This window comes from Haliotis rufescens, unplaced genomic scaffold, assembly GCF_023055435.1.
Source record: "Haliotis rufescens isolate VD_foot unplaced genomic scaffold, xgHalRufe1.0.p SCAF_76, whole genome shotgun sequence".
Lineage (NCBI taxonomy): Eukaryota > Metazoa > Mollusca > Gastropoda > Lepetellida > Haliotidae > Haliotis > Haliotis rufescens.
The window spans coordinates 697,063-838,794 of record NW_025964368.1 but is presented as its reverse complement, the minus strand read 5'-3'; the positions used below and the strand labels follow the sequence as shown (position 1 = coordinate 838,794).

Below are 141,732 nucleotides of genomic sequence, written 5' to 3'. Positions count from 1 at the left end.
TATACGCAATTGGGAACGATGACATGCATCAACCAAGTCAGCGAGCCTGAAAGAATATATAAAAACAAATGTAAAAAAATAAAAAATAAGAAAATATATATATATAATATGCCAATAGTGGAGTAATGAGGCCTAAAGTCGGCTTGTTCAGTAATAATTTTTATGACTTTCACACAAAGTTTGTAGACGTCTGTTTAAAATGATAGTTGACGGCATGAGTCTTTGATAGAAGTACCGCTATAGTTGTATAGTTGTTAGGGTCAATTTAAAGAGACGCTTGTTAAAGATTTGAGTAAGAAATTGTACAGTTAGATGCCGAGAAGCTTTCAAAAGTTCAACAGCGACACCCTCTGGTCTTGGTGATGTGTTATTAACCCCTTTTACCATATTAATTAAAAGTTCGTCAGTGTAGTGTTTATGTACATTGCAACCTGACATGAAACCCCAGAGCAGAGTTAAATGCTCATTACACGAGTGGTAAACAATGAAGTAGGCATCCCCATGGTTTGATTTTGGCTTGTTGTTTAACGCCGCACTCAGCAATATTCCAGCTATATGACGGCGGTCTGTAAATGATCGAGTCTGGACCAGACAATCCAGTGATTGATATCATGAACATCGATCTACACAATTGGGATCGATGACATGCATCAACCAAGTCAGCGAGCCTGACCACCCTATCCCGTTAGGCTCCTTTTACGACAAGCATAGTCGCCTTTTACGGCAAGCATGGGTTGCTGAAGACGTATTCTACCCCGGAATCTTCACGGGTCGTATCCCCATGGCCACCAACTGTGCTCCCTCCCTTGCCGATCTCTTTTTTATGTATATGAATAGGAAGGAATTGCTACTGGAATTGTCAAAATCAAAACCCGGTAATTTGGTCAAGAAGTTTAACTAATGCTTGAGGAATATGATGATCTGATCTCGTTCAATAATGCTCAAAAGCCAATTTGCTTCCAGTGAATGTGCAGAACATTTGAGGCATCAATGAAACAATTGATGTCCAATGCAATTTTCTATTCTGACTTGTACATGTGCCATATGTTCCCGTGTTTTACGTTCAGGTGGACGCTTGACTTGACTTTGCGTGTATTTGTGACGGTGGCATCAGTGGGACAGGATACGCTCATCTTTTCGCAAATACCTGGTAGCATCACTACTTGATACTTAACACGGGTTTTAGTTGGAATCGTGCAAGGGACTTCCCTGATATTCTTTGACACAGTCGAATGTCTTGACTGAGGCATATACTCCGAAACGTTGTATTCCTCATAATAAAGAGGGGCGGTCGGGTAGCCCAGGGGTTAAAGCGTCCGCTCTTCACGCCGAAGACCCGGGTTCGATTCCCGACTTGGGTACAATGTGTGAAGCCCATTTCTGGTGTCCCCCGCCGTGATATTGCTGGAATATTTCATAAAGCGACGTAAAACCATACTCACTCACTCATAATAAAGAAGTTGACATCCATAAATACTCTCTCTCATTTCTCTTATGCAAGTTGAACTATCGTTTGCAATATTGAAAAGGGCACTGATCCAAAAACACATTCATTATAATGACATTCATCTTCATGTTTATTATGAATATATATATATATATATATATATATATATATATATATATATATATATATATATATATATATATATATATAAACGTTTTGATAACTTTAACGATAAGTTACCAACCACTTTTCAGCTGTGTGATTGTAGACGTGTGCGGGAGTTTGGGGTCCTGTGCTCACTAACTGTTAGGGATATAATTAAGATTATTTGCATATTCATGAAACCACCTCACTTATAATAACCAGCTGATATAAAGTAAGTGTACATGTACTAAGTACAAAAAATAAAGGAACTTATGATGTGAATGTAGCGATCGTTGAGGTATACATTTACAGATCCGTGGCGTTGCATCTAAACGCAATATCTAATCACAATGAAATTTCAAAGCATGCCATGTCAACACGTGATGCACGTGCACACGGAATACGAAATCTCGCGTTCTCGCGATCTCGCATGCTCGTGTTTGGGGCGTATTTCGTTTCCATAGGTCGAGATCGCGAGAATACTTGCCACATACTTGCCGCGAGAATGTCCCTTACAGTATTCCATAGAGCAAGAGATTTAACAAGCCTATCTTTCCACATTACGAATTTGATCTGGTCGACAGGGCACATCTTCCAAAATGTACAATATAATTGGGATGCTATGTTTCATAAATTATTCCTCAAATCTGAGAAAAGGCTACTGCCAGTTAGAAAATGTACTTCATCTTCGACAGCGTTATTATTATAAAGTATACAGGACTGGGAGTGGATGTTTCGGGCGAGTAAATATTCCTAGTAGTCGTCCAAGTTATAATGGCAGAGCACCGTGCAGCGCAGTTTACTCATGCGTTGAAATCTATGACAGAGTTGACACGTAGTTTTACAGTTCCTAAATTATGTATTGATTTGACAGTTATCATTCCTTAGACCAGTTAGCTATTCATAAGTATCTGACCAATGGAGATCCGGGGTAGAATAGGTCTTCAGCAACCCATACTTGCCATGAAAGGCGACTATGCTTGTCGTAAGAGGCGACTAACGGGATCGGGTGGTCAGGCTCGCTGATAAGGTTGATACATGTCATCGTATCCCAATTGCGTGGATCGATGCTCATGATGTCAACACTGGATTGTCTGGTCCAGACTCGATTATTTGCAGACGCCATACTGGTGGAATATTGCTGAGTGCGGCGTTAAACAACAACAAACAAAAATATTCCATAGCTGTGAATATGGCTGGAGCATAGGCAATTAAGACATCAATCAAGAACCCAAACTTGTTTTCTAGCTGTAACCAGTTGGGTATACCCCATGCCATGTAGTCGGCCAACGTGTCTTATTTCACTGTCATAAAAATAAACACTAGTGTGAAAATAAAAACCAGTAATTTCAAGGCCCTGGGATGACAGAACTTGTTTCATCCAGAGTTACCGCCCTTGAAAGTTGTCTACCTGGGTTCATGGTTCTACAAAACCAAATCAGCCTTCACTGCAGATTGAATCATCTCGCAGCTGTGATTGGATGATTTTGTGAAAGATTTTTATGTTTTTAACTGTACAATTCATCCAGCAATTAAAACTGACCATGTTTTTCTATATTTAGTACTGTCCTTTTCAACATGATGACTTATGCTGAATGTGACCACAGATATTTTCAAGCAAGTGACATTTGGTGCGGAACTGGGAGTGGTGTGTTTAGCTTCCTGTACTCGGAAAAGGAGCTTGCTAAGCTAGTCTTTTATTTGGTTTTTATTGGTGCTCTAAGGCCAAACTGTACACACACGTACAGGTAATAGGTGTTGAATCTTAGTTATTTTAATATATATATTTAACATTAATATTGAAGTCTATGGGAAAACATTTGGTTGTGTGCAATCCATCTGCTTGCGTCAGTGTGCCATACATGCGCACCTACCATATCCGGCTGACGCAGTTGTTGGTTTTGTTTGTTGTTTAACGCCGCACTCAGTAATATTCCAGCTATATGACGGCGGTCTCTAAAATAATCGAGTATGGACCAGACAATCCAGTGATTGACATCATGAGCATGAGCATCGATCCACGCAATCGGGATCAATGACATGTATCAACCAAGTCAGCGAGCCTGACCATCCGATCTCGTTAGTCGCCTTTTACGACAAGCATAGTCGCCTTTTACGGCAAGTATGGGTTGCTGAAGACCTATTCTACCCCGGAATCTTCACGGGTCACAGTTGTTGGTGATCGAACTCGCTCAGCGTAAAACCCAAACAAAACAAGATGAGTGACAACCTCGAACCTTGTGATTTTGACTGTTTAATGTCATACAACCTTCATGTTACACAAAACTGATACCACGTGTTGTGTTTTACAAATTTCCAACGAAGCGGGTCACTGACCGTTACCATAATTGTCACTGTGTTGTATGCATGTTTTCCAATTGGTGGGCCACAAACAGCTTTAATATGATTCTTTAAGGTCTCATATTCTTCCAGATATGGAGAATCAACAATGTATATTAAAAAACTATAAGACATAGATGTGCGTGTTTTATTATCTTTTTAAAGTGTGCACGCTGTCGAATGCGACTTGACCAGGGGCCATTTTAGCATCAATATGTGTATAATGAATATACTATTTCATAGTCTCTATATGTATGTTGTGTTTTAACTAATACCTATATGCACACTGTTTGTGTTCAGTCGGAAACTTAAAGTGCATTAATGTTCAATATTGATATAATCATAAAAGTTCATTTTTACATTATTAAGTAGCATAATAATTAAAATGATACTGAAGAATACACACAAAACATTCCGAGGCAGATATTCAAAAGTACTGTCGGAAATGCTAGAAAAATGTCTGTTAAGAAAGGATAGACATTTTCACAGACTGTTGCTTTTGAAATATTGAATAACTACCGATCGACCTACCTACAACAAGGAGTCATATCAACAGTATTACAGGAGAAAAATTCGAACGAAAACAGTAAGTTCAGATTTAGTCCAATGATGGCGGTCTAAAACGGAGTAGAGAACTATGCCCACGTGACTCCGTGATAATAATAATGATATAATGATAATAATGTAGTCTTCCGAAAACATCTAATCAACACAAAAAAAATCACATGGAGAAAATTCTAGATGTGCATCTTATAAAATAGCAAAATGACGCAGCGTTTGTTTTATCAACGCTGGTCCCATGATGCATGTGACATTACACTTGCATAGACATAGCCACGGTACACGACGTGGAGCCCGTACTAGGAAATGCATACAAGTTCTTTACACTTTAGAGAGATAGAGGGAACCGTGTATTAGTTTAGATAGGTTGAATTACCGAACTTCCCAGGCAATGGGATTTTCAATTCATACCACCAAGTCTACGGTATGAAAAATAAAATTAAACAGGTATAGGCGGGGCATCTCAAAAACAAAACCGGGACGTCAAAGGATATTAGACAGCTTTGATACAGGGTGAGTTGGTGTAGGAGTTTTTTTGTACTAGCTTTATGAGCAGAAGGTACCCCCGATGCCCTAGCAGTTTTCAGGGGGAAATATTCCATCCTGTCGATGAGGTCACAGTTTCTCCGCACCATTCATAACTATCACAGTCAGGGCTTCCAGATCATTTACCCTGATAAATCATTTCACTGACTACATGTGGCTATCGGAAGGTTGACAAAAAGCACTTATGGTACCATCAGGTAGAGGTAATCGTGTTTTGCTCGCCGCAACCCGTGATCTGGGGCGTATTGATGGATGTGTGCTAGTTTTCAAGGTGAAAAAGAAAACTGGTGATTTCCATAAAGAAATTACAGGAGATGTGTTCATAGACTAATTGGAACATCATCTACTGCCCATTTTAAACAACCGCTGTATCATAGTCATGGATAACGCCAGGTAATACAACGTCCGCGAACCAGATACAGTCCCGCCAACCATGCATAGTCTGAAGGCGACCATACAGGAATATATGACATTGTCGACTTCAGACCATCTGAAACGAAATTTCTTGGAGAAAATTCAACTGAATAAGAAATCAGTAAAGTACAAGACATATGTGCTTGCGGCACAACACGGTCACGTTGTCTTACGTACGCCAGTCAGACATTTTGAGCTCAACCCTGTTGAGCCTATCTTGGGTGACAGTACAAGGTTCGTGGCAAGACATAACACAACATTCAAACTCACACATGTCAATGGGAGGATCAAAGCAGTCTTTGCTAGCTGTCAGCGTTGTTGAACCAGTTATCATACCTTTGGGTGATGGTACAGATTCAAATACGTCATCAGCGAAGATAGATGCTACCTCAAGAAATCATCTATAGAAAAACAAATACTTCTTGATTCCAAAACCACAACCTTCCAGTACACATCCCGTTTCATAGCTTTTAACTATTCTATCATTTATCCAAGCAAATATAATGCAGTACATATCCTAAATTGCTACCCCAACGCACCTGTCAATTGAGTACAGTAATAGCAATATTTTCAGACCGTCCCCAACTCGGGTGAGGATGCACGGGCCGGTGTGAGGTCATCACCTTGGGACAGGTGTTAGGTAATTACCTCATGTTTCATACATGCATGACAACACACGAATATTTCCAAAGTTTATCACCATTTTACCTGTAAAAGTACATTTTAAGGATAATCACAGTGTCAGTTAGGATAGGCTAGATTTGGTCAATTTGGGTTACTTTGATATATGCTATTTTCAAAGCCCAAGGACTCGTATTTATTAAATGAAGCCAGAAAAGCATTTGTCTAGCATTTCCGTCAGTACTTTACCTACAAACCCTAATAAACCATGGGTTAGGCGGAGTCATATTGGAAATATATTCTATACCTTGTCTTACTGTTTTGTTTACTTGTGTGTGTTGTGTGTTGTGTGTTGTTAATCAAAAGATGAAGCCCTCGGGATGAAGGGGCAGTTTTTCTAAGCTACGATTGTAGTCGTTGTTAGTCTGCGTTTGCTCTGTGGGACCATTGCAGCTTCATATGTAGACTCTTAGAATAAGGAATAGCGTACCGTTCTTTAATGCTCTTGTTTCGTTTGTCTGCTCTGCTGAATACAGATGTAAGATGTTAGTACGTTTCTGTTTCCATATACTCAGTCTGTATCGATTAATCCATCACATTAACATGACTGTAACTAGTCTGTTATTATGAAAAACAGTTACTAGTATCATTCGAAAATAATTCTTTACATAGGTAACCATGGATCCTTGATAATAGACTAACTCTGAATTTAGACTGCGGCCAGAAATCAATACTCGAACGCATAAGACAACATATCGATCTTTATATTTCTTAAGTACATCAAAAGCAAAGAGTTATACTTTCACGGCTATCATGTAGACAGAGGTACTAAACAAATTAGTAGCAGAAATTACCATTACACAAGCCGCATATTGTATACATGTAGGACATAAACAGTGTTTTCAATGTAGAGCTAAGTTATCTGTAGATTTACCTAAATTGGATTTGGAGGTATCAAATGTTATATTTAACGCGGCTAAAGCTACAGGTCACATAGCTATATATTGGAAACACTGTATGTTTATTTCCATTCTACCATGACTAAATCAAACGCGAACTATTTGGTGTTAGCGAATACATTGAGTGAAGCGGCATGGATTGGGTCCAGTGTTTTGAGTGGGTTGTCGATGAGAATTTATTGAAATAACGACAATATCCTTTAATCAAAATATGGCGATCTATATGCTCAAGCAGTTTGTTTTCACCGTAATACTTCACTTATGACAGGCACTGAAAGCATGTAGAACAGCGACTTCATAAGCTAATATGAGGTGGGCACATCAACAGAAAACTAAGCAAGCTCTCTGTCCTGTAAACTTGGATTACATTCTCCCTGCATAGATTCACTAGCATGGGTCGCAGCGAGGATATTCGTGAACGATCATGCTAAAACGTTGAGTTCAAGATTAAAGGGTTTAAATGATCAGAAACAATGCTTCAGTATGTCATTCGTACTAGGGAATTCCCAAGGGTTCCCCCAGGAATGTAGAAGTAGTCCGTCAGTGTTTACGTCAAGAACACGATCTCGTGTAAAACGTATGAACGTCAAATTGTGTCGGTCATACACACACTCCGGCGCAGTGGTGACTCAGCATAACACCACTGCCACAGGCTAATTTGCATATCACGTGACCGGACTTTTCACTTGTTTGTAAACAAACGCGCTTTTTCAGAAATCAGTATAGAACGGACTAATGTAAGTATTTTGGGGCGCTTAACATATTGTTTTGCACAATTATATATAGATATGCTACTACCACTGCGACAGTGAATTTCATGACAATATATATTTATACATCAAAGTGACCGTATCGCTAGCTCTCCGTTGGGCTTCGAAGACAGCACGTGGAGCCGTACAACCAATGTAAACAAAGGATAACTACGCAAAAACAAATATATTTTCACGTATTAGGATACTTTCTTAATGAACCGTAACCATTCTTTGACATTTGTTTATGAAAATGTGTAGACTGGTCAAACTTGAAACGGATGAAAAGCATATTCAATATCTTGAATGAACTGTGAAAGATGTGACGAATCGTCACATGGCGCTGGCCTGTGGCAGAGGTACTATGCTGGCTGGCTGCCGGTCGCATCGGACTCTGGGTGGGAGAGTGGTTCATACACGTATGAACGGCAATTTCGCGGTCATGTGACCGACCTCTCGTCCAATGGAAAGTCGTATATCGTGTAAACTTCCCATTAAGAAATTATTTAGGAAAATCCTTCAATGTTTAAGTTTACATGCCTGCTCACAACTAATAATGACGATGTTCTGTACAGATTAGCTCTTTTTCTGAAAAAAATTCAATTTTAGACAAATAAAGACAAAACAAAGGCGCTCTGACTATAACCTGTTCTCAAACTGACTGGTCATCTGTCATATTGGCCTCGTGGCCGACATACGCGAAATAAATTCTATTCTGTTCTGTTCCGTATTACTTTGAACAAATCATGATCAATTTACATTTTTGTGCAAAAGATAAAAAAAGACTTAATTGTGCTTGGTGTTTTCAATTAACAACACGCAAAAGTAACATATAAGTGTAGGTTCACAAAAAATGTGCATGTAAATAAAATAATCAGGTCGGCAAAGTTTCAGGCGAATTGCAAAAGAGCATGTCGATATGTTATGCTATTTTTTAAAGTAACCCTCCTTACATTAAAGATAACAATTTAAAGAATATAGTACTTAAAGACATTGCAACAAACCGAAAAATCAGGGGGGAGACTTTATACTGAGGGGGGCGCGAAACATATCCGCCCGGGGGAGATTATATTTCAGAACATATTCTCCGGGGGAGAATCTGTACCGGTATAAAAACTCCGGGGGGAGAATTTGTACGGTGGAGAGTTTATACCGGCATTCACTTTTAATTTTAAAATCGTTTCCAGCATTAACTTGACTTTCAGGCTATTTTAAGATTGCATTTCGCTCGTGTCTTTTGGCAGAGACCGAGTGAATTTGATCTTACGCCGCTTTTAGCATTATTTCAAGCAATATCACGGCGGTTTTGGCAGAGAAATCTTATGAATAAGGAAAGGGTCGTATCGCTATCATTTATCTATACCCTACATGTACATGTCATTAGTGATTAGAGAGCTGGTCACGGTCGGGTAGCCAAGTGGTTAAAGCGTTCGCTCGTCACGTCGAAGACCCGGGTTCGAATCCCGATATGGGTACAATGTGTGAAGCCCATTTATGGTGTCCCCCGCAATGAAATTGCAGGAATATTGCTAAAAGCGGCGTAAAACCAAACCAACTCACTCACTCACTCGCTACAGATGCAGGTTATGTTCCTGGCATGATTGGTTTTGTTTGTTTGTTTGTTTTTAAATGCCACACTCAGCAGTATTCAAGCTATATGATGACGGTTTGTAAATAATCGAGTCTGGACCAGACAATCCAGTGATTGAAAACATGTGCATCGATCCACGCAATTGAGATACGATGCCATGCATCTTCCCGGGTTACCTGGCATGAGTACGTTTTGAGAGGCGTTATAATGTCCTCTGCTGCAGTACCCGACAAGAGATGTGTATTCAGCAAGTCACACATCCCTTCCACAGATGTAACATTTGTCCCCGCTCGCTGCCGAATCATGCCATAGAAATTTATCGTTCCTGTCAGCGACCATGAAGTTTCTCCCGTTGCTTGTACGGGGATAGCCCGTAGCCCAGAGAAAGAACGTGATATTGCGGCCATCATGGAATACCCAGTGCCCTTCATTTGCTGCGTCCGACCCATCGATGTAGTAACTGGGGCAAGTGACTGCAAATAGGAATATGCCATTACAATTTTTACAGCTTGGCTGAAACCGAAATAATACAGCATCATGTCAACTGTTTGTGTAATGTTGAAATGAATATATGTTTGGTTTTCTCTGTATGTCAATCCACCATACTGCTACAGTGAGTGAGTGAGTTGGTGGTGGTGAGTGAGTGGTGAAAGGTGTTTGGGATGGAAGATATCATATTTTGGCTTCTATGAAATATTGAAAATATGAGTGAGTGAGTGAGTTGGGTTTAACGCCGCTTTTAACAGTATTCCAGTCATATCCCGGCGTGTCAGCTTAATGTGGGAGGAAAGCCCGAAGTGATGCAGGTATCCGACGTTTACCACTTCGGTGAAACCCACGAGCACGGGTATGGTGCTGACAAACCTAGAAACATAATTGGGGCGAACCGGGATTCGAACCCACAATCATAGGTTTCTGGCGTGCCCAAGAGACGCAACTCTGCACAGCGAATCGCGGCGCCTTAGACGACTGGGCCACCCGTGCCCCCCTGCAATATGGTGGAGGTAGTTCGCAGAACTATATATATGTACAAGAACTATTGGGTGAGTTGAGTTGAAAAGGGCTTTAACGTCGCGTCCAAGATTATTGCACTAAAATAGCGACGTCCATGCACGTGTGTACGTGTGTATGTGGCTGCTTGTGTGCTAGTCCGGACTGATGCCGATTTATAGTGCTAGCCCACTGAGATACCATGCCGCAGTTTAACATGAATACCCCACTCAGGCACAGTATACTGACTCCGAGCCGACCAGTCCTTGTTTTAACCCCTTAATCCCGAGCGCTAGACAGGGTAACAACAAGTACTTTCTTTTCACGTCTTTTGGTATGACGCGGCCGGGGATCAAACCTCGGACCTTCCGCTCTCCGGGCGGACGCTCAACCACTAGACCACGGAGGCGGTTGGACGATGTTCGACTGAAAGAATACTCCAAATAAACTTTGCGTTTTTTTTTATCATACCAATGATTGTTGTGTAACAATTTGTGTTGATGTATTTGTCGTTATCTTTGTTGCGATTATTTGCAATACATGTAAATAGATATTCGTTTTTAGAATAATGAATAATTGTTTTGAAAAGGGGAATATGATCGCAGTACTTGTAAACAGATAAACGTTTATGAATAATTGTTTTGAAAAGGGGAATATGATCGCAATACTTGTAAACAGATGAACGTTTATGAATAATGAATAATTGTTTTGAAAAGGGGAAATATGATTGCATTACATAAATAGAAAAAAATAAAAAAATAATGAATAATTGTTTTAAAAAGGGGAAATATGTTTTAGGCGGTAAATATAGGTAGGGGTTGGGGTTGGGGTTGGGGTGGGGGTGATTATGGGTAACCAGAAAAGGGCTACACATAGGTTGTCGTTGTGGGCAATCGAACCCACATCAGGGTGATAAGTGAATACTTTTACCGCTAGGCTACCCCATCATGTTTGATTCATGTTTTAAAAACAATTCTATTCACATATTTACGCATCCCGTGATAAGTAAACTTTAACCTGTCTGTGTGTTTTGTATGATCTCAGATATGTCTGTGTCATGAGTCAATCGCGAGATGATTATGTCAGCAACATACCACCGAAAGCGCTGAAAGTGGAAGTCATTGAGGTTATCTTTTTTTCCACATCGGAAAGTAACATAGGCATTATGTCTATCATTTTCATGTCCGATTTCTGAGTGTCAAACTGTGCTAATTAAGTAGATCTCATAGCTTCTTAAGAGCATTTTCAGAGACAAAGAAATCGAACTTTCACATTTGCAGAATGAAGAATAAAAGTAAAAAGATTCGTCAGTCGTTTGCACCATCTGTTAAACTTGTGCACGAACTGAATAGATATTTGTCTCATATAATATGCCGCCTATATATGTGACAATATTCCCGCAAAGACCGTCTGGTTCCCTGGGTATGCTACGCTGACGCTACACTGTAATCGGGGTTCAGTAGCAAATCAAGATTTATTTTAAATGGAACTCCCTTGTCAAAAGTTTTTAGGTTTCGATCGTTTGTAAAATACAGCTCGCTGATCGTTCTTGCTGATATGACACTATGTATCTAAATAGTTTCTATTCTGACATTTTCAACGGAATATTCTTTTCAACATTATCTGCAGTCAAAGCACCTATTACACCTGAATAAAACAGTCGTATGCTGTATATGGGCATGTTTTCATTGCAGAGTGAAACGTAACGTCTTTGTCATGACATGAAGTAAACATGCAGACACATCGAGAATTTGTGCCATGTGCTAGTTTGCCACGTGCGTTTCTATATTTAGATTCGCTCGCGCAGTAGATGTCAGGTGACCGAAGGCTAACTCCTCCCACTTCCGTTATGTAACGTTGTTTAAAGGACGACTGTATTTTTTAAAACAAAACATCAGATGGAATTTAATGATTTTTATTATTATTTGTCATTTGTTACTTTGACTTTTTAGGGCAAAACTGTCTGCCAAGGTTTAGATGTAACAGTTGCCTCGTTAATTATTCAAGATTTTCGGTCACCGATAACTCGATGACTGATCAGCGCAACGTCTTTCAAACAGTCAGGTCTCGCAAAATACCGCGCTATTTAGTCCCGTTGGGACTTTCATGCGAGATCCATATGTCGCAGTCTGTTATATAAGTTTTTGTTAAAGCGTATACATGGCACTGAAGTGGCGGTGATTATTTGGTGAAAGTATACAGACCTGATGACGAGTTGATCTGCTTGACCACGTGGTTCTGCTTGTCCGCACTGTCAATAGCAACAAGGTGTTCTCCTCTGGACGTACAGTCAGCAAGACCATCGTCGTACGGGAGCTTGTCAGGATGAAGCTGGTAACAGAAGTTGAGGAGGCGGTTGTGGACGTAGCCAGATGGACAATCACCTGAGACAAACAAGGGCCCTTATATGCATCGATATGTACAGAAAATAAACAGATAGATACCACCCGAAACATTAAGAGTAAGCAGAATATGCAAACCGTATGGGGGAAACACAGTTGTAGCTCACCCTTATTGCTGATAAATATACTCACACGCAAAAGAAACGCAAGTCTAGTATGCAGTATACATGTTATTTATTTTCAACAGTGAAGACAAGAAATACTAATAGGGCGAGATTGACAAAAATTTGATTGAAGACAGTTTAATGGATTAAAAGGCAGATGACAATTGTTTTTTTCAAATGACCACCATTAGCATTGATCACTGCCACACATCTCCTGTACATTGAGTGGATCAGACGATTTGTGAAGGCCCTAGGTATCCTCCTGCACACATCCAGAGCAGCTGTGCGTAGTTCATCGGCAGTCGTAGGGACAATCCCACAAGTGTTCGATGGGGTTCAGATGAGGGCTGAGGGCTGGCCACGGTAGAACACGGATGTTGTGTTGTTTCAGAAAGGCCATGGTAGCTCTGGCAACATGGGGACGAGCGATGTCCTGATGGAAAATATGTTGTTGATGTTGTGCAAAAAAAATGAACAACGTCGGGTCTGATCACTCGGTCGATATACCGCTGATCAGTGACGCCGTGTCCCCGACCTTGACCAACATTCAGAAAGCAAATGGGTTCAAGTATCGCATTAAGTCCATTCCCTGCCCATATCATGACGCTAGGTCCAACCCATGGATCCCTTTCCATAACGTTTCTGTCAGCGAAACGATCACCTCGACGCCGCCAAATTCTGACTCTTCCGTCTGCAAGGGAGACACAAAAGCGACTTTCATCAGAGAAGATGACACGCCTCCACTCACGATGACGCCAATTGCGATGACCCTGTGCCCACTGAAGTCGTGCTTGTCGATGCCGTGGTTGGAGAACAGGACGACGTGCTGGTCGGCGACATCTGAGTTTGTTTAAACGGAGACGTCGGATCACAGTGTCCTGCCTAATGTGTCGATTATGTGTTCCTATGGTCTGTTGAGCATTTTCAATTGCAGTTAGGAACGGATGTCGCTGGTGTTGACAGGTAATCTGCCGATCTTGTCGAGGTGTTGTGACCCTAGGACGACCGCTCCGATGAAGGTCATCTGTGGTCTGTGTAGCATTGTATCGATGCAGGAGACGGTAAATTGTGGTTATGTTAACGTTGAAATGACGGGCAACATCTTGGACAGACTCTCCAGCTTCCAAACGTCCGATAGCCTCGTTTCTCTGAATTTGAGTTAGGCGTGGCATTGTTGACCAAGGAGTGGTAGGTCCAAGAATCGGCCACAGTTTTATACCCACTACAGTCCGTGACATTTCGTGCATTTTCGATTTCGCGAGAAATGGGTGCATGATACCCACATATACATTGAAATGGTGCGTTTTGGCGATTCGTTTATTATGTTGCGTCTTTACTCGGGGCTTCCAAAATGCAACCAAAAATATTGATAACACAATCAGACTCACTACACGCTAAAACTCGTATCAATTTATGGTTCCGTGTTTGTTACCTATTTCCTTAAAACCACTTGCGTTTCTTTTGCGTGTGAGTATATATGCACGATATTTTTATGCATCATTTGTTCTTATATTCTTTATTTTCACAACAATCACAGAGAATACCTGACTGAGAATTTGTGGATTTGGAAATACAATCATTATGAAAAGAGTACATTTAAAACTTCTGAAAACTGCAACTGGGCTTCGTTATTCGGCAAATAAGAAAATTCCCAAATTAGCAAACATTTTATACCAGTTAATTACGCTTAACGGTATTTCTGTTAAACTCTCGTGGATTTGTTTTGTGAAAAGAATACTTAATGATTAACGTTCTGCACAATGGCTGGCTTAAAAGGTAGAAGAAATATTTAAAGATCATTATCTGCAAGACTGTTGAAGCTCTATTGCGGAAAGTTCAAATGTTTTGTACTTCAAAGAAATTAAAAAAACCTTTTGAAATGTATCGCTTCTCACCAAAAAATGGATGCAATGGCGTACAGCACCATTCGCCTACACACCTCAGTGGCATAATGTAGTGAGAGAGTGAGTATGATTTTACGCCGCTTTTAGAGATACTCCAGAGATATTACGTCGGGGGACACCAGAAATGGGCTTCACACAATGTACCCATGTGGGGAATCGAACCAGAGTTTTCGGCTTGACGAGCGAACGCTTTAACCACTAGGCTACCCGAATAATGAATATATCCTCACCTGTTGTGACGCTGTAGTACACAGTACCCGTCTCTTGTTCTCCATCTTGAGGCGTCATGAAAAACACGTCATGGAGCTGACACCGTCGGTGTTGCCGTCTGTAGAATACAGACACACAAGCCTCATTCTGCAGACAGAGATCAACGCATCGGACGCCACTAAAAACGTTTGAAACTTCAGCCAAAATATTGGTGCTTACTAAAAAGTCTGCCATCTTTGTGCTTTTAGTTCCTCGTCCAGTTCCAATATAGGCTGATGTGTAGGAACCCGTTAGAAGGATTATCAGAGCCACCAGCATCTTTCTCGCACTCATCAACGACTGAAGTCACTGTCATCTAAGGACCTATTCAAGGGATATGTACAGACGTGAGTCGCTGATTAACATATTGATTCAATGCAAATGAACATAGAAATGTGTTAAAAGGGTAATGACCTGAGGGGATATTCGGAAATAACTAAAAACTTACAGTATTGGCAGAAATATCAGTTTCTGTTAATAGTTGTCTGGTAATGAACAATTTGGGAACACATTACAAGTAGAGAAGTTTGACAGTAGATGTTGTGACGTGTTTGGCAAAATGTTGCCACGGTGTGTCCAAAATTCACTTGCCGAAGCAATTTGCGCATGAGCCTCCCAATGGCGATTGGAGGGAGTTCGTCCCACTGCGCTTACAGGTTACACACCACCAAATGTTTTCCCATAGACATCTATAGTAACGTTATATTCTGCTTGAAAACAACAACTAAGCATTCAACAGCTATTACCTGTACGTTTGTGCACAGTTTGGCCTTAGAGCAGCAATACAAAAATAAATAATGACTAGCTTAGCCAGCTCCTTTTCCGAGTACAGGAAGCTAAACACACCACCCCCAGTTTCGCACCAAATGTCACCTACTTGAAAATAGCTGTGGTCACATTCAGCATAAGTCATCATGTTGAAAAAAACATTTCTTAATATAGAAAAACATGGTCAGTTTTAATAACTGGATGGATGTACATTTGAAAGACATAAAAATCTTACAGAATATCCTCCAATCACAGCCTGCAGATATCTCTCGATCTGCACTGAAGGCCCCCCTACGAAAACCGCACTGTCCAAACTGGTTCTGATTTGGTGTAATAGAACCTTCAGTGCCTGGTCAAGTTCAGTCAACGTGGTCGGCGGGGTAGGATATTGAAAGAAACATCATGTCTCAGACGTATTGCATGGGAGAAGGTTCTGGGTTCACTGTTAGCCTTGGTATTCTATGGATGTTGTGCTGCTGGAGGTGAGCACTGACGATCCGTGCACGGTGAACACGATGTCGTCCTGGGTGCCGTTGTACAAAGCGATCTTAGCGTTAAAGGGGATCGTAACTCCCGTACCTTAACATAGACTTACGAGTCCGACTTACGACAGTCGTAGCGCTAAGGTAGTTTTGTACAACGGCAAATGATCGACAAATGATCGACCAACATACCTTGCAAACGGGACGAAAAAGACTGCCAGTATGAAGTCTCGATAGTATTGTCCAGTGACTCTTCCTTACACAATATGGAGAGGGGTTCGCTCAGACATGCCACCAACTCCATCACCAATCCACCGCTAAATCTGTGATTAGGTCTCAGGTTGACATTGGCTTGACGTTCATTTCGACGTCACCAGACACCACCATGCCTTAAGGAAGTGCGAGGTAAATCGGGATAATTTGTTTGTTTGTTTGTTGTTTAACGCCGCACTCAGCAATATTCCAGCTATATGACGGCGGTCTGTAAATAACCGAGTCTTGACCAGACAATCCAGTGATTGACATCATGAGCATCGATCCACGCAATTGGGATACGATGACATGCATCAACCAAGTCAGCGAGCCTGACCAGCCGATTCCGTTAGTCGCCTTTTACGACAAGCATAGTCGCCTTTTACAGCAAGCATGGGGTGCTGAAGACCTATTCTACCCGGATTTTCACGGGTGAATCGGGTAAACATGACAAGTGACTAGCAATAATTATTACAGTTTGACTTTTTCGCACACCTTTGACGTCTGTTGGCAAGATGAGAATTTGTAACACGCGGCTCTCGAGCATGGAGAGGAGCTGCAGGTTGACTATTGCTGATCGTTTGAACCGTTTTAACTCGTACTCCAGTATCCTGATGAAAGTTTGCAATTTGATTCGCCGTAGAGTCTGGTTACTGAGCAATCGGCCTTGTGCTCTTGTCGTTGACCTTGGACGCCCTGAATGGGGTCGATTGTCAACATTTAGTGTTTGTTGTTACCTGTACCCATCGCGTTGGAGACACCGAATCGTTAGTTTATACACAAACAATGGATGACATCAAGTAAATCATAACTGTATGATAAGCAGAATCAATAAGATTGAGAGACATAATGGTCAACAGTGAGTGAGTTTGGTTTAACGCCGCTTTAACAGTATTCCAATTATATCACGGCGCGTTAGCTTAATGTGGGAGGAAAGCCCGAAGTCATGCAGGTCTCAGACGTTCACCACTTCGGGGCAACCCACGAGCACGGGCATGGTGCTGACAAACCTAGAATCGGGGCGAACCTGGATTCGAACCAACAATCATAGGTTTCTTGCCTACCCAAGGGACGCAACTCTGCAAAGCGAATCGCGGCGCCTAATACGACTGGGCCAACCGTGCCCCCACATGGTCAACAGAAATCGACCTTCCCGAGAAAGAGTCAAAATCAGGAAAGACACCCTGCTCACGTGTGTGGCGCTATTGCTCGAGGCACGTGAAAACTATAGGATGTGTTTTGGTTGTAAGGTTTGCATATATGAATGTTCTTGCAAAGGATGTTTGTTGTCAACACTTATCTATGTTCTAATACTTGGTATTAGCATTTATATGTCATTGTCCCCTACTTTTTTTAAAGAGCATATACGTTGAGTGTCTTTTCAGTTTAAGAGATCGATTTCTTTATTTCGTATTTACATTCTTGACACAATGTTAACGCAACAAAATATTTGCCTGTATACATCAAGCAGGAGGACAATGAACTGACGCAGCTTGGGCTGAGATAGAGATGGTTGTGGAAATGTGAAAAATCAAACGCTGGGGAATAAACATTCTCGAGTATTAGCATCTGGGGAGAAGATTGTAAACATTTGGTGAAAAGATCAAGCGCCAATGACATTGGGGCTCCTTCACTTGGTGACGTCAGCTCATCATTTATTCGCCTGTCAGAACAAATGGCGTTATGTCGGGTTTAATGCACTTAGAATATACCAACGGTCACGCTTCTGTTGTAGGTAAGCCTGTGGTGACGCAGGATGTTAACATTTACCGCTTTGGTGAAGCTCGTTGTGGTGTCAATAAACCAAGCTACAACCACCGATAAAATATTCATTCGGCATGCGGCGCAATGAACCACTGTGCACTACACACACACAAAGCGATGAAGACAAAGCTTTCGGAGAAGTTAATGTGTGAATGTTGCTGTTTTTCTGTACGCATTTTCTCCCTAATTACGCTCAGAATCCCACCCGATTATCTTTAATCTGGATACACTTCAGTCCCTCCCAGTTCCCCATGCAATCTGATCCCTCACGATACGCCCCCAATCCTTCCTTTGTACAGTCTGATCTCAACCCTTGCATACTAATCCCTCACGATACGCCCCAATCCCTCCTTGGTACAGTCTGATCTCACCCTATGCATACGGATCCCTCCGGGCACGCCCCAGTCCCTCCTTGGTACAGTCTGATCTCACCCTATGCATACTGATCCCTCCCGATACGCCCCAATCACTCCTTGGTACAGTCTGATATCACTCCACTTAATCTGACCCCTCCCGATACGCCCCAATCCCTCCTTGGTACAGTCTGATCTCACCCCATGCTTACTGATCCCTCACGATACGCCCCAATCCCTCCTTGGTACAGTCTGATCTCACCCTATGCATACGGATCCCTCCGGACACGCCCCAGTCCCTCCTTGGTACAGTCTGATCTCACCCAATGCACACGGATCCCTCCGGACACGCCCCCATCACTCCTTGGTACAGTCTGATCTCACACCATGCATACTGTTCCCTCCGGATACGCCCCAATCACTCCTTGGTACAGTCTGATCTCAGCCCATGAATACTGATCCCTCCTGAAACGCCCCAATCCCTCCTTGGTACAGTCTGATCTCACCCCATACATACTGATCCCTCCTGATACGCCCCAATCCCTCCTTGGTACAGTCTGATCTCACCCCATGCATACTGATCCCTCACGATACGCCCCAATCCCTCCTTGGTACAGTCTGATCTCACCCTATGCATACTGATCCCTCCGGGCACGCCCCAGTCCCTCCTTGGTACAGTCTGATCTCACCCTATGCATACTGATCCCTCCTGATACGCCCCAATCCCTCCTTGGTACAGTCTGATCTCACCCCATGCATACTGATCCCTCCCGATACGCCCCAATCCCTCCTTGGTAGTCTGATCTCACCCCATGCAATCTGACCCTCCTTATTTTTTTACGATTAAATATATTTCAGCATAAGTTTTTTCACATTATCAGTAACTGATCAGTATGACGATATCCCGATTGTTGTGGACCAAGTGTGCCTAGTTGAAAGTTGGTGAGGTGAAACGGGGTTTAACGTCGCGTCTATGATTATTGTACTTATAAAGCGACGTGCATGTACGTGTGTGTGTGTGTGTGTGTGTGTGTCTGCTTGTACTAGTCCGGACTGATGCCGATTTATATTTCTTTGCTCACTGAGATACCATGCCGCAGTTTTAACATGAATACCCCACTCAGACACAGTATACTGACTCCGAGCCGACCAGTCCTTGTTTAAGCCCCTTAATGCCGAGCGCAAGACAGGGTAACAATAAGTACCATCTTTTAACGTCTTTTGGTATGAGGCGGCCGGGATCGAACCCCTGACCTTCCGCTCTCCGGCGGACGCTCCACCACTAGACCACGGAGGCGGTCCCATGCATGCAAGAGCGCATGAAAGAGTTCTATTCATGCACCAATGTTTGGAATAATGTTTGGAATTGTTCGATTCCATAGCCAAAGGCGATATCTCCTATGGAAAAAAATATTGTCATTTGCAAATATGTCTTTGTATGCCACATGTACTCAGAAATTGAATTATGTCCTTTTTTCAAATGGTGCTAAAATATAAAGAATTACATGAAATTTTATGTGATCATTTTTATTCATGTTTGAAATTAATGGACATCTTTCGGACTATGTTTCTACTGTTTCCATCGGTTTAAAAGAAATGCAAATAACAGGAATATTAAGACTTATTGATGAAATGGGATTGCTTGTCCGCCATATAACACGAACATCTATAATTCCAGATGTTTGAAAGACATTGGACACATAGACAGTTTTATTCAGTAAAAGGCCTCCAGCCCAAAATACATACAAGTCAGAGAAAGAGCATGCATGCTCATATTATTTACGATTTAAATAATATAACATTTGCCGAGATTTATGCATAAATCATCATGCATAACGAGTGCCAAATCACTTTCCACAATACTGTATGACATTTATTTCGAGAAATATTCCTGCACCCCCAGCCCTTGGTGTCTACATTTCACAGCTTCTGAGGTACAATCGAGCATGCATACCAAGATTTAAAAGAGCGTCGTAAAACGATGTTAGATCCACGTTACAACATTCAAGGCCTCATTAACGCTTTTTAGTGTTACGGTCATCTTCCCGGGGAAAGAGCGTTAACTGACTATAAAAGTCCAGTTTCCAACCTTGCCGAACTAGGCTGGTATTATGGAGTTATATTTTGGCTGGATTAACGAGTCTATGCATAGTCCAATCAAAATCGCGCACCGAAATAGAAATCCGGTTCGTTAACTGTCGTGCAGATTTCGGTCGATTGCAGGATTTGCAAAGCATGTGCACCGCCAACTCGTTGTCAGCAGATATTTTCCAAATCTTTTCATGTTTTTAATCAAGGTGCTCACGTGATTTAATGCATTTCGCGATGTGAGACACGTTTTATCACAATATATATCTTGATTATCGATCAGATCGTCCTGACCGGGCGCCACCATTTTGTGTGAAGAAAACGCAAGTGATACGAGAGGTGGAATCTGATTGGTCCATAGGCGAGGCTTAGACGGGACATAACGGGTAATAGCCACTGGTGGCGCTACGATCGAACCCAGTAATTCCAGCCTTGTTCGGCAAGGGTGGAAACTGGACTTTTAAAGTCAGTTAGCTCTCTTGCCTCGGAAAGATGTGTTACGGTAGACATGTGGAGGACATTTCCAAATTTGACGCATCAGTGACAAGAATAAAGTCCGATGGAATTCCCTATTTTGACCTTTACCATATGTTCCTATGTTTTTTTCAGGTAAACAATTGACTTGCCTTTGCATGTGTTTGTGACGGGTGCAACCGGTGGGTCAGGATACGCTCATCTTTTCGCGAACACTTGGTATCATCACTGTTTGATAGTGATTCATAAACTTATGCTCATGATGTAGTCGGAATCGTACAATCGACTCTGCTTTTGACAGAGATTTTGTGAATATGGAAAGGGTTTTGTCGCTTTTATTTGGTTACATATTGTTTGCTAAATGCACTCGTGTGCACCAATAAAAGACCTCCTTTGTAAAACATACTGCAACTTTATTTATGACACAATAATCTTCGTTTTATTCAGATTTACTTTCATATTAGTATGTTTAGAAGAACTTTCCAGTGCTGGTATCTTTCCTTGAAGTTGTGAACACGTGTCAGACATTGTCGAGTCATCATCAGCAAACATGGCCAGCCTCTCTGTCCATATGCCGACATAACCTCTATATATATACAATAAATATCTGTGGACTTACGAAAGTCGAGAGATAACGATCTTTATTATTGTTTACTTTTGTTTAATCTGAAATTAATCTTAAGATGCGTCAATTCCATCCCAAATCGCTTCCTATTCGTTCAACATCTCCAAACTTCAAGTCAAATGTATCCCCATCTTGACACTCCCTATCCCTATCGAGTGTAGTATTGTCAGAATCGTATAGTTGGTAAAGATTTCTTGATGATGGTGTTGTCGCTATTATGTATAATGATTACTGAAATATGGACCTACAGATACCGTTATGATGACTTCAATGAACCCACGAATGTCCAGAATTTGTCACATTCGAATGTCTAGAATGAGGCACGTGCTCTGTTCTTGAATCTTGTGTTGGACGCAGTTAAGAAATCGGTGTTTTCCGATAAGTATCCCGTCCGCGCGCGCGCGCGTGTGTGTGTGTGCGTGCGTTTTTTGTGTGTGTGTGTGTTTTTGTGTGTGTGCGTGCGGTGCAGTATAATCAACAGTGAGAGCTCCCACGCATGCCACTGAATAGAAACCTAGCCACAACAGCTAATGACATTCTATGAGTATTTGTCTGGCTGCCACTAACAATCATCAGAAATAAAGTTGCAGTATGTAGTACCACATAACAATATTTACAAAGTGGATACTATCGACTCACCTGAAGGAGGACGTGCATAATTATCAAGCTACATTTTATCTCAAATCGGCCATATTTACAGAGACGAAAGAGACAGGACACGTTTCTGAAGTCACTGGTTCATCCACGGGTTCCGAAAACCAACAACCAAGTTCCAGTGTGTTCCTACATACATCAAGGTACTCCAATTAGCAATCATTAAGCTAGTATTTACTTAATTTCTGACTAAATAACAACTTGAAGACAATCAAAACTTAAGCAAATGGGCTCATTATTCTTGCACTCGTTCACTCCCATTGAGAAGGGATTTAGTGCACGAGGTATATTTATTGATATAAACGCAAATATTTCTCTAATGCATATGTTTTTGTTTGTTTGTTGTTTAACGCCGCACTCAGCAATATTCCAGCAATATGACGGCGATTTGTAGATAATCGAATCTGGACCAGACAATCCAGTGATTTACATAATGAGCATCGTTCCACGCAAATGGGATACGATGAAATGCATCAGCCAAGTCAACGAGGTGACCCTAATGCATATGCATATTGAAATATTAAACAGGGCGCTGATGCGAAAACACATTAGTTGTTATGACATTGATCTTCATCAAACGGTTATCATGAATACACTAAAACACCAATACACCAAAACACAAAAATGTGTTGATAATTTTAGAAAAGTAACCAACTACGTTTCAGCTATGCGATTGGGAGTTTAAGGTCCTGTGCTCACTAACTGTGCTAGTCATATAATTATAATTACACCATATTATATAACCATCTCATTATAAATACTGACATGTAATTAGTGGACAAAAATTAGTTGTTTAATATACAAGAATTCAATTTATTGACCTTGTTTTAAAACAGTAATTGGGTTGTGTGTGTAAAAAAATTCAAGGTGTGTTGATTCCAAATCGTTGAGGGTGTTTGAAAGGTCTTTGTGTGTGGTTTTAAAGGCTATTAACAGTGTGCATACACAACACCCATATACGTACATGCAGATGCCTAAAATGCATAGATCTTCCTTAAAAAATAATACAAGAATATCAAGTGGATAACAAAATATTCTGAAGTTGTTATTGCAACATTTACTTTTCTTTGTCGAAACTTTCGTTGCAGCAATGAATGTGATCTGGTCTACAGTGCACATCTGCCAACATGTGCAATAGTTTTTAGATGCTCAGATTCATAATCGATACCTCACATCTAAGTAATGGTTACTGCCCGCAAGAAAACGATCTTCATCTTTGACAGGATTAATACTTATAGAGGTCTGGGAGTGGATGTTTAGGGCGACATCCAATAGCTACATACTGTCGGAAAGCCGTATCTCTACAGGTAGCAATGCGTATCTGATAATAACATATGACAGGTAACATTATTTAAAGAATAACCAACGAGCTACATGAATATAAGGACCTTTGGATTAATCTGGCGAGGAATTTTCAACATAAATTCGCGAGGGACAAACACTCCGTAATTCCGAGCTGCGAGCAGGTTATTCTTCATACTATCCATGGTATTTTTTCTGAGACAAAGTTCGGTTTCCTGATCTCAAGTGGAGTTCAGTTATTCTATTAATCATGTTGATGGAACGTCCTGCATACAATCGTTTGTGACGTCATGAACAATTATTAGGAAATGTGAAACTGGTTTATTGCATATAGAGAAGTTTCGATGAAGATTCTTACACCATTATCAAGCTGGAGTGACTGCAACCAAGTGATGAGATTAAAATATGCATAACATGTTGTGATAAGCAAGTTAACATTAGCAACAACAACAACAGGTAATGGACAAAAAGTAACACACACATGATTGGCCTGAGCCAGATGTACAGTAAGGATAACAAATAGCACACATGTTGGTTGGTTGGTTTCTGTTTAACGCCGCACTCACAATATTCCAGCTATATGACGGCGGTCTGTAAATAATCGAGTCTGGACCAGACAATCCAGTGATTGACATCATGAGCATCGATCCACGTAATTGGGATCGATGACATGCATCAACCAAGTCAGCGAGCCTGACCACCCTATCCCGTTAGTCGCCTTTTACGACAAGCATAGTCACCTTTTACGGCAAGCATGGGTTGCTGAAGACCTATTCTAACCCGGATCTTCACGGGTAGTGTTTGGGACTGATGCTACGGGTGGAGCAGCACACGGTCACCTTTTCGAGAACACTTGGTATAGTCACTATTTGATAGTGATTTATGGACACATTGATACCAGAATACATAATTATGATGAATTATCTATGACCTACATGTATTAAGCAACAAGGGGGCGGTCGTGTAGCCTAGTGGTTAAAGGGTTCGCTCTTTACGCCGAAGACACGGGTTCGATTCCAGGTATGGGTACAATGTGTGAAGATCATTTCTGTTGTCCCCCGCCGTGATATTGCTGGGGTATTGCTAAAAGCGGCGTAAAACCATACTCACTCACAAGGGAGCTCTGGGTAAGTTTAAAGGTCATGCGTTCAATCATTATATTACAGATCCAGGATAAGTTCCTTATATAATTCAGAGATCAGCTGCGTATTTGTGTAAACTACGCATTAAATAAGCTGAAATACGAATACAAATTGAATTCTAGCGTATCAAATACAAAAAATTACAAATACACCATTTGAATAAATTAATGCGTATATTACATCTATTAGATTAGTACAAAGGTGTCTTTATTACAAAGCTAGCCGTCATATAGCTGGAATATTGCTGAGTGCGGCGTTAAACAACAAACAAACAAATACAAAGCTAGGTTGTAAACAAAAAAGCTTCCGGGAGCGGGAACCGCAAACAGACGCAGATGACCTTTCTACCATTCACATAGTTTTAAATGTTTTACAAGGATTGTTACGAAATAGGTTTAAAGTTAAATAGCCAAATGTCAAGAAACAGGAGGGTAAAAAAATTTGAATACCCTTTCAAACTTGTGGATACTCAATCAAAATTAAATCCCTGGGTAAAATACACAAATAACCACAAGCTTATCTATAGTTCTGTCATAATCACATTTTGAGAAGCGTTTTAATGTCCACGGCTGCAAAACTGCTCACATCATTTCACACATCCCTTCCACAAATGTAAAAATTCTTATATTTCCCCCTAATCGCATTGAGCCATCGGAAGCTATAATCACTACCAGCCATAAGGTAGTCCCTCTTTTTGTCGCCACGGGGATAGCCTGGAGCCCAGGGAAAGTACGTCATTTTGCGGCCATCATGAAATACCCAGTGCCCTTCATTTGCTGCGTCCGACCCATCGATGTAGTAATTGCAAGGCCCAGTGTCTGCAAATAAGAGTGTGTTATCATAATTACTGCTTGACTGAAACACAATTTCTATTTTTTTATTCAGTCATATACACAGGATACAGATGCAGTCGAATTACAGTACAAATTCATGTATAAAGGTAATTCGCAAAAGGATGTGGTACAGTGGAGGCATAAGGCATAATCCACAGCATGGTACAGATGAAGGCATATTTATGTATACAATTAAGAAGGTGCGGTATTTATGGTACATCATATTTTGTTGCAAGCATCAAGTGAATAAGTTATTTACAGTTTGAATAAACAAAGCCCATTTTCTGTTAAAGGCAGAGAAGTAATTATTTCTACGTGCAATATGATATTCAACGTCATAGATAGACTGAAACACAATTAATACAGCATCACTTCAACTATTTGTGTATCGTTGAAATGAATATATGTTTGATATATCAATCCATCATTCTTTTATGTTATGATACATTGTGCATGCTAGAACACTGCTGCTTGTGATGTTTTATCCTACCTGTGTTAATCTGTAACCTTACAATTGCATTGATGAATTGTCCTATCCTAGTTGTTTGCAAGACAATAACAGCGACATAAGCCCTTTCCATAGTCATCGCTGAGTGCGGCGTTAAACAAGAAACGAACCTACAAATCCATAGTCATCATAAATAAATAAAAAAATAAAGCCGAGTCGATTGTATACGATCCCGACCCTATCATGATTTGGTTGGTTGGTTGGTTGGTTGGTTGTTTAACGCCGCACTCAGCAATATTCCAGCTATATGACGGCGGTCTGTAAATAATCGAATCTGGACCAGACAATCCAGTGATTGACATCATGAACAACGATCTACGCAATTGGGAAACGATGACATGCATCAACCAAGTCAGCGAGTCTGACCACCCGATCCCGATAATCGCCTCTTACGACAAGCATAGTCGTATTTAACGGCACGCATGGGTTGCTGAAGACCTATTCTACCCCGGATCGAGATCCTAAAATGAAACAAATGAATCGGTCTCACTGGTTTCCTTTATATCTTGTTCAGTTTGGTAAATCAGAAGATGGAAATTGGCCATTATTGAAAAATTGAATGATATCAGATCATCGATACATTAGAAGGTCAAGTTAAACTTCTTGGCCAAATGACCTTGTTTTGACTTTGCCAATCCGAGAATAAGAAGTGGAGAACAATTGATTCCCATGGGGGATGCGTACTTCTTGCCTAGATGTCTTATCCCCACATTTTACATTGATCTTATCAATGAGGAATGGACCCAGCAACATATATCTCTTTGTACGAATTGTTATGGAACTTTAGAATCCAGTACACAAGAGGAATGGACATGTCTTCAGGTTTTAGAATCAAGCCAAACATTGATAATACCGATGCATGGCTTCGGCAGATTTCTTCCCCATATTGGCCATACAAATGTATAAGACATTGTTTGATATGTCACTCGTACAAACTTTTTATCAAACAATTAATGTGGTGATGGTTACAAGTAGTATAGCCTTTCATAGCCATACTTTGGATGACAGCTGACTGGGACAGAATGGGTATATACCAATTCTCTTTCCTCTTTTTCAGTTGGTGCATTCTACCAAAGACAACATCACATACTCTCTTTTGGCATATGCTTCCACAGCTTCCATAATGATTTAACCAGTTCTGAACCCGATGAGTAGGGGGCTGTTCAAGATATTGTGGTCTATATTTGAATAACTGACGAGGATTGTTATTGTCAATAACAGAGAATTAATGTTAAATTGGTCCCGTGAAGATCCCTGTTGGAACAGGTCTTTCGCAACCCGCGCTTGTCGCAAGAGGCGACTATGCTTGTCGTAGGAGGCGACTAACGGGATCGGGTGGTCGGGCTCGATTATTTACAGACCGCCGTCATATATCTGGGATTTTTCTGATTGCGGAGTTAAACAGAAACTAACCAACCAACATGTGTGCTATTTGTTATCCTTACTGTACATCTGGCTCAGGACAATAAACAAACAAATTAAGTCCTCAGTATAGTTTTCAAAGTGTTTTATTGAAGACATGTAAGGACAATTCCAAGTTTGACGCCCCGTGAAGATCAGGGTTAGAATAGGTCTTCAGCAATCCATTTTAAAGAGCGTCAAACGACTCAGAAAGTGTTGTTTTATATCAGGGTTACATAACTAAAAGAATCAGTAAAGCTTTAAAGAAATATTATGGTATACAGTATATTTAATATAGTTCGATTATGTTTCCGTGTTTGTTCAAGTAAATACTGGCCTTGCCTTTGAATGTGCACGAGGACGGGTATGGTGCTGACAAACCTAGAAACCATATCGGTATTTGAACCCACCATCATAGGTTTCTGACGTGCCAAAGGAACGCGATTATGCAGAGCCAATCGCGGCACCTAAGACGTTATGCTCGCACATGGTTATATCGGATAACAATAGGCAAATCAATGCATGTTTTCAACACAAATGTTTAATGCGAGGACGAAATGCATCAGTCTGATATATGAAACGTGCATACAACAGTAAGAGTAAAATATACAAACCTAGTGACGAGTTGATCTGTTTGACGACGTGGTTCTGCTTGTCCTCACTGTCAATAACAACAAAGTGTTCTCCTCTGGATCTACAGTCAGCAAGACCTTTGTCGTAGGTCATCCTCTCCTGATGAAGCTGGTAACAGAAGTTGAGGAGACGGTTGTGGACGTAGCCAGATGGACAATCACCTGAGACAAACAAGGGCACTTATCATCTATTTGTAAAAAAGTGAATCTTGGAACATATGATACCATCCTATACACTAACAGGTAGCATAGTGATAAAAACATTTTAGGAAACACAGTTCTAGTGCAACTGTATTGATGATAAAATACAAATATAATAATATGATAGTACTGTCTGCATTTTTTTAAAGTGCCGCTCACAGTGAACATAAAGTTGTGTGATTGACCGGTGCATGTACATTTCAGAAAGGTTGATCAGAAGATTTCTGAAGCGATGGACCTTAAAAATGTAAGTTCACATGAATGAATGAATGAATGACCTGTTGTGACGCTGTAGTACACTGTACCCGTCTCTTGTTCTCCGTCCTGCGGCGACATGAACAACACGTCGTGGAGCTGACACCGCCGGTGTTGCCGTCTGTAGAATACAGACACACACGCTTCATTCTGGAGACAGAGATCAACGCATCGGACGCCACTAAGAACGTTTGAAAATTCAGTTAGGATGTTCATATTTACTGAAACGTCTGCCATGTTTGTTCTTTTAGTTCCTCGTCCAGTTCTAATATAGGCTGATATGTAGGAACCCGTTAGAAGGATTATCAGAGCCACCAACATCTTTCTCGCGCTCATCAACGACTGAAGTCACTGTTATCTAAGGACCTATTCAAGGTAATGTACAGAGATGTGTCACTGATTCACATATTGATTCAATGCAAATGAGTATGGAAATGTATTGAAATCGGTCTTCAGCAACCCATGCTTGCCGTAATAGGCGACTATGACTGTCGTAAAGGCGACTAACGGTATCGGGTGGTCAGGCTTGCTGACTTGGATGATGCATGTCATCGATCGCAGTTGTGTGGATCCATGTTCATGATGTCAATCACTGGATTGTCTGATTCAGACTCGATTATTTACAGACCGCCGTCATACAGCTGCAATATTGCTAAATGCGGGGTTAATTAATCGACCAACCAACCAATCATCTGTAGGCTCTTGGAATGAATAACTAAATTGTAAATATATTAAATTGGTCTCGTCGCTATATCGCTGAAATAAGGCCGATGCGACATTAAATTTTAATTCACTCACTCACTCATATGTGGACTCTTGGAATAAGGCGAGGTGAGGTGAAATGGGGTTTAACGTCGCGTCCAAGATTATTGCACTTATATAGCGACGTGCATGTACGTGTGTGTGTGTGTGTGGCTGCTTGTACTAGTCCGGACTGATGCCGATTTATAGTGCTTACTCACTCATATCATGCCGCAGTTTAACATGAATACCCCACTCAGACACAGTATACTGACTCTGAGCCGACCAGTTCTTGTTTTAGCCCCTTAATGCCGAGGGCCAGACATGGTAACAACAAGTACCATCTTTTAACGTCTTTTGGTATGACGCGGCCGGGGATCGAACCCCGGACCTTCCGCTCTCCGGGCGGACGCTCTACCACTAGACCACGGAGGCGGTCTCTTGGAATAAGGAAAAGAGTTTGCCGAGTACAGATGTAACATGTCAGTACGTACATGTACACATGCGTTTCCTTTCGCATTGATCAGGGATGGTTTATTTCATGGGTATTTTAAGCAATGAGCTGTTGTGTGGTTACCTATTCTTTTAGTGTGTGCTTGTGTGCTCAGATTCTGATGATGGTCTTATATTTACAAAAGCTGAAAGCCTGTATCCTTTATTCAACATGTAAGTAAACAGTTATTATGATGACTTGAATCATTCGAAAAACTTCTTTACAGATGTAACCATGGACCCGTGCCAATATACTTTCTATGACATTAGTTATAAGCCAACAATCAATACTTGCGTAGTGATTAGGCATTGTTTATTTCATGACTAGATTAAGCAATGAGCTGCTGTATGTTGTGTGGTAACCTGTTCTTTGCTGACGGTGTGTATGCTGCGATGCTGAATATCGTCTTATACTGACATATACAGAGAGTCCAAATCCTGTATTCAGCATTTAGGTGAACAGTTATCATAATAGCAAAATCATTTGAAAAACTTCTTTACAAAGGTAACCATGACTCTCTAAATGTAGACTGCGAGCATCAGTTTTGTTTTTACATTATCAATAACTGATAAGTATGACGATATCCCGATAGCTGTAGACCATGTGTGCCTAGTTGAAAGATGGTGAGGTGAAATGGGGTTTAACGTCGCGTCTAAGATTATTGCAGTTATATAGCGACGTGCATGTACGAGGATGACGCGGTCGGGGATCGAACCCCGGACCTTCCGCTCTCCGACAGACGCTCTACCACTAGACCACGGAGACGGTCACATGTATGCAAGAGTGTGTCTGCTTGTACTAGTCCGGACTGATGCCGATTTATGCCACATGCATGCAAGAGTACATGAAAGAGTTCTATTCATGCACCAATGTTTGGAATAATGTTTGGAATTGTTCGATTCCATAGCCAAAGGCGATATCTCCTATGGAAAAAAATATTGTCATTTGCAAATATGTCTTTGTATGCCACCTGTACTCAGAAATTGAATTATGTCCTTTTTTCAAATGGTGCTTAAATATAAAGGATTACATGAAATTTTATGTGATCATTTTCATTCATGTTTGAAATTAATGGACATCTTTCGGACTATGTTTCTACTGTTGCCATCGGTTTAAAAGAAATGGAAATAACAGAAATATTTAGACTTATTGATGAAATGGGATTGCTTGTCCGCCATACATACACGAACATCTATAATTCCAGATGTTTGAAAGACATTGGACACATAGACAGTTTTATTCAGTAAAAGGCCTCCGGCCCAAAATACATACAAGAGCAAGATCATGCATGCTCATATTATTTACGATGTACAAAAATATAACATTTGCCGAGATGTATGCATAAAGCATCATGTATAACGAGTGGCAAATCACTCTCCACAAGACTGTATGACAGTTATTTCGAGAAATATTCCCGCACCTCCAGCCCTTGGTGTCTACATTTCACAGCTTCTGAGGTTCAATCGAGTATGCATTCCAAGCATGCATTACAGCATTCAAGGCCTCAGTAACGTTTTAAGTGTCGCGGTGGACGTGTAGAGGGCATTTCCAAATTTGACGCATCAGTGACAAGTCTGATGGAATTCCCTATTTTGACCTTTAGCATATGTTCCTATTTTTTTTTCAGGTGAACATTTGACTTGCCTTTGCATGTGTTTGTGACGGGTGCAACCGGTGGGTCAGGATACGCTCACCTTTTCGCGAACACTTGGTATCATCACTGTTTGATAGTGATTCATAAACACATGCTCATGATGTAGTCGGAATCCTACACTCGACTCTGCTTTTGACAGAGATTTTGTGAATATGGAAAGGGTTTTGTCACTTTTATTTGTTCACATATTGTTTACTAAATGCACTCGTGTGTACCAATAAAAGACCACCTTTGTAAAACTTACTGCAACTTTATTTCTGACACAATAATCTTCGTTTTATTCAGGTCTACTTTCATACCAGAATGTTTACAAGAACTTTCCAGTGCTGGTATCGTTCTTTGCAGTTGTGAACACGTGTCAGACATTGCCGAGTCATCATCAGCGTCAATTCCAGCCCAAATTGCTTCCTATTCGTTCAACATCTCCAAACTTCCAGTCAAATGTATCCCCATTTTGACACTCCCTATCCCTATCGAGTGTAGTATTGTCCGAATCGTATAGTTGGTAAAGATTTCTTATGATGGTGTTGTCGCTATTATGTATAATAATAACTGAAATATGGACCTACACCGTTATGATGACTTCAATGAACCCACGAATGTCCAGAATTTGTCACAGTCGAATGTCTAGAATGAGGCACGTGTTCTGTTCTTAAACGTTGTGTTGGACGCAGGCAAGAAATCGGTGTTTTCCGATAAGTATCCCGTCCGCACTAGACAAGTAGATCAGCTTGGTCCTACGTGTGTGTGTGTGTGTGTGTGTGTGTGTGTGTGTGTGCGCGCGTACAGTATACTCAACAGTGAGAGGTCACTTTCTTATACACGCATGCCACTGAATAGAAACCTAGCCACAGCAGCTAATGAATATTTATCTTGCTGCCACTAACAATCATCCGAAATAAAGTTGCAGTAACTAGTATCACATAACAATATTTACAAAGTGGATACTATCGACTCACCTAAAGGTGGACGTGCATAACTATCAAACCACATTTTATTTCAAATCGGCCATATTTACAGAGACGAAAGAGACAGGACACGTTTCTGAAGTCACTGATACATCCACGGGTTCAAATCCAACAACCAAGTTTCAGTGTGTTCCTACATACATCAAGGTACACCAATTAGCAATCATTAAGCTAGTATTTACTTAATTACTGACTAAATAACAACATGAAGACAATCAAAATTTGAGCAAATAGGCTCATTATTCTTGCACTCGTTCAATCCCATTGAAAAGGGACTTAGTGCATGAGATATATTTATTGATATAAACGCAAAATATTTGTCTTATGCATATGCTTTTGTTTGTTTGTTGTTTAACGCCGCACTCAGCAATATTCTAGCTATATGACGGCGATCTTTAGATAATCGAATCTGGACCAGACAATCCAGTGATTTACATAATGAGATCGTTCCACGCAAATGGGATACGATGACATGCATCAGCCAAGTCAAGGAGGTGACCCTAATGCATATGCATATTGAAATATTAAACAGGGCGCTGATGCGAAAACACATAAGTTTTTATGACATTCATCTTCATATCAAACGGTTATAATGAATACACTAAAAAAACAAAAACACAAAAACGTGTTGATAATTTTAGAAAAGTAACCAACTACGTTTCAACTGAGCGATTGGGAGCTTGAGGTCTTGTGCTCACTATGTGCTAGGGATATAATTATAATCACACCTTATTATATAGCCATCTCATTATAAATACTGACATGTAATTAGTGGACAAAAATTAGTTGTTTAATCTTCAAGAATTCAATTTATTGACTTTGTTTTAAAACAGTAATTAGGTTGTGTGTATCAAAAACATTCTAGGTGTGTTGATTCCAAATTTTTGAGTGTGTTTGAAAGGTCTTTTATTGTGGTTTTAAAGGCTATTAACACTGTGCATACACAACACATCATATACGTACATGCAGATGCATAACATGCATAGATCTTCCTTAAAAAATAATACAAGAATATCAAGTGGATAACAAAATATTCTGAAGTTGTTATTGCAACATTTACTTTTCTTTGTCGAAACTTTCGTTGCAGCAATGAATGTAATCCGGTCTACAGGGCACATCTGCCAACATGTGCAATATAATTGAGATGCTCAGATTCATAATCTATACCTCACATCTATGTAACGGTTACTGCCTGCAAGAAATCGATCTTCATCTTTGACAGGATTCATACTTATAGAGGTCTGGGAGTGGATGTTTAGGTCGACATCCAATAGCTACGTACTGTCGGAAAGGGGCAAAGGAAAACCATATTTCTACAGGAAGCAATGCGTATCTGATAATAGCATATGACAGGTAACATTATTTAAAGAATAACCAACGAGCTACATGAATATAAGGACCTTTGGATTAATCTGGCGAGGAATTTTCAACATAAATTCGCGAGGGACAAACACTCCGTAATTCCGAGCTGCGAGCAGGTTATTCTTCATATCATCCAAGGTATTTTTTCCGAGACAAAAATTGTTTTCCTGATCTCAAGTGGAGTTCAGTTATTCTATTGATCATGTTGATGGAACGTTCAGCATACAATTGTTTGTGTTGTAGCTTAGTGGTTAAAGCATTCGCTTTTCTCGATTCCACGTATGGGTACAATGTGTGAAGACCATTTCTGGTGTCCCACGCCGTGATATGGCTGGGGTATTGCTAAAAGCGGCGTAAAACCATACTCACTCACTGGTAACAAGGGAGCTCTTAGTAAGTTTAAAGGTCATGCGTTCAATCATTATATTACAGATCCAGGATATGTTCCTTATATAATTCAGAGGTCAGCTGCGTATTTGCGTAAACTACGCATTAAATAAGCTGAAATACGCAGACAAATTAAATTCTAGCGTATCAAATACAAAAAACTTCAACTACGCCACTGAAATAAATTAATGCGTATATTACATCTATTAGATTAGTACAAAGGTGTCTTTCTTACAAAGCTAGCCGTCATATAGCTGGAATATTGCTGAGTGCGGCGTTAAACAACAAACAACAAATACAAAGCTAGGTTGTAAATAAAAAGGCTTCCGGGAGCGGGAGCCACAAACAGACGCAGATGACTTTTCTACCATTCACATAGTTTTAAATGATTTACAAGGATTGTTACGAAATAGGTTTAAAGTTAAATAGCCAAATGTCAAGAAACAGGTGGGTAAAAAATTTGAATACCCTCTAAAACTTGTGGACACTCAATCAAAATTAAATCCCTGGGTAAAATACACAAATAACCAAGAGCTTATCTACAGCTCTGTCATAATCACATTTTGAGAGGCGTTATAATGTCCACGGCTGCAAAACTGCTCACATCATGTCACACATCCCTTCCACAAAAGCAAAAATTCTTATATTTCCCCCTAATCGCATTGAGCCATCGAAAGCTATAATCACTACCAGCCATAATGTAGTCCCTCTTTTTGCCTGCTATGGGATAGTTCGGAGCCCAGGAAAAGTACGTCATTTTGCGGCCATCATGAAATACCCAGTGTCCTTCATTTGCTGCGTCCGAACCATCGATGTAGTAATTGCAAGGCCCAGTGTCTGCAAATAAGAGTGTGTTATCATAATTACTGCTTGACTGAAACACAAATAATACAGCATCACTTTAACTATTTGTGTATCGTTGAAATGAATATATGTTTGATATATCAATCCACCATTCTTTTATGTTATGATACCTTTTGCATGCTAGAACACTGCTGCTTGTGATGTTTTATCCTACCTGTGTTTATTCTGTAACCATACCATTGCATTGATGAATTGTTCTATCCTAGTTGTTTGCAAGACAATAACAGCGACATGAGCCCTTTCCGTAGTCATCGCTGAGTGCGGCGTTAAACAACAAACCAACCAACCAATCCATAGTGATGAGAAATAACTGCCAAAAGCCGACTCGATTGTATACGATCCCGACCCTATCATGATTTGGTTGGTTGGTTGGTTTGTTGTTGAACTCCGCACTCAGCAATATTCCAGCTATATGACGGCGGTCTGTAAATAATCGAGTCTGGAACAGACAATCCAATGACTGATATCATGAGCATCGATCCATGCAATTGGGATCGATGACATGTATCAACCAAGTCAGCGAGCCTGACCATCCGATCCCGTTAGTCGTCTTTTACGACAAGCATAGTCGCCTTTTATGGCAAGCATGGGTTGCTGAAGACCTATTCTACCCCGGAAATTCACGGGTCGACCTTATCATGAGCATGTGTTTATGTACCACTATCACATAGTGATGATACCAGGTGTTCACGAAAAGGTGAGCGTATTCTGCCCCCTAATGTGGCACCCGTCATTTATTGTTAACCGAACATAGGGTACAAGTCTAAATAGGGAATTGCACCGGACATCAGTTTTATCACTGATACATCAGACTTGGATATGTCTACCATAAAACTTTATACCAAGGACTTGATTTATTTGTTTGTTGTTTAACACCACACTTAGCAATATTCCATCTATAGGACGGCGATCTGTAAATAACGAGTCTGGACCAGACAATCCAGTGATTGACACCATGAACAACGATCCACGCAATTGGGATACGATGACATGCATCAACCAAGTCAGCGAGCCTGACCACCCGATCCCGTCAGTCGCCTTTTACGACAAGACCGTCAAACGACTCTGGCTCACAAGTTGTTGTTTTATTTAAGGGTTACATAACTAAAAGAATCAGTAAAGATTTCAAGAAATATTATGGTATACAGTATATTATATGTGGAGAATATGTTTCCGTGTTTGTTCAAGTAAATACTCTCCTTGCCTTTGAATGTGTTTTGGATGGGTGCCAATACGCTCCCCTTTTGGCGAATACCCGATAATCTCTATCTGATGGGGATTCATAAACACATGCTTACGTTGGTTTGGAGTTAAGCCGCGTTTAACAGTATTCCAGTTATACCTCGGCGTGTCAGCTTAATGTGAGCGGAAAGACCGAAGTGATGCAGGGTTCAAAAGTTTACCACCTTATTGAAACCTACGAGCACGGGTATGGTGCTGACAAACCAAGAAACAATATCGGTATTTGAACCCCCCATCACAGGTTTCTGGCGTGCTCAAGGAACGCGATTCTGAAAAGCAAATTGCGGCACCTAAGACGTTTTGGCAACCCATGTTCGCACATGGTTATATCGGATAACAATAGACAAATCAATGCATGTATTCAACACAAATGTTTAATGCCAGGACGAAATGTATCAGTCTGATATATGAAACGTGCATACAACAGTAAGAGTAAAATGTACAAACCTGGTGACGAGTTGATCTGCTTGACGACGTGGTTCTGCTTGGCCTCACTGTCAATAACAACAAAGTGTTCTCCTCTGGATTTACAGTCAGCAAGACCTTTGCCGTACGTCATCTTCTCCTGATGAAGCTGGTAACAGAAGTTGAGGAGACGGTTGTGGACGTAGCCAGATGGACAATCACCTGAGACAGACAAGGGCACTGATCATCCTTATGTAAGAAAAATATTTTAGGAAACACAGTTCTGGTGCAACTGTATTGATGATCAAATACAAATATAATAATATGATAGTAGTGTTTGCGTTTTTTTAAAGTGCCGCTCATAGTGAACATAAAGTTACGTAGTTGACTGTGCATGTACATTTCAGACGGATTGATCAGAAGATTTCTGAGGCATGGAACCTTTAAAATGTAAGTTCACATGAATGAATAAAGGAATGAGTGAATTTATGAATGAATGAATGACCTGTTGTGACGCTGTAGTACACTGTTCCCGTCTCTTGTTCTCCATGCTGCGGCGACATGAACAACACGTCGTGGAGCTGACACCGCCGGTGTTGCCGTCTGTAGAATACAGACACACACGCCTCATTCTGGAGACAGAGATCAACGCATTGGACGCCACTAAAAACGTTTGAAAATTCAGTTAGGATATTCATATTTACTGAAACGTCTGCCATGTTTGTTCTTTTAGTTCCTCGTCCAGTTCCAATAAAGGCTGATGTGTAGGTACCCGTTAGAAGGATTATCAGAGCCACCAGCATCTTTCTCGCGCTCATCAACGACTGAAGTCAGTGTCATCTGAGGACCTATTCAAGGCATATGTACAGAGATGCGTCGCAGATTCACATATTGATTCAATGCAAATGAGTATGGAAATGTATTGAAATCGCACAGGAACTCAATGATAGCGTGTATGACATATTATATTCGTAATTAAAAAAATCCCACCCCTCTATAAACATATAGACAAGGAGTGACACCCGCCATCTTGGTTCTTATTCAAGATTTCGCACTCGGTTCGAATCACAGCTCGATATCGCGTGAAATATGAATGTCACTTATTTCAACCTATTGGAACCTGCTAAACAAACCTAGGCTATACAATCATGTTCATCTATGGCGAACTTACCTCGTATTTCTTTTAAAACAACCATCAAATGTCAGCTCTATGCTGCGCCGCTGAGGTAAACAAGAAAAAGTTGGCCGGAAATTTAGGCGCTACACGGGCTTGAACTCTGCAAACGTTTCTGATTGGTTAAAATGTGTATCATAATATTAGCATATGGTGAAGGGAGGGTTTGGTTGGTTGGTTGGTTTGTTGTTTAACGCCGCACTCAGCATTATTCCAGCTATATGACGGCGGTCTGTAAATAATCGAGTCTGGACCAGATAATCCAGTGATTGACAGCATGAGCATCGATCCACGCAATAGGGATCGATGACATGTATCAACCAAGTCAGCGAGCCTGACCATCCGATCCCGTTAGTCGTCTTTTACGACAAGCATATTCGCCTTTTGCGGCAAGCATGGGTTACTGAAGACCTATCTACCCCGGATCCGGACGCTCTACCACTAGACCACGGAGGCGGTCATCACAAAGATCGACAAAATGGAGTAGAGATTTTGCTGGATGAGAGCATAGCTTTTTCTTTCACTGTACTTGAATTTTTTTGTTTGTTTTGTTGTTGTTTAACGCCGCACCCAGCAATATTCCAGCTATATGACGGCGGTCTGTAAATAATCGAGTCTGGACCAGACAATCCAGTGATTGACAGCATGAGCATCGATCCATGCAATTGGGATCGATGTCATGTATCAACGAAGTCAGCGAGCCTGACCACCCGATCCCGTTTGTCGTCTTTTACGACAAGCATAGTCGCCTTTTACGGGAAGTATTGGTTACTGAAGACCTTTTCTACCCCGGAATCTTCCCGGGTCGTGAAGGGAGGGAAATTCAACACCGTCGATGATAATCTGTTTCGAAATGGTAAACTATGCTGTAGATTTCCTTGTCAACCCCAACATTTTGCAAGCAGGCCTACCATTGACGGTTCTGAATTTCCCTCCTTTCACTGTGTGCTAATATTTCGATCCACTATTACTTATTTTAGCCAATCAGAAACGTTTGGCGAGTTCAAGGCCGTGAAGCGCCGTTATTTCCGGCCACCTTTTTCTTGTTTACCTCGGCCGCGAAGCTTAGGGTTGAGATTTGATACACCCCAACCCCTCCCGATAACTCCAATCTCACCATATGCACTCAAAACCCTCCCATTTCACTCCAATCTCACCCCATGCGTTATCAGTCCCGATACACTCTAATCCCTCTCAGTTCACTCTGATCCCACCCCGTGCTAACTGATCTCTCCCGGGACATTCCAATTTCTGGTGTGAATACAAGTCCCAGGTATTGATATAAAGACAGTGGGTGTACCATCATCTCCACAGACTATCTAACATTACTAATTGTTTCCCCATCAAGTAGGGGTATACATGAATACTTGCTTTAAACATGTTCGTCCAGATATGGAGAATTTATAATTGATATTGAAACTTTTAATAACATAAAAGTACGTGTTGTATTTTGTTAACTTTTTATGAGGAACTACTTTGTGATCATGCTGTCGATCACTGTTGTGACTGAGAAAGCGACTTGATCAGCTGTTGACTTGTCTTCGAAAGGTGCCATTTTATCATCAAAATGCATATAATACATGTACTATTTCATTGTCTCAATGTGTATGTTGCGTATTCACTAATACCAATAAGCACACGTACAGTTGTGTTCATACGTAAAAGTGTGTTAATGCTCTATCATTATAAAAATGCATAGCATTGAAAGTGATACCGAAGAATATATATGAAATATCCAAAAGGAAGATCTTCTACTTACAAGCCAGGACCATGTCATACCTCTGACACAATTGTATTTAAAATATTATACTTTTATTGCATTTACGTTTTCTTTTACAGTTTTTCATCGCTACGACTGTAGTAGTTGTTCTGCATATAATATACAGTGAGACAAATGTAGTCTCATCTGTAGACGACCCGTGAAGATCCGGGGTAGAAAAGGTCTTCAGCAACCCATGCTTGACTTAAAAGGCTACTATGCTTATCGTAAAAGGCGACTACGGTATCGGGTGGTCAGGCTCGCTGATTTGGTTGATGCATGTCATCGATCCCAATTGCGTGGATCGATGTTCATGATGTCAGTCACTCGATTGTCCGGTCCAGACTCGATTATTTACAGACAGCTGGAATCTTGCTGAGTGCGGCGTTAAATAACCAACCAACCAACCAATCGTCTGTAGGCGCTTGGAATTAATTACTAAAATGTAAATATATTATCTTGGTCTCGTCGCTATATGGCTGAAATAATGCTGATGCGATGTTAAAATTTAATTCACTCACTCACTCATCTGTAGACTCTTGGAATAAGGTGAGGTGAGGTGAAATGGTGTTTAACGTCGCGTCCAAGATTATTGCACATATATAGCGACTTGCATGTATGTGTGTGTGTGTGTGTGTGCGCGCGTTTGTGTGTGTGTGTGCGTGCGTGCAGTATAATCAACCGTGAGAGGTCACTTTCTTATACACGCATGCCACTGAATAGAAGCCTAGCCACAACAGCTAATGACATTCTATGAGTATTTGTCTGGCTGCCACTAACAATCATCAGAAATAAAGTTGCAGTATGTAGAACCACATAACAATATTTACAAAGTGGATACTATCGACTCATCTGAAGGAGGACGTGCATAACTATCAAACCACATTTTATTTCAAATCGGCCATATTTACAGAGACGAAAGAGACAGGACACGTTTCTGAAGTCACTGGTACACCCACGGGTTCAAAACCAACAACCAAGTTTCAGTGTGTTCCTACATACTTTAAGGTACACCAATTAGCAATCATTAAGCTAGTATTTACTTAATTACTGACTAAATAACAACTTAAAGACTATCAAAACTTGAGCACATAGGCTCATTATTCTTGCACTCGTTCAATCCCATTGAGAAGGGACTTAGTGCACGAGATATATTTATTGATATAAACGCAAAATATTTCTCTAATGCATATGCTTCTTGTCACTCGTATCTTGCCTGTGTTTGGGACTGATTGGTTTGTTGTTTAACGCCGCACTCAGCAATATTCCAGCTATATGACGGCGATCTGTTGATAATAGAATCTGGACCAGACAATCCAGTGATTTACATAATGAGCATCGTTTTTCACGTAAATGGGATACGATGACATGCATCAGCCAAGCCAACGGTTATTATGAATACACTAAAAAACAAAAACAAAAAACGTTTTGATAATTTCCGAAGAGTAACCAACTACGTTTCAGTAATGTGATTGGGAGTTTGAGGTCTTGTGCTCACTAACTGTGCTAGGGATATAATTATAATTACACCTCATTATATAACCATCTCATTATAAATACTGACATGTAATAAGTGGACAAAGATTAGTTGTTTAATCTTCAAGAATTCAATTTAAATCAGTAATTGGGTTGTGTGTGTAACAAAAATCAAGGTGTGTTGATTCCGAATCTTTGAGTGTGTTTGAAAGTTCTTTGTGTGTGGTTTTAAAGGCTATTAACACTGTGCATACACAACACAGCATATACGTACATGCAGATGCATAAAATGCATAGATCTTCCTTGAAAAATAATACAAGAATATCAAGTGGATAACAAAATATTCTGAAGTTGTTATTGCAACATTTACTTTTCTTTGTCGAAACTTTTGTTGCTGCAATGAATGTAATCTGGTCGACGGGGCACACCTGCCAACATGTCCAATATAATTGAGATGCTCAGATTCATAATCTATACCTCACATCTAAGTAACGGTTACTGCCTGCAAGAAAACGATCTTCATCTTTGACAGGATTGATACTTATAGAGGTCTGGGAGTGGATGTTTAGGGCGACATCCAATAGCTACATACTGTCGGAAAACCGTATCTCTACAGGTAGCAATGCGTATCTGATAATAGCATATGACAGGTGATATTATTTAAAGAATAACCAACGAGCTACATGAATATAAGGACTTTGGGATAAATCTGGCTGGGAATTTTCAAAATAAATTCGCGAGGGACAAACACGCCGTAATTCCGAGCTGCGAGCAGGTTATTCTTTATATTATCCAAGGTATTTTTTCTGAGACAAAGGTTGGTTTCCTGATCTCAAGTGGAGTTCAGTTATTCTATTGATAACGTTGACGGAACGTCCTGTATACAATCGTTTGTGACGTCATGAACAATTATTTGGAAATGGAAAACTGGTTTATTGCATATAGAGAAGTTTCGATGAAGATTCTTACACCGTTATCAAGCTGGAGTGACTGCAACCAAGTGACGAGATTAAAATATGCATAACATGTTGTGATAAGCAAGTTAACATTAGCAACAACAACAACAGGTAATGGACAACAAGTAACACACAGATGATTGGCCTGAGCCAGATGTACAGTAAGGATAACAAATAGCACACATGTTGGTTGGTTGGTTTCTGTTTAACGCCGCACTCAGCAATATTCCAGCTATATGACGGCGGTCTGTAAATAATCGAGTCTGGACCAGACAATCCAGTGATTGATAGCATGATCATCGATCCACGTAATTGGGATCGATGACATGCATCAGCCAAGTCAGCGAGTCTGACCACCTGATCCCGTTAGTCGCCTTTTACGACAAGCTTAGTTGCCTTTTACGGCAAGCACGGTTTGCTGAAGACCGTTTCTAACCCGGATCTTCACGGGTAGTCTTTGGGACTGATGCTACGGGTGGAGCAGCACACGGTCACCTTTTCGAGGACACTTGGTGTAGTCACTATTGGATAGTGATTTATGGACACATTGATACCAGAATACATATGATGAATTATCTATGACCTACATGTATTAAGCAACAAGGGGGCGGTCGTGTAGCCTAGTGGTTAAAGGGTTCGCTCTTTACGCCGAAGACACGGGTTCGATTCTAGGTATGGGTACAATGTGTGAAGACCATTTCTGTTGTCCCCCGTCGTGATATTGCTGGGGTATTGCTAAAAGCGGCGTAAAACCATACTCACTCACAAGGGAGCTCTGGGTAAGTTTAAAGGTCATGCGTTCAATCATTATATTACAGATCCAGGATATGTTCCTTATATAATTCAGAGATCAGCTGCGTATTTGTGTAAACTACGCATTTAATAAGCTGAAATACGGAGAAAAATTGAATTCTAGCGTATCAAATACAAAAAATTACAAATACACCATTGAAATAAATTAATGCGTATATAACATCTATTAGATTAGTACAAAGGTGTCTTTCTTACAAAGCTAGCCGTCATATAGCTGGAATATTGCTGAGTGCGGCGTTAAACAACAAACAACAAATACAAAGCTAGGTTGTAAACAAAAGAGCTTCCGGGAGCCGCAAACAGACGCAGATGACTTTTCTACCATTCACATAGTTTTAAATGATTTACAAGGATTGTTACGAAATAGGTTTAAAGTTAAATAGCCAAATGTCAAGAAACAGGAGGGTAAAAAATTTGAATACCCTTTCAAACTTGTGGATACTCAATCAAAATTAAATCCCTGGGTAAAATACCCAAATAACCACAAGCTTATCTATAGCTCTGTCATAATCACATTTTGAGAGGCGTTTTAATGTCCACGGCTGCAAAACTGCTCACATCATGTCACACATCCCTTTCACATAGGTAACATTGCTTAAATGCCCCCCTAATTGCATTATACCATCGAAAGCTATGACCACGAACAGCCATAATGTAGTCCCTCTTTTCGTTCCCATGGGGAAAGCCCGGAGCCCAGGGAAGGTACGTCATATTACGGCCATCATGAAATACCCAGTGTCCTTCATTTGCTGCGTCCGACCCATCGAAGTAGTAATTGCAAGGCCTAGTGTCTGCAAATAAGATTTATCATAATTACTGCTTGACTGAAACACAATTAATACAGCATCACTTTAACTATTTGTGTATCGTTGAAATGGATATGTTTGATATATCAATCCATCATTCTTTTATGTTATGATACATTGTGCATGCTAGAACACTACTGCTTGTGATGTTTTATCCTACCTGTGTTTATTCTGTAACCTTACGATTGCATTGAAGAAAAGTCCTATCCTAGTTGTTTGCAAGACAATAACAGCGACATGAGCCCTTTCCATAGTCATCGCTGAGGGCAGCGTTAAACAACCAACCAACCAACCAATCCATAGTCATCAGAAATAACTGCCAAACGCCGACTCGATTGTATACGATCCCGACCCAATCATGATTTGGTTGGTTGGTTGGTTTGTTGTTTAATGCCGCACTCAGCAATATTCCAGCTGACGTTAATACCGTTTGTGTTCCTAATTGGAGCAAGTTATGGGTAACACTTTCAGCATCAAATGTATTACACCTTGCAACTTTATTACCAAACGGGTTGCTATGTGCATTTCACTTTGTAATAAGACTCTCCAGCCGTTTTGTAATAATTATTACACTTTGCAACTTTATTACCAAACGGGTTGCAACATAGCCTTTCATAGCCATACTTTGGATGACAGCTGGCTGGGACAGAATTGGTATATACCAATTCTGTTTCCTCTTTTTCAGTTGGTGCATTCTTCCAAAGACAACATCACACACTATCTTTTGGCATATGCTTCCACAGCTTCTTAAATGATTTAACCAGCTCTGAACCCGATGAGTAGGAGTCTGTTCAAGATATTGTGGTCCATATTTGAATAACTGACGAGGATTGTTATTGTCAATAACAGAGAATTAATGTTAAATTGGTCCCGTGAAGATCCCTGTTGGAACAGGTCTTTCGCAACCCTCGCTTGTCTCAAGAGGCGACTGTGCTTGTCGTAAGAGGCGGCCAACGGGATCGGATGGTCGGGCTCGATTATTTACAGACCCCCGCCATCTGGAAATTTTCTGATTGCGGAGTTTAACAATAAACAAAGGAATAAGTCGTCAGTATAGTTTTCAAAGTGTTTTATTGAAGACATTTAGGGACATTTCCAAGTTTGACGATCCTTTTGGAAGAAAGTCTTCAACTTATGGTAATTCAAGCGCCATGTTGTTAGTACCAGGACACCGATAAGAAAATTTGAAATGTCACATTAGCGCCGCGCTTTGAATATCGGACCAACAGTCACACGCATCACACTGCCGAGTTCCCGTCTGTGCAATCAAAATGGTTAGGTTTCCTTGATCTATCAGCTGAATTTATATCATGTCCGTACCAAAGACATTCATGTTAACTGTACCACCCTCTGTACTGAAGACGTGAAAATCAAGAAACTCAAATCTGCTTGCATGTCAGTGACAGCTTCGAACGATCGAAGGGCAAGGTCGCCACCGGAATAAGAAAAGACAACCGCGATCCACTCACAGCGTTTTACACTAGAGATAGGGAATGTTACTGTTCACATTTGGGATGTTTGGGGCTACAAAATCAGAAGTCAAGCACACTTCCACGGAGTTTCGAATGATTTGTATCGGAACTGTAAACTTTAGTGATCTGGTAGTGCTGTCGTGTTCGTTCATTCATGAACAACACCTCCCGAAACAGCGCCACAAAATACGCTTCAACATGTTCAAAGGGGACACCGATGGCCCAACCGGATCATCCCAAGTAAGTCTTGATATCTGTCCAGATTGTTTAAACAGACTTCATTTCACCACGCTTATCCTTTTACGCTAAATCAAATTGAAAGTTGCGAGGAGAAAATGGTCGGGTGCGTCACGCTCAAGGGACGCGCTCGATCGGCAGTCGTACATTGTAAATCGATTTATAGATCTAGCTCGATCATATGTCTGCAGAAGCTCTATGCATAATTTATATAGAATGTAAACCGAATTTGACGAGTGTGACTCTCTTGTTTGGTTTAATAAAGTGCCTGTGGCCTAAATATCTCTCGTTCTCATGAATTTCTTCAGTTCTGCCTTGTAATCGCAAAATGAATGATGTCTCGCGATTTTTTATGAATGAAAAAAGTAGTCCTGTTGTGACAGAGGTCACGGTTATCCAATCAAAACGAATAAAACAAGGTCAACCTTGTACGACACACGTGTGACGTACGGATTTAGTATCTTACCACCTGTATCTTCACCACGTGGGTAATAATGATTCATAAACACGTGGTTACGTTGGTTGGGAGATACGCCGCTTTTAACAGTATTCCAGTTATATCACGGCGTGAGAGGAAAGACCGAAGTGATGCAGGGCTCAAAAGTTTACCACCTTTACCACACGAGCACGGGTATGGTGCTGACAAACCTAGAAACAATATCAGGATCTGGCGTGCCAAAGGAACGCGGTTCTGCAGAGCAAATTGCGGCACCTAAGACGTTCTGCTTGGATAACGATAGATTAATCAATGCATGTTTTCAACACAAATGTTTAATGCCAGGACGAAATGCCTCAGTCTGATATATGAAACGTGCATACAACAGGAAGAGTTAAAAATACAAACCTGATGACGAGTTGATCTGCTTGACGACGTGGTTCTGCTTGGCCTCACTGTCAATAACAACAAAGTGTTCTCCTCTGGATTTACAGTCAGCAAGACCTTTGTCGTACGTCATCTTCTCCTGATAAAGCTGGTAACAGAAGTTGAGGAGACGGTTGTGGACGTAGCCAGATGGACAATCACCTGAGACAGACAAAGGCATTTATCATCTATATGTAAAAAAGTGAACATATGATATCATCCTATACATTAACAGGAAGCAGAGTGATAAAAACAATTTAGGAAACACAGTTCTAGTGCAACTGTAGTGATGATAAAATACAAATATAAAATATATAATATGATAGTAGTGTTTGCGTTTTTTTAAAGTGCCGCTCATAGTGAACATAAAGTTACGTAGTTGACTGGGCATGTACATTTCAGACGGATTGATCAGGCGATTTCTGAGGCAATGAACCTTTAAAATGTAAGTTCACATGAATGAATAAATGAATGAATGAATTTATGAATGAATTAAATGACCTGTTGTGACGCTGTAGTACACTGTTCCCGTCTCTTGTTCTCCGTCCTGCGGCGACATGAACAACACGTCGTGGAGCTGACACCGCCGGTGTTGCCGTCTGTAGAATACAGACACACACGCCTCATTCTGGAGACAGAGATCAACGCATCGGACGCCACTAAAAACGTTTGAAATTTCAGTTAGGATATTCATATTTACTGAAACGTCTGCCATGTTTGTTCTTTTAGTTCCTCGTCCAGTTCCAATAAAGGCTGATGTGTAGGTACCCGTAAGGATTATCAGAGCCACCAGCATCTTTCTCGCACTCATCAACGACTGAAGTCAGTGTCATCTAAGGACCTTTTCAAAGCATATGTAAAGAGATGCTTCACTGATTCACATATCGATTCAATGCAAATGTGTATGGAAACGTATTGAAATCGGTCTTCAGCAACCAATACTTACCGTAAGAGGCGACTATGACTGTCGTAAGAGGCGACTAACGGGATCGGGTGGTCAGGCTCGCTGACTTGGTTGATGCATGTCATCAATCCCAGTTGCGTAGATATATGCTCATGATGTCAATCACTGGATTGTCTGGCCCAGACTCGATTATTTACAGACAGCCGTGATATAACTGGAATATTGCTGAGTGCGGCGTTAAACAACAAACAAACAAACAAACATTACAGTTATAGTCAATACAAAGCTTCAACTCAACAAAATAATCAGTCTCCAATATCCACCGCAACAGGTTCCGCAAAAAGCAGATCCATCACCCCAATGGCCATGGAGAAGCAAATGAATGAATAAAGCTGTTTAACTTGACGCCCCTTGACTTAATGTTTTATGGGGAACTACTTTGTGCTCACGCTGTCGATCACTGTTGTGACTGAGAATGCGACTTGATCAGCTGTTGACTTGTCTTCGAAAGGTGGCATTTTATCATCAAAATGCATATATATTATAATACTTGTACTATTTCGAGTCTAAATGTGTATGTTTCGTATTCACTAATAACAATAAGCTCACAGTTGTGTTCATACGTAAAAGTGTGTTAATGCTCTATCATTATTAAGTTGCATACAATTGAAAGTGATACCGAAGAATATATATGAAATATCCAAAAGGAAGATCTTCTACTTACAAGCCAGGACCATGTCATACCTCTGACACAATTGTATTTAAAATATTATACTTTTTTTGCATTTACGTTTTCTTTTACAGTTTTTCATCGCTACGACTGTAGTAGTTGTTCTGCATATAATACACAGTGAGACAAATGTAGTCTTATCTGTAGACGAGCCATGAAGATCCGGGGAAGAATAGGTCTTCAGCAACCCATGCTTGACTTAAAAGGTGACTGTGCTTGTCGTAAAAGGCGACTACGGGATCGGGTGGTCAGGCTCGCTGATTTGGTTGATGCATGTCATCGATCCCAATTGTGTGGATCGATGTTCATGATGTCAGTCACTCGACTGTCCGGTCCAGACTCGATTATTTACAGACCGCCGTCATATAGCTGGAATCTTGCTGAGTGCGGCGTTAAATAACCAACCAACCAACCAATCATCTGTAGGGGCTTTGAATTAATAACTAAATTGTATATATATGTGTGTGTGTGTGTGTGTGTGTGTGTGTGTGTGTGTGTGTGTGTGTGTTCTGCTGCATGTGCTAGTCCGGACTGATGCCGATGTATAGAACTAGCTCACTGAGATACCATGCCTCAGTTTAACATGAATACCCCACTCAGACACATTATACTGACTCCGAGCCGACCAGTCCTTGTCTTAGCCCCTTAATGCCGAGCGCCAGACATGGTAACAACAAGTTCCATCTTTTAACGTCTTTTGGTAAGACGCGACCGGGGATCAAACCCCTGATCGGGCGGACGCTCTACCACTAGACCACGGAGGCGGTCTCTTGGAACAAGGAAAAGAGTTTGGCGAGTACAGATGTAACATGCCAGTACGTACATGTACACATGCGTTTCCTTTCGCATTGATCAGGGATGGTTTATTTCATGGGTATTTTAAGCAATGAGCTGCTGTGTGGTTACCTATTCTTTTAGTGTGTGCCTGTGTGCTCAGATTCTGAATATGGTCTTATATTTACAAAACCTCAGAGCCTGTATCCTTTTTTCAACATGTAAGTAAACAGTTATTATGATGACTTGAATTATTCGAAAAACTTCTTTACAGATGTAACCATGGACCCTTGCCAATATACTTTCTATGACATTAGATATAAGCCAACAATCAATACTTGCGTAGTGATTAGGCATTGTTTATTTCATGACTAGATTAAGCAATGAGCTGCTGTATGTTGTGTGGTAACCTGTTCTTTGCTGACGGTGTGTATGCTGCGATGCTGAATATCGTCTTATACTGACATATACAGAGAGTCCAAATCCTGTATTCAGCATATAGGTGAACAGTTATCATAATAGCAAAATCATTTGAAAAACTTCTTTACAAAGGTAACCATGACTCTCTAAATGTAGACTGCGAGCATCAGTTTTGTTTTTACATTATCAATAACTGATAAGTATGACGATATCCCGATAGCTGTAGACCATGTGTGCCTAGTTGAAAGATGGTGAGGTGAAATGGGGTTTAACGTCGCGTCTAAGATTATTGCAGTTATATAGCGACGTGCATGTACGAGGATGACGCGGTCGGGGATCGAACCCCGGACCTTCCGCTCTCCGACAGACGCTCTACCACTAGACCACGGAGACGGTCACATGTATGCAAGAGTGTGTCTGCTTGTACTAGTCCGGACTGATGCCGATTTATGCCACATGCATGCAAGAGTACATGAAAGAGTTCTATTCATGCACCAATGTTTGGAATAATGTTTGGAATTGTTCGATTCCATAGCCAAAGGCGATATCTCCTATGGAAAAAAATATTGTCATTTGCAAATATGTCTTTGTATGCCACCTGTACTCAGAAATTGAATTATGTCCTTTTTTCAAATGGTTCTTAAATATAAAGAATTACATGAAATTTTATGTGATCATTTTTATTCATGTTTGAAATTAATGGACATCTTTCGGACTATGTTTCTACTGTTTCCATCGGTTTAAAAGAAATGCAAATAACAGGAATATTTAGACTTATTGATGAAATGGGATTGCTTGTCCGCCATACATACACGAACATCTATAATTCCAGATGTTTGAAAGACATTGGACACATAGACAGTTTTATTCAGTAAAAGGCCTCCGGCCCAAAATACATACAAGAGCAAGATCATGCATGCTCATATTATTTACGATGTACAAAAATATAACATTTGCCGAGATGTATGCATAAATCATCATGTATAACGAGTGGCAAATCACTCTCCACAAGACTGTATGACAGTTATTTCGAGAAATATTCCCGCACCTCCAGCCCTTGGTGTCTACATTTCACAGCTTCTGAGGTTCAATCGAGCATGCATTCCAAGCATGCATTACAGCATTCAAGGCCTCAGTAACGTTTTAAGTGTCGCGGTGGACGTGTGGAGGACATTTCCAAATTTGACGCATCAGTGACAAGTCTGATGGAATTCCCTATTTTGACCTTTAGCATATGTTCCTATTTTTTTTTCAGGTGAACATTTGACTTGCCTTTGCATGTGTTTGTGACGCGTGCAACCGGTGGTTCAGGATACGCTCACCTTTTCGCGAACACTTGGTATCATCACTGTTTGATGGTGATTCATAAGCACATGCTCATGATGTAGTCGGAATCCTACACTCGACTCTGCTTTTGACAGAGATTTTGTGAATATGGAAAGGGTTTTGTCACTTTTATTTGGTTACATATTGTTTACTAAATGCACTCGTGTGTACCAATAAAAGACCACCTTTGTAAAACATACTGCAACTTTATTTCTGACACAATAAACTTCGTTTTATTCAGGACTACTTTCATACCAGAATGTTTACAAGAACTTTCCAGTGCTGGTATCGTTCTTTGCAGTTGTGAACACGTGTCTGACATTGCCGAGTCATCATCAGCGTCAATTCCAGCCCAAATTGCTTCCTATTCGTTCAACATCTCCAAACTTCCAGTCAAATGTATCCCCATCTTGACACTCCCTATCCCTATCGAGTGTAGTATTGTCCGAATCGTATAGTTGGTAAAGATTTCTTATGATGGTGTTGTCGCTATTATGTATAATAATAACTGAAATATGGACCTACACCGTTATGATGACTTCAATGAACCCACGAATGTCCAGAATTTGTCACAGTCGAATGTCCAGAATGAGGCACGTGTTCTGTTCTTGAATCTTGTGTTGGACGCAGGCAAGAAATCGGTGTTTTCCGATAAGTATCCCGTCCGCACTAGACAAGTAGATCAGCTTGGTCCTACGTGTGTGTGTGTGTGTGTGTGTGTGTGTGTGTGTGTGTGTGTGTGTGTGTGTGTGTGTGTGTGCGTGTGTGCGTACAGTATACTCAACAGTGAGAGGTCACTTTCTTATACACGCATGCCACTGAATAGAAACCTAGTGTGTTCCTACATACATCAAGGTACACCAATTAGCAATCATTAAGCTAGTATTTACTTAATTACTGACTAAATAACAACATGAAGACAATCAAAATTTGAGCAAATAGGCTCATTATTCTTGCACTCGTTCAATCCCACTGAAAAGGGACTTAGTGCATGAGATATATTTATTGATATAAACGCAAAATATTTGTCTTATGCATATGCTTTTGTTTGTTTGTTGTTTAACGCCGCACTCAGCAATATTCTAGCAATATGACGGCGATCTTTAGATAATCGAATCTGGACCAGACAATCCAGTGATTTACATAATAGGCATCGTTCCACGCAAATGGGATACGATGACATGCATCAGCCAAGTCAACGAGGTGACCCTAATGCATATGCATATTGAAATATTAAACAGGGCGCTGATGCGAAAACACATAAGTTTTTATGACATTCATCTTCATATCAAACGGTTATAATGAATACACTAAAAAAACAAAAACACAAAAACGTTTTGATAATTTTAGAAAAGTAACCAACTACGTTTCAACTAAGCGATTGGGAGCTTGAGGTCTTGTGCTCACTATGTGCTAGGGATATAATTATAATCACACCTTATTATATAGCCATCTCATTATAAATACTGACATGTAATTAGTGGACAAAAATTAGTTGTTTAATCTTCAAGAATTCAATTTATTGACTTTGTTTTAAAACAGTAATTAGGTTGTGTGTATCAAAAACATTCTAGGTGTGTTGATTCCGAATCTTTGAGTGTGTTTGAAAGGTCTTTGTGTGTGTTTTAAAGGCTATTAACACTGTGCATACACAACACATCATATACGTACATGCAGATGCCTAAAATGCATAGATCTTCCTTAAAAAATAATACAAGAATATCAAGTGGATCACAAAATATTCTGAAGTTGTTATTGCAACATTTACTTTTCTTTGTCGAAACTTTCGTTGCAGCAATGAATGTAATCCGGTCTACAGGGCACATCTGCCAACATGTGCAATATAATTGAGATGCTCAGATTCATAATCTATACCTCACATCTATGTAACGGTTACTGCCTGCAAGAAATCGATCTTCATCTTTGACAGGATTCATACTTATAGAGGTCTGGGAGTGGATGTTTAGATCGACATCCAATAGCTACATACTGTCGGAAAGGGGCAAAGGAAAACCATATTTCTACAGGAAGCAATGCGTATCTGATAATAGCATATGACAGGTAACATTATTTAAAGAATAACCAACGAGCTACATGAATATAAGGACCTTGGGATTAATCTGGCGAGGAATTTTCAACATAAATTCGCGAGGGACAAACACTCCGTAATTCCGAGCTGCGAGCAGGTTATTCTTCATATCATCCAAGGTATTTTTTCCGAGACAAAAATTGTTTTCCTGATCTCAAGTGGAGTTCAGTTATTCTATTGATCATGTTGATGGAACGTTCAGCATACAATTGTTTGTGTTGTAGCTTAGTGGTTAAAGCATTCGCTTTTCTCGATTCCACGTATGGGTACAATGTGTGAAGACCATTTCTGGTGTCCCACGCCGTGATATGGCTGGGGTATTGCTAAAAGCGGCGTAAAACCATACTCACTCACTGGTAACAAGGGAGCTCTTAGTAAGTTTAAAGGTCATGCGTTCAATCATTATGTTACAGATCCTGGATATGTTCCTTATATAATTCAGAGGTCAGCTGCGTATTTGCGTAAACTACGCATTAAATAAGCTGAAATACGCAGACAAATTAAATTCTAGCGTATCAAATACAAAAAACTTCAAATACGCCACTGAAATAAATTTATGCGTATACTACATCTATTAGATTAGTACAAAGGTGTCTTTATTACAAAGCTAGCCGTCATATAGCTGGAATATTGCTGAGTGCGGCGTTAAACAACAAACAACAAATACAAAGCTAGGTTGTAAACAAAAAGGCTTCCGGGAGCGGGAGCCACAAACAGACGCAGATGACTTTTCTACCATTCATATAGTTTTAAATGATTTACAAGGATTGTTACGAAATAGGTTTAAAGTTAAATAGCCAAATGTCAAGAAACAGGTGGGTAAAAAATTTGAATACCCTCTAAAACTTGTGGACACTCAATCAAAATTAAATCCCTGGGTAAAATACACAAATAACCAAGAGCTTATCTACAGCTCTGTCATAATCACATTTTGAGAGGCGTTATAATGTCCACGGCTGCAAAACTGCTCACATCATGTCACACATCCCTTCCACAAAAGCAAAAATTCTTATATTTCCCCCTAATCGCATTGAGCCATCGAAAGCTATAATCACTACCAGCCATAATGTAGTCCCTCTTTTTGCCTGCTATGGGATAGTTCGGAGCCCAGGGAAAGTACGTCATTTTGCGGCCATCATGAAATACCCAGTGTCCTTCATTTGCTGCGTCCGACCCATCGATGTAGTAATTGCAAGGCCCAGTGTCTGCAAATAAGAGTGTGTTATCATAATTACTGCTTGACTGAAACACAAATAATACAGCATCACTTTAACTATTTGTGTATCGTTGAAATGAATATATGTTTGATATATCAATCCACCATTCTTTTATGTTATGATACCTTTTGCATGCTAGAACACTGCTGCTTGTGATGTTTTATCCTACCTGTGTTTATTCTGTAACCATACCATTGCATTGATGAATTGTTCTATCCTAGTTGTTTGCAAGACAATAACAGCGACATGAGCCCTTTCCGTAGTCATCGCTGAGTGCGGCGTTAAACAACAAACCAACCAACCAATCCATAGTGATGAGAAATAACTGCCAAAAGCCGACTCGATTGTATACGATCCCGACCCTATCATGATTTGGTTGGTTGGTTGGTTTGTTGTTGAACTCCGCACTCAGCAATATTCCAGCTATATGACGGCGGTCTGTAAATAATCGAGTCTGGAACAGACAATCCAATGACTGATATCATGAGCATCGATCCATGCAATTGGGATCGATGACATGTATCAACCAAGTCAGCGAGCCTGACCATCCGATCCCGTTAGTCGTCTTTTACGACAAGCATAGTCGCCTTTTATGGCAAGCATGGGTTGCTGAAGACCTATTCTACCCCGGAAATTCACGGGTCGACCTTATCATGAGCATGTGTTTATGTACCACTATCACATAGTGATGATACCAGGTGTTCACGAAAAGGTGAGCGTATTCTGCCCCCTAATGTGGCACCCGTCATTTATTGTTAACCGAACATAGGGTACAAGTCTAAATAGGGAATTGCACCGGACATCAGTTTTATCACTGATACATCAGACTTGGATATGTCTACCATAAAACTTTATACCAAGGACTTGATTTATTTGTTTGTTGTTTAACACCACACTTAGCAATATTCCATCTATAGGACGGCGATCTGTAAATAACGAGTCTGGACCAGACAATCCAGTGATTGACACCATGAACAACGATCCACGCAATTGGGATACGATGACATGCATCAACCAAGTCAGCGAGCCTGACCACCCGATCCCGTCAGTCGCCTTTTACGACAAGACCGTCAAACGACTCTGGCTCACAAGTTGTTGTTTTATTTAAGGGTTACATAACTAAAAGAATCAGTAAAGATTTCAAGAAATATTATGGTATACAGTATATTATATGTGGAGAATATGTTTCCGTGTTTGTTCAAGTAAATACTCTCCTTGCCTTTGAATGTGTTTTGGATGGGTGCCAATACGCTCCCCTTTTGGCGAATACCCGATAATCTCTATCTGATGGGGATTCATAAACACATGCTTACGTTGGTTTGGAGTTAAGCCGCGTTTAACAGTATTCCAGTTATACCTCGGCGTGTCAGCTTAATGTGAGCGGAAAGACCGAAGTGATGCAGGGTTCAAAAGTTTACCACCTTATTGAAACCTACGAGCACGGGTATGGTGCTGACAAACCTAGAAACAATATCGGTATTTGAAGCCCCCATCACAGGTTTCTGGCGTGCTCAAGGAACGCGATTCTGAAAAGCAAATTGCGGCACCTAAGACGTTTTGGCAACCCATGTTCGCACATGGTTATATCGGATAACAATAGACAAATCAATGCATGTATTCAACACAAATGTTTAATGCCAGGACGAAATGTATCAGTCTGATATATGAAACGTGCATACAACAGTAAGAGTAAAATGTACAAACCTGGTGACGAGTGAATCTGCTTGACGACGTGGTTCTGCTTGGCCTCACTGTCAATAACAACAAAGTGTTCTCCTCTGGATTTACAGTCAGCAAGACCTTTGCCGTACGTCATCTTCTCCTGATGAAGCTGGTAACAGAAGTTGAGGAGACGGTTGTGGACGTAGCCAGATGGACAATCACCTGAGACAGACAAGGGCACTGATCATCCTTATGTAAGAAAACTATTTTAGGAAACACAGTTCTGGTGCAACTGTATTGATGATAAAATACAAATATAATAATATGATAGTAGTGTTTGCGTTTTTTTAAAGTGCCGCTCATAGTGAACATAAAGTTACGTTGTTGAATGGGCATGTACATTTCAGACGGATTGATCAGAAGATTTCTGAGGCATGGAACCTTTAAAATGTAAGTTCACATGAATGAATAAATGAATGAATGAATTTATGAATGAATGAATGACCTGTTGTGACGCTGTAGTACACTGTTCCCGTCTCTTGTTCTCCATGCTGCGGCGACATGAACAACACGTCGTGGAGCTGACACCGCCGGTGTTGCCGTCTGTAGAATACAGACACACACGCCTCATTCTGGAGACAGAGATCAACGCATCGGACGCCACTAAAAACGTTTGAAAAATTCAGTTAGGATATTCATATTTACTGAAACGTCTGCCATGTTTGTTCTTTTAGTTCCTCGTCCAGTTCCAATAATGGCTGATGTGTAGGTACCCGTTAGAAGGATTATCAGAGCCACCAGCATCTTTCTCGCGCTCATCAACGACTGAAGTCAGTGTCATCTGAGGACCTATTCAAGGCATATGTACAGAGATGCGTCGCAGATTCACATATTGATTCAATGCAAATGAGTATGGAAATGTATTGAAATCGCACAGGAACTCAATGATAGCGTGTATGACATATTATATTCGTAATTAAAAAAATCCCACCCCTCTATAAACATATAGACAAGGAGTGACACCCGCCATCTTGGTTCTTATTCAAGATTTCGCACTCGGTTCGAATCACAGCTCGATATCGCATGAAATATGAATGTCACTTATTTCAACCTATTGGAACCTGCTAAACAAACCTAGGCTATACAATCATGTTCATCTATGGCGAACTTACCTCGTATTTCTTTTAAAACAACCATCAAATGTCAGCTCTATGCTGCGCCGCTGAGGTAAACAAGAAAAAGTTGGCCGGAAATTTAGGCGCTACACGGGCTTGAACTCTGCAAACGTTTCTGATTGGTTAAAATGTGTATCATAATATTAGCATATGGTGAAGGGAGGGTTTGGTTGGTTGGTTGGTTTGTTGTTTAACGCCGCACTCAGCATTATTCCAGCTATATGACGGCGGTCTGTAAATAATCGAGTCTGGACCAGATAATCCAGTGATTGACAGCATGAGCATCGATCCACGCAATAGGGATCGATGACATGTATCAACCAAGTCAGCGAGCCTGACCATCCGATCCCGTTAGTCGTCTTTTACGCGGGCATATTCGCCTTTTGCGGCAAGCATGGGTTACTGAAGACCTATCTACCCCGGATCCGGACGCTCTACCACTAGACCACGGAGGCGGTCATCACAAAGATCGACAAAATGGAGTAGAGATTTTGCTGGATGAGAGCATAGCTTTTTCTTTCACTGTACTGTACTCCCGGGTCGTGAAGGGAGGGAAATTCAACACCGTCGATGATAATCTGTTTCGAAATGGTAAACTATGCTGTAGATTTCCTTGTCAACCCCAACATTTTGCAAGCAGGCCTACCATTGACGGTTCTGAATTTCCCTCCTTTCACTGTGTGCTAATATTTCGATCCACTATTACTTATTTTAGCCAATCAGAAACGTTTGGCGAGTTCAAGACCGTGAAGCGCCGTTATTTCCGGCCACCTTTTTCTGGTTTACCTCGGCCGCGAAGCTTAGGGTTGAGATTTGATACACCCCAACCCCTCCCGATAACTCCAATCTCACCATATGCACTCCAAACCCTCCAATTTCATTCCAATCTTACCCCATGCGTTATCAGTCCCGATACACTCTAATCCCTCTCAGTTCACTCTGATCCCACCCCGTGCTAACTGATCTCTCCCGGGACATTCCAATCTCTGGGCTGAATACAAGTCCCAGGTATTGATATAAAGACAGTGGGTGTACCATCATCTCCACAGACTATCTAACATTACTAATTGTTTTCCCATCAAGTAGGGGTATACATGAATACTTGCTTTAAACATGTTCGTCCAGATATGGAGAATTTATAATTGATATTGAAACTTTTAATAACATAAAAGTGCGTGTTGTATTTTGTTAACTTTTTATGAGGAACTACTTTGTGATCATGCTGTCGATCACTGTTGTGACTGAGAAAGCGACTTGATCAGCTGTTGACTAGTCTTCGAAAGGTGCCATTTTATCATCAAAATGCATATAATACATGTACTATTTCATTGTCTCAATGTGTATGTTGCGTATTCACTGATAACAATAAGCACACGTACAGTTGTGTTCATTCGTTTAAGCGTGTTAATGCCCTATCATTATTAAGTTGCATACCAATGAAAGTGATACTGAAGAATATATATGAAATATCCAAAAGGAAGATCTTCTACTTACAAACCAGGACCATGTCATACCTCTGACACAATTGTATTAAATATTATTCTTTGTTTTGCACTTATGTTTTATTTTACAGTTTGTCATCGCTACGACTGTGGTAGTTATTGTTCTGCATATATACAGTGAGACCAATGTAGTCTCATCTGTAGACGACCCGTGAAGATCCGGGGTAGAATAGGTCTTCAGCAACCCATGCTTGACGTAAAAGGCGACTATGCTTGTCGTAAAAGGCGACTTCGGGATCGGGTGGTCAGGCTCCCTGACTTGGTTGATGCATGTCATCGTATCCCAATTGCGTGGTTCGGTGTTCATGGTGTCAATCACTGGATTGTCTGGTCCAGACTCGATTATTTACAGACCGCCGACATACAGCTGCAATCTTGCTGAGTGCGGCGTTAAATAACCAACCAACCAACCAATCATCTTTAGGCTTTTGGAATTAATAACTAAATTGTAAATATATTATCTTGGTCTCGTCGCTACATGGCTGATATAATGCCGATGCGACGTTAAATTTTAATTCACTCACTCACTCATCTGTACACTCTTGGAATAAGGTGAGGTGAGGTGAAATGGGGTTTAACGTCGCGTCCAAGATTATTGCACTTATTTAGCGACGTCCATGTATGTGTGTGTGTGTGTGGCTGCTTGTGCTAGTCCGGATTGATGCCGATTTATAGTGCTAGCTCACTGAGATACCATGCCTCAGTTTAACATGAATACCCCACTCAGACACAGTATACTGACTCCGAGCCGACCAATCCTTGTTTTAGTCCCTTAATGCCTATAGCGCCAGACAGGGCAACAACAAGTACTATCTTTTAACGTCTTTTGGTATGACGCGACCGGGGATCAAACCCCTGATCGGGCGGACGCTCTACCACTAGACCGCGGAGGCGGTCTCTTGGAATAAGGAAAAGAGTTTGCCGAGTACTGATGTAACATGCCAGTACGTACATGTACACATGCGTTTCCTTTCGCATTGATCAGGGATGGTTTATTTCATGGGTATTTTAAGCAATGAGCTGCTGTGTGGTTACCTATTCTTTTAGTGTGTGCCTGTGTGCTCAGATTCTGAATATGGTCTTATATTAACAAAACCTCAGAGCCTGTATCCTTTTTTCAACATGTAAGTAAACAGTTATTTTGATGACTTGAATTATTCGAAAAACTTCTTTACAGATGTAACCATGGACCCTTGCCAATATACTTTCTATGACATTAGATATAAGCCAACAATCAATACTTGCGTAGTGATTAGGCATTGTTTATTTCATGACTAGATTAAGCAATGAGCTGCTGTATGTTGTGTGGTAACCTGTTCTTTGCTGACGGTGTGTATACTGCGATGCTGAATATCGCCTTATACTGACATATACAGAGAGTCTGTATAATTTAGACCAAATCCTGTATTCAACATGTAAGTGAACAGTTATCATAATAGCAAAATCATTTGAAAAAACTTCTTTACAAAGGTAACCATGACTCTCTAAATGTAGACTGCGAGCATCAGTTTTGTTTTTACATTATCAGTAACTGATAAGTATGACGATATCCCGACTGCTGTAGACCATGTGTGCCTAGTTGAAAGATGGTGGGGTGAAATGGGGTTTCACATCGCGTCTAAGATTATTGCAGTTATATAGCGACGTGCATGTACGAGGATGACAGTTATTTCGAGCAATATTCCCGCACCACCTTGGTTTTCACAGCTTCTGAGGTACAATCGAGCATGCATACCAAGATTTTAAAGAGCGTCGTAAAACGATGTTTGATCAACGTTACAACATTCAAGGCCTTAGTAAAAATGTAAGTGTCACGGTAGACGTGTGTTTTTTTTCAGGTGAACAATTCATTTGCCTTTGCATGTGTTTGTGACGGGTGCAACCGATGGGTCAGCTAGCCGTCATATAGCTGGAATATTGCTGAGTGCGGCGTTAAACAACAAACAAACAAATACAAAGCTAGGTTGTAAACAAAAAATCTTCCGGGAGCGGGAGCCGCAAACAGACGCAGATGACTTTTTTACCATTCACATAGTTTTAAATGATCTACAAGGATTGTTACGAAATAGGTTTAAAGTTAAATAGCCAAATGTCAAGAAACAGGTGGGTAAAAACTTTGAATACCCTTTTAAACTTGTGGATACTCAATCAAAATTAAATCCCTGGGTAAAATACCCAAATACCCACAAGCTTATCTATAGCTCTGTCATAATCACATTTTGAGAGGCGTTTTAATGTCCACGGCTGCAAAACTGCTCACATCATGTCACACATCCCTTCCACATAGGTAACAATGCTTATATACCCCCCTAATCGCATTGAGCTATCGAAAGCTATAACCACGAGCAGGGAAGGTACGTCATATTACGGCCATCATGAAATACCCAGTGCCCTTCATTTGCTGCGTCAGACCCATCGAAGTAATAATTGCAAGGCCCAGTGTCTGCAAATAAGATTTATCATAATTACTGCTTGACTGACACACAATTAATACAGCATCACTTCAACTATTTGTGTATCGTTGAAATGAATATATGTTTGATATATCAATCCATCATTCTTTTATGTTATGATACATTGTGCATGCTAGAACACTGCTGCTTGTGATGTTTTATCCTACCTGTGTTTATTCTGGAACCTTACAATTGCATTGATGAATTGTTCTATCCTAGTTGTTTGCAAGACAATAACAGCGACATGAGCCCTTTCCATAGTCATCGTTGAGGGCAGCGTTAAACAACCAACCAATCCATAGTAATCAGAAATAACTGCCAAAAGCCGACTCGATTGTATACGATCCCGACCCTATCATGATTTAGTCGGTTGGATGGTTTGTTGTTTAATGCCGCACTCAGCAATACTCCAGCTGACGACCAATCTTAACGTTAATACCGTTTGTGTTCCTTATTGAACTTATAAGCAAGTTATGGGTGCTAATTGAACACTTTCAGCATCATTCACCAAGTTTATTACACCTTGCAACTTTATTACTAAACGGGTTGCTATGTGCATTTCACTTTGTAATAAGACTCTCCACCCGTTTTGTAATAATTATTACACTTTGCAACTTTATTACCAAACGGGTTGCTATGTGCATTTCACTTTGTAATAAGACTCTCCAGCCGTTTTGTAATAATTATTACACTTTGCAACTTTTTTTCTTTTTCAGTTGGTGCATTCTACCAAAGACAACATCACACACTATCTTTTGGCATATGCCTCCACAGCTTCCTTAATGATTTAACCAGCTCTGAACCCGATGAGTAGGAGGTCGTTCAAGATATTGTGGTCCATATTTGAATAACTGACGAGGATTGTTATTGTCAATAACAGAGAATTAATGTTAAATTGGTCCCTTGAAGATTCCTGTTGGAACAGGTCTTTCGCAACCCTCGCTTGTCTCAAGAGGCGACTGTGCTTGTCGTAAGAGGCGGCCAACGGGATCGGATGGTCGGGCTCGATTATTTACAGACCGCCGCCATCTGGAAATTTTCTGATTGCGGAGTTTAACAATAAACAAACGAATAAGTCGTCAGTATAGTTTTCAAAGTGTTTTATTGAAGACATTGAAGGACATTTCCAAGTTTGACGCCCTGTGAAGATCAGGGTTAGAAAAGGTCTTCAGCAATCCATTTTAAAGAGCCTCATACGACTCTGGCTCAGAAGATTTTGTTTTATATCAGGGTTACATAATTAAAAGAATCAGTAAAGCTTTCAAGAAATATTATGGTATACAGTAGAATAGGTTTCCGTATTTGTTGAAGTAAACTATGGACTTGCCTTTGCATGTGTTTTGGACGGGTACCAACGGTAGGGCAAAATATACAAACCTAGTGACGAGTTGATCTGCTTGACCACGTGGTTCTGCTTGGCCTCACTGTCAATGACAACAAAGTGTTCTCCTCTGGCTTTACAGTCAGCAAGACCTTTGTCGTAGGTCATCTTCTCCTGATGAAGCTGGTAACAGAAGTTGAGGAGACGGTTGTGGACGTAGCCAGATGGACAATCACCTTAGACAGACAAAGGCACTTATCATCTATATGTAAAAAAGTGAACATATGATATCATCCTATACATTAACAGGTAGCAGAGTGATAAAAACATTTTAGGTAACACAGTTCTGGTGCAACTGTATTGATGATAAAATACAAATATAATAATATGATAGTACTGTCTGCATCTTTTTAAAGCGCCGCTCAAAGTGAACATAAAGTTACGTAGTTGACTGGGCATGTACATTTCAGACGGATTGATCAGAAGATTTCTGAGGCAATGAACCTTTAAAATGTAAGTTCACATGAATGAATAAATGAATGAATGAATTTATGAATGAATGAATGACCTGTTGTGACGCTGTAGTACACTGTTCCCGTCTCTTGTTCTCCGTCCTGCGGCGACATGAACAACACGTCGTGGAGCTGACACCGCCGGTGTTGCCGTCTGTAGAATACAGACACACACGCCTCATTCTGGAGACAGAGATCAACGCATCGGACGCCACTAAGAACGTTTGAAAATTCAGTTAGGATATTCATACTTACTGAAACGTCTGCCATGTTTGTTCTTTTAGTTCCTCGTCCAGTTCCAATAAAGGCTGATGTGTAGCTACCCGTTAGAAGGTTTATCAGAGCCACCAGCATCTTTCTCGCACTCATCAACGACTGAAGTCACTCTCATCTAAGGACCTATTCAAAGCATATGTACAGAGATGCTTCACTGATTCACATATTGATTCAATGCAAATGAGTAAGGAAATGTATTGAAATCGGTCTTCAGCAACCAATGCTTGCCCTCTCAATTCACTCTGATCTCACCCTGTGCTAACTGATCTCTCCTGGGACATTCCAATTTCTTGGGTGAATACAAGTCCCAGGTATTGATATAAAGACAGTGGGTGTACCATCATCTCCGCAGACTATCTAACATAACTAATTCTTTTCCCCATCAAGTAGGGGTATACATGAATACTTCATGTGATTTTGGAACAACAATAAGCATTATTATATAATTCATGGCTTATGTATTTTAAAAAATGACAGAAATATGTTATTTGTACAGATATTTATTTTCGAAATTTTTGTATACTTGTTGCTTTAAACATATTCTTCCAGATATGGAGGATTTATAATTGATATTGAAACTTTTAATAACATAAAAGTGCGTGTTGTATTTTGTTAACTTTTTATGGGGAACTACTTTGTGCTCAAACTGTCGATCACTGTTGTGACTGAGAAAGCGACTTGATCAGCTGTTGACTTGTCTTCGAAAGGTGACATTTTATCATCAAAATGCATATAATACATGTACTTTTTCATTGTCTCAATGTGTATGTTGCGTATTCACTAATACCAATAAGCACACGTACAGTTGTGTTCATACGTAAAAGTGTGTTAATGCTCTATCATTATTAAAATGCATAGCATTGAAAGTGATACCGAAGAATATATGAAATATCCAAAAGGAAGATCTTCCACTTACAAGCCAGGACCATGTCATACCTCTGACACAATTGTATTTAAAATATTATATTTTTATTGCATTTACGTTTTCTTTTACAGTTTTTCATCGCTACGACTGTAGTAGTTGTTCTGCATATAATATACAGTGAGACAAATGTAGTCTCATCTGTAGACGAGCCATGACGATCCGGGGTAGAAAAGGTCTTCAGCAACCCATGCTTGACTTAAAAGGCTACTATGCTTGTCGTAAAAGGCGACTACTGTATCGGGTGGTCAGGCTCGCTGATTTGGTTGATGCATGTCATCGATCCCAATTGTGTGGATCGATGTTCATGATGTCAGTCATTCGATTGTCCGGTCCAGACTCGATTATTTACAGACAGCTGGAATCTTGCTGAGTGCGGCGTTAAATAACCAACCAACCAACCAATCGTCTGTAGGCGCTTGGAATTAATTATTAAAATGTACATATATTATCTTGGTCTCGTCGCTATATGGCTGAAATAATGCCGATGCGAAGTTAAATTTTAATTCACTCACTCACTCATCTGTAGACTCTTGGAATAAGGTGAGGTGAGGTGAAATGGTGTTTAACGTCGCGTCCAAGATTATTGCACATATATAGCGACTTGCATGTATGTGTGTGTGTGTGTGCGCGCGCGTTTGTGTGTGTGTGTGTGTGCGTGCGTGCAGTATAATCAACAGTGAGAGGTCACTTTCTTATACTCGCATGCCACTGAATAGAAACCTAGCCACAACAGCTAATGACATTCTATGAGTATTTGTCTGGCTGCCACTAACAATCATCAGATATAAAGTTGCAGTATGTAGTACCACATAACAATATTTACAAAGTGGATACTATCGACTCATCTGAAGGAGGACGTGCATAACTATCAAACCACATTTTATTTCAAATCGGCCATATTTACAGAGACGAAAGAGACAGGACACGTTTCTGAAGTCACTGGTACACCCACGGGTTCAAAACCAACAACCAAGTTTCAGTGTGTTCCTACATACATCAAGGTACACCAATTAGCAATCATTAAGCTAGTATTTACTTAATTACTGACTAAATAACAACTTAAAGACTATCAAAACTTGAGCACATAGGCTCATTATTCTTGCACTCGTTCAATCCCATTGAGAAGGGACTTAGTGCACGAGATATATTTATTGATATAAACGCAAAATATTTCTCTAATGCATATGCTTTTTGTCACTCGTATCTTGCCTGTGTTTGGGACTGATTGGTTTGTTGTTTAACGCCGCACTCAGCAATATTCCAGCTATATGACGGCGATCTGTAGATAATAGAATCTGGACCAGACAATCCAGTGATTTACATAATGAGCATCGTTCCACGCAAATGGGATACGATGACATGCATCAGCCAAGCCAACGGTTATTATGAATACACTAAAAAACAAAAACAAGAACGTTTTGATAATTTCCGAAGAGTAACCAACTACGTTTCAGGTATGTGATTGGGAGTTTGCGGTCTTGTGCTCACTAACTGTGCTAGGGATATAATTATAATTACACCTCATTATATAACCATCTCATTATTAATACTGACATGTAATAAGTGGACAAAGATTAGTTGTTTAATCTTCAAGAATTCAATTTAAATCAGTAATTGGGTTGTGTGTGTAACAAAAATCAAGGTGTGTTGATTCCGAATCTTTGAGTGTGTTTGAAAGGTCTCTGTGTGTGGTTTTAAAGGCTATTAACACTGTGCATACACAACACATCATATACGTACATGCAGATGCATAAAATGCATAGATCTCCCTTAAAAAATAATACAAGAATATCAAGTGGATAACAAAATATTCTGAAGTTGTTATTGCAACATTTACTTTTCTTTGTCGAAACTTTCGTTGCAGCAATGAATGTAATCCGGTCGACGGGGCACACCTGCCAACATGTCCAATATAATTGAGATGCTCAGATTCATAATCTATACCTCACATCTAAGTAACGGTTACTGCCTGCAAGAAAACGATCTTCATCTTTGACAGGATTGATACTTATAGAGGTCTGGGAGTGGATGTTTAGGGCGACATCCAATAGCTACATGTACATACTGTCGGAAAACCGTATCTCTACAGGTAGCAATGCGTATCTGATAAAAGCATATGACAGGTGATATTATTTAAAGAATAACCAACGAGCTACATGAATATAAGGACTTTTGGATTAATCTGGCGAGGAATTTTCAACATAAATATATTCGCGAGGGACAAACACTCCGTAAATCCGAGCTGCGAGCAGGTTATTCTTTATGTTATCCAAGGTATTTTTTCTGAGACAAAGGTTGGTTTCCTGATCTCAAGTGGAGTTCAGTTATTCTATTGATAACGTTGACGGAACGTCCTGTATACAATCGTTTGTGACGTCATGAACAATTATTTGGAAATGGAAAACTGGTTTATTGCATATAGAGAAGTTTCGATGAAGATTCTTACACCGTTATCAAGCTGGAGTGACTGCAACCAAGTGATGAGATTAAAATATGCATAACATGTTGTGATAAGCAAGTTAACATTAGCAAAAACAACAACAGGTAATGGACAACAAGTAACACACAGATGATTGGCCTGAGCCAGATGTACAGTAAGGATAACAAATAGCACACATGTTGGTTGGTTGGTTTCTGTTTAACGCCGCACTCAGCAATATTCCAGCTTTATGAGGGCGGTCTGTAAATAATCGAGTCTGGACCAGACAATCCAGTGATTGATAGCATGAGCATTGATCCACGTAATTGGGATCGATGACATGCATCAGCCAAGTCAGCGAGTCTGACCACCTGATCCCGTTAGTCGCCTTTTACGACAAGCTTAGTCGCCTTTTACGGCAAGCACGGTTTGCTGAAGACCGTTTCTAACCCGGATCTTCACGGGTAGTCTTTTTGGACTGATGCTACGGGTGGAGCAGCACACGGTCACCTTTTCGAGGACACTTGGTATAGTCACTATTTGATAGTGATTTATGGACACATTGATACCAGAATACATATGATGAATTATCTATGACCTACATGTATTAAGCAACAAGGGGGCGGTCGTGTAGCCTAGTGGTTAAAGGGTTCGCTCTTTACGCCGAAGACACGGGTTCGATTCCAGGTATGGGTACAATGTGTGAAGATCATTTCTGTTGTCCCCCGCCGTGATATTGCTGGGGTATTGCTAAAAGCGGCGTAAAACCATACTCACTCACAAGGGAGCTCTGGGTAAGTTTAAAGGTCATGCGTTCAATCATTATATTACAGATCCAGGATATGTTCCTTATATAATTCAGAGATCAGCTGCGTATTTGTGTAAACTACGCATTAAATAAGCTGAAATACGGGGACAAATTGAATTCTAGCGTATCAAATACAAAAAACTACCAATACACCATTGAAATAAATTAATGCGTATATTACATCTATTTGATTAGTACAAAGGTGTCTTTCTTACAAAGCTAGCCGTCATATAGCTGGAATATTGCTGAGTGCGGCGTTAAACAACAAACAAACAAATACAAAGCTAGGTTGTAAACAAAAGAGCTTCCGGGAGCCGCAAACAGACGCAGATGACTTTTCTACCATTCACATAGTTTTAAATGATTTACAAGGATTGTTACGAAATAGGTTTAAAGTTAAATAGCCAAATGTCAAGAAACAGGAGGGTAAAAAATTTGAATACCCTTTCAAACTTGTGGATACTCAATCAAAATTAAATCCCTGGGTAAAATACCCAAATAACCACAAGCTTATCTATAGCTCTGTCATAATCACATTTTGAGAGGCGTTTTAATGTCCACGGCTGCAAAACTGCTCACATCATGTCACACATCCCTTCCACATAGGTAACAATGCTTATATACCCCCCTAATTGCATTATGCCATCGAAAGCTATGACCACGAACAGCCATAATGTAGTCCCTCTTTTCGTTCCTATGGGGAAAGCCCGGAGCCCACGGAAGGTACGTCATATTACGGCCATCATGAAATACCCAGTGTCCTTCATTTGCTGCGTCAGACCCATCGAAGTAGTAATTGCAAGGCCCAGTGTCTGCAAATAAGATTTATCATAATTACTGCTTGACTGAAACACAACTATACAGCATGACTTCAACTATTTGTGTATCGTTGAAATGGATATATGTTTGATATATCAATCCATCATTCTTTTATGTTATGATACATTGTGCATGCTGGAACACTGCTGCTTGTGATGTTTTATCCTACCTGTGTTTATTCTGTAACCTTACAATTGCATTGATGAATTGTCCTATCCTAGTTGTTTGCAAGACAATAACAGCGACATGAGCCCTTTCCATAGTCATCGTTGAGGGCAGCGTTAAACAACCAACCAACCAACCAATCCATAGTCATCAGAAATAACTGCCAAAAGCCGACTCGATTGTATACGATCCCGACCCTATCATGATTTAGTTGGTTGGATGGTTTGTTGTTTAATGCCGCACTCAGCAATATTCCAGCTGACGACCAATCTTAACGTTAATACCGTTTGTGTTCCTAATTGAACTTATAAGCAAGTTATGGGTGCTAATTGAACACTTTCAGCATCATTCACCAAGTTTATTACACCTTGCAACTTTATTACTAAACGGGTTGCTATGTGCATTTCACTTTGTAATAAGACTCTCCACCCGTTTTGTAATAATTATTACACTTTGCAACTTTATTACCAAACGGGTTGCTATGTGCATTTCACTTTGTAATAAGACTCTCCAGCCGTTTTGTAATAATTATTACACTTTGCAACTTTTTTTCTTTTTCAGTTGGTGCATTCTACCAAAGACAACATCACACACTATCTTTTGGCATATGCTTCCACAGCTTCCTTAATGATTTAACCAGCTCTGAACCCGATGAGTAGGAGGCTGTTCAAGATATTGTGGTCCATATTTGAATAACTGACGAGGATTGTTATTGTCAATAACAGAGAATTAATGTTAAATTGGTCCCTTGAAGATTCCTGTTGGAACAGGTCTTTCGCAACCCTCGCTTGTCTCAAGAGGCGACTGTGCTTGTCGTAAGAGGCGGCCAACGGGATCGGATGGTCGGGCTCGATTATTTACAGACCGCCGCCATCTGGAAATTTTCTGATTGCGGAGTTTAACAATAAACAAACGAATAAGTCGTCAGTATAGTTTTCAAAATGTTTTATAGAAGACATTTAAGGACATTTCCAAGTTTGACGCCCTGTGAAGATCAGGGTTAGAATAGGTCTTCAGCAATCCATTTTAAAGAGCGTCATACGACTCTGGCTCAGAAGATTTTGTTTTATATCAGGGTTACATAATTAAAAGAATCAGTAAAGCTTTCAAGAAATATTATGGTATACAGAAGAATAGGTTTCCGTATTTGTTGAAGTAAACTATGGACTTGCCTTTGCATGTGTTTTGGACGGGTACCAACGGTAGGGCAGGATACGCTCACCTTTTGGCAAATACCTGATATCATCACTATCTGATAGTGATTCATAAACACGTGGTTACGTTGGTTGGGAAATACGCCGCTTTTAACAGTATTCCAGTTATATCACGGCGTGCCAGCTTGATGTGAACGGAAAGACCAAAGTGATGCAGGGCTCAAAAGTTTACCACCTTAATGAAACACACGAGCACGGGTATGGTGCTGACAAACCTAGAAACCATATCGGTATTTGAACCCACCATCATAGGTTTCTTGCGTGCTCAAGGAACACGATTCTGCAGAGCCAATTGCGGCACCTAAGACGTTCTGCTCGCACATGATCATTATATTGGATAACAATAGACAAATCAATGCATGTTTTCAACACAAATGTTTAATGCAAAGGACGAAATGTATCGGTCTGATATATGAAACGTGCATACAACAGTAAGAGTAAAATATACAAACCTAGTGACGAGTTGATCTGCTTGACCACGTGGTTCTGCTTGGCCTCACTGTCAATGACAACAAAGTGTTCTCCTCTGGCTTTACAGTCAGCAAGACCTTTGTCGTAGGTCATCTTCTCCTGATGAAGCTGGTAACAGAAGTTGAGGAGACGGTTGTGGACGTAGCCAGATGGACAATCACCTGAGACAGACAAAAGCACTTATCATCTATATGTAAAAAAGTGAACATAGGATAACATCCTATACATTAACAGGTAGCAGAGTGATAAAAACATTTTAGGTAACACAGTTCTGGTGCAACTGTATTGATGATAAAATACAAATATAATAATATGATAGTACTGTCTGCAACTTTTTAAAGTGCCGCTTAAATTGAACATAAAGTTACGTAGTTGAATGGGCATGTACATTTCAGACGGATTGATCAGAAGTTTTCTGAGGCATGGGACCTTTAAAATGTAAGTTCACATGAATGAATAAATGAATGAATGAATTTATGAATGAATGAATGACCTGTTGTGACGCTGTAGTACACTGTTCCTGTCTCTTGTTCTCCGTCCTGCGGCGACATGAACAACACGTCGTGGAGCTGACACCGCCGGTGTTGCCGTCTGTAGAATACAGACACACACGCCTCATTCTGGAGACAGAGATCAACGCATCGGACGCCACTAAGAACGTTTGAAAATTCAGTCAGGATATTCATATTTACTGAAACGTCTGCCATGTTTGTTCTTTTAGTTCCTCGTCCAGTTCCAATATGGGCTGATGTGTAGGTACCCGTTAGAAGGATTATCAGAGCCACCAGCATCTTTCTCGCGCTCATCAACGACTGAAGTCACTCTCATCTAAGGACCTATTCAAAGCATATGTACAGAGATGCTTCACTGATTCACATATTGATTCAATGCAAATGAGTAAGGAAATGTATTAAAATCGGTCTTCAGCAACTAATGCTTGCCCTCTCAGTTCACTCTGATCTCACCCCGTGCTAACTGATCTCTCCTGGGACATTCCAGTCTCTTGGGTGAATACAAGTCCCAGGTATTGATATAAAGACAGTGGGTGTACCATCATCTCCACAGACTATCTAACATTACTAATTCTTTTCCCCATCAAGTAGGGTTTTATGTAGGTGATACGCTTTGGCCATTGACACATAATCCAGTACACTGTCTTGAATGGTTTATTTTATAACTTCAGCATAGATTGATGAATACATTTTGATTCAGTCTTGAATCATTGACAGATATTTTGTATTATGTCTTTCCTTTAAATTCCTTTACTGGCCCTTTAATTGTAAGGCCTATTGTTGACAGGTACAAGCTATAATAAAAACAAATGGGAAATATTACAACTTGTAACTATGGTAGTAAGTACATGTTATGTTATTTTCAACATTATATTCCGGATTTTAAACGAAAGATCTGTGATACACACTTCAACCTTCTCAACATGCAATTTACCCGTTTACACCATTTACATTTGTTATAGCATTGCTAGTTATGATTTACATGTTGTTCCTTATATATATTGTTAATACTTACAAATTTTATGGGCCATTTACACCCTACACAAGTTCATTCTTCCCCGCCCTTAAGGCGGGGAAGTATACGGGAAACGTTAATTTTGAAGCATGTATGTCGACATGTTGGTTTATTTGAAATTTCAAGCCATGCATTTACGGAAACAAAACATACAAATCATGTGCGTGGAATGTTGATGCTATTCTTTTCCAGCAATAAGAGATACTTCAAAATCGTCTTTATGTAGTTAATTGATGCATCTGGCCGTTTCTGGTCATTAGCTGACATTATTAAACCATTCATGTGTAATCCGATGTCCTTTTTTCCTCAAGGAATAATTTTCTGATTTTCATGGTGTATACAAAAGAAGAACTGTGCCCTGGAGATCGTTAATAACAGCATAATAAAAATTATGTTCTGAATATGCTTATTCATGAACAACGACGACATCTCAATTTAAATGTAATATGGCTGAATTCCACATTCTACATACCACACTTTTGATTGTTTGGATGCTCATGTTCCCTGGAAATATTTGGAATAGTTATATTCCGTATTTTGAATTAACCCAGTGCCCCGTGTTTTTTTTATCAGTGCACCGCACTTAGCCACATGTGAAACGTTTGGTAGCAAAGTCAAAGCAAAATCGGAGTAGTGTGTCGGCGAATTTGCATCAAGGCTGTAGTATTTTTCAACCGTTTAATGGAATTCAATGTACAGCCGTAGCTCTGGTCACTCATATATTTTGTGTCCCATGGCTCAAATCCATTTTCGTCTGCACCGTGTTCCACTGACCTCGATAATCTGTTGGATGAAGGCACAACTCTCTAGTCCCATAGTTAACACCGAAGGCTATGAGTGGTATTTAGGTCATAATCAGCTCCCAGCAGCCACTGCCTCAAGCGATATTGTCTACATAACAGATCAGTTTTATGGCTCCGTCACAGGTGCTCCAAACATTGAAGCAGGGAAAACAAATTTCATAGAATCATTTCAACAAGCAATATTGATATCCCCGTCACTTTTGGTAACTTTTAATGATGTCTCCATTGCAATTTTTACGGATTTTGATTCGTATGCATTATTTGACTCTCATCAGCGGAATGGTTTGGGTCAGATTGATCCGAATGGACAAGCGGTTTAACTTATGTTTAGTAGTACGGATGAATTTTTATGTTACATCTTAACAGTATATCAGGCGACTATATATGCTTGTCGTAAGAGGCGACAAACGGGATCGGATGGTCAGGCTTAAGATGATGCATGGCATCGATCCCAATTGCGTGGATCGATGCTCATGATATTAGGCACTGGATTGTCTGGTCCAGACTCGATTATTAACAGAACGCCGCCATATAGCTGGGATATTGCTTAGTGCGGCGTTAAACGACAAACCAATCAATCATCATCATATGAACTCAAACCAGTCATTGTTACAAGTAAACCACATTCCACAACAGTTACTGACACTGGATAAAAAAAACAGTACATAGAAAGAAAAAAAAGTAACTCAACTCATCATGATCACAATTGCTATTCTTTGAAAGAAAGAAATACAAAAAAGAAACTGACCAAAAAACGTAAAACAAGAGACGAGGAATCTCCGTTATTGATTAGCCCCGGTATTGAAATGTTCTCCAACTACGTGATAATATTTTGAGTATGTGCATCTGTTGTTGTGACAAAAAGACCTTATCTAGTATAACGTTTTTGCCATATGGAGCCCTTAGTATTTTCATTTACATTATTATAACCAAATGCCAAGTGTAAAAAGAATGTGATCTAATATTTGAGTATGTGCATCTGCCAATGTTGTTGGCAGTTTTGAAACTATTTCCACATGTTTACATTTGTGCCAGAAATTGCTTCCATTTCCTTCGATCTACTTTTTAAATAAAGACCCAGCTAGGTTAGAATAGGTCTTCAGCAACCCATGTTTGCCGTAATTTAAGAGGCGACGAACAGGATTGGGTAGTCAGGCTCGCCGATTTGGTCGATGCATAACATCATATTCCAATTGCGTAGTTCGATGCTCTTGGTGTCAATCACTGGATGATCTGGTACAGACTGGATTATTTACAGACCGCCGTCATATGGCTGGAATACTGCTGAGTGCGGCGTTAAACAAGAAACTATTTTTAAATAGACCTACCCTATGCAAATGTATCAACTGTATTGCCCAATACTCAAAATAAATAATATTGTTTTCCACAACAGCGTTGTGTTATTTGTGGTTAATATAATTATGCTCCATCATGCCTTTCAGTAACATCATAATTATGCGTTTGTGAGGCATCACATATGGCGGGGAACTTTGATGCTCTGCATCAATGTTTTCTTGTGTCATTCTGCTTACGTCCACGTGCTTGTCCATGCACTGACTATAACCCGGATGATTAACCAGGACAAACCAAAAAATTAGAGAAATTAAATGAAGCTCTCATAAAAGAACTAAAATGACTTATCCTCACAAGTGGTAGCCTACAGTATACATGAATACTTCATGTGATTTTGGAACAATAAGCATTATTATATAATTCATGGCTTATGTATTTTAAAAAATGACAGAAATATGTTATTTGTACAGATATTTATTTTCGAAATTTTTGTATACTTGTTGCTTTAAACATATTCTTCCAGATATGGAGGATTTATAATTGATATTGAAACTTATAATAACATAAAAGTGCGTGTTGTATTTTGTTAACTTTTTATGGGGAACTACTTTGTGCTCAAACTGTCGATCACTGTTGTGACTGAGAAAGCGACTTGATCAGCTGTTGACTTGTCTTCGAAAGGTGACATTTTATCATCAAAATGCATATAATACATGTACTTTTTCATTGTCTCAATGTGTATGTTGCGTATTCACTAATACCAATAAGGACACGTACAGTTGTGTTCATACGTGAAAGTGTGTAAATGCTCTATCATTATTAAAATGCATAGCATTGAAAGTGATACCGAAGAATATATATGAAATATCCAAAAGGAAGATCTTCTACTTACAAGCCAGGACCATGTCATACCTCTGACACAATTGTATTTAAAATATTATACTTTTTTTGCATTTACGTTTTCTTTTACAGTTTTTTATCGCTACGACTGTCGTAGTTGTTCTGCATATAATATACAGTGAGACAAATGTAGTCTTATCTGTAGACGAGCCGTGAAGATCCAGGGTAGAAAAGGTCTTCAGCAACCCATGCTTGACTTAAAAGGCTACTATGCTTGTCGTAAAAGGCGACTACGGTATCGGGAGGTCAGGCTCGCTGATTTGGTTGATGCATGTCATCGATCCCAATTGTGTGGATCGATGTTCATGATGTCAGTCACTCGATTGTCCGGTCCAGACTCGATTATTTACAGACAGCTGGAATCTTGCTGAGTGCGGCGTTAAATAACCAACCAACCAACCAATCGTCTGTAGGCGCTTGGAATTAATTACTAAAATGTACATATATTATCTTGGTCTCGTCGCTATATGGCTGAAATAATGCCGATGCGAAGTTAAATTTTAATTCACTCACTCACTCATCTGTAGACTCTTGGAATAAGGTGAGGTGAGGTGAAATGGTGTTTAACGTCGCGTCCAAGATTATTGCACATATATAGCGACTTGCATGTATGTGTGTGTGTGTGTGTGTGTGCGCGCGCTTTTGTGTGTATGTGCGTGCGTTCAGTATAATCAACAGTGAGAGGTCACTTTCTTATACACGCATGCCACTGAATAGAAACCTAGCCACAACAGCTAATGACATTCTATGAGTATTTGTCTGGCTGCCACTAACAATCATCAGAAATAAAGTTGCAGTATGTAGTACCACATAACAATATTTACAAAGTGGATACTATCGACTCATCTGAAGGAGGACGTGCATAACTATCAAACCACATTTTATTTCAAATCGGCCATATTTACAGAGACGAAAGAGACAGGACACGTTTCTGAAGTCACTGGTACACCCACGGGTTCAAAACCAACAACCAAGTTTCAGTGTGTTCCTACATACATCAAGGTACACCAATTAGCAATCATTAAGCTAGTATTTACTTAATTACTGACTAAATAACAACTTAAAGACTATCAAAACTTGAGCACATAGGCTCATTATTCTTGCACTCGTTCAATCCCATTGAGAAGGGACTTAGTGCACGAGATATATTTATTGATATAAACGCAAAATATTTCTCTAATGCATATGCTTTTTGTCACTTGTATCTTGCCTGTGTTTGGGACTGATTGGTTTGTTGTTTAACGCCGCACTCAGCAATATTCCAGCTATATGACGGCGATCTGTTGATAATCGAATCTGGACCAGACAATCCAGTGATTTACATAATGAGCATCGTTCCACGCAAATGGGATACGATGACATGCATCAGCCAAGCCAACGGTTATTATGAATACACTAAAAAACAAAAACAAAAAACGTTTTGATAATTTCCGAAGAGTAACCAACTACGTTTCAGGTATGTGATTGGGAGTTTGCGGTCTTGTGCTCACTAACTGTGCTAGGGATATAATTATAATTACACCTTATTATATAACCATCTCATTATAAATACTGACATGTAATAAGTGGACAAAGATTAGTTGTTTAATCTTCAAGAATTCAATTTAAATCAGTAATTGGGTTGTGTGTGTAACAAAAATCAAGGTGTGTTGATTCCGAATCTTGGAGTGTGTTTGAAAGGTCTTTGTGTGTGGTTTTAAAGGCTATTAACACTGTGCATACACAACACATCATATACGTACATGCAGATGCATAAAATGCATAGATCTCCCTTAAAAAATAATACAAGAATATCAAGTGGATAACAAAATATTCTGAAGTTGTTATTGCAACATTTACTTTTCTTTGTCGAAACTTTTGTTGCAGCAATGAATGTAATCTGGTCGACGGGGCACACCTGCCAACATGTCCAATATAATTGAGATGCTCAGATTCATAATCTATACCTCACATCTAAGTAACGGTTACTGCCTGCAAGAAAACGATCTTCATCTTTGACAGGATTGATACTTATAGAGGTCTGGGAGTGGATGTTTAGGGCGACATCCAATAGCTACATACTGTCGGAAAACCGTATCTCTACAGGTAGCAATGCGTATCTGATAATAGCATATGACAGGTGATATTATTTAAAGAATAACCAACGAGCTACATGAATATAAGGACTTTGGGATTAATCTGGCTGGGAATTTTCAAAATAAATTCGCGAGGGACAAACACGCCGTAATTCCGAGCTGCGAGCAGGTTATTCTTTATATTATCCAAGGTATTTTTTCTGAGACAAAGGTTGGTTTCCTGATCTCAAGTGGAGTTCAGTTATTCTATTGATAACGTTGACGGAACGTCCTGTATACAATCGTTTGTGACGTCATGAACAATTATTTGGAAATGGAAAACTGGTTTATTGCATATAGAAAAGTTTCGATGAAGATTCTTACACCGTTATCAAGCTGGAGTGACTGCAACCAAGTGATGAGATTAAAATATGCATAACATGTTGTGATAAGCAAGTTAACATTAGCAACAACAACAACAGGTAATGGACAACAAGTAACACACAGATGATTGGCCTGAGCCAGATGTACAGTAAGGATAACAAATAGCACACATGTTGGTTGGTTGGTTTCTGTTTAACGCCGCACTCAGCAATATTCCAGCTATATGACGGCGGTCTGTAAATAATCGAGTCTGGACCAGACAATCCAGTGATTGATAGCATGAGCATCGATCCACGTAATTGGGATCGATGACATGCATCAGCCAAGTCAGTGAGTCTGACCACCTGATCCCGTTAGTCGCATTTTACGACAAGCTTAGTTGCCTTTTACGGCAAGCACGGTTTGCTGAAGACCGTTTCTAACCCGGATCTTCACGGGTAGTCTTTGGGACTGATGCTACGGGTGGAGCAGCACACGGTCACCTTTTCGAGGACACTTGGTATAGTCACTATTTGATAGTGATTTATGGACACATTGATACCAGAATACATATGATGAATTATCTATGACCTACATGTATTAAGCAACAAGGGGGCGGTCGTGTAGCCTAGTGGTTAAAGGGTTCGCTCTTTACGCCGAAGACACGGGTTCGATTCCAGGTATGGGTACAATGTGTGAAGACCATTTCTGTTGTCCCCCGTCGTGATATTGCTGGGGTATTGCTAAAAGCGGCGTAAAACCATACTCACTCACAAGGGAGCTCTTAGTAAGTTAAAAGGTCATGCGTTCAATCATTATATTACAGATCCAGGATATGTTCCTTATATAATTCAGAGATCAGCTGCGTATTTGTGTAAACTACGCATTAAATAAGCTGAAATACGGAGACAAATTGAATTCTAGCGTATCAAATACAAAAAATTACAAATACACCATTGAAATAAATTAATGCGTATATTACATCTATTAGATTAGTACAAAGGTGTCTTTCTTACAAAGCTAGCCGTCATATAGCTGGAATATTGCTGAGTGCGGCGTTAAACAACAAACAACAAATACAAAGCTAGGTTGTAAACAAAAGAGCTTCCGGGAGCCGCAAACAGACGCAGATGACTTTTCTACCATTCAGATAGTTTTAAATGATTTACAAGGATTGTTACGAAATAGGTTTAAAGTTAAATAGCCAAATGTCAAGAAACAGGAGGGTAAAAAATTTGAATACCCTTTCAAACTTGTGGATACTCAATCAAAATTAAATCCCTGGGTAAAATACCCAAATAACCACAAGCTTATCTATAGCTCTGTCATAATCACATTTTGAGAGGCGTTTTAATGTCCACGGCTGCAAAACTGCTCACATCATGTCACACATCCCTTTCACATAGGTAACATTGCTTAAATGCCCCCCTAATTGCATTATACCATCGAAAGCTATGACCACGAACAGCCATAATGTAGTCCCTCTTTTCGTTCCCATGGGGAAAGCCCGGAGCCCAGGGAAGGTACGTCATATTACGGCCATCATGAAATACCCAGTGTCCTTCATTTGCTGCGTCCGACCCATCGAAGTAGTAATTGCAAGGCCCAGTGTCTGCAAATAAGATTTATCATAATTACTGCTTGACTGAAACACAATTAATACAGCATCACTTCAACTATTTGTGTATCGTTGAAATGGATATATGTTTGATATATCAATCCATCATTCTTTTATGTTATGATACATTGTGCATGCTAGAACACTGCTGCTTGTGATGTTTTATCCTACCTGTGTTTATTCTGTAACCTTACAATTGCATTGATGAATTGTCCTATCCTAGTTGTTTGCAAGACAATAACAGCGACATGAGCCCTTTCCATAGTCATCGCTGAGGGCAGCGTTAAACAACCAACCAACCAACCAATCCATAGTAATCAGAAATAACTGCCAAAAGCCGACTCGATTGTATACGATCCTGACCCTTTCGTGATTTAGTTGGTTGGATGGTTTGTTGTTTAATGCCGCACTCAGCAATATTCCAGCTGACGACCAATATTGACGTTAATACCGTTTGTGTTCCTAACTGATCTTATAAGCAAGTTATGGGTGCTAATTGAACACTTTCAGCATCAAGGTTATTACACCTTGCAACTTAATTACCAAACGGGTTGCTATGTACATTTCACTTTGTAATAAGACTCTCCACTCGTTTTGTAATAATTATTACACTTTGCAACTTTATTACCAAACGGGTTGCTATGTGCATTTCACTTTGTAATAAGACTCTCCACTCGTTTAGTAATAATTATTACACTTTGCAACTTAATTACCAAACGGGTTGCTATGTGCATTTCACTTTGTAATAAGACTCTCCACTCGTTTTGTAATAATTATTACACTTTGCAACTTAATTACCAAACGGGTTGCTATGTGCCTTTCACTTTGTAATAAGACTCTCCACTCGTTTTGTAATAATTATTACACTTTGCAACTTTATTACAAAACGGGTTGCAACATAGCCTTTCATAGCCATACTTTGGATGACAGCTGGCTGGGACAGAATTGGTATTTACCAATTCTGTTTCCTCTTTTTCAGTTGGTGCATTCTACCAAAGACAACATCACACACTATCTTTTGGCATATGCTTCCACAGCTTCCTAAATGATTTAACCAGCTCTGAACCCGATGATTAGGAGGCTGTTCAATATATTGTGGTCCATATTTGAATAACTGACGAGGATTGTTATTGTCAATAACAGAGAATTAATGTTAAATTGGTCCCGTGAAGATCCCTGTTGGAACAGGTCTTTCGCAATCCGCGCTTGTCTCAAGAGGCGACTGTGCTTGTCGTAAGAGGCGGCCAACCGGATCGGATTGTCGGGATCGATTATTTACAGACCGCCGCCATCTTGAAATTTTCTGATTGCAGAGTTTAACAATAAACAAACAAATAAGTCGTCAGTATAGTTTTCAAAGTGTTTTATAGAAGACATTTAAGGACATTTCCAAGTTTGACGATCCTTTTGGAAGAAAGTCTTCAACTTATGGAAATTCAAGCGCCATGTTGTTAGTACCAGGAAACCGATAAGAAAATTTGAAATGTCACATTAGCGCTGCGCTTTGAATATCGGACCAACAGTCACACGCATCACACTGCCGGGGTCCCGTCTGTGCAATCAAAATGGTTCGGTTTCCTTGATCTATCAGCTGAATTTATATCATGTCCGTACCAAAGACATTCATGTTAACTGTACCACCCTATGTACTGAAGACGTGAAAATCAAGAAACTCAAATCTGCTTGCATGTCAGTGACAGCTTCGAACGATCGAAGGGCAAGGTCGCCACCGGAATAAGAAAAGACAACCGCGATCCATTCACAGCGTTTTACGCTAGAGATAGGGAACGTTACTGTTCACATTTGGGATGTTTGGGGCTACAAAATCAAAAGTCAAGCACACTTCCACGGAGTTTCGAATGATTTGTATCGGAACTGTGAACTTGAGTGATCTGGTCGTGCTGTCGTGTTCGTTCATTCATGAACAACACCTCCCGATACAGCGCCACAAAATACGCTTCAACATGTTCAAAGGGGACACCGATGGCCCAACCGGATCATCCCAAGTAAGTCTAGATATCTGTCCAGATTGTTTAAACAGACTTCATTTCACCACGCTTATCCATTTACGCTAAATCAAATTGAAAGTTGCAAAGAGAAAATGGTCGGGTGCGTCACGCTCAAGGGACGCCCTCGATCGGCAGTCGTACATTGTAAATCGATTTATAGATCTAGCTCGATCATATGTCTGCAGAAGCTCTATGCATAATTTATATAGAATGTAAACCGAATTTGATGGTGTGACTCTCTTGTTTGGTTTAATAAAGTGCCTGTAGCCTAAATATCTCTCGTTCTCATGAATTTCTTCAGTTCTGCCTTGTAATCGCAAAATGAATGATGTCTCGCGATTTTTTATGAATGAAAAAATAGTAGTCCTGGTGTGACAGAGGTCACGGTTATCCAATCAAAACGAATAAAACAAGGTCAACCTTGTACGACACACGTGTGACGTACGGATTTAGTATCTTACCACCTGTATCTTCACCACGTGGGTAATAATGATTCATAAACACGTGGTTACGTTGGTTGGGAGATACGCCACTTTTAACAGTATTCCAGTTATATCACGGCGTGCCAGCTTGATGTGAGCGAAGTGATGCAGGGCTCAAAAGTTTACCACCTTAATGAAACACACGAGCACGGGTATGGTGCTGACAAACCTAGAAACAATATCAGGATCTGGCGTGCCAAAGGAACGCGATTCTGCAGAGCAAATTGCGGCACCTAAGACGTTCTGCTCGCACATGGTTATATTGGATAACAATAGACAAATCAATGCATGTTTTCAACACAAATGTTTAATGCCAGGACGAAATGCCTCAGTCTGATATATGAAACGTGCATACAACAGGAAGAGTTAAAAATACAAACCTGATGAGTTGATCTGCTTGACGACGTGGTTCTGCTTGTCCTCACTGTCAATAACAACAAAGTGTTCTCCTCTGGATTTACAGTCAGCAAGACCTTTGCCGTACGTTATCTTCTCCTGATGAAGCTGGTAACAGAGGTTGAGGAGACGGTTGTGGACGTAGCCAGATGGACAAACACCTGAGACAGACAAGGGCATTCATCATCTATATGTAAAAAAGTGAACATATGATATCATCCTATACATTAACAGGAAGCAGTGTGAATTTATGAATGAATGAATGACCTGTTGTGACGCTGTAGTACACTGTACCCGTCTCTTGTTGTCCGTCCTGCGGCGACATGAACAACACGTCGTGGAGCTGACATCGCTGGTGTTGCCGTCTGTAGAATACAGACACACACGCCTCATTCTGCAGACAGAGATCAACGCATCGGATGCCACTAAGAACGTTTGAAAATTCAGTCAGGATATTCATATTTACTGAAACGTCTGCCATGTTTGTTCTTTTAGTTCCTCGTCCAGTTCCAATATAGGCTGATGTGTAGGTACCCGTTAGAAGGATTATCAGAGCCACCAACATCTTTCTCACACTCATCAACGACTGAAGCCACTGTCATCTATGGGCCTATTCAAGGCACATGTACGGAAATGCGTCGCTGATTCACATATTGATTTTATGCAAATAAAGATGATATTGTATTCAAAGGTAATGATTTGAGGAGATATGGTTAACCTAGTGTTTTTCACATGTATTGTTAAATCCCATACTCTTATAAATGTAGGGAATACTCGAAATAACTAAAAGAATTCCAATATTGGAAGAGATATTAGTTTCTAGTCATAGTTGTTTGATAATAATGAACGATTTGGGAACACATTACAACCAGAAGAGAAGTATGACAGTAGATGTTATGACGTTTTGGGGCGTTATGCCGACACGATTTGTCCCGTTAGAAGGATTATCAGAGCCACCAACATCTTTCTCGCAATCATCAACGACTGAAGTCACTCACGCTATATGAACGGGTAGATTATACTATCAGTAATATTTACAATATGAACATATGTTTGTGCAATCATCAAGGTAGACGTGTCGCGGTTTCACTTATTGATTCAATGCAGATAAAGTGGTGGGAATGTATTGACAAGGAGATATGGTTCATCTGGTGCTGTTCAATACGTCTTTTAAGTTTTAGTAATCGATTTGAAGTATTTTTTATTTAAATCTTTTGCAATTACAGTCAATACAAAGCGTCAACGCAACAGAATTATCTGTCTTGAATATTTGACGAAACAGATTCCACGGGGCGTTAAAGGCAAACTGGTGATGAAACGTATGTCGGCGGATACATGTGGGGAGCCACTGACATTAAGGTGTTTTGATTCTGTAAACCCATAATGTATTCTCTTGTATACCCAAAATAAACGTTAGGAGCCAAAAAAACATGGTGTGACGTTGGCTTTAAAGCTGTTAAGATATCTCGGCTGTCAGGTGTCTGTTGACAGTGATGCTCTTTCAAAAGAGGACGGAAACTCATCATGTATTCTCTATCAGTTCGAGTGAAATAAAGCGACAATACCCTTTCCATATCCAGGTTGGTTTTTTGGTTTGTTGTTTAACGCCGCACTCAGCAATATTCTAGCTATATGACGGCGGTCTGTAAATAATCGAGTCTTGACCAGACAATCCTGTGATTGATATCATGAGCATCGATCAACGCAATTAGGATCGATGACAAGTATCAACCAAGTCAGCGAGCCTGACCACCCGATCCCGTGAGTCGCCTTTTTACGGCAAGCATGGGTTGCGGAAGACCTATTCTACCCCGGATCGTCACGGGTCCTTTCCATTTCCAATAAAAGAAGAAGTCGGTTGTACGAAAAGAAAATCTTGGAGCAAGATAAAGAGGAACGCGAGGTTTAAAGCTCTTAATACTAGTATATCAGGAGGGCCAGGTTTCTGTTGGAGGAATGCCTATTGTCACACAGGATGTAAATGTTTACACCTTTGGTGACTTGTAACCTGAATAATCACTGTTGTAATATGGACTCGAACCCACACCAAGAGGATCATACAATCCAAGAGATAGAGCTTTGCAGTTCGGGATGCAACTCATTGAACCACCGCAAACTATACGCAAACAAGACCATGGAACTAAAACACGGAAGTGTGAGTGTGTTGAGTTAAAAATTTAACATCTCATCGACATTATTTCAGCCATGTGGTGACAAGAAGAAGTTGACAAATACAAGTTCAATTCAGTTTATTGTATTCAAGGCCAAAGGCCCACAGACATATAGATTACACAATGGTAAGTTTAAGGTGAGAAATGGATATGCATGTACAGTGTATATGACGTTAACGAAAACAAAATATATTAGTATCTATCTTAAAAAATCAGAATTGTTCAAAGTCACAATTTTCTCTATGTTTCGGAGATATATTCTTATTTCTTATATTATCATACAAAGGTCATTTCAAAATAACGTGAAACTCATCTTTAACCATATTCAAATTACAAAACTGACAGATTCGGTTTTCTTTTGGGTTAGTTAGAGATCGGTTTGTAGTTTTAAAAACAAACAGTGTGAGTGAGAGTTAACATCGTCATTATATATATACCTTTCTTATATTATCATACAAAAGATATTTTAAAATAACGTGAAACTCATCTTCAACTGAAATCGATTTGTAGTTTTTAAAACAATCAACTCTTAACATGTAAAGTCAATACAAAGCATCAACGCAACAGAATAACCAGTCCCAGATATTTGCCATATGAGATTCTACAACAAGCAGATCATTCGATCCAAGAAATCCAAGTTTGCAGTTTGAAAAAGACCATGGAACCTTATCTCATAAAATGAACAAGCTTGTTTGAGAAGTGAATAGGTGAATGATTTTCTTGACGCATTTTCTCTCCCGAAACGCTACGAAACCCTCCAAGTACATTCCAAGCACTTCTAGTGTACTCTGATCTCACCCCGTGTGATCTGATGTCTCCCGATACCCTCAACACCCTCTGCGATACACTCCAATTCTTCACGATTCGCTCCAATCTCACCCGATACACTCCAAACCCTCCCAGTTGATTTCAATCTCACCCCATGTGATCTGATGTCTCCCGACACCCTCAACACCCTCTGCGATACACTCCAATTCTTCACGATACGCTCCAATCCTACCCGATACACTCCAAACCCGCCCAGTTGATTTCAGTCTCTCCCAGTTCACTCTGATCTCACCCCGTGCTAGCTGCTCTCTCCCGACACACTTCAATCTCTCCCAGTTCACTCTGATCTCACACCGTGCTAGCTGCTCTCTCCCGACACACTTTAATCTGTCCCAGTTCACTCTGATCTCACCCCGTGCTATCTGATCTCTCCCGACACACTTCAATCTCTCCAAGTTCACTCTGATCTCACCCCGTGCTATCTGATCTCTCCCAGTTCACTCTGATCTCACCCCGTACTAGTTGGTCTCTCCAGACACACTTCAATCTCTTCCAGTTCACTCTGATCTCACCCCGTGCTATCTGATCTCTCCCGACACAATTCAATCTCTCTAAGTTCACTCTGATCTCACCCCGTGCTATCTGATCTCTCCAGACACACTTCAATCTCTCCCAGTTCACTCTGATCTCACCCCGTGCTATCTGATCTCTCCAGACACACTCCAAACCCTCCCAGTTCACTCTGATCTCACCCCGTGCTATCTGATCTCTCCAGACACACTTCAATCTCTCCCAGTTCACTCTGATCTCACCCCGTGCTATCTGATCTCTCCAGACACACTCCAAACCCTCCCAGTTGATTTCAATCTCTCCCAGTTCACTCTGATCTCACCCCGTGCTATCTGATCTCTCCAGACACACTCCAAACCCTCCCAGTTGATTTCAATCTCTCCCAGTTCACTCTGATCTCACCCCGTACTAGCTGATCTCTCCTGGAACATTCCCGTCTCTTGGGTGAATATAGGTCCCAGACATTGATATAAAGTGGTCGTACCATCACAAAACAACTTTCATATAATCTAAAGGGATCACCATTAATAAAAATATTAACCTTAGTTTAATTCAGGTTTACTTTCATACCAGTATGATTACAAAAACTGCGAACACATGTCAAACATTGCTGAGACATCATCTGCAATAGGCCTTCAGCAACCCATGCTAGGCGAATATGCTTGCCGTAAGAGGCGACTAACGGGATCGGGTGGTCAGGCTCACTGACTTGGTTGATGTCATCATATCCCAATTGTGTGGATCGATGCTCATGATATCAATCACTCGAGACTAGTGGCCAAGACTCGATCATTTACAGACCCCCGCCATATAGGTTGAATATTGCTGAATGCGGCGTTAAACAACAAACAAACAAACAAATACATCATTCTTTGAGTCCGATAGCAACGTGAAACAAACAAACATTATCAACAAACATGAGAGAAGACAAATCATTAATAAAAGATGCAGCAGTACTACCCTGACCATCCATAGTATTTTTTCTCAGACGAATGTTGGTTTCCTGATCTCAAGTGGAGTGTCAATGAGTGATTTTGTGACTTTACGCCGGTTTTAGCAATATTCCAGCAATATCATGGCGAGCGACGAGCGAAAGCTTTAACGAGCGAAAGCTTTAACCACTAGGCTACCCGACCGCCCCAAGCTCAAGTGGAGCTCAGTTATTCTTTCGTTGGAACGTCCCACATGCAATCGTTTGTGATGTCATGAACAATTATTAGTAAACGCACTACTTTCTTGATAACTTCTGGTTTATTGCACATAACGATGTTTCTATGTAGATTCTCTCACCATTATCAAGCTGACAGGTGACTGCAACCAAGTGAGGAGAGTTATATATGCATACTATTTAGTAAGCAGATTAACATTTCCATCAGATAATAGATAACAAGTAGCATACAGATGACTCGCTGAAGTTAAATGAACAGAAAGAATAACAAATAGCACACAAGTAATGAAGCCGGATGTACAGTAAGGATAAGGATTGACAGGAATAGTTGTCACAAGCTCCTTTAAGTTAATGTTACATTGTAAATGTTACGTTAATCTTACCGTCAGCATAACGAACTCTTTGGAGTAATCTTGGCCTGTGTAAGTTGAACATGTCAACTGTGTGACTTCACTTTTTTAATTGTGACGGCATAAAGCTAGGTCTTCTTATTCACTGGCCGTATAACTTTTGAAAACTCTAGATTTTTGTTCAAGACAAAAAACATTTCATTGTTCTTTGTGTTCTTAATTTAGGACCACACGGTATAAAGATTTTCTACATGTAAATATAATGATCGTCACCAGGTCGCTAAAGTTTCAGTCAAATTCTTGTCTAGACTCGATTATTTACAGACCGCCGTCATATAGCTGGAATATTGCTGGGTGCGGCGTTAAACACACAAACTAACCAACAATCACTCATTACATTACAGATCAAGGATGTATTCCTCACATAATCACATCTTGGAGGCGTGATAATGTCCACTGCTGCAACATTCAGCATATCACACATCCCTCCCACAAATGTAACAATGCATATAGTTTACATTTATCGCATTGCGCCATAGGAAGTTTCCATTCCTGTGAGCCAACATGTAGTCCCTCCTATTGTCGCCAAGGGGATAGCCCGGAGCCCAGGGAAAGAACGTCATATTGCGGCCATCATGGAATACCCAGTGCCCTTCATTTACTGCGTCCGACCCATCGATGTAGTAACTGCAAGGCTTAGTGTCTGCAAATAAGAGTGTATCAGTATATTTAGTGCTTGACAGAAACACAATTGATACAGCATCATCTTTTTGTGTATTGTTGAAATGAATATATATTTTTGATTTTCTCGGCATATCAATCGCACATCCTTAAATGTTTTGATACATTTTGCATGCTACAACACTACTGCTTGGGATGTTTTGTTTGTCATACCAATGTTTATTTTGTAACCTTACATTTGCATTGATGTATTTATCCTATCCTGGTTGTTTACAATACAATAAAAGTTTGTTTGTTGGTATGTTGTTTAATGCCGCACTCAGCAATATTCAAGCTATATCACGGCGTTCTGTAAATAATCGAGTCTGGACCAGACAATCCAGTGATTAAAATCATAAGCATCGATCCACGCAGTTGAGTTCGATTACATGCATCAACCATGTCAGCGAGCCTGACCACCCGATCCCGTTAGTCGCCTTTTACGACAAGCATGGTTTGCTGAAGACCTATTCTAACCCGAATCTTCACGAATCGCAATATGGCTGCAATATTGCCGATGCGATGTAAAATTTTAACTCACTCATTCACTCACGGGTGTCAATACAATAAAAGCGACAAAAACACAGCCATGAGATGGAGTCCTGTCAATATTGTTTTTCTCGGGTCTATAAAAAAACCAGGTGTTAACCTCCTGAAAAGTCTATAATTGTATATTGTTTGACATGTCACTTGTACCAACTTCTTTGATCAAACAGTGCTTACATGTAGGGAGGCCTTTCATGTAGGGTAGCCATACTTTAGAAGAGTGAGTGAGTGAGTATTTATAGTCACATCGGCAATATTGCAGCCATATCGTGACTAAGGTAATTTTTACGTTAGGAAAACATCAGTTTAGACAACATTAAAACCTGTCATCAAAGGACAGTAAAATTACTAGACTTACCACAGATATCTATTTTAAAAACTAGTATTTGATCCTAACAAGCTTTTACCAAACAGAACAATACATTGAAAAAACGGCCTATAGTTCACCAGCTATTGAATGTAGATCCCAGCAGGATTTATATCATACTTTCAGCCGCTGGCGATTATATGTAAGTTTAGCCGTCAATTAAAACTAACGAATATACTACTATTAAAATCGCGGTAGGATTAAATTTACTTTGAACGAAGCGGATCTTACGTATCCTCTCAGGGGGACAATAATTTTACAGTATTTAACCCCCTTCAAGGATACTGCAACAAACAATCTCAGTTGCTAATTTAATCTACCAATTTTAAAACATTTATATTTTATCATACGTATCAATCAAAAATTCTCAATCAACTCTATTTCCTTAAAAACAACAATTAAACGAGAATCAATACCATTAAAAAGATCCTTAATGGATGATGCTTTGAAATATTATCCCCTGTGATGGCAAAATCAATACAGTCAAGCAGGACATGCTTGACTGTGATTCTCCCATCACAAGGAATACAAAATGGAGGATCCTCACTTTTCCATGAATATTCATGTTTGTACCTGCTATGGCCAATACGACATCGTCGCAATTGACCTCATTAAATCTGGACTGACAACCCAAGTAGGTGTTTAATAGTTGGTTTAATTTCATGTAATTTACTGATACCTACTTGGGTGTCCCACTTCTTTTGCATCAGATCTCGGATGTAACATCTGATGAGAGGTTTGATGTCGGTGTATGTGAAACGAAGTGGCGTCACAGATTTGTTGAGTGCTGCTTTTGCAGTAGCATCAGCCATTGTGTTCCCAGTGATTCCAACATGGCTAGGTAACCAACAAAAGACGATGTCGCATTGCCAGTAGCAAGTTCATTAAACAATTCAATAATTTCTATTAACAGTGGATGTGTGGAAGACTAGGCTAGAGGCACAAAAAGAATCTGAAAAAATTATGAACTGTTTATGTTTAGATTGGCTGTTGATGTATTTGAGTGCAGTTAAAATAGCATTTGCTTCCGCTGTAAAAATAGAACAGTTATTTGGTAATCGGGAAAAAATAGTCCTGGATCCAATGACAGTGCCGCTGGCAACAGCGTTACCATATTTGGATCCATCTGTAAATATAGATTTGAAAGTATCATATGTGCTTCGTAATTCATGATATTGTTGTTCATAAATTAGTTGATTTGTGTCAGATTTCTTTAGTTTAGTTAATGTAAAGTCCACCTCTGGCTTCACTAACTGCCATGGTGGAGAAGGGAAAAGCTGAGTGGGGGCAATGTTTCCAAGCTTTATATGCGCAGCAGACATATGAGATTTTATTCTTATTCAAGAGGTGGAATAAGAGATGATTTTGTTTGGTAGAGATTTTCGTATAGAGAATTAAAAACACAGTCAGAAGCTGGATTGGATTTCGAAGAACGTATTTCAGATACATATTGCAAAGATAATTTAATGCGACGTTGTCGAAGGGACGGCTCATCAGCCTCCACATACAGACTTTGTATCGGCGAAGATCTGAAGTGAGTGAATGAGTGAGTGAGTGAATGAGTGAGTGAGTTCGGTTTAACGCCGCTTTTAACAGTATTCCAGTTATATCGCGGCGTGTCAGCTTAATGTCGGAGGAAAGCCCAAAGAGGTGCAGGTCTCAGACGTTTACCACTTCGGTGAAACCCACGAGCACAGGTGTGGTGCTGACAAACCTAGAAACATAATCGGGGCGAACTGGGATTCGAACCCATAATCCTATGTTTCTGGCGTGCCCAAGGGACGCAACTCTGCAAAGCGAATCGCGGCGCCTTAGACGACTGGGCCACCCGTGCCCCCGCGAAGTTCTGAAGGTCCCTAGGCAAAGCCTCAGGCCTTGATGGTGAATAGGGTCTAGAACTTTTAAATTGCTTTTACAAGCTCCACCATAAATGATTGAGCCATAATCTAATTAATCTGAAAGTGCTCTGTATAGTTGAAGGAGGGTTTTCTGATCTCCTCCCCACTTAGAATTTGAGACAACTTTCAGTAAGTACAGGGCCTTCAGACATTTATTCTTCAAATATTTAATGTGAGGCAGAAAAGTCAAATGGTGATCGAAAAGTATACCCAGGAACTTGGCTTCTTTTACATCTTTAATAGGGGAGAGTTATCTAAAATAAGTTCTGGATTTTTATGCGGTTTATATTTTCTACAAAAAGGAATGCAGTTTGTTTTAGATTTTGAGAATTTAAATCCGTTTTCCAAAGACCATTTCTGTATTTTATTTAAACCTAGCTGCAGTTGCCTTTCGATTGTATGCATGGTTTTGCCACGACAGGAAATATTAAAATCATCCACAAAAAGTGATCCATCAATTGAATCATTTGAAACTTTCGATAAGCTATTAATTTTAATGCTGAATAATGTGACAGACAAGATACTGCCTTGTGGGACACCCTGATCCTGATCAGACAGGGTAGAACCCACGCAGACTTGAAATTGTCTGTCTGTTAAAAGGTTTGATATAAACTGAGGCAAACGACCTCGCAGTCCAAAGTTATGTCACTGCATGTTGTTTGTTTATTATGGCATTTTTTACTAATGATTCTAAACGTACTTAATGATCGATAGTACTTCTGTTCTTAGGGAAATCACATTGTATATTTGTAATGAGATTATTTGTTTCTAAGTACCATATAAGTCGATTATTTATCATGCGTTCCATGGTTTTGCAAACGCATCTTGTCAGTGAGATTGGTCGATAATTTGATGGATCTGCGTGATCACGTTCTGGTTTAGGTATTGGAACAACAATGGCATAACGCCAAGACGGTGGAAATCGCCCTGACGTCCAATTTCATCAAAAATATTTAACACTGATTGTAAATATGATTCTGGTAAGTGCTTCAGGAGTTGATAATGTATGTTATCAGCTCCAGTAGCAATATCGTGAGCCTGTCCGGGTGCAGTATGTAGTTCATGAATAGACAATATTTCATTGTAATCTTCCCCATTATCTGAATTAAAATTAATAGCTTTCTTTTCCTGCTGTTTTGGGTTTTTTTTAAAGTGAGGCACATAATTGGAAGAGGAAGACTGTTTGGCCAAAGTTTCACCCAGTTTATTTGCAATATCAGATTGATCAGTTAACAACTCACCATCCCAAGATGGTGAATGCCAGATTTAGATCCCTTACCCTTGATTTTTTGGATCATGTTCCATACCTTGGACATGGGCGTAAGTGAATATATTTTTGACATGTAAGCTTGCCAAGACTTGCGTTTATTTTGCTTAAACGTACGCCGTGCTTTGGCATTTGCAATTTTGAATCTATTTAAATTATGTACCATAGGATGGTGACGGGAAAAAATGTTCAGCTTTTTCCCGTGCCTTCCTAGATTGTTTGCAAGTATCCTTAAACCAAGGTTTAAGGATGTGTGGATTTGCAGAGGATTTGTGAATGCATTCATCAGCTATATTAAGTTCATCGGAGAACACTTTTATTGAATCAGGAACATCAAAAAAACCATTAGGATGTAATTTGCTCGTACAGAGTAACTCGAATAAAGGCCAGTTAGCTTTCGTGGAATTCTATCTTGATGATGGTGGAACATCAGATGGAGTTATTGGGCTATGTATAACATCCTGCCTCACCAATACTGAAGAACCTCTAGTCGCTCTATGTCCAGGAAGAGAGAAGTTCTTATATGCGTTATATTGTTTTATCTGGGTTTGGTCAGTATCTTATAATATGTTTCCTGTACACTTAAAGCCGATGGTTTATAATCCTGGATTAATATTTGCAAATCATTGAAATTGTTCCTTAGTCCTCTGTTATTCCATTGGATAATAGTAGAAGAGCAACACATGGTGGCTCAACTGGAGATTGAGAGCGTGGAGGAGGTCTGTTCCCTTGGACTGGGAGTAAGGGACTTACCTCCATTTCCAGAGGTCCAAAAGTATTATGTACCTCTACAGGGGTTGTAGTAGGAGAAGGCACCTCAAGTGCTGGAGAGCCCTGGCCCTTCTCCTCATTTGCTTTTTTTGTTTGTTGGACCTTTACCTTGAAAATCTTCAATGTCATTAATAGATTCTGATTCTAATTGTTTCGTGGCTGTAGTTTCAGATGAAAGATTCTGTTTGGGAAGCAGATGTTGCTAGCAAGGGGCTATTTTGAGACATCTGGGTGGAATCGTCTAGTGTAATCTGAGCATCCTTAACCCAAGAGATAACAGTTTGAGTGCAGGATGTGGATACTTTTACAACTGGAGTTGGAGCAGACACGGCAGCTGAAATGTTTTGGTGAAAGGTGTTTGGGATGGAAGATATCATATTTTGGCTTCTATGAAATATTGTTGGTACATTTTGATTATTTTTGATTCACGATCAAAGACAGGACAGGATTTTGATGAGGACAAGTGCTGTCCATCGTCCACATTTGATGTCATTTATGCAATCCTCTGAACTTTTATGAGTTCCATTGCAACGAAAGCATCTTGTCCTGGCTGTGCAAAATTTGGCTCCGTGGCCGAACTTTTCGCATTTGTAACACGGGAGTGGATTGGGGACATACACCTCCACTCCGATGTTGAATATCCAGCCTTAATGTTTTTGGGGATAGCAGAGAGGGACAAAGTAAAAAGGTACGTTTGAGTGTTGACAATACTTCCATCCCGTGTTTATCTGGTAAAGCGTTTAACCGAGGTAACACCTTGGTTTGACAATTCATGAGCTATTTCATCCTCTGTCATGTCTGCGAGACAGCGAGCACGATCTCGGACAATACCTTTGCTGGAATTAAGCGATTTGTGTGCAAAAACAACAACCTTTGTGTTAACAAATTGCTGGATACTCAGCAGATTAACAGATTGTTGCTTCCGATCACACTCAACAAGGATTGAACCAGAACGAAGACGGGTAACGTTCTTTACTTCCCCACAGATGCTTTGAATTCCCTTAGAAATAACAAATGGATTAAGTTTTGAGAGCATTGTCATCAGCGGATCCGATCACAATGAACCTTGGCCAAGAATCAGCCACTTGTGAAGGCACACCTTCATCAGATGAAAGAGAATCTACATTCCGACGTTTGTATGCCTTTGATGAACCAGAGTGTAGATTTACAGACATGGTGAGATAATATGTTTCAGCATCCCTGCTCCCAACCCGACATCGAGGGTCCACAAGGACGGTGCTACAGTGGAAGCCAGGCTGCAAAACCAGGGCTACAGGTGTGGTATATACCAGCAAATATAACATGAATAGCTACATTTGTCTAGCAAAAGAATTGTCAAGTTGGTTCGGCACATGACAGAACATTGGAGACATGTAGAATTCGGAGGTTGACATCACCAGATTGGCCCATGCGCTACCGCCTTCTGGCATAGGACTCCAGGCAATATTTACATATGCATAAGTATATTATCATATTTCATCAAAAAATGGTTTGATATATATTTCTGAGGTGACACTTTTCAATTCACAGGGCATGGCATGACCAGCCGATTGATAGAATCGGACCCATTCTACCATCCGTCTAGGTGAAGTAAGGGTCGAAGTGGTGTGTTGGACAAAAGGAACACTGGTTCCTGGCTCAAATGCCCTCAACCACCAGAATACCGTCCTCCACCTTCCAGGTACAATTGACCATGCCCTTTCTTTACAGATTTCAAAGAGCGTCATACGACTCTTGCTCAGAAAAAAAAAAATATGTTTCCGTGTCTGTTCAAGTAAACACTGGACTTGCCTGTTTTGGCAGGATACGCTCACCTTTTGGCGAACACCTATTGTCATCACTATAAGATAGTGATCCATAAACACATGCTTATGAGTGAGTGAGTTACGCCACTTTGAGCAGTATTCCAGTTATATAATGGCGTGTCACCTTAATGTGGGAGGAAGGGCGGGTATGGTGCTGACAAACCTTAAAACATCGGGATACGAACCCAATGATCATAGGTTTTTGGTGTGCCCAAGGAACGCAATTCTGCACAGCAAACTGCGGCGACTCAAACATCTTCCCAAGGCAAGAGAGTCCAATTTCCACCCTTGCCGAACTTGGCTGGAATTCCTGGGCTCGATCGTAGCGCCACGGGTGGCTATTATGAGTTATGTCCCTTCTATGCCTCTCCTATAGACCAATCAAATTCCTACTCTCGTATCACTTGCATTTGCTTCAAATAGTTGCGCCTAGTCAAGACGATCTGAACGATAATCAAGATCTATATTGTGATAAAACGGGTCTTACATCGCAAAGAGCATCAAATCACGTGAGCACTATGATTAATGACATGAAAAGATTTGGAAAATATCTGTTCACAACGAGTTGGCGGTGCACATGCTTTGGAAATCCTGCAATTATCCGAAATCTGAATGACAGTTTATCAACCGGATTTCAATTTCATTGCGCGATTTTGATTGGAATGTGCATCGACTCGTTAGTCCAACCAAAATATAACTTCCTAATACCAGCCTAGTTCGGCAAGGGGGGAAACTGGACTTTTATAGTCAGTTAACTCTCTTGCCTCTGGACGACTAAGCTACCCGTGCCCCACACATGCTTATGAAAAAATCAGAATTGTACAATAGACAACATGTTATTTCTAATGATTATAGATAGATTTCTGTCGCTTTTTTGTCGCGCGCGCGCGTGCGTGCGTACGTTTGTACTAGACCGGACTGATTTAAAGTGCTAGCACACTGAGATACCATGCCACAGTTTAACATGAATACCCCATTCAGAATCATTATACTGACTCCGAGCCGACCAGTCCTTGTTTTAGCCCCTTAATGCTGAGCGCCAGACAGGGTAACAACAAGTACCATCTTTTAACGTCTTTTGGTATGACGCGGTCAGGGATCGAATCCCGGACCTTCCGCACTCCGGGCAGACGCTCTACCACTAGACCACGGAGGCGGTCGTATCTACACAGAATATGTGTGAACACAATCAAATGAAATTAGACACAGTGATCGACAAAAACATTGACGTCATTGTCAGCATTAATTCATTTCAGTCATTGCACATGTGTAGCCACAAGGGGGCGTCATGGTCAGTACCTGGTCACACCGCCTCTTGCAGCCGTCACTGCTCAACACCTCCTTGGCACAGATTGCACAAGTCGTCGGATTTGTTCTTGGGGAATTCTTTGCCATTCCTCCTGTAAGGCGTTGGTGAGTTGTGCCAGTGTGTGGGGACGCTGGTGACGTTGACGGACACGTCGATCAAGTTCGTCACACTAAATGTTGAATCGGGTTGAGATCAGGCGATTTGGACTACCATGGAAGGACATTGATGTTCTCATTAACAAGAAAATTAACTGTTGCACGTGCTGTGTGGGGCCGAGCGTTGTCATGTTGGAACAGCTCCCTCTGGCGCTCCAAAGTTGGGAGGAGGTGAGGACGCATAATTTGGTCTATGAATCGGTTTGCTGTAAGATTGCCCTGGGCAACCACTAACTGTGATCTACCCATGTATGATATGGCTCCCAACACCATGACACTCCCTCCACCAAATCGGTCCACCTGTCGAACGCAGTTCGGCGCACAAAGGTTCATGTCGACGTTGGTACACACGGTTATCTTCCATCCCGTCGTTGAAGAAGAAAACGTGACTCATCGCTGAACCAAACGCGTCGCCAGTTCCTGAGATCCCATGCCTGTACTCTGTTGCACCACCGGACACGTCGTTGACGGTGTAGACGATACAAGACAGGTCCAACTTTTGGTCGTCTCGCTCGAATTCCCACTTCCCTCAGACGATTTCTGATGGTTTGGTCGGAAATTCTTCGCATACCAGGCACTTGTTCAGCAGTGTCCATTGCTGTTGCAAATCAATTCCGAAGGTGATGCAACATGATGTACCGATCCTGAGCATGGGTGGTCACTCTTGGTCTTCCACTTCTGGGATGATCTTGAGTCGAATGAGTGCGGGTATATCAATCCCATAGTCGAGATATTGTGCTTTGGTGAACGCTGAAGTGTCTTGCAACGGCAGACTGGGACTCCCCTGCTTCCAAACGTCCAATGGCGATATTGCGGTCAGTTGCAGTCAATCTTTTTCGATCTCCCTTCATGTCAGAAAATTCGTAATGAACTGATGAATTTTGTACGGTCTTTTAAAGTCACTGTCTCTACTCTTGTTTCCAACACCTTGCATGTGCATTCTGCTGAAAACTTTTTTCTGAAAGCAATTTCTGTGCATCCGTTTCAGTTTTGCTGATAAACGTTTACAAACAAATTTTTTTAGATGTGTTTGCACGCAATGCACAACAAACATGACATGATTAACGGGAATCAAACATAAGCATTGTGTTTATGACGATTGCTGGGAAAAAAATCTAAATGGAATTCTTAAAACACCTATGCGTTTCTTTTTATAGTGTATATCAGTCTGATAGAAGTCTTTGTGTAAATGTGCATACAACAGTACGAGTGAAATATACAAACCTGATGACGAGGTGATCTGCTTGACTAAGTGGTTCTGCTTGTTCTCACTGTCAATGACAACAAGGTGTTCTCCTCTGGACGTACAGTCAGCTAGACCATCGTCATACAAGATCGTCTCAAGATGAAGCTGGTAACAGAAGTTGAGGAGGCGGTTGTGGACGTAGCCAGATGGACAATCACCTGAGACAGACAAGGGCACTGATCATCCTTATGCAAGAAAGCCAATCCCGGAAATATGATACTATCGTGACTGGTTACAGAATGTCAAAAACATTTTAGGAAACACAGATGTATCTCAACTGTATTGATGATAAGTAAAAATATAATAGTATGATTAGTACTTTCTGCCATTTATTAAGTGCAGCCCACAGTGAACACAACGTTACAGAATTGACTGGGCATGAACATTTCAGACTGATTGATAAGACGATTTCTAAGGCGATGGATCCCTATTAAGATAGAAGTTCACATGAATGAAGCAAATTTTAGCAAGCACGTTATTTGTCAAACAGGCTGATTTTACAAAACATATACCTAAAGAATGTATAACTGCCATGGCATTGCTGGATGGTAACAGCATAGTTCGCCACTCGTGAAGAGCAATCTCCCCATGGTGAGTGCTGGGTAACGCTAATAGCTCTTCCCCTGTGTGGACCCGGGGCAGAATTTGTCCACAACAGCCCATTGCTGGTCGTAAAAGGCGACCAAATTGGGCAACCTGTTTGACGTGGGTTGCGCCCCTGTGTCGGTGGAGGACGGTATTCTGGTGGTTGAGGGCACTGGAGCCAGGAACCAGTGTTCCTTTTGCTCAACACACCACTTCGACCCTTACTTCACCTACACGGGTTGTAGAATGGGTCCAGTTCTTTTAATCAGCTGGTCACGCCTTTGCCCTGTGCATGGAAGTTTGATTTTCAAAATATGTTCATCATAACAATGATATTTGCAATATGAGACAAATATTTTGATGTTATGAATTTTGCCAAGAGTCCTATGCCAGAGGGCGGTGGCTCATGGGCAATATGTAGACCTCTGAATTCTGTGCTCTTAGGAACTGTGTCATTCGCCGAACCAGCCTGGCACTTCTTCTTTAAGATATCATGACTTTTCATGTCCGTATATTCTGGAGTATGATACCTTTGTAGCCCTGATGTTTGCAGGCTGGCTCCCGCTGCAACATTGTCCTTGTTGACACTCGAAGGCGGGTGGGTAGTAGGGGTGTTGAATTGTATTATTACACCATGTCTCTACAAACACAATCTGGTTCATCAAAGAGTAACAAACGCAGACACATTGACTGCATTTCGTCTGACGATGAAGCTGCCGCTCCAAATACTGTTTCTTGGCCTCGGTTTATAGTCATTGCATCTGCTGATGGCAATCCATTTAAATTAAACCCATTTGCAATCCAAGGGCATTGAAGGTAACTGCGGAGTAGTAAAAAATGTTACACGCCTTCGTAGCAGTTCACGCCTGGTTGAATGTGCACACAGACAGCAATCTGTTCAAAATCTTCAAAACCTCTTCAAAATCTGGACGGACAACCCAAGTAGGTATGACCAATATTTGCTTTTATTGCATGTAATTTATTTATACCCAGTTGGGTGTCCCACATTAAGCTGACACGCCGCGATATAACTGAAACACTGTTAAAAGTGGCGTTAATCCCAACTCACTCACTCACTCACTCACTCACTCACTCACTCACTCACTCACTCACTCACTCTTCTGCATTAGATCTCTGATGTAACATCTAGTGACAGGTTTATAATCACTGTATGGTATAAGAAGTGGTGTCACAGATTTCTTGGGTGCTGCCTTAGCAGCAGCAGCAGCCAAAGTGTTACCAACGATCTCAACATGGCTGGGTAACCAACAAAAGACGGTGTTGTTTTGGCCAGTTGCAAGATTATTGTGTAATTCGATTATTTCAAGTAAAATTGGATGCTGACACGACATATTTGTTATTGCTTGAAGACAGAACAACGAGTCTGAAAAAATAATAAATTCCTTATGTTTAGACTGGCTATTGTTATAGTTTAGAGCATCTAATATGGCCATTGATTCTGCTGTAAAATTGAAGAGTCATCTGGTAATTTAGTTGATATAGTTATGGATCCAATGATGGTGGCGCTGGCAACAGCGCCTCCATCCTTGGATCCATCTGTAAATATTGATTTGTAAGTGTTATAATTCGCTTCTTAACTTATTGTATCCTGTTGATATTGTAGTTGATTAGTGTCAGATTTCTTTAGTTTAGATAATGTAAGATCCACCTGTGGCTTAGACCAATTGCCAAAGAGGAGAAGAAAGCAGGCGGAAAGGAGATATATTTTCAAGTTCAATTTTTGCAACAGAAATGAAAGGTTTAATTCTGATTCCAAGTGGTGGAATAAGGGGTGACTTTTTTATTGAAAAGATCCTCATAAAGAGGATTAAAAACGCAAGCTGGTAAGCTGGTAAGCTGGATTAGACTTTTTTAAATATAATTTAGTTATGTATTGTAAAGATTGCTTTTACAGGCTCCACCATAGATGATGGAGCCATAGTGGAGTTTAGAACGGACAAGTGATCTATATAAGTGAAGGAGGGTCGTCTGATCTCCTCCCCACTTGGAATTAGAAACGACCTTTAGTAAATCGAGTGCCTTCTGACATTTAGCTTTCAATATTTAAAAAATTTTAATATTTGGTAAGAAAGTAAGGTGATGATCAAAAATTATTCCTAAAAATTTAGCTTCTTTTACGACTTTAATTGGAGTTCCAGTTAGATGTAATTCTAACGTGACCCGTAATTGAATGTCCTCAGATCTTTGTTTAGCGATAGCGAGAACTAAAATCTGATTTTAATGAGATTGGAAATGGATACAATTAGTTTTAGATTAAGAAAACTTAAAGCCGTTCTGCTCTGCCCAAACATTGACTTTATTTAGACAAAGTTACAACTGTCTTTTAATCATGTGCATATTTTTACCTTGACATGAAACATTAAAATCGTCAAAAAATAACGACCCATTAACAGAGTCATTCAAAACCTGAGCTAAATTATTAATCTTTATACTGAACAACGTAACTGATTATATGCTACCTCGGGGCACACCTTGAACTTGATCGAATTCAGACAAGGTGGATCCGTCACGTACCTTTAAATGCCTATCTGTTAAAAACTGTGATATAAAATTAGGCAAACGACCTCACAACCCCATCTCATGAAGATCTTTTAAAATTCCATATTTCCAGGTCATATCATACGCTTTTTCTAAATCGGAAAATATAGATACGGTGTGTTGTTTATTGATGATAGCATTTTTAACAAATGATTCAAATCTAACCAAATGGTCAATAGTACTTCTATTTTTCCTAAAACCGTATTGAATATTTGTTTTAAGATCTAAGTACCATATCAATCTATTATTGACCATTCTTTCCATGGTCTTACAAACACAGCTAGTAAGCGATATTGGCCTATAATTTTAAGGATCAGTGTGATCCGGGGCAGGTTTTGGTATTGGAATAATAACAGCATTCCGCCATGACGAAGGGAAATTCCCAATTGTCCATATATTATCAAATATATTTAAAAGTGTTTCTATACAGAAGTTGGGTAAATGTTTTAGTAACTGATTGTGGATATTATCAGCACCTGTAGCAGTGTCATGAGCTTGTCCTAAGGCAGTATTTAGCTCATGTCTGGAAAAAACTTCATTATAATCTTCACCATTCAGAGTTAAAATTAATTTTCTTTCTTGTTGGTCTTTAAATTTCTGAAATTTTGGTACATAATTTGCTGATGAAGAATGTTTAGGTAACGTTTCTCCTACTCTATTGGCTATATCAGATTTATCAGTTAATAATGTGTCACGTTCTTTAAGATAGTGAACACTAGATTTTGAACCTTTACCTTATATTCTTTGTACCAAATTCCAAACCTTAGACAATGGTGTATGTGAGTTTATTTTAGAAACATAGTTCCGCCAAGCTTGGCGTTTATTTTGTTTGAACGTACGACGTTCTTTTGCATTCAAAATTTTATATTTGTTTAAGTTATGGACAGTTAAATACTTCTCTGCCTTTTTCCTAGCTTTCCTATCTTGTTTACAATCGGTGTTAAACCATGCTTCACGTATATGTGGATTTGTAGAGGACTTTGGTATACATTCTTCAGTAATCTCATTTGAAACGTCTGAAAAAGCCTGCACAGGATCATCAACATCACTAAAACATTCAGGTCTGAGTTTATTTGTGCATAATGTCTGCAATAAAAACTAGTTAACTTTTGTAAAATTCCATCTTGTTGAAGGTGGAATATCAGATGGATTTATTGTTTTAATGATAGTTGGGAAATGGTCACTTACACAAAGGTCATTGTGGACTGACCATTCAAACTCGTTGAGTAGGTTGGAATCAGTTATAGATATATCGAGAGAAGAGTTGGTTCCAGTTGCAGGATTCAGGTAAGTGCTTGAATCATCATTTAATATACAGAGGTCATTATTGTAGATAAAATTCTCAATCATTTTACCTGTTTTGTTAGTGTTTGTACCACCCCAGAGTGGGTTGTGGCCATTTAGATCACCCATGATTACACAGGGCTTGGGGAGTTGATCATAGAGATCTTAAAGGTCAGACAACTGAAGAGCTAACGAAAGCGGAAGATACAAAGAGAACAGAGTAAAAGCAACGTTCAAGGTAAGTCGCACTGCAACGGCTTGTATAATTGGTGTTGAGTGTAACAGGACTATGAAAACATCATGCATTACAATAATTGAAGATCCTCCAGTGGCCCTATCCCCAGGAGGAGAAAAGGAATGATATGCTTGAAACTGACGTAAATTAAAATGATCAGTCTGTTTTAGATACGTTACCTGTAGACAGAATGCTGATGGTTTATAATCCTGGACAAACAGATGTAATTCATTGAAGTGAATCTTCAGTCCTCTACAATTCCACTGTTTAATATTATGGGAATAAACTATCTTTTCGGGGGAGTAATTGGGGATCTACCCTGTACTTTCTTTGAGGGCGAACAGCTATGTGCCCTGGGATGGATATTGTCAGACACATCCATGTCTTCAAGTGATGCAAACTTATTGAATATCTTGATTGGATTTTCTGATCCCTTTGGGGCTCTGCCACTTTGATAGGTCTTTCAAGGTTCAGGTCTAGGTTTCAGTTTGCTTTTAACACTTTGTTTTACATTTGTATGAGAAATATGTTGTAAAGCTGACTGAGGTGACGATTGTTCCTTTGTTGAATCCTGATCGCAAGATGACTCAGACTGAATTGGAGACCCATGCCTGGCGGATTGGTTACTTTAGTGTGTGTGTGATTCAGAAGGTGTTCTGGTGATGGAAGCGGAGGATTCTTTAGGGTCAGTGGTTTGGACAAGTTATTTTGCATCTGCAAAACTAATGTTTCTTGTGAATTTTTATTGTTTATTTCCAGCTGCTCTTTCTACACGAGGGCAAGTGTTAACACCATGTCCGAACTTCTTGCATTTGAAGCAGCGAAGAGGGTTGGGAATGTATACTCAACAACAAAAGTTCCTGTGACACCAATATTTTAGTGTATTTTTCAAACAAGTAAAGTTTGGTTTTCAATATTGTAGTACATGTATGGAATCAAGTCACAAAAAGTCAACTGCTACAGAAAAGCATCCATTCCATGCAATAGTTGACTTTTATGCAAGCTCCATGCATTTCACTACCCAAGAATGGGCATAAAACATGTGCGTTAACGCACATTCCATATGCATTGTTTAGCATCGTGCTGACAACAACCACTCAGAAAAACGACAAAATTACGCAATTATTCAACATTACGAAATGCCACGCCTGTCCGAAAATGAGCGTCTGGGAGCCATTGGTATGCTTGAAGCAGGATCGAGTCAACGTTATGTTGCAAGATAATTTAACGTCCATAGAAACACTATTTGGTGTTTATGGCAACGTTGGCAACAGACTAATGCAGTCAGAGACAATCCTCGGAGTGACAGGCCACACGTAACCAATAATCGACACGACAACTGGATTCGAACAACACACCTATGTAATCGATTTCAGCCAGCAACAGTGACTGCAAGAAGCATCCCTGGCCTTCGACAAATATCTTCAAAAACCGTGAAGGGATTGTCGCCAGAAGACCCGCCTGATGTCCCATTTTGACAGGTACCCACCGTCAAGCACGTCTACAGTGGTGCAGACAGCGTCTACGCTGGACGGCCATGCAGTGGGGACAAGATCTATTCACTGACGAGTCTCGTTTTCAACTCGGCCACAGCGATGGACGGATTCGAGTGTACCGACGTTGAGGTGAACGTTACGTCAATCATTGTGGAAGAAGATCATGGAAGAAGATCGGTTAGGGGGCGGGAGCGTTATGGTATGGGCTAGGATTCCAGCAAGACAGAGGACCCGTTTGATAGTGGAAGAGGGACATCTTAATGGACAGCGCTACCACGACGAGATCATCTGCCCTGTTGTTCTACCGTTTTTGCGTCGTCATGGCCCAGGCATTACCTTTCATGATGACAACGCCCAGCCTCATATTGCTCGACTTGTTCAGCCTTCTCTTCAACAAAACAACGTGAATATCATCCCTTGGCCGGCTCGCTTCCCTGATCTCTCACCAATCGAGCACATGTGGGATGAGATGGATCGGCGCCTTCGACGTCAACCACATGTTCTACAGACACTCCAGGAACTTCGAAACATCCTCCAGCAGATATGGACAGATATCCCACAGGACTTTGTGCGACGCCTGGTCCATTCCATGAGACGAAGATGTGTTTCTTGCATCGCAACCAGAGGTGGATACACACGCTATTGATTTGTAAATTGACATTTTGGCATGTTCATGTTTTTTTAATGAAATCACGCATTTTCTGAAGTCAGTATGGCAAATTAAACCATTTGAACACTTACAGGAGTCTTTTATCTGTTGCAAACCGAAATTATTTCAGATTTGGTTAAAAACATAACTTTGCATCAAATTTATTCAATGTCACAGGAACTTTTGTTGTTCAGTATATGTCATATAAGCATACACTTATACTCCAAATCGTTGAATTACATAATGATCTTGCCACTAGCCAATATGACATCGTATTTTGTTGGTTACCGAGCCATGTTGGAATCATTGGTGACACAATGGCCGATGCTGCTGCAAAAGCAGCACTCAACAAATCTGTGACACCACTTCTGATCCCATACAATGATTATAAGCCAGTTATCAGATGTTACATCCGAGATCTTATGCAAAAGAAGTGGGACACCCAGGTGGGTATCAATAAATTACATGAAATTAAACCAACTATCGGTTATACCTACGTGGGTTGACAGTCCAGATTTGAAGAGGTCATAATGCGACGATGTCGTATTGACCATAGCAGGTACACACAAGAATATTTATTGAAAGGTGAGGATCCTCCATTTTGTATCACTTGTGATGAAAATATCACTGTCAAGCATGTCCTGCTTGACTGTATTGGTTTTTCCATCACAAGGGATAAATATTTCAAAGTGTCATCCATAAAGGATCTTTTTAATCAAATACATGCTCATTTAATTATCGTTTTTATAAAGGAAATAGAATTATTTAATAAATTTTGATGTAGAAAGTAATGTATTTTATAAATTGGTATTATATGATTTTAACTGAGATAGTTAGTGGCAATATCCTTGAAGAGGGTTGAAGTATCATTAAAATTATTGTCCCTCTGAAAGGGTATGTAAGCCAAAATAAATCAAAGTATTTTTATGTCTACCAGTGTTTTATTCGTAGAATATTTGTTTGTTTTAAATCTCCGGCTAAACCCTGTCAATAATCACCAGCTACTAAAGGGATGGTGTAAATCCTGCTGGGGTCCATGCATATAGCCAACTTTTATGGCCCTATTGTAATGGTATGAATAGTCATATTTTATGGTTATATACTAGTATTAAACATATGTCTGTGATAATCTTCTTGTTGTCCTTCATCTACAGGAATTTATACAGTTTGCATATATATTATGAAGGTCAAATTTTGTCTCGTCACGATATGGCTGAAATATTGCCGATGTGACGTTAAATAGTAACTAACTCACTCACTCATAGCATAGTTCATTCCATCAATGTTGCTCTGGATTCAATGAAGTACATGTTGCATTATTGTTTTTAAACCATTCGCCTACACACCTCAATGACATATTGAATATATCCTCACCTGTTGTGACGCTGTAGTACACTGTATCCGTCTCTTGTTCTCCGTCCTGTGGCGACATGAACAGCACGTCATGGAGTTGACACCGTCGATGTTGCCGTCTGTAGAATACAGACACACAAGCCTCATTCTGGAGACAGTGATCAACGCATCGGACGCCACTGATTACGTTTGAAAATTCACTTAAGATATTGATATTTACTAAAACGTCTGCCATCTTTGTGCTTTTAGTTCCTCGTCCAGTTCCAATAAAGGCTGATGTGTAGGAACCCGTTAGAAGGATTATCAGAGCCACCAACATTTTTCTCGCACTCATCAACGACTGAAGTCAGTCATCTAAAGACCTATTCAAGGCATATGAATCGCTGATTCACTTATCGATTCAATGCAAATGAAGATGGGAATGTACTGGAAAAAGTTTATTAATTATCTGAGGAGACAAGCGTGTTTTGACGCTCATCAACTAATGAATTGTTCAAACTAAATGCACTTTAGGTAAATATTTACAATATGAACATATGTTTGTGCAATCACCAAGGGAGACGTGTCGTGGTTTCACTTATGAATTCAATACAGATAAAGTGGTGGGAATGTATTGAAAAGGAGATGTGGTTTATCTAGTGCTTGTCTATGTATTGTTAAGCCATATATGTTGAAGTGTCTTTAAGTTTTAGAGATCTATTTGCAGTTCTTTACAAGTATAATCAATACAAAGCATCAACTTAACAGAAAAATCATCCACGGGTATTTGACGAAACAGATCCAATGGGGCGTAAGATGCAATCTCATAATTAAAACTTCCTTGAAAGGATCACTAAAGTCAACCAATAGTTAACACGTGGGGCAACTAGGGCCACTGACATTGGGGCTCTTTGATACTGTAAACTCATCATGTATTCTCCTGTATTACCAAAAGAAAATTTTGGAGCAAGAAAAAGATAGCGTTATGTTGGCTTTAAAGCTTTTAAGATATCACAGCGGTCAGGCTTCTGTTGACAGTGCAGGTAGCAAAGGTACAGTAAGTCCCCATGGTCCCCAGTATGGTGATCTATCTTCAGTGGTTGGCGATCAATACCCCGGTTTTATCATATCTTGTGTATTGTTACATCTTTTTACAGTTCCATGCTAGTTTTATATTCATATCTGTGATAGTCTAGTTTGTTTTACTGTCTTTTGTCGACAGGTTTATATATAGTCAAAATGTATTTATTATTAATGTATAAATTGATCTTGTCACTATATGACTGAAATATTGCCGATGTGACGTTAAATCCAAACTCACTCACTCACTCACTGTTGACAGTTGGGCACTTTCGATGATTTGCCACGGTATCCATCTTGCGGCGTCATAATACAACACACCATACAGTTGACACCATAGGCGGTGCCCCGTCTGTAGAATAAAGACACACATGACTCATTAGGGAGACAAGAGAGCAACGCATCGGACGCCACTAAGAACGTTTGAATATTCTGTTAAAGTATTGACGTTCACTGAAAAAATCTGCCATCTTTGTGATTTTAGTCCACAATTACAATTACAGTACACAATAGAGTGGTAGTACAATATTCAATGACAATATATAATCTGATGACAGTAACTAGTTTCCAGAACTTTCTACATAGTGATGTAAGGCTCTATACAATGCTAGGCGAGTCCCGCCGTTTCCGGAAGTAACAAATCCACTCTCGCATCTGACGATTGCTTATATCAAATGGGACTACATTCCTGGCGACAAATCATTGTCCAAATACAATGCAATGAGCGCCTCAACGCCGGTCTGTAAATAATCGAATCTGGACCAGACAATCCAGTGTTTGACATCAAGAGCATCGATCCACGCAATTGGGATCGATGACATGCATCAACCAAATCAGCGAGCCTGACCACCCGATCCCGTTAGTCGCCTCTTATGACAAGCATAGTCGCCTTTTATGGCAAGAAAGGGTTGCTGAAGACAAATTCTACCCCGGATCTTCACGGATCCTTGAACGATTGCATTTGTTCAAATACGTATTTGGAATGATTTAATTAATACAATGCACAATTTGAATATCGATCGTTCATTTCAATAAACCTGTGCAACTTTTACACTTTTAATAACAGCTGTCAACTCACATGTTAAAATTCTGCAGAGTATTTGATGAATTCTGCGGCAGAAAAATGCAAAATTCTGCACAAATTCTGCACAAAAAGGGATTTTCTGCAAAATATTTCGCAATCGCGGAAAACGGCGGGGACTTATCGACACTGCTGACAATCAGAAACAGATGGTATATTTTGGCCAATGAATCACCGCCAACATCTTAATCTTATTATTATGTATACGCTTTCAAAATCAGACTGATGTGTACGCTTCATGTCATACTGACATCTTCCTTGCATTTGGCATAATTTAGTAATAGATCCAGGGATGATGTTGTTTTCCAATCAAAAAGACAAATCCCTTTCACAGACTATTTATGCTAAAATAGATTCTAATGTACGAAGACCGCCTCCGTGGTCCAGTGGTAGAGCGCCCGCCCGGAGAGCGGAAGGTCCGGGGTTCGATCCCCGGCCGCGTCATACCGAAAGACGTTAAAAGATGGTACTTGTTGTGACCCTGTCTGGCGCTCAGCAATAAGGGGCTAAAACAAGGACTGGTCTACTCGGAGTCAGTATACTGTGTCTGAGTTGGTTATTCATGTTAAACAGCGGCATGGTATCTCAGTGTGCTAGCACTACAAATCAGCATCAGTCTAGTACAAGCAGGCACACACACGCACAGATACACACAGACACATACGGACTAGTTCAAGCAGCAACACACATGTGCATGTACGTCGCTATATAAGTGTAATAATTTTGGACGTTAAACCTCATTTTACCTCACATCTAATTACGATTCAGACTATATTAAAAGCACGTGATGATATCAGCTATCGCAAAAGGTTCAGCGTATCCTGCGCGAATGGTGGCTCCACGGGAACACATTGTACAAGTAAAAGTAAGGAATTGTATCATTTTGGCCACTTATGCATCAAAGTCATCACCTTCTATCAGGAGACATTTTTGAAAGCTTTGCTCAGGCCTTGGATGTTGTAACCCTTTCAAGCAAGAGTTGGACTTGGTTGATGCTTGTCATCGTATCCCAAATGTGTAGATGTATGTCTGTTCCAGACTATTTGCAGACCACCGTCATAAAGCTCAACAACAATCAAACAAAATTGAACCTACAACATAACGGACGTTTAGACAGTTATCTTGTAGAATAAAGTGGAGTAGAGTAGGTCTTCAGCAACCCATGCTTGACGTAAAAGGCGACTATGCTTGCCGTAAAAGGCGACTGTGCTTGTCGTAAAAGGCGACTAACGGGATCGGGTGGTCAGGCTCGCTGACTTGGTTGATGCATGTCATCGTATTCTAATTGCGTGGATCGATGCGCATGATTTTAATCCCTGGATTATCTGGTCCAGACTCGAATCTTCACAGACCGCCGTCACATAGCTTGAATATTGTTGAGTGCGGCGTTAAACAACAAACAAACAAATCTGAATTGTTGGAAGGTAGATATATGCATCACACTGGCGCAGTACAGTTTGTCCCGATAGGCCATAGGATTGTCCTGAGAGGGGATTAGAATGGGAATGGTAGTTGTGACTTCGAGATAACGGGTGAGGTTACAGAAAGGGTAAGGATTTCGTGGACTTCAAGCATGGATACCGAAATTATTACGTACAATACATAATTCTTACAGAAGTTCTACCTCTATTTCATATCTGCCATAAATCCTGTATATTGGCTACACTCACACTAATTAAGATTTTCAGATTTTCAACAGACGTCCTCTTCACTGTCAATTACACACAGTTAGATGCCGCCATGTAGTATCGTAACTGCCCACGCCCTGACGTTACAATGGCGGCCATATCACTTTTTTGCTGTGCGGGCTGGTGTCAACACCTACTATAGTAGTAGGGACAATCTAGCACCTGGTTTGTTTGTTTTGTTTGTTTGTTGTTTTACGCCGCACTCAGCAATATTCCAGCTATATGACGGCGGTCTGTTAAAAATCGAGTCTGGACCAGACAATCCAGTGATTTACATCATGAACATCAATCCACGCAATTGGGATCGATGGCATGCATCAACCAAGTCAGTGAGCCTGACCACCCGATCCCGTAAGTCGCCTTTTACGACAAGCATAGTCGCCTTTTATGGCAAGCATGGGTTGCTGAAGACCTATTCTACCCCGGATCTTCACGGGTCTAGTACCTGGTAGTAGATCACATTAACCTAAGATTATTCTAATAAGATTATATAATAACAGACATATTAATCAATATATATTTAAACTAATATTGCTGCTGAAAGAGAATAAACGCACGTGAGTACAGCTGGTGTTGGGGTTTGTGAGGTCGCGATGTAGTCTTCCATCACCCCCGGGTGTAAGAAGTGTGGTCGATTTATGATCACGGGAGATCCTCATTTAAACTGCTCGAAGTGCAGAGGGAGAAGAGATGTGAGAAATGCACCAACACATCCGAAGGGATATTCTCCAAGATGTCAGAGGCCGTGACTAAGGATAAGAGGAGAGAGGTGGCAAAGAAAAAAAGTAGATAAACCCATCACTGAAAAGTCAGTTTCTACTCCAGCGACCCCACCATCTCCTGCTCTCACCCTAAGCCTCATCCGACAACTTCTGAGAGAACAGCTGGAGATGATGAAGGACATGCTTGATGCTAAGCTGTCGGATATGGACGCTTAGATCACAACAGTAGCTCTGGCAAAGACTACCAGATCTTCGTCCACGGCCGTAGGCCAGCCTACATAAGATCTTTAAGTTGAGCCGCACGGCCAGCCCATGGACCACGGCCAGAGACAGACCGTCCACGGCAATCAGCCACACCAGCCAGACGCCGTATGGCCCCACGGGCCTGCCTACCACAGCATTCCAGCTGACGGATAAGCCGTCCAGCCAGCCATTCATCAATCCATCCATTAAGAAACTGTACGGCCGGTGCACAGACACCATGGGCCAGCCACCCATAGCGCAAACCTATGCTGCTGCTATCTCTCGACCTTCTACCACAAGATCTATAGAATGTCAAACTGACTTGACGTGGGCACACTCTGAACATCAGAGAGTCAGACAAATGATACAGATAGTCAATCATGCGGCATCTCTTCAGCATCTCAGGTTGTGAATCAGGCTATGGCCTCAACTAAAACTCCTGAAATACCAGCAAGTATAAAACCATCAACTGCAATACCCAAGAAAGAAAAGAAAAAACAAAACAAGAAAATAACAACTAAGATCCCTACTCTCACTGAAACATCTGTAGATGTTCATAATTTCTTTGATCCCCTCGAGATGGATGTTACTCCATCTTCCATGAGTGGTGACTCCTCTTCACGTTCACGTTAGCAATCTCCTAAAGAACCACCATGAACCATGCAAATATATTTCAATGGAATTGCACAGGACTAAGGCACAAATTTAACGAACTGCAGTTATTAACAACAGATTTATATCCATCAACAATTTGTTTATAAGAGACGTACTTGAAAAATACAGATAAATTTGATTTAAGGCAGTATAGTTCCTATCATTCCTTCTCTCCTCCAGGAGATAAAGCTACTGGAGGTGCTTCTATTTTGGTGCGGCGGGGCGTTGTTCACAGTCCTGTTCCGCTTGACACGAATCTGCAAGCAGTTGCAGTTAGACTTACACTGCATATTGCCTTCACACTTTGCTCCTTATACCTTCCTCCATCTTCGAGTCTTCAGCGAAATAACCTTCAAAAACTATACGACCAACTCCCAAAGCCCTGTATCATCATGGGTGATTTAAATGGGCATAATCCTTTATGGGGAAGTTCTATCATTAATCAAAAGGGAAAAGTGATCGATGATTTTGTTTGTTAGACGGATTCAGTTTTGTTAAATGAATTCTCCTGGTCAGTCCACGATGACCTATGTGGAAGTGACCATTTCCCCACCGTGCTTAAATGCATTAATCCCACTGATGACCCAGCAGTTGTTGTCAGATCCTTTATGGAGAAGTTCTATCATTAATCAAAAGGGAAAAGTGATCGAGGATTTTGTTTGTGATAAAGATCTTTGCATCTTTAATGATGACTCGGACACTTACTGACACCCTGCTACTGGCACATATTCATCTTTAGATCTGTCTCTGACGGATTCAGTTTTGTTAAATGAATTCTCCTGGTCAGTCCACGATGACCTATTTGGAAGTGACCATTTCCCCACCGTGCTTAAACGCATTAATCCCACTGATGATCCAGCAGTTGTTCTCAGATCAACTGAATAAAATTGCTGATGAATCAATTCCAAAGTCCTCTGTAAACCCACGCATTCGTAAACCATGGTTTGATGATGATTGCAAACAAGCTAGGAAATGTCGTAAGAAGGCAGATTTAAACACTGTCAAAATTTCAAATGCCAAGGCAAGACGTCTATTTAAGCAAAATAAACGTCAATCATGGAAGAACTATGTCTCAAAAATAAACTCTCGCACTCCTATGTCCAAGGTATTGAACATGATTAAAAAGATCAAAGGCAAGGGATCACACTCCACAGTTAACCATCTGAAGGATGGCGATACTTTACTAGCTGATAAAACTGCTATTGCCAATAAACTTGGAAAAACTTTATCTCAACATTCGTATTCATCAAATTACGTTCCGGAATTTCAAAAATATCAGCTCCAACAGGAAAAGAAAAAAATAATTTTACATCTGATAATGGTGAAGATTACAATGAAGTATTTTCACTACATGAGCTATATACTGCCTTAGGACAAGCTCATGATACAGCAACAGGCGATGATAATAATCATTATCAGCTACTGAAACACTTGCCCGAATCATGTCTTGAAACTATGTTGACTATATTCGATGAATTTGGACATCAGGGACGTTTCCACCTTCATGGCATAATGCCATTGTTATCCCCATACCCAAACCTGGGCGGGATCAATCTGATCCATCAACTTACCGACCTATATCTCTAACAAGCTGTGTTAGACTGGGCAGAATCTGGAAAAATGTACATGTTAAAAGTGATGGAGGCATTTCATGTTTACGGCTGGCAAACAACTTTTCCTGACGTATTGATATGTTCTAAATTGATTAAGGTGGTTTGCCAAGCTGTATTTTCAACAGTTAACCCACAAATTTGATAAATTGAAAATGGCCGCCACCGAAACTTAAAAATTCATTTTTGTCTTATCTTTGGTACCAAGCATGGTAAGAACATAAACAAAACTTAATTTTGTATGTTTTCAGGTACAACTATTCATGTGTGATATAAAGTGACTATAACTGGGTATATGGGTAGCAATGGACGCCAGTCAAGCTTCAAGGAAACGGGGAGCTGTGTTATATTTTGACAAATGTATAATATTCCAAGAAGACAAGAAACAGCATAAACTTTGTCCTCTATATCCGATGGCCTAAAGACAATTCATGATGCAAGACAAATTCGGCAGAAGTTACGGAATGACAATTTTAGATCTGCAACTAATCGGCTAACAGATGTGTTAGCTTTGTGTCCTTTTCCATCGATAGCATGTCACAATGGATGACGTGCCTCCTATACAAGTTCTTACAAACTTGAAAGATTGAAGGCTGCAGATTAGTTTATCAGTGCCCACAACCTTTGCACAAAGGACCCTTCTACGAAGCAATGTGAAACAGATGAATTGGAACATGTGCATATATTGCCATAAAGAGACCAAGGAAAAAGTTCATCTTATACAAGAGAAGCAAGTTAGCAAACGGATCCTGGAAGCAGCCAAGTACGACCCTATTTTGAGGACACGACTGGCCTGTGTAAACGACCTCACTGCAGCTGACAGCAAACATCACAGTAGCTGCCATGTAAGATTACAACGTAGCACTGACAAAATAAGCAAATTAACTGAAAATGCCAGTGATGTGGTATTCACTTAGCTTTGTCATGAGCTTCAACAATAAGCATCACATGCTGACATTCTACTGCTTACTGATGTGTGGGAAAGATTTTGCACACTAGCCAATGAAGCGGACATTGCAATTCCGTCATCATGCCATTACCAGGGCACAGCGTGATGGATCATGGGAACTCCACTTTCAGACGTATGCTCCCTTTATTCTTTAGATATGACCACGTAAACTATGCCCGATGGGGGATGGTCTACCTGGCTGAAATGGCCAAGCTCCCACTAAACATCGTGCATGAGTTCCAGCAGGGAAAGTTTGTAATCAAACATATGCAAACCGACGATTCAACGAAGTTTCTCCAAACCAAAGTACAGAATGGTTGAATGCCACTGGGAAGAAGAGTGGGGGTTTGGTCGGCATCACGAAAGTAGCTTCTGCACTAAGCCGGTGGACTCTGTCATATAACCTGAGGACGCTGATGGCATCACAGACTAAACTAATGCTCCACTCACAACGAGTGTACCAAAGGAAGAAGGACGAAAGATGATCGAGATATAGTAAGACTGGTTACGTCACTGAAGCAACATAACAAAGTAGCGACACTACAGAACATGATCAACAAGGATCTAGCCATTGCTCCTATCCAGGAGTCATTACTTGGAGCGGAATATCTTGGCAAAAAGTAGCTTGATGAGTTTGTTACAAAACGTATGTGCCTAGCTCCAGCAAATGCAAAGCATGTCGATCTCAGAGCTCCCATTCACAAGAATAAGGCTCTGACATTTGCCTCACTTTACACTGTTATGCAAGACGCCAAAGGCAAACAAAGTACAATAAAGATGGACAGAAACATTTTGCAAAGGCTAATAACGGGTTATAGGGCAGGACGTGAGGTCACCTTGTACAACATCCTCCAGTATGAGCTTATGTTTGATCCGCTATCTCTTGCCACAGCCAATGGTAGCCTGCACTCAACGAACAAGTCTGTGCACATATTGACCAAAGATGTACTGACATCATCAACCTTTGCACTGGATGGACAAAGTTGCTTGCTGATTGATGGTCAGGCGCTAGTGATGGCTCTCGGAAAACCCCAAAACATAAGTACATTTGGATTATATGCAAAAACATTTGAAGACATCGTGTACAAGATGAGAGCCACCTTTCAGAGGATTGATATTAAGTTTGATCACTACAGACCAGAGTCAATCAAAGCAGGAGCGAGGACCAAGCGTAAGAAAGGAAAACAACTAGTATGACGTCTTATTGAAAGTGAGTCGGTTCCGCTGCCATCTGATTGGTCGAAATTCATGGCACTTGAAGTTAACAAGGCAGATCTTGCCTTGTTACAGTCGAACTATTTGATCGATCATCGTCCTAGTGGTCAGTGGTTGTTGCAGGCGGATTCACCGAAGCTATAGCTACGGTTGCAAAGTCATCACATCCAAGACAAGACTTTGATTGAGGCTGATCACGAGGAAGCTGATACACGTCTAATTTTGCACTGTATTCATGTTCTTATGGAGTTAATGGTTGTGTCTGTACGCGCCACAGATGTCCTTGTGTTGCTCCTAGTTCACTTCGACAAAATGGTATGCGTGAACCTGCTGATGAAAGCTGGAACATCAAAACATCCTAAATATATCCCAGTGTGTGAGATTCATCGTCAATTACACATCGACCAGATATCATCATTGATAGCTTTCCATGCAATTACTGGATGTGACAGTGTTTCCCAGCTCAGTGGTCACAGCAAAAAGACAGCCTGGTGTGTCTTCCAGCATCAACACAGCAACTTGAGCCATCTGGGAATGGGTAACTTCTCAAAATCTGCAGAGAAGTTCATCGGTCAGCTATATGGAGTACCCGAGGCAGACACGTGTGAGGAGGCACGAGTTATATTGTTCTGTGTAGGACGAGCACAAGAAGCCTAACCCCCCACATCTGATGCGGCAAGATTTGACATCATGCGAAGCCATTACCAAGCCAGTATCTGGATTCAAGCCCACGTGCCTTCTCCAGTTCTTCCCATGGTAACAGATATGGGTTGGGATCGCAAAGATGGGCAGCTGGTACCACGACTTCTCTCTAGCCTCTCTACCGCCCATCCCAAAGGCATGCTCAGAGATCATGTCATGTGGATGCTCCAAGGGATGCCTGATTTAGCTCTGTAGCAGCAGAAAAATGCGCTTACCGTGCATTGAAGCTTGCAAATGTCACAAGCACGCTGAAGAATGCAGGAACATTCTACCTGATGGTACATAAACTATGTCACCAAGTGGTCCTTCACACACAGTTAGTTATGTAAAATTACAACAATTGAAAATAATAGATAAAAGTTTCATATTTCTGCAATGTTATATTTGCATCATGCATGGATTGATATTTAATATGAGAAAAATTACAGAGATGCGATTTCACATTCACTATGCAGCTCATTCCTATACTACCTTGATAAGTGACAATACTGTGGTAATTTTCATTCAAAATTGTTTACGGTGAAGGCAAACAACTATATTTAACTATAGCTGTATCATTTACAGTTAGTTTCTCCCACATTACAACCATATAGTATGATAAAGTTAAGTCACTCATGTCAATAAGACTCTGTTTGCATCAGACGATGCAGTTAATAATCGAATTTGCCCTAATATGGCGGCCATCTTGATTTCTTGACATATTGTGAGTTAACGTGTGGTTTCAATGGATTCCTTGTACATGAAAACATACAGAGAAATGTTTTATTTGTCGTCCCGCCATGTTTAGTACCAAAATTATGACAAAAAATAATTTTTTAAATTTCATTGGCGGCCATTTTCAATTCTTCAAATTTGTGGGTTAATCGTTGAAGATACAGCCGGGCAAACCCCCCAAATCAATTTAGAACATATCAATACGTCTAGAAAAGTTGTTTGCCAGCCGTAAACATGAAATGCCCCCACCATCAACATTATCTGAAAATGTGCCTAGTCTCTGTTTGTAAAACTATGGAACGCATGGTTAAATAATTGATTAGTGTGGTACTTGGAAACAAATGATCTTCTTACCAATATACAATGTGGTTTCTGGAAAAACAGAAGTACTATCGATCCTTTAGTGCGTTTAGAATCGTTCATTAAAAATTCCATTGTTAATAGACAACATGCTGTATCGATCTTTTTCGACTTAGAAAAGGCCTAAGGTACAACATAGAAACATGGTATTTTAAAAGATCTTCATGATTTTGGTTTTAGAGGCCGTCTGCCTGATTTTATATCACAGTTTTAAACAGACAGGCAAAGTCCGAGTGGGTACAACCCTGTCTGATCATTATAATCAGGATCAGGGTGTCCCACAAGGTAGTATTAACAGTTTGTCAAAAGTTTTAAATGATTCCGTTAATGGATAACCTTTTGTGGATGATTTTAATATATCTTGTCGTGGTAAAATTATGCACACAAAAGAAAGGCAATTACAATTATGTCTAAATAAAATTCACAAGTGGTGTCTAGAAAACGGGTTTAAATTTTCCAAATCAAAAACTAATTGCATACATTTTTGCAGAAAATATAAGCCACATAAGGACCCTGAACTATTTCTGATTGGCACCCTTATCAAGGTTGTAAAGGAGGCCAAGTTCTTGGAACTTATTTTTGATAACCACTTAACTTTCCTTCCACATATTAAATACCTTAAGGCTAAATGCCTAAAGGCACTTGATCTATCTAACCCTCTTACTCTTATACGGGTCATTGATCCGTTCAAAACTTGATTGTGGCTCCATCGTCTATGGTGGAGCTTGCAAAAGTAATTTACAAAAACTAGATACTATACATCTTCAGGGCCTAAGGCTTTGCCTTGGAGCCTTTAGAACGTCTCCCATTCACAGTCTATATATAGAAGCAGACGAGCCTTCTCTTAAACAACGCCGTCTAAAATTATCTTTACAATACATCACTAAATTATGTTCTAATCAGTCAAATCCAGCTTTTGAATGTATAGTCAATCCTCTCTTCGAAGATCTTTACAATAAGAAATCAACACTCACTCCACCACTCGGAATCAGAATAAAATCTGTAATATCAGCTTCTAATATTAAACTCCAAAATATAGCTCCTACTCAACTTTTCTCATCTCCTCCTTGGCAAATGGTGAAGCCAGAGGTAGACCTGACATTAACAAAACTAAAGAAATCTGATGCTAACCAATTAATTTACAAACAAGAATACCATGAACTAAGACACGCTTTAGACACTTATAAATCTATATTTACAGATGGATCAGAGGATGGTGGCGAAGTTGCAAGTGCCACTGTCATTGGATCCAGAACAATATCTTCACGATTACCCGATAACTGTTCCATATTTACAGCAGAAGCACATGCCATTTTTACAGCACTAAAATATATCAGTGATCAATCTAAACATAAACAATTCATTATTTTTTCTGATTCCCCATCGTGCCTTCAGGCGATTAAAAATATGTCTTCGAAACATCCAATTTTAATTCAAATTCTCGAATTAATTAATGATCTTGCTACTGGCCAATATGACATCGTCTTTTGTTGGTTGCCCAGCCATGTTGGTATCATTGGTAACACAATGGCTCTGCTGCAAAAGCAGCAATCAACAAATCTGTGACACCACTTCTGATCCCACGGGATAAATATTTCAGTGTTAACACAATAGAGGACCTTTTTAATGGTGTTCATTCTCGTTTAATATTAGGTTTTTTAAAAGAAATCGAACTTGTTCATAAATTTGGATGTGTTTTATGTATTATTTTATAAATTGGTAGTGCAAATTCATAACTTAGATGGTTAGTGGCTGTACCTCGAAGGGGGTTGAAGTAGCGTAAAATTATTGTCCCCCTAAGTCCCAAATCATTCAAAGTATTTTTATGCATGCCAGAATTTTAATATGTAGTATTTTTTGTCATTTCAATATAAGGCTTAACTGGTAAACTATCGCCAGTGACTGAAGGGTTGATATAAATCCTGCCAGGGTCCATGCAGGAAGCAAAAGTACTGTAAGTCCCCATGGTCCGTGGTATGGTGTTCTCCCTTTAGTTACTGATGATCTCTAGCCCATTTTTATATTGTTTTGTTCATTAATACTTAATGCTTTTAAATGTTCCGCAACTAGTTTTAAATCTTATCTTTGATATTCTAGTTATCATAATGTCCTTCGATGACAGGTTTTTATAAAGTCTAAATATATGTATATTTAATGTACAACTTCTCGTCACGGTATGGCTGAAAAAGTGCCGATGTGACATTAATTATCAACTCACTCACTCACTCACACCCTCCGGACACACTTCAATCTCTCCAAGTTCACTCTGATCTCACGCCGTGCTATCTGATCTCTCCCGACACACTTCAATCTCTCCCAGTTCACTCTGATCTCAACCAGTGCTATCTGATCTCTCCCGACACACTTCAATCTCTCCCAGTTCACTCTGATCTCACCCCGTGCTATCTGATCTCTCCCGACACACTTCAATCTCTCCCAGTTCACTCTGATCTCACCCCGTGCTATCTGATCTCTCCCGACACACTTCAATCTCTCCCAGTTCACTCTGATCTCACCCCGTGCTATCTGATCTCTCCCGACACACTTCAATCTCTCCCAGTTCACTCTGATCTCGCCCTGTCTTATCTGATCTCTCCCGACACACTTCAATCTCTCCAAGTTCACTCTGATCTCACCCCGTGCTATCTGATCTCTCCCAACACACTTCAATCCATCCAAGTTCACTCTGATCTCACCCCGTACTATCTGATCTCTCCCAACACACTTCAATCTCTCCCAGTTCACTCTGATCTCACCCCGTGCTAGCTGATCTCTCCCGACACACTTCAATCTCTCCCAGTTCACTCTGATCTCAACCCGTACTATCTGATCTCTCCTGGGACATTCCAGTGTACTGGGTGAATATAGGTCCCAGATATTGATATAAAGTGGGTGTACCATCACAAAACCACTTTCATAAAACCTAAAGGGATCACCATTAATAAACACAATAACCTTAGTTTTATTCAGGTTTACTTTCATACCAGTATGATTACAAAAACTTTCCAGTACATTTAACGTTCGTTGCAGTTGCGAACATATGTCAAACATTGCTGAGACATCATCAGTAATAGTCCTTCAGCAACCCATGCTAGGGGAATATGCTTGCCGTCAGAGGCGACTAACGGGATCGGATGGTCAGGCTCACTGACTTGGTTGATGTCATGATATCCCAATTGTGTGGGTCGAAGCTCATGTTATCAATCACACGAGACTAGTGGCCAAGACTCGATTATTTACAGACCCCCGTCATATAGGTTGATTATTGTAGAGTGCGGCGTTAAACAACAAACAAACAAACAAATACATCATTATTTGAGTCCGATAGCAACGTGAAACAAACAAACATCATCAGCAAACATGAGAGAAGACAAATCGTTCATAAAATATGCAGCAGTACTACCCTGACCACCCATAGTATTTTTTCTGAGACGAATGTTGGTTTCCAGATCTCAAGTGGAGTGTGAATGAGTGATTTTGTGATTTTACGCCGCTTTTAGCAATATTCCAGCAATATCACGGCGGGGGACACCAGAAATGGGCTTCACACATTGTACCAATGTAGGAACTCGAACCCGGGTCTTCGGCGTGACGAGCGAACGCTTTAACCTCTAAGCTACCCCACCGCCCCCAGCTCAAGTGGAGCTCAGTTATTCTATCGTTGGAACGTCCCCCATGCAATCGTTTGTGATGTCATGAACAATTATTGGAAAACGCACAATTTTCTTGATAATTTCTGGTTTATAGCGATGTTTCTATGTAGATTCTCACGCCATTATCAATTTGATAGGTGACTGCAACCAAGTGAGGAGAGTTATATCTGCAGAATATGTAGTAAGCAGATTAACATTTCCATCACATTATAGTTAACAAGTAGCATACAGATGACTCGCTGAAGTTGAATGTACAGAAAGAATAAAAAATAGCACACAGGTAATGAAGCCGGATGTACAGTAAGGATAATGAGTGAGTTTGGTTTAACGACGCTTTTAACAGTATTCCAGTTATATCGTGGCGTGTCAGCTTAATGTGGGAGGAAAGCCCGAAGTGATACAGGTCACAGACGTTTACCACTTCGGTGAAACCCACGAGCACGGGTATGGTGCTGACAAACCTAGAAACATAATCGCGGCGAACCGGGATTCGAACCCACAATCATAGGTTTCTGGCGTGCCCAAGGGACGCAACTCTGCACAGCGAATCGCGGCGCCTTAGACGACTGGGCCACCCGTGCCCCCTTTGACGGCATAAAGCCAGGTCTTCTTATTCACCGTATAACTTTTAAAAACTCTAGATTTTTGTACAAGACAAAAAACATTTAATTGTTCTTGGTGTTCTTAATTTAGGACCACACGGTATAAAGATTTTATACATGTAAATATAATGATCGTCACCAGGTCGCTAAAGTTTCAGTCAAATTCTGGTCCAGACTCGATTATTTACAGACCGCCGTCATATAGCTGGAATATTGCTGGGTGCGGCGTTAAACACACAAACTAACCAACAATCACTCATTACATTACAGATCCAGGATGTATTCCTTACACAATCACATCTTGGAGGCGTGATAATGTCCACTGCTGCAACATTCAGCATATCACACATCCCTCCCACAAATGTAACAATGCTTATATTTTAGATTTATCGCATTGCGCCATAGGAAGTTTCCATTCCTGTGAGCCAACATGTAGTCCCTCCTACTGTCGCCAAGGGGATAGTCCGGAGCCCAGGGAAAGAACGTCATATTGCGGCCATCATGAAATACCCAGTGCCCTTCATTTGCTGCGTCCGACCCATCGATGTAGTAACTGCAAGGCTTAGTGTCTGCAAATAAGAGTGTATCAGTATATTTAGTGCTTGACAGAAACACAATTGATACAGCATCAACTATTTGTGTATTGTTGAAATGAATATATGCTTGATTTTCTCGGCATATCAATCGCACATCCTTTTATGTTTTGATACATTTTGCATGCTACAATACTACTGCTTGTGATGTTTTGTTTGTCATACCAATGTTTATTCTGTAACCTTACATTTGCATTGATGTATTTATCCTATCCTGGTTGTTTACAATACAATAAAAGTTTGTTTGTTGGTATGTTGTTTAATGCCGCACGCAGCAATATTCCACGGTGTCAATTCATTTCAATATGGCTGCAATATTGCCGATGCGATGTAAAATTTTAACTCACTCACTCACTCACTCACTCCTTCACTCACTCGAGGGTGTCAATACAATAAAAGCGACAAAAACCCAGCCATTAGATGGAGTCCTCTGTCAATATTGTTTTCATAAAAAAACAGGTGTTAACCTCCTGAAAAGTCTATAATTGTATATCGTTTGACATGTCACTTGTACCATCTTCTTGGATCAAACAGTGCTTACATGTAGGCTGCCTTTCATGTAGGGTAGCCATACTTTAGAAGAGTGAGTGAGTGAGTGAGTATTTATAGTCACATCGGCAATATTGCAGCCGTGACTAAGGTAAATTTTACGTTAGGAAAACATCAGTTTAGACAACATTAAAACCTGTCATCAAAGGACAGTAAAATTACTAGACTTATCACCTATAGCTATTTTTAAAACTAGTATTTGATCCTAACAAGCTTTTACCAAACAGAACAATACAATGAAAAAACGGCCCATAGTTCACCAGCTATTGAATGTAGACCCTAGCAGGATTTACATCATACCTTCAGCCGCTGGCGATTATATGTAAGTTTAGCCGTCAATTAAAACTAACGACTATACTACTATTAAAATCGCAGTAGGCTTAAATTTACTTTGAACGATGTGGATCTTACGTATCCGCTCAGGGGGACAATCATTTTACAGTATTTAACCCCCTTCAAGGATACTGCAACAAACAATCTCAGTTGCTAATTTAATCTACCAATTTTAAAACATTCATATTTTATCATACGTATCAATCAAAAATTCTCAATCAACTCTATTTCCTTTAAAAAAAAATAATTAAACGAGAATCAATACTATTAAAAAGATCCTTAATGGATGATGCTTTGAAATATTTATCCCCTGTGATGGCAAAATAAATACAGTCAAGCAGGACATGCTTGACGGTGATTCTCCCTTCACAAGGGATACAAACTGGAGGATCCTCACTTTTCAATAAATATTCATGTTTGTGCCTGCTATAGCCAATCCGTCATCGTCGTATTATGACCTCATCAAATCTGGACTGACAACCCAAGTAGGTGTTTAATAGTTGGTTTCATTTCATGTAATTTACTAATACCTACTTGGGTGTCCCACTTCTTTTGCATCAGATCTCGGATGTAACATCTGATGAGAGGTTTGATGTCGGTGTATGTGAAACGAAGTGGCGTCACAGATTTGTTGAGTGCTGCTTTTGCAGCAGCATCAATCATTGTGTTCCCAGTGATTCCAACATGGCTGGGTAACCAACAAAAGACGATGTCGCATTGCCAGTAGCAAGATCATTAAACAATTCAATAATTTCTATTAAAAGTGGAAGTGTGGAAGACATAGCCTAGATGCAAGAAAAACAATCTGAAAAAATTATGAACTGTTTATGTTTAGATTGGCTGTTGATGTATTTGAGTGCAGTTAAAATAGCATTTGCTTCCGCTGTAAAAATAGAACAGTTATTTGGTTATCGGGATAAAATAGTCCTGGATCCAATGACAGTGGCGCTGGCAATAGCGTCCCCATCTTGGATCCATCTGTAAATATAGATTTGAGAGTATCATATGTGCTTCGTAATTCATGATATTGTTGTTGATAAATTAGTTAATTTGTGTCAGATTTCTTTAGTTTAGTGAATGTTAAGTCCGGCTCTGGTTTTAAAAACTGCCATGGTGGAGAAGAGAAAAGCTGAGTGGGGGCAATGTTTCCAAGTTTTATTTGCGCAGCAGAAATATGAGATTGTAGTCTTATTCCAAGAGGTGGAATAAGAGATAATTTTGTTTGGTAGAGATTTTCGTATAGAGTATTAAAAACACAGTCATAAGCTGGATTGGATTTCGAAGAACGTAATTTAGATACATATTGCAAAGATAATATAATGCGACGTTGTCGAAGGGACGGATCATCAGCTACCACATACAGACTTTGTATCGGCGAAGTTCTGAAGTTAGTGAGTGAGTGAGTATTCCAGTTATATCGCGGCGTGTCAGCTTAATGTGGGAGGAAAGCCCGTTTACCACTTCAGTGAAACCCACGAGCACGGGTATGTTGATGACAAACCTAGAAACATAATCGGGGCGAACCGGGATTCGAACCCACAATCATAGGTTTCTGGCGTGCCCAAGGGACGCAACTCTGCACAGCGAATCGCGGCGCCTTAGACGACTGGGCCACCTGTGCCCCCGCGAAGTTCTGAAGGTCCCAAGGCAAAGCCTCAGGCCTTGATGGTGAATAGGGTCTAGAATTTTTAAATTGCTTTTACAAGCTCTACCATAAATGATGGAGCCATAATCTAATTTGGAGCGGAAAAGTGCTCTGTATAGTTGAAGGAGGGTTTTCAGATCTCCTCCCCACTTAGAATTTGAGACAACTTTCAGTAAGTACAGGGCCTTCAGACACTTATTCTTCAAATATTTAATGTGAGGCAGAAAAGTCAAATGGTGATCGAAAACTATACCCAGAATTTGGCTTCTTTTACAACTTTAATAGGAGTGTTATCTAAAAACGTTCTGGATTTTTATGCGGTTTATATTTTCTACAAAAAGGAATGCAGTTTGTTTTAGATTTTTAGTATTTAAATCCGTTTTCCAAAGACCATTTCTGGATTTTATTTAAACATAGCTGCAGTTGCCTTTCGATTGTATGCATGGTTTTGCCACGACAGAAAATATTTAAATCATCCACAAAAGTGATCCATCAATTGAATCGTTTGAAACTTACGATAAGCTATTAATTTTAATGCTGAATAATGTGACAGACAAGATACTGCCTTGTTGGACACCATGATCCTGATCAGACAAGGTAGAACCCACGCGGACTTGAAATTGTCTGTCTGTTAAAAGGTTGGATATATAAACTAAGGCAAACGACCTCGCAGTACAAAGTTACGTAAATCTTTTGAAATACCATTTTTCCATGTAGTGTCATATGCTTTTTCTAGATCGAAAAAGATAGACACTACATGTTGTTTGTTTATTATGGCATTCTTTACTAATGATTCTAAACGCACTAAATGATCGATAGTACTTCTGTTCTTAGGGAAACCACTTTGTATATTTGTAATGAGATTATTTGTTTCTAAGTACCATATAAGTCGATTATTTATCATGCGTTCCATGGTTTTGCAAACGCAGCTTGTCAGTGAGATTGGTCGATTATTCGATGGATCTGTGTGATCACGTTCTGGTTTAGGTTTTGGAACACCAATGGCATTACGCCAAGACGGTGTAAATCGCCCTGATGTCCAAATTTCATAAAAGATATTTAACAGTGATTGTAAACATGATTCTGGTAAGTGATTCAGGAGTTGATAATGTATGTTATCAGCTCCAGTAGCAATATCGTGAGCCTGTCCGAGTGCAGTATGTAACTCATGAATAGACAATATTTCATTGTAATCTTCCACATTATCTGAATTAAAATTAATAGCTTTCTTTTCCTGCTGTTTTTGACATTTTTGAAATTGAGGCACATAATTGGAAGAGGAAGACTGTTTGGCCAAAGTTTCACCCAGTTTACTTGCAATATCAGATTGATCAGTTAACAACTCATTCCCATTCTTAAGATGGCGAATGCCAGATTTAGATCCCGTACCCTTGATTTTTTGGATCATGTTTCATACCTTGCGACATGGGCGTACGTGAATATATTTTTGACATGTAAGCTTGCCAAAACTTGCGTTTATTTTGCTTAAACGTACGCCGTGCTTTGGCATTTGCAATTTTGAATTTATTTAAATTATGTACAAAAGGATGGTGACGGAAAAAATGTTCAGCTTTTTCCCTTGCCTTCCTATTGTTTGCAAGTATCCTTAAACCATGGTTTAAAGATGTGTGGATTTGCAGAGGATTTGTGAATGCATTCATCAGCTATATTATTAAGTTCATCAGAGAACACTTTTATTGAATCAGGAACATCAATAAAACGATTAGGATGTAATTTGCTCGTACAGAGTAACTCGAATAAAGGCTAGTTAGCTTTAGTGGAATTCAATCTTGATGATGGTGGAACATCAGATGGAGTTATTGTTTAAAGAATCGTCGTAAAATGATCACAAAGATCGTCGTGGACTGACCATTCGAATAAATGTAGAAGCTCAGAGTTGATAAGTGATAGATTAAGAGATGAATAGTAGCCTGTACCTGCATGTAAATAGGTAAATAGTTATCCTTAAAAATGCATAAAGCATTGTCAGAAATGAAATCTTCTAATGTTTTCCTTTTACGGTTTGAATCAGCACTACCCCAAAGTGGATTATGTCCATTTAAATCGCCCATAATGACACAGGGCTTGGGGAGCTGGTCATAGAGTGCCATAGAGCGCCTGAAGAATTTCCAAATGGTATTAGGGACTGTCATTTACCATTCTTATAGCAGGTTTTGAGGACTACCTAAGCATGTTTGGGTTTGTAGGAATCCATAGCCAAGCTATCAGGCTATAGCAGGCTTTGAGGACTTCATAGCTGATCAGATATATATTCACAAGAATCAGATTCATGCCATTTTCATTCCATTTTAACGCTAGGCCTAATCTATGATATCAATACTAGTATTCAGAGACCTGATTTTATAAATACGTGATTTCACTAAAATACGTGATCTCACTAAAATCCTTCCATCTTTAAGAACAAAACATAAATTTGACCATTTGTCGACTCTCAAATTTTACCAGAGTGTCCACTGAGTGCATTAAGGGTCAACATATGGGGGTGTCTGGCGGGCCTTATGCAGAGGAAGATTTGTCTGGCGTGGCCCATTCTGTACTCTGTGAGATGAACCAGTTCATTTACACTTACTTTCATGTGGTACCTCCAATGTTTGATCAAGCCCTTGAATGGCCCCTTCTTTTGGGGGGCCAGGGGCCGCACGCAGCAGGGGCTCCCCGGCAGACATCCATATATGAATATGTTGGGTTACACAGTTAATGTTCCTGTGTTCGGATATTGGTACCTTGTTCGTTTGACCAAAGTGCTCTGGGCTGCTGCTCTATATTACCTCCATTTCCAGAGGTCCAAAAGTATTATGTACCTCTAGAGGGGTTGTAGTAGGAGAAGGCACCTCAAGTGCTGGAGAGCCCTTGCCCTTCTCCTCATTTGCTTTTTTTGTTTGTTGGACCTTTACCTTGACAATCGTCAATGTTATTAATAGATTCTGATTCTAATTGTTTCGTTGCTGTAGGTTCAGATGAAGGACTCTGTTTTGGAAGCAGATGTTGCTAGCAAGGGGCTATTTTGAGACATCTGGATGGAATCGTCTAGTGTAATCTGAGTATCCTTGACCCAAGAGATAACAGTTTGAGTGCAGGTGTGGATACTTTTACAACTGGAGTTGGAGCAGACACGGCAGCTGAAATGTTTTGGTGTAAGGTGTTTGGGATGGAAGAAATCATATTTTGGCTTCTATGAAATATTGTTGGTACATTTGATTTTCATTACTTTTGATTCACGATCAAAGACAGGACAGGATTTTGATGAGAACAAGTGCTGTCCATCGCAGTTGGCACATTTGATGTCATTTGTGTAATTCTCTGAACTCTTATGAGTTCCATTGCAATGAAAGCATCATGTCCTGGGAGTGCAAAATTTGGCTTCATGGCCGAACTTTTGGCATTTGTAACACAAGGGTGGATTGGGGACATAACCTCCACTCCAATGTTAAAATATCCAGCTTTAATGTTTTTGGGGATAGCAGAGAGGGAAAAAGTAAAAAGGTACGTTTGAGTGTTGACAATACTTCCATCCTGTGTTTTTCTGGTAAAACGATAAACTGAGGTAACGTAACACCTTGGTTTGACCATTCATGAGCTATTTCATCCTCTGTCATGTCTGCGAGACAGCGAGCACGATCTCGGACAATACCTTTGCTGGAATTAAGTGATTTGTGTGCAGAAACAACAACCTTTGTGTTAACAAATTGCTGGATACTCAGCAGATTAACAGATTGTTGCTTCCGATCACACTCAACAAGGAATGAACCAGAACGAAGACGGGTAACGTTCTTTATTTCCCCACAGATGCTTTGAATTCCCTTAGAAATAACAAACAGATTAAGTTTGAGAGGATTGTCATCAGCGGATGCGATGACATTGAACCTTGGCCAAGAATCAGCAACTTGTGAAGGCACATCTTCATCAGATGAAAGAGAATCTACATTCCGACGTTTGTATGCTATTGATGAACCAGAGTGTAGATTTAAAGACATGGTGAGATAATATGTTTCAGCATCCCTGCTCCCCACCCGCCATCGAGTGTCCACAAGGACGGTGCTACAGTGGAAGCCAGGCTGCAACACCAGGGCTACAGGTGTGGTATACTCCAGCAAATACAACACGAATAGCTACATTTGTCTACTAAAAGAAATGTCCAGTTGGTTCGGCACATGACAGAACATTGGAGACATGTAGAATTCGGAGGTTGACATCACCAGATTGGCCGATGAGCCAGCGCCTTCTGGTATAGGACTCCAGGCAATATTTACCTATAAGTATATTATCATATTTCATCAAAAAATGGTTTGATTTATATTTCTGAGGTGACACTTTTCAATGCACAGGGCATGGCGTGACCAGTCGATTGATTGAATCGGAATTAATACTATCAGTCTCGATGAAGTATGGGTCAATTTGGCCTTTGATCTTTCTTCTGACCATGGCTTCATTGACGTCTTTGGAATGCTGGAAACAGGCTCAAAACATTGACGTTGGCAGTTCGTTGGTTAGAAAGACTGCTAACGTCTTTCTTTTATTTGTCACCACATCCATATGGCATTGCTAAGTTCAACCGTCCAATCTTAGTTACTTATTGTTGTGTTTCTCATCTCTCGTGCATTCAAATTTCCCTCCCGCCGAAAGAATTTAAATATTTTTATATTCCCGAATTATCAACCGTCTGTCTGTTTTTGTATTCCTCTTTTTGAAAAATATAATGTTACACAACTAAAATCTGTTTTGAATGTGATACAGGAATCACTTTTATTATAGGTCACATATGACACGGGGAGCCGTCCTGATGTTTGAGAGTCAGTGAGTATGGTCTTACGTCGCTTTTAGCAATATCCCAGCAATATCACGGCGGGGGACAGCAGAAATGGGCTTCACACATGGTACCCATGTCGGGAATCGAACCCGTGTTTTCAGCGTGACGAGCGAACGCTTTAACCACTAGGCTACCCGACCGCCCCTGATGATGTACGAGAAGTACATAGCATACAAATCTGCGACAGTGGCAATCACACAGACAGGCCACAGTTTGTGGTTGGTGCAACCTTGGTTGTTAAAATAGAAATAACTTAACCCATTCGATCCCAGCCAGCTATCATCCAAACATGCCCATGACATAGTCGGAATCGTACAATCGACTCTGCTTTGTGCAGATATTACTATTGGATATGGAAAGGGTTTTGTCACTTTATTTACAACAACTTTTGAAAACCTCCTGACCTTCTGATAATGTGACAATATGTGAAATGCTAGACTTCCTCCTATATTACATCTTTGAGGCATTTGGGGTCATCACATTTGGGTAAGAAACGTACATCGATATGGGCACAATTGTGCTTCCCTCGTTACTGATCTGTTTCTCTATCCACTTGGATCGGAATTTCTGGTCGGATTGGCAAAATCAAAACACGGGTATTAGGCCAAGAAGTTCAACTTAAGATATCGTTCAACGATAGTAGATTTCCTTACACAGATTTATGACAAAGGGATGACTTCAACTTTACAATAGTCAATATTCCCATCATGTCGGGCAGCACCAGAATTTGGTGTCTACATTTCACAAAGTATGCGGTACAATTGACCATGCCCTTTCTTTTCAGATTTCAAAGAGCGTCATACGACTCTTGCTCAGAAAAAAATATTTTAGATATGTTTCCGTGTCTGTTCTAGTTAACACTGGACTTTTGGCGAACACCTATTGTCATCACTATAAGATAGGGATTCATAAACACATGCTTATGAGTGAGTTACGCCACTTTGAGCATTATTCCAGTTGTATCATGACGTGTCACCTTAATGTGGGAGGAAGGGCGGGTATTGTGCTGACAAACCTTAAAACATCGGGATACGAACCCAACGATTCTAGGTTTTTGGCGTGCCCAAGGAACGCAATTCTGCACAGCAAATTGCGGCGCCTCAAACATCTTCCCAAGGCAAGAGAGTCCAATTTCCACCCTTGCCAAACTTTGCTGGATTGCCTGGGCTTGATCGTAGCTCCACGAGTGGCTATTATGAGTTATGTCCCTTCTATGCCTCTCCTATAGACCAATCAGATTTCTACTCTCGTATCACTTGCATTTGCTTCAAATGGCGGCGCCCAGTCAAGACGATCTGATCGATAATCAAGATCTATATTCTGATAAAACGGGTCTTACATTGCGAAGAGAATCAAATCATTTGAGCACTATGATTAAAGACATGAGAAGATTTGGAAAATATCAGTTCACAACGAGTTGGCGGTGCACATGCTTTGGAAATCCTGCAATTGACCGAAATCTGCATGACAGTTTGTCAACCGGATTTCGATTTCATTGCGTGATTTTGATTGGAATGTGCATCGACTCGTTAGTCCAGCCAAAATATAACATCATAATACAAGCCTAGTTCTGCAAGGGGGGAAACTGGACTTTTATAGTCAGTTAACTCTCTTGCCTCTGAAAGATGCGCCTCAGACGACTAAGCTACCCGTGCCAACACATGCTTATGAAAAAATCAGAATTGTACAATAGACAACATGTATTTCTAATGATTTCAGATAGATTTCTGTCGCTTTTATTAAAAACAAAAATCATCCCTGAATGTTTTTAAAACTAATGTTTAATGCTAGGACGATATAAATAGTTACAAAATAAGGATACTTATTAAGCGGATGTAAAAGTATCTACACAGGTGAGGTGAGCTGAAATGGGTTTTAACGTCGCGTCAAAGATTATTGCACGTGTGTCTGTGTGTGTCTGTATGTGTCTGTGTGTATCTGTGCGTGTGTGTGCCTGCTTGTACTAGACTGATGCCGATTTATAGTGCTAGCCCACTGAGATACCATGCTGCAGTTTAACATGAATACCCCACTCAGACACAGTATACTGACTCCGAGCCGACCAGTCCTTGTTTTAGCCCCTTTATGCTGAACGCCAGACAGGGTAACAACAAGTACCATCTTTTAACGTCTTTTGGTATGACGCCGTCAGGGATCGAATCCCAGACCTTCCGCTCTCTGGGCGGACGCACTATCACTAGACCAAGGAGGCGGTCGTATCTACACAGAATGAAATTAGACACAGTGAGCGACAAAAGCATTGTCGTCATTGTCAGCATTAATTCATTTCAGTCATTGCACATGTGTAGCCACAAGGGGGCGTCATGGTCAGTACCTGGCCACCCCACCTCTTGCAACCGTCACTGCTCGACACCTCCTTGGCACAGATTGCACAAGTCGTCGGATGTTTTCGTGGGGAATTCTTCGCCATTCATCCTGTAAGGCGTTGGCGATTTGTGCCAGTGTGTGGGGACGCTGGTGACGTTGACGGACGCGTCGATCAAGTTCGTCAAACAAATGTTCAATCGTGTTGGGATCAGGCGATTTGGACGGCCATGGAAGGACATTGATGTTCTCATTAACAAGGAATTTAACTGTTGCACGTGCTGTGTTGGGTCGAGCGTTGTCATGTTGGCGTCCAAAGTTGGGAGGAGGTGAGGACGAAGAATCGGTTTGCTGTAAGATTGCCCTGGACAACCACTAACTGTGGTCCAACCTTGAGGATATGACTCCCCACACCATGACACTCCCTCCACCAAATCGGTCCACCTGTCGAACGCAGTTCGGCGCAAAACGTTCATGTCGACGTTGGTATTCACGTTGTCTTCCATCCCGTCATTGAAGAAGAAAACGTGACTCATCGCTGAACCAAACGCGTCGCCAGTTCCTGAGATCCCATGCCTGCACTCTGTTGCACCACCGGACACGTTGTTGATGGTGTAGAGGTCGCAAGACAGGTCCAACTTTAGGTCGTCTCGCTCGAATTCCCACTTCCCTCAGTCGATTTCTGATTGTTTGGTCAGAAATTCTTCGTATACCAGGCACTTGTTCAGCAGTGTCCATTGCTGTTGCATATCGATTCCGAAGGTGATGCAACCGGATGTACCGATCCTGAGCAGGGGTGGTCACTCTTGGTCTTCCACTTCTGGGATGATCTTGAGTCGAATGAGTGCGGGTATATCGATCCCATAGTCGAGATATTGTGCTTTGGTGAACGCTGAAGTGTCTTGCAACGGCAGACTGGGACTCCCCTGCTTCCAAACGTCCAATGGCGATTGTGGTCAGCTGCAGTCAATCTTGTCATTTTTCGATTTCCGTTCACGTCAGAAAATTTGTAATGAATGAACTGATGAATTTTGTACGGTCTTTTATAGTCAGTGTCTCTACTCTTGTTTGCATGTGCATTGTGCTGAAGACTTTTTCTGAAAGCAATTTCTGTGCATCCTTTGTATTTTTGCTGATAAACGTTTACAACAAAAACCATTTTGAGATGTGTTTGCGCGCAATGCACAACAAACATGACATGATTAACAGGTATCAAACATAAGCATTGTGTTTATTACGATTGCTGGGAAAAAATTCTAATTGGAATTCTCAAAACACCTATGCGTTTCTTTTTATAGTGTATATCAGTCTGATAGAAGTCTTTGTGTAAACGTGCATACAACAGTATGAGTAAAATATACACACCTGATGACGAGGTGATCTGCTTGACTAAGTGGTTCTGCTTGTCCTCACTGTCAATGACAACAAGGTGTTCTCCTCTGGATTTACAGATAGCTAGGCCATCGTCATACAAGATCGTCTCAGGATGAAGCTGGTAACAGAAGTTGAGGAGGCGGTTGTGGACGTAGCCAGATGGACAATCACCTGAGACAGACAAGGGCACTGATCATCGTTATGTAAGAAAGCGAATCCTGGAAATATGATACCATCGTGACTGGTTACAGAATGTCAAAAACGTTTTAGGAAACAGATATGTATCACAACTGTATTGATGATAAGTAAAAATATAATAGTGAGTGAGTATGGTTTTACGCCGCTTTTAGCAATATTCCAGCAATATCACGGCGGGGGACACCAGAAATGGGCTTCACATATTGTACCCATGTCGGGAATCGAACCCGGGACTTCGGCGTGACGAGCGAACGCTTTAACCACTAGGCTACCCGACCGCCCCTACAAATATAATAGTATGATAGTACTGTCTGCCATTTATTAAGTGTAGCCCACAGTGAACACAACGTTATGGCACTGACTGGGCACGAACATTTCAGACTGATTGATAAGACGATTTCTAAGACGATGGATCCCTATTACGAAGGAAGGTCACATGAATGAAGCAAATTTTAGCAAGCACGTTTTTTGTCAAACAGACTGATTTAACAGGACATATACCTAAAGAATGTATATTGCTATGGCATTGCTGGACGTCACAGCATAGTTCACCACGCGTGAAGAGCAACCTCCCCATGGTGAGTGCTGGGTAACGCTAATAGCTCTTCCCCTGAGTGGACCTGGGGCAGAATTTGTCCATAACATCCCACTGCTGGTCATAAAAGGCGACCAAATTGGGCAACCTGTTTGCCATGGGTTGCGCCCCTGTGTCGGTTGAGGACGGTATTCTGGTGGTTGAGGGCACTGGAGCCAGCAACCAGTGTTCCTTACTTCACCTAGACGGGTGGTAGAATGGGTCCGATTCTATCGATCAGCTGGTCACGCCTTACCCTGTGCATGGAAGTTTGATTTCCAAAACATGTTCATCATAACAATGATATTTGCAATATGCAAAAAAAATAATTTTGATGTTATAAATTTTGCCAAGAGTCCTATGCCTAGAAGGTGGTGGCTCATGGGCTAATCTGGTTATAAAGACCTCTGAATTCTGTGCTCTTAGGAACTGCCTCATGGGCCGAACCAGCCTGCCCTTTTTTCTTTAAGATATCATTGCTTAAATCATCTTTGAGATATCATTTCTGGAGTATGACACCTTTGTAACCCTGATGTTTGCAGACTGGCAACATTGTACTTGTCACTCCTTGGCGGGTTGGGAGTAGGGGTGTTGAATTTTATTATTACACCATGTCTCTACAAACACAATCTGGTTCATCAAAGAATAACGAACGCAGACACATTGACTGCATTTCGTCTGACGATGAAGCTGCCGCTCCAAATACTGTTTCTTGGCCTCGGTTTATAGTCATTGCATCTGCTGATGGCAATCCATTTAAATTAAACCCATTTGCAATCCAAGGGCATTGAAAGTAACTGCAGAGTAGTAAAACATGTCACACGCCTTCGTAGCTGTTGAATGTGCACACAGACACAGACTCAAAATCTTCATAGCTCTTCAAAATCTGGACGGACAACCCAAGTAGGTATAACCAATATTTGCTTTTATTGCATGTAATTTTTTTATACCCATTTGGGTGTCCCACTTCTTCTGCATTAGATCTCTGATGTAACATCTAATGACAGGTTTATAATCACTGTATGGTATAAGAAGTGGTGTCACAGATTTCTTGAGTGCTGCCTTAGCATCAGCATCAGCCAAAGTGTTACCAACGATCTCAACATGGCTGGGTAACCAACATAAGACGATGTTGTATTGGCCAGTTGCAAGATTATTGTGTAATTCGATTATTTCAAGTAAAATTGGATGCTGACACGACAAATTTGTTATTGCTTGAAGACAGAACAACGAGTCTGAAAAAATAATAAATTCCTTATGTTTAGACTGGCTATTGATATAGTTTAGAGCAGCTAATATGGCCATTGATTCTGCTGTAAAATTGAAGAGTCATCTGTTTATCTAGTTGATATAGTTCTGGATCCAATAATGGTGGCGCTGGCAACAGCGCCTCCATCCTTGGATCCATCTGTAAGTATTTATTTGTAAGTGTTATATTCGCTTCTTAACTTATTGTATTCTTGTTGATACTGTAGTTGATTAGTGTCAGATTTGTTTAGTTTAGATAATGTAAGATCCACCTGTAGCTTAACCAATTGCCAATGAGGAGAAGAAAGCAGGCGGAAAGGAGATATATTTTCAAGTTAAATTTTGGCAGCAGAAATGAAAGGTTTAATTCTGATTCCAAGTGGTGGAATAAGGGATGACTTTTTTATTGAAAAGATCCTCATAAAGAGGATTAAAAACGCAGTGGTAAGCTGGATTAGACTTATTTGAATATAATTTAGTTATGTATTGTAAAGATAGTTTTATGCAGCGCTGTTCAAATGAAGGTTCTTCAGCCTCAAACTGTCATTAGGAGATGTTCTAAAAGATCCAAGACAGTCTTAGACCTTGATGGTGGATGGAATCTAAAAGTTTAAGATTGCTTTACAGGCTCCACCATAGATGATGGAGCCATAGTCGAGTTTAGAACGGACAAATGATCTATATTAGTGAAGGAGGGTCGTCTGATCTCCTCCCCACTTGGAATTAGAAACGACATTTAGTAAATCTAGTGCCTTCTGACATTTAGCTTTCAATATTTAATATTTTTAATATGTGGTAAGAAAGTAAGGTGATGATAAAAAATTATTCCAAAAAATGTAGCTTCTTTTACTACTTTAATTGGAGTTCCAGCCAGATGTAATTCTGGTTCACTATGTGGTTTATATTTTCGACAGAAATGGATCAATCTCATCAAAATCAGACCTTAGTTCTCGCTACCGCTAAACAAAGATCTGAAGACATCCCATGAGGGGTCACGTCAGAACGCCCTTTCATCTGACCAATCAGAGCGTCGCTTACCAGATTGTGAAAGTGACAGTCAGAATGTGATTTCTAATCATACAACCTCGAAAACCTCAACACGGGAGTATTCCGAACGATAGCTACGGTTTTAACGACTGAATGCATACAATCTAGACCATCTGTTAGCCATTCAAGAATGTTCTTTTGTTCAGGTTTCAAATTTGTAATCAAGAATTTGTCAAAATATGTTTCGAAGCAAAGCCGCCAATTTGAAATTAGTGCCGTAAAGCACGAGAACGCTGCCTTCTGATGGGTCATTCCATTGGTCGATCTGACGTGACCCGTAATGGGATGTCATCAAATATTTGTTTAGGGATAGCAAGAACTAAGATCTGATTTTGAATGAGATTGGAAATGGATACAATTAGTTTTAGATTTAGAAAACTTAAAGCCGTTCTGCTCTGCCCAAACATTGACTTTATTCAAACAAAGTTGCAACTGTCTTTTAATCGTGCGCATATTTTTACCTTGACATGATACATTCAGATCGTCAACAAATAACGACCCATCAACAGAGTCATTCAAAACCTTAGCTAAACTATTAATCTTTATGCTAAACAACGTAACTGATAATATGCTACCTATTGGCACACCTTGATCTTGATCGAATTCAGACAAGATGGATCCATCACGTACCTGGAAATGCCTATCTGTTAAAAACTGTGATATAAAATTAGGCAAACGACCTCTCAACCCCATCTCATTAAGATCCTTTAAAATTCCATGTTTCCAGGTCGTATCATACGTTTACTAAATCGGAAAATATAGATAAGGTGTGTTGTTTATTGATGATAGCATTTTTAACAAATGATTCTAATCTAACCAAATGGTCAATAGTACTTCTATTTTTCGTAAAACCGCATTGAATATTTGTTTTAAGATTATTTGTTTCTAAGTACCATATCAATAATCTATTATTGACCATTCTTTCCATGGTCTTACAAACACAGCTAGTAAGCAATATTGGTCTCTTATTTTAAGGATCAATGTGATCCGGGGCAGGTTTTCGTATTGGAATAATAACAGCATTCCGCCATGACGAAGGGAAATTGCCAATTGTCCATATATTATCAAATATATTTAATAGTGTTTCTATACAGGAGTTGGGTAAATGTTTAAGTAACTGATAGTGGATATTATCAGCACCTGTAGCAGTGTCATGAGCTTGTCCCAAGGCAGTATTTAGCTCATGAATGGAAAAAAACTTCATTATAATCTTCACCATTCAGAGTCATTGTCAGACCCATCCATGTCTTCAAGTGATCCAAACTTATTGAATATCTTGATTGGATTTTCTGATCCCTTTGGGACTCTGCCACTTTGATAGGTCTTTGAAGGTCTAGGTTTCAGTTTGCTTTTAACACTTTGTTTTACATTTGTATGAGAAATATGTTGTAAAGCTTACGGAGGTGACGATTGTTCCTTTGTTGAATCCTGATCGCAAGATGACTCAGGCTGAATTGGAGATGTGTTTGGAAGTGAATCTTCAGTTTGTGTGGACTGTTCCGTTTTTACACATGTCAAATTGGTTTGACAAGTAATTGAGGATATGGTGACTGGCGGATTGGTTACTTTAGTGTGTGTGTGTGTGTGTGATTCAGGGGGTGTTCTGGTGATGGAAGCGTAGGATTCTTTTGGTTCAGTGGTTTGGACAAGTTTTTTTGCATCTGCAAAACTAATGTTTCTTTTGAATTTTATTTTGTTTATTTCCAGTTGCTCTTTCTACACGGGGGCAAGTGTTAACACCATGTCCGAACTTCTGGCATGTTATTGTATGGGAATGTATGCTCAACAACAGAAGTTCCTGTGACACCAATATTTTAGTGTATTTTTCAAACAAGTAAAGTTGTTTTTTTTCAATATTGTAGCACATGTATGGAATCAAGTCACATAAACGCAACTGCCATATAAAAGCATCCATTCCATGCAAAAGTTGACTTTTATACAAGCCCCATGCATTTCACTACCCAAGAATGGGTATAAAAACATGTCCGTTAACGCATATTCCATATGCATTGTTTAGCATCGTGCTGACAACAACCACTCAGAAATACGACAAAATTACGCAATTATTCAACATTACGAAATGCCACGCCTGTCCGAAAATGAGCCTCTGGGAGCCATTGGTATGCTTGAAGCAGGATCCAGTTAATGTCATGTTGCAAGACAATTTAATGTCCACAGAAACACCAGGATTCCCGCAAGACAGGGGACCCGTTTGATAGTGGTAGAGGGAAATGGACGGCGCTATTGCGACGAGATCATCTGCCGTGTTGTTCTACCGTTTTTGCATCGTCATGGCCCAAGCATTACCTTTCATCATGACAAAGCCCGGCCTCATATTGCTCGACTTGTTCAGGATTCTCTTCAGAACAACGTGAATGTCATCCCTTGGCCGGCTCGCTCCCCTGATCTCTCACCAATCGAGCACATGTGGGATGAGATGGTTCGGCGCCTTCGACGTCAACCACGTGTTCCACAGACACTCCAGGAACTTCGAAACATGCCTAGAAGATATGGACAGATATCCCACAGGACTTTGTGCCACGCCTGGTCCATTCCATGAGACGAAGATGTGCACCGCAACCAGAGGTGGATACACACGCTATTGATTTGTAAATTGACATTTTGGCAAGTTCATGTTTTTTTTATGAAATGCACGCATTTTCTGTCAGTATGGCAAATTAAACCATTTGAACACTTATAGGAGTCTTTCATCTGATGCAAACCGAAATTATTTCAGATTTGGTTAAAATCATAACTTTGCATTAAAACTTATTCAATGTCTCAGGAACTTTTGTTGTTCAGTATATGTCATATAAGCATACACTTATACTCCAAATCGCTGAATTACATAATGATCTTGCCACGAGCCAATACGACATCGTATTATGCTGGTTTCCGAGCCATGTTGGAATCATTGGTGACACAATGGCCGATGCTGCTGCAAAAACAGCACTCAACAAATCTGTGACACCACTTCTGATCCCATACAATGATTATAAGCCAGTTATTAGATGTTACCAACCAACTATCGGTTATACCTACTTGGGTTGACAGTCCAGATTTGAAGAGGTCATAATGCGACGATGTCGTATTGGCCATAGCAGGTACACACAAGAATATTTACTGAAAGGTGAGGATCCTCCATTTTGTATCCCTTGTGCTGAAAATATCACTGACAAGCATGTCCTGTTTGACTGTATTGATTTTTCATCTATCCCACAGGACTTTGTGCCACGCCTGGTCCATTCCATGAGACGAAGATGTACACCGCAACCAGAGGTGGATACACACGCTATTGATTTGTAAATTGACATTTTGGCAAGTTCATGTTTTTTTATGAAATGCACGCATTTTCTGTCAGTATGGCAAATTAAACCATTTGAACACTTATAGGAGTCTTTCATCTGATGCAAACCGAAATTATTTCAGATTTGGTTAAAATCATAACTTTGCATTAAAACTTATTCAATGTCTCAGGAACTTTTGTTGTTCAGTATATGTCATATAAGCATACACTTATACTCCAAATCGCTGAATTACATAATGATCTTGCCACGAGCCAATACGACATCGTATTATGCTGGTTTCCGAGCCATGTTGGAATCATTGGTGACACAATGGCCGATGCTGCTGCAAAAGCAGCACTCAACAAATCTGTGACACCACTTCTGATCCCATACAATGATTATAAGCCAGTTATTAGATGTTACCAACCAACTATCGGTTATACCTACTTGGGTTGACAGTCCAGATTTGAAGAGGTCATAATGCGACGATGTCGTATTGGCCATAGCAGGTACACACAAGAATATTTATTGAAAGGTGAGGATCCTCCATTTTGTATCCCTTGTGCTGAAAATATCACTGACAAGCATGTCCTGTTTGACTGTATTGAAGTGTCATCTATAAAGGATCTTTTTAATGAAATACATGCTCATTTAATTATCGTTTTTATAAAGGAAATAGAATTATTTAATAAATTTTGATGTAGAAAGTAATGTATTTTATAAATTGGTATTATATAATTTTAACTGAGATAGTTAGTGGCAATATCCTCGAAGGGGGTTGAAGTATTATTAAAATTATAGTCCCTCTGAAAGGGTATGTAAGCCCACATAAATCAAAGTATTTTTATGTCTACCAGTGTTTTTTTCGTAGAATATTTGTATGTTTTAAATCTCCGGCTAAACCCTGTCAATAATCACCAGCTATTAAAGGGATGGTATAAATTCTGCTGGGGTCCATGCATATAGCCAACTTTGAAAGCCCAATTCGATCTGTTGTAATGTTATGAATAGTCATATTTTATGGTTATATACTAGTATTAAACATATGTCTGTGATAATCTCCTTGTTGTCCTTCATCTACAGGACTTTATACAGTTTACATATATATTATGAAGGTCAAATTTTGTCTCGTCACGATATGGCTGAAATATTGCCGATGTGACGTTATATAGGAACTCACTCCCTCACTCATAGCATAGTTCATACCATCAATGTTGCTCTGGATTCAATAAAGTACATGTTGTATTTTCGCCCACACCTCAATGAAATAATGAATATATCCTCACCTGTTGTGACGCTGTAGTACACTGTACCCGTCTCCTGTTCTCCGTCCTGCGGCGACATGAACAACACGTCGTGGAGCTGACACCGCCGGTGTTGCCGTCTGTAGAATACAGACACACACGCCTCATTCTGGAGACAGAGATCAACGCATCGGACGCCACTAAGTACGTTTGAAAATTCAATTAGGATATTCATAGTTACTAAAACGTCTGCCATATTTGTGCTTTTAGTTCCTCGTCCAGTTCCAATATAGGCTGATGTGTAGGAACCCGTTAGAAGGATTATCAGAGCTACCAGCATCTTTCTCGCACTCATCAACAACTGAAGTCACTGTCATCTAAAGACCTATTCAAGGCATATGTACAGATGTCGCTGATGTACTTATCGATTCAATGCAAATGAATATGAGAATGTACTTAAAAGGTATTATATTATCTGAGGAGACAAGAGTGTTTTTTCGCGCTCATTAACTAATGAATTGTTCAAACTGAATACACTTTAGGTAAATATTTACAATATGAACATATGTTTGTGCAATCACCAAGGGAGACGTGCACGTGTCGTGGTTTCACTTATGGATTCAATGCAGATTAAAGTGATGGGAATGTATTGAAAAGGAGATGTGGTTTATCTGGTGCTTGTCTGTGTATTGTTAAGCCATATGTATTGAAGTGTCTTTAAGATTTAGAGATCTATTTGCAGTTTTTTACAAGTATAATCAATACAAAGCGTCGACTTAACAGAATAATCAATCGGATATTTGACGAAACAAATCCCATGGGGCGTAAGATGCAAACTGATCATTAAACTGATAATAGTTAACATGTGGGACAACTAGTGCCACTGACATTGGGGATCTTTGATACTGTAAACTCATCATGTATTCTCTTGTATTACCAAAAGAAAATTTTGGAGCAAGAAAAAGATATGGCGTTATGTTAGCTTTAAAGCTTTTAAGATATCACAGCGGTCAGGCTTCTGTTGACAGTGCAGGTAGCAAAGGTACAGTAAGTCCCCATGGTCCCCAGTATGGTGATCTATCTTCAGTGGTTGGCGATCAATACCCCGGTTTTTTCATATCTTGTGTATTGTTACATCTTTTTACAGTTCCATGAGGGGCGGTCGGGTAGCCTAGTGGTTAAAGCGTTCGCTCGTGACGCCGAAGACCCGGGTTCGATTCCCGACATGGGTACAATGTGTGAAGCCCATTTCTGGTGTCCCCCGCCGTGATATTGCTGGAATATTGCTAAAAGCGGCGTAAAACCATAATATTATTCACTCATTACAGTTCCATGCTAGTTTTATATTCATATCTGTGATAGTCTAGTTTGTTTTAGTGTCTTTTGTCGACAGGTTTTTATATAGTCAAAATGTATTTATTATTAATGTATAAATCGATCTCGTCACTATATGGCTGAAATATTGCCGATGTGACGTTAAATGCAAACTCACTCACTCACTCACTGTTGACAGTTGGGCTCTTTCGATGATTTGCCACGGTATCCATCTTGCAGGGTCATAATACAACACACCATACAGTTGAAACCATCGACGTTGCCCCGTCTGTACAATACAGACACACATGACTCATTAGGGAGACAAGAGAGCAACGCGTCGGTCGCCACGAAGAACGTTTGAACATTCTGTTAAAGTATTGACGTTTACTGAAAAGCTTCCATCTTTGTGATTTTAGTCCACAATTACAATTACAGTACACAATAGAGTGGTAGTACAATATTCAATGACAATATATAATTTGATGACAGTAACTAGTTTCCAGAACTTTCTACACAGTGATGTAAGGCTATATACAATGCTAGGCGAGTCCCGCCGTTTCCTGAAGTTACAAATCCACTCTTGCATCTGACGATTGCTTACATCAAATGGGACTAAATTCCTGGCGACAAATCATTGTCCAAATACAATGTAATGAGCGCCTATCGAATCTCAACAGAAACAATGCAACACTGTTACAATCATTGTTCAACAATACAATACACTGCCATCAGACATATCATTAAGGGATACTTGTCGCGGTGTCTCTTATTGATTGAATGCAGATAATTTGGTAATTGAAATGAAGGCATTGTGTATTTAGTGCTATTTAAGCATCTATTAAGTTTTAGAGATCGATTTGCAGTATTTTTAATTTATATTCTTCACAAGTGTAATAAAAACAAAGGCAACAGAGTTCATTCATTCATTCGACCCGTGAAGATTCCGTGGTAGAATAGGTCTTCAGCAACCCATGCTTGCCGTAAAAGGTGACTATGCTTGTCGTAAAAGGCGACTAACGGGATCGGGTGGTCAGGCTTGCTGACTTGGTTGATGCATGTCATCGGTCCCAATTGCGTGGATCGATGCTTATGATATTAATCACAGGATTGTCTGGTCCAGACTCGATTATTTACAGACCGCCGTCATATAGCTAGAATATTGCTGAGTGCGGCGTTAAACAACAAACAAACAAAAACATCGATATGAGCTGCACTTTACAAATGTCAGACAGTATTATGATATTACTATTTATCACCAAGATCCTCATACGTTTTTAATATGCCTCTTCCTGTTAGTGTGTAGGATGGTATCTGTCAGTTCGAGGAATTAATATATGTAAATACCGATATTTTACTGCCTTTGTCTGTCTCGGGTGATTGCCCGTCTGGCTACGTCCACAACCGCCTCCTCAACTTCTGCTTCCAGCTTCATCTTGATGTTTGTTTGTTATTTGTTTAACACCGCACTATGTGACGGCGGTCTGTAAATAATCGAATCTGGACCAGACAATCCAGTGATTGACATCAAGAGCATCGATCCACGCAATTGGGATCGATGACATGCATCAACCAAGTCAGCGAGCCTGACCACC

General features: G+C 40.2%; 5 protein-coding genes across 5 annotated transcripts; all 5 read right to left on the bottom strand.

Moving 5' to 3' along the window:
- Nucleotides 1-35,223: 35,223 nt before the first annotated feature.
- LOC125376775 lies at nucleotides 35,224-37,710 on the bottom strand. The gene is made up of 3 exons (XM_048388680.1): nucleotides 37,377-37,710; nucleotides 36,914-37,093; nucleotides 35,224-35,234 (listed from the first exon to the last, which is right to left on the bottom strand). The coding sequence occupies exons 1-3, from the start codon at nucleotides 37,687-37,689 to the stop codon at nucleotides 35,224-35,226; spliced, it is 504 nt and encodes a 167-aa protein (XP_048244637.1). The 5' UTR covers nucleotides 37,690-37,710.
- A 5,516-nt stretch (nucleotides 37,711-43,226) lies between these two features.
- LOC124124074 (perlucin-like) lies at nucleotides 43,227-47,424 on the bottom strand. Its single transcript, XM_046487194.1, has 3 exons — nucleotides 46,929-47,424; nucleotides 46,410-46,589; nucleotides 43,227-43,841 (listed from the first exon to the last, which is right to left on the bottom strand). Exons 1-3 carry the CDS (start codon nucleotides 47,236-47,238, stop codon nucleotides 43,615-43,617), a joined length of 717 nt encoding a protein of 238 aa, XP_046343150.1. The 5' UTR covers nucleotides 47,239-47,424; the 3' UTR covers nucleotides 43,227-43,614.
- Nucleotides 47,425-76,953: 29,529 nt separating this feature from the next.
- On the bottom strand, nucleotides 76,954-81,643 carry LOC124124076 (perlucin-like). Its single transcript, XM_046487196.2, has 3 exons — nucleotides 81,322-81,643; nucleotides 81,039-81,215; nucleotides 76,954-78,161 (listed from the first exon to the last, which is right to left on the bottom strand). Exons 1-3 carry the CDS (start codon nucleotides 81,632-81,634, stop codon nucleotides 77,935-77,937), a joined length of 717 nt encoding a protein of 238 aa, XP_046343152.2. The 5' UTR covers nucleotides 81,635-81,643; the 3' UTR covers nucleotides 76,954-77,934.
- A 4,771-nt stretch (nucleotides 81,644-86,414) lies between these two features.
- LOC124124070 (galactose-specific lectin nattectin-like) lies at nucleotides 86,415-104,575 on the bottom strand. The gene is made up of 3 exons (XM_046487190.2): nucleotides 104,348-104,575; nucleotides 96,144-96,323; nucleotides 86,415-86,784 (listed from the first exon to the last, which is right to left on the bottom strand). The coding sequence occupies exons 1-3, from the start codon at nucleotides 104,559-104,561 to the stop codon at nucleotides 86,558-86,560; spliced, it is 621 nt and encodes a 206-aa protein (XP_046343146.2). The 5' UTR covers nucleotides 104,562-104,575; the 3' UTR covers nucleotides 86,415-86,557.
- Nucleotides 104,576-119,478: 14,903 nt separating this feature from the next.
- LOC124124073 (perlucin-like) lies at nucleotides 119,479-139,168 on the bottom strand. The gene is made up of 3 exons (XM_046487193.2): nucleotides 138,866-139,168; nucleotides 131,217-131,396; nucleotides 119,479-120,147 (listed from the first exon to the last, which is right to left on the bottom strand). Exons 1-3 carry the CDS (start codon nucleotides 139,161-139,163, stop codon nucleotides 119,921-119,923), a joined length of 705 nt encoding a protein of 234 aa, XP_046343149.2. The 5' UTR covers nucleotides 139,164-139,168; the 3' UTR covers nucleotides 119,479-119,920.
- Between the last annotated feature and the right edge of the window lie 2,564 nt (nucleotides 139,169-141,732).

Coding starts and splice junctions, on each gene's coding strand:
- LOC125376775 (XM_048388680.1), bottom strand. CDS start 37,689: ATGAGCGCGAGAAAGATGCTGGTGGCTCTGATAATCCTTCTAACGGGT. Junction 37,094..37,376: donor GTACTACAGCGTCACAACAG/GTCATTCATTCA, acceptor TGTCTGTCTCAG/GTGATTGTCCATCTGGCTAC.
- LOC124124074 (XM_046487194.1), bottom strand. CDS start 47,238: ATGAGTGCGAGAAAGATGCTGGTGGCTCTGATAATCCTTACGGGTACC. Junction 46,590..46,928: donor GTACTACAGCGTCACAACAG/GTCATTTAATTC, acceptor TGTCTGTCTCAG/GTGATTGTCCATCTGGCTAC. Junction 43,842..46,409: donor GCAGATCAACTCGTCATCAG/GTTTGTATTTTT, acceptor TCTTATTTGCAG/ACACTAGGCCTTGCAATTAC.
- LOC124124076 (XM_046487196.2), bottom strand. CDS start 81,634: ATGAGTGTGAGAAAGATGTTGGTGGCTCTGATAATCCTTCTAACGGGT. Junction 81,216..81,321: donor GTACTACAGCGTCACAACAG/GTCATTCATTCA, acceptor TGTCTGTCTCAG/GTGTTTGTCCATCTGGCTAC. Junction 78,162..81,038: donor CAAGCAGATCAACTCATCAG/GTTTGTATTTTT, acceptor TCTTATTTGCAG/ACACTGGGCCTTGCAATTAC.
- LOC124124070 (XM_046487190.2), bottom strand. CDS start 104,561: ATGGCAGACGTTTTAGTAAATATCAATATCTTAAGTGAATTTTCAAAC. Junction 96,324..104,347: donor GTACTACAGCGTCACAACAG/GTGAGGATATAT, acceptor TGTCTGTCTCAG/GTGATTGTCCATCTGGCTAC. Junction 86,785..96,143: donor GCAGATCACCTCGTCATCAG/GTTTGTATATTT, acceptor TCTTATTTGCAG/ACACTAAGCCTTGCAGTTAC.
- LOC124124073 (XM_046487193.2), bottom strand. CDS start 139,163: ATGCTGGTAGCTCTGATAATCCTTCTAACGGGTTCCTACACATCAGCC. Junction 131,397..138,865: donor GTACTACAGCGTCACAACAG/GTGAGGATATAT, acceptor TGTCTGTCTCAG/GTGATTGTCCATCTGGCTAC. Junction 120,148..131,216: donor GCAGATCACCTCGTCATCAG/GTGTGTATATTT, acceptor TCTTATTTGCAG/ACACTAAGCCTTGCAGTTAC.